The sequence below is a fragment of the Petromyzon marinus genome, chromosome 21 (assembly GCF_048934315.1).
Source record: "Petromyzon marinus isolate PM22_M1 ecotype Great Lakes invasive population chromosome 21, UKy_Petmar_22M1.pri1.0, whole genome shotgun sequence".
In the NCBI taxonomy this organism is placed as follows: Eukaryota; Metazoa; Chordata; class Hyperoartia; order Petromyzontiformes; family Petromyzontidae; genus Petromyzon; species Petromyzon marinus.
This window is the reverse complement of record NC_133687.1, coordinates 6,204,047-6,337,253: the sequence shown is the minus strand read 5'-3', so window position 1 is coordinate 6,337,253 and position 133,207 is coordinate 6,204,047. Positions and strand designations below refer to the sequence as shown.

Genomic DNA, 133,207 nt, shown 5'->3' with positions numbered 1-133,207 from the left:
GGCGAGGTGGCCGAAGGCGGTACAACAGGTTGCCGACCTATCGGGAAGGATATTACTGTCATATCCGATTGCCTTGGCCTAACGTCCGAATGTAGCAGGACCCTCCTCCTGGCAGCGAGTCAGCTCAGCGAGGCTTTCCTGCGCAAATGAACGACGGACTGCGGTTTTATTCTCAGTCATTGCAGGAGTCGCACAGGCCACCTCGCTCACTCGCCCGCCCGCACCTTTCGTGACATTTTTTTTTACTGGTTAGATTAAACAAAGAATAACATTAAGTGTGTTGTTTTTACGTGATCTGTCTCAAGTTACGACAAACACGCAAATAATAGTTTTGGATTTTTTTTTCCTTTTGAAATTAAGTCACAACTCCGTTAGACGCTTGAGCCATCTCGCTTTCGTTTGTCTCGCGCACCAAGCTGAACGAGTCCGTTAAAACTGAAATGAACTTATCCTCGCTCGCGGTCCTAAACCGGTGACCTTTCCATTTCTGCTGTTACCGTCGACGAACCGAGCGACAGAAATTTGTGGAAAATAAAAAAAAAATCACCGTCCTTACGATAATCGCCACCAAATTGTCTCTCTGTCCCTGCCCAATTCCAGTCAACGTTTATTGTTGCCACAGTTTGCATATTAATTGCACGTATAAAGCACTTGGCGAACAAAGGTTCTTCTGTTGAACGGCATCCATGGATTTCTGCACAACTGCTGAGGATTTATTTTATACCTTATATATTTATATGTATTTATAGAGAGGTGTCTTACAGAGGGCCTGGACTCTTTAATTCCAACGCAAGTCTGGACAGGGACTGGGCTGTGGATCTCGCACTTGCCTCGCATACTTACTCTACACCAGCCCAGCACGAAAGGTAAAACCGGGTTGGGGTTTACAGCAAGCGCCCTTTCCCTGACTCTAAACCTGACCCAGCTCAACACCAGGTTAAACCAGGTCAGGGGTTATGGTAATATCCCTAACCCTGCCTAACCCTGACATAGCTCACCAATATTGCTGCACCACGTCAAGGTTAGGGGTCGTAGCCCTAACCGCGACTAACCGACACCGGCCTCATTCAAGTCTCTAATCAGCCAAATTGTCTGCAGTGACAATCATACAGCCACTGCTGCCATTGAGCACGGTTCGACTCCAGGTATAGCCACATGTCGTTCGGTTCACGAGGGAAAATTTTCTGTTTTGCCGAAGCCCGCAACCAGCTGTAACGTGGACGTTTAGGAACCCCGTGACACCATTCGCAAGAGCTGGCCATTGTGTAGCCTGTGCGTTAATGTAGCCCTCGACTGGGCCAAGAATTAAAACGTCAGTAACCATCTTTCTTTAAGCGTCTCCAACCCCTCAGTGTCTCCCCTTGCAAAAAAAAAGATAAATCCAAAAGGGCTCTCACCTAATTAAACAAAGGATGCCATCCACATGTTAGGCAATCGCTGCACGCACGCACGCACGCACTCACGCAGGTACACCACACCACTGGGCCGTTTGGCCAGACTTGAGTGTGTGTGGAAAAGGGATGCGGGAATAATAACTTAACTTGCCCGATGTGAACTTTCGTGCCAGCTTCTTTAATTTAATCTTTAAACACCCAACCTCAACTGTTTACCCTGAACTTTTGAGCTCATGGGAACCCAACCTCATGAAATAAATTAACATTTTCTCGTTCAGATGACGTGAAAACACAGGAGCCGCAACGTCTGTAAATGAGCAATCGAGCAGTTGAATAAAGTTTGCATGTGGCCGACGATGGATCGCCGATGAGCCACTTTAACGGTGCCCAGTCTCGCCGATTCTAAGCCAAACCAAACTTTTTCACAAAGTTGGCAACGTCTCAGGATTTGCACGAGGATGAGGACTCATTAATTCAGCCAAACCGGCGGTATAACTTACGGGCTGAGCTAAGGCAGACTAATGAGATGAGGGATACTGTAGTAGATTATGATGCAGGGTTCTGTATTTGGTGCGACTTGGATTCTGTAGCAGATAGGTCAAGGATTCACTATTCCATTTGACGATGGTGCGAAATTTAAAAGGGTAAGAGTTCTATATCCAATGGATCAAACGTTATGAATCAGATGAGATGAAGGCTTTGAATTACATGGGGCTAGAGAATCTATCCTGGATGAAATGAGGATTCTGTGTCCGATAAGGGTTCTGTTTTTGGAGTCCAATATTTTACGTGATTAGGGTTCTGTATTAGATGTGGTGAGGATTATGTATCGGATGAAATGAGGGCATCAGAAGTGACTAAGCTTCTAAAATCAACAGAAATAGGCTCCTGCACCAATTCTAGACTACGACTTAAACTCGACAAGCATTCTGTATCATATGCTACGTTGATTCTATATCGGGGTGGGTTCGCCCTGGGATAGCTCTGGTCGTTACAGATGCCACTCTCACTTCCAACAACGACAACTACAACAGCTCAGCAAAGCATTTGATTCCGACGGATTCAATTTGTTTGAAGGCAAAATCGTCGCGGCTGAGCTTAAAGTGGAACGAGGCGGCGCTGCTCTGCGTTACAAAAACACACGACGCGGGTTCCACGGTTGGCGACTGTGGCCGTGAGGTCACGGCAAGGTCACGCGCACGCAGAGGTCGTGGGTAGCCTGACCCAAACCCCGCCCCCAAGCCGCTTCTCCAGTTATTGGGTTTTTTTTTTTCATATAAAAATAAAATACCACACTCACAACGCCCAACCACCCCAACGTCGGCTTCTCAGCTCAGGTGCAAAAAAATAAATTACTATCTTTGTGTTTCATCGTACAAAAAACGGCAGCTTAAAAAAAGGAGGTTAATCGTCTTTATCGTTCTCAATACGTTTTTTTAAATTTAGAAAAAGTATGAGGTGTCTCCCCCCTCCCCCCTCCCTGATTGAATGAGCATTGGGTAGCGCTCATTTTCTGTTGGTCAGACCTGAGCCAGTGCTGAAAATTCCACATTCCTATGGCAGAAACCTGTCTTCCCCGTCGACTACCCAATGAGCGGTGTGCGCTCGTTTTATCCGCCACGGCAGAGACGATGATAATTAGGCCGAGTCGATCCGACAGGGTGTTTTGGTTGTGATAACGCGTAATGCCCTGCTAACAATCGGGACTGCACGGGATACAAATGCAGCACGGAGGAGTGGGGAGGTAAATGAGAGTTAATGCAAGGGGCTTGGTCCCAAGGCTCAAACGCAGAGAGATAAGAAATCCGACCTCAAAAGGTAAAACTCCCCATGGGGCACAGATTGGCTGCACGGCAGCTCAGGCCTCAATGTCAATGCACGCGCTCGTACGCACACACCAAAGTGTATGCACCACGCACAGTGCACACCGCACTCCTCCGGGTGTATGCAATACACACCACACAGTGCACGCACTCGTACACACGTGCACACACCATGGCGTATGCACGATGCACAGCGAGCGCACACTCTTACTACACCTCGTGGAGCACACACGGCACCACACCGGACACCATACAGCTTACGCAGCACCAACACGACCTCACACTCGGCGTATTGCACACACTGCTACGCGCACGCGCGCAAACACACCCGTGTACGTGTGTATAAACACATGCACTAGGCTGTGCAAATGTACACATGCGTGCACATGTCATGTGCAGTGAACTGCTTTGCATGTTGGAGTGTTGACCGCTTAAGTCTCAGCTATACGGACTCCCGAGTAGCGAGTTAAATGACTTTCGTGTTAAAATGTCAACGAACTTGGCAGTCCTAACCTGCAGTCTTTACATTAGGGTACTGCTCTAATGCCCAACCATAACCTCTACCCTGAATATAACCCTAACGACACAAGTCCTGGTCATAATGCTAACACTACTTACATTATAGTTAACTGATACCCCAAGTCCTAACACTATGAACACATTGAGCTTACCCTCGTGTAATAATCCTAAATCATAACCCTAACACCTTTATATCACCAGGTAATAAGTATGAACTCTAACTTGAATGTTAATCCTAATCACATCCCTTACAATAACAACCCGATGTATAACGGCCCCAATCCGATAACAATTAACTATAACAACCCTTCCCCCAACACGACCATTCACAAAAACGCTAATCCTATTTTCTCCAATCTTAACGCTAATTGACTCTTACCCTATTAATACTATTCTCAACACCAATAACTTTAATCTGAACACTACCACCATCCGAATCAACAACGATAAGCCTATCCCCAACCCTTCAAACTACAAACCCTATCCTTCCATGCAACCTATCGGCGCCAACTCTCCCCCAACAATTATCGACACTAACCTTACCAATCATACATTAAGACTATTATCTCTAACCCCAAGACTAACGCCAACAACCCTAACCGCGAGATCATTGCCGTAACGAGCTGTCAATCATCCCGAGGTGGCAGCACAGCAAGTGGGTCCGCCAAACCGGTCCGTATAGCAGAGCTTAAGCGTTATTACCCCCCCCCACCCTCGTGCGTACACGCGGGTGGGGATTTCTCCGGGCTCTCAGATTTCATGACGCATCTTGAAGCCAAACCACTCGTCCAATTAAACATACATTACAATAACGTGAATCGGCCAAAACATCCCAACATAGCTGGACAACTCCTATGAAGGGGAGAGCCTTGAGACTCGGTGAGGCTTTTCCAGATAAAACAAATGAAATTATAATTATCACTACTCTTAAATACCCTTCAGAGAGGCTCTCTAGAGAGCTCCCGTGAGCGGAGGTCCTGTACAACCAAAGCAGTGGCGTGAGCACCTTTTAAGCCTTTTTTTAATCACCTTTTGTAACGATTGGCACCACATTAATCTTTCGTCGCTCTCCGATGACGCAGTCTGGCAGGAAACTTCTATCGAACGCAAGGTCGGGCCGCAAGCTTAAACAACGGTATGCGCACGTAATAAAAGGTCACTTCTCAAAGCAGCGCAAGGTCGAAGGTTAAAGGTTAAACCCAATTCAAGTAAGTTGACGTCTTCCTCCACTTTAGCTTCCAATTAAAAAAACGTTCCGCTACGATATAAATACTCGCGCTCTTAAAACAAAATGTGGCTGTTGCTTCAGTTTTGGAAATAGTCAACCCTCGATTATCCGGGATAAGGGGGAGGGAGGCGGACAATCCAGGATAAGGGGGCGGGGTTGCCAAAGATATGGAAATTAGGCTGTTCTGAGTGTTTACCTATGTCGAATGGGGGGGGGGGGGGGGGGAAGGTTCTTAAAAGTAATCCGTTTATGTGCGTGCTTTGCGGTCACGTGGGTGCCAATTCTCCTGCACACCCCCCCCCCCCCCCCCCGTCATAAGGAAGCAGGTAATGTGGTTAAACCAGGTCAAACTTGGTAAGCACATTTTAATCTGGCAGCCTCAATAATGTGCCCACGGATAATCGAGGGTTAACTCCGCGTATAAATTACCACTGAGGCGGCTTATTTATTTTGGCCAAGAAATAAACTCAACGGCTCAGGTGATGATGAACCACTTGTCCCACTTACGTCTAGCCGCCAATTCATTTTTGCATCTAAACACAAAATAAGACATCACCAACCATTCTCATTATTGCTTTGACTAACTACTAACGTTGCCGACTTTGAGAGATATTCACATCTCTACCCCCACGCACCGCCGACGAATTGATGAATTGTCGCGATTCGATGACCGGTTATTTTTGTAAACATTGCGGTGAACGCGTCCTCAGGAGGTTGCTGGGGAATCACGTCATCCCAGAACGTACAAAGCATACGGATCGAGACGCATCGATCACCTACAACAGAGACTCGGCACGTGTATTTATCGCGATGGCGAGAATCGATTTGTATTGGTGCTTTTTGGAATTTGTTTTAAATTATCGCGCAATTTATTAATTATATTGTCACATTTCAGTTTTCGCTATATAAACAGGGAAGGGGGGGTGGGAAGGGATGAACGCAAGTTCACGCGTTAGGCCGAGTGTAACAAAAGAAAATCGCTAACATTCTCCGCTAGATTTTATTTCCACGATATTAACGAAAAAAAAACAGACGGCGCCTCTGCGTCAAACCCACAGCAGCTATCATAGTTTAGCATTAATAGCCTCTAAACCTTTTACACAAACTTAACGCAAAATAAACTAACTCAAAACAGGCAGGCCCTTTCGTTGACACGTTTTAGAAACGGAAGTGCATTTTTGTTTTGTACGTGCCAAGTCATCGGTGACCGGGCTGAGACACATCGACTCACTACACTCCTACAATCGATGACGATGATGACCAAGGGCATAATTTATCGCTCAATATTTTCCGAGTCGCTGGTAGGCTGGAGTGGGTGGCACGTGACTCATAGTAGCGAAGCACACGTGTTACAAGGGAAAGAGCAAAGGTCAAATCACCACGGTGCCCCCATTCTAGTGAGTAGCATTATGCAGTCACAAATGTACAACAGCATTCACGACTCGGGAGATAAGAACCTGTCAGCATACTGATTTGACACAGACCCTACTCCCAAGATATCTAGCGGTCCCTAGAACTCCAGACCCACAGGTGCGAACCTAATCATTACACGGAACCGCTATTGATGCTCACTTTTGTAAATCGAGACTAATCGCGTGTTCTGTAGCAAATCGCAACAAGTCACAAACGACGGGGAAAAAAAACCCCATCTCTCACGGGCACATTTGCTTAGGGCCCGGGTTGATTATCGCCACTCACCGGAGAAGATCTGAGAACTCTTCAAGCCAAACTAAGGCACCTAAAGCAAGAGGGGATGAGGGGGGTATCAGTTGTCCCATATGAGCAGGGTCGATTGGTTCTTCTGCTCGCTGTAATTTTAACGTTTCGACCAAAGATGCAAAATAGGCCAAGCATTAAGCCTGTCACGGAATAAGGCAACTTCCACCCGTCGCGTTAGTTCTGCGTTTCTCCGAGCACCAACAGTCCATGCTCAGAAAACTTGGCACTTTTGTAAAACCGCCAGGACTAAAGGGTGACGTTCAGCTATAACCAAAACTAATGCTCGAAAACAGAATCTAAAATGACCAGAAATGTCAATGTTTTACAGAGCCACCAAGCAATGGTTTAATCTTGCCAGAATTAATAACTTCATGGGGTCAACCGGTGGGAAGGGATGGGGTCTCTGTCGTCATCATCGTCATCGTTAATATTAATTATTCTATTTCACTCGCACGTTTGTTCTCGATGAACGCGGGTGCTCCCGAGTCGCTTGTTAATCTTTCCCCACCGACGCAGCAGAGCGGCAGACGGAGAAAACGGAGGAGATACGGTTCGCGTGGTAACACTTCCATTAAATGTGTTTTCCTTCCGCGGTTTTAGTTTTGCGGAAAGAAACGTTACGGACACTCAAGAGTCTCCGACGGTCCCTGCCTCGGATCGCATGTCATTCCCACCGTCTTGCGTTTACATGTCGCGTTTTAATTCCACATTGTATTATTCCACGCACTTTTCTGTTAGGTTTTGCTTACATGTTTTTTTTGTAAATTCTTTTACCTATTATTTGCGGATGCATTTAAAGCGTCCATTCCAACACCACATGTGGTATTTTCCCGTCTTGACCCTTGTTTGTTTAAGACACCTAACTATAGCCCCGTGTGTGTGTGTGTGTGTCTAAACCTGTTTATGCATACATGTGTGTGTTAGTGCCATCACCTAAGGAACGCCCCCTTTCTCTCTCTTTAACGACCAAACACGGTGAGACTCTTACAAATGAACACAGCCGCTCTCTGGCAAGGTCATCGGCCGCAACATCGGCCCGAAAAGTTCAAACACGTACCCCCTTACGACGCCACACGCAGCGTCACAGCTTTGGACTCTTTTTTAAAAAAACAGAACAAAAACTTGACACAGAAAAAAACCATCGCACCATTAAGAGTTGTGATCAAAGTTCCCATTAAAAGAATCGATTATCATTTTTCTTTTAAAAGCTCTGTGTAATATGGAGGTGCCATTAAGTCACGCTTGCAGCAAAGTGCGCACGTTTTCTCTCGCCCAAGAAAGTAAAAAAAACGACGTCCGCGGATCTAAACCGCGGACGGAAACAACTTGACCGCGAACCCAAATCCTCCGGCGATTCGACTCGCCTTGCCCGATAGACAACTCCACGGACAAGAGACACGCACACACCTCGGCGGAGACAGCCGGCATGTCGACAGCGGCAGACAGACACTTGCCTGACCGCATACCAACTATTCTCACCGACAACAAAAACGCCCAAGCGGGCCCTGCCGACCAAAAACCGTCGGCACAAGCATAAACTCGCTTCGCTAACCAATCAGAAAATCACCACCACCACCCTCCTCACCCGCTGTGGCACAGGCTGTCCACCACGCCTCACCTGGAACTGCAAAATGCAAGACAGCTTGAGATACAAACGAGTGCCTGGAAAACTCCACTCGGTCACCTGCACGTATTACCCACACACCCAAACATCGTGAACGTCCTGTCCTGCTTGACGGCGTTCCTGGTGTGAGAACAGGGTGTGCATGTGTGTGCGTAGGTGGATGCGGAGAATTCCAAGGGAGACGACAGTGTGTGCGTGCGTCAGCGCAAACTGGCGCCTGATCGCACCACCACCATCACCTCAATGCTCCCGCCGCGTAAGCGCGGCAGAGGAGGTTTTTTTCCGGGAATTTTGAGAATTCACGGGTGTTTGTTCCTGCCGCCCGTTTACCGTTTCAACGAAACCGAACATTGGTAACGTGTGAGAGGAGAGAGAGGTGTGCTAGCAGAGCAGTAATGGCTATTTATATATATTAAAAAAATCTTCACATAGCTAATATTTGTAATTGACAGTTGCACTCACACAGGATTGTGGATGGACATGTGCTGTTTGTGTCGTGTTCTGTGTGCTCTTTGTGTGCGCTTATCTTTAGTGAGTGTTTGTGTAGTATGTGTTGAGTGCCGTTTGCGTTATCCTGTATCTAATGCTATGCGTGTGTTTGTGCATGCCCAGGTCAGTGCATGTATGTGTGTCCAGTGCATTTATGTCTTGTGTGTGCTCCACACTATGTCATGTGCATGCGCATCCTGTATGTCTGTAGAGTGCGACTGCCTCGGACTCTCTCTCTCTCGCTCTGGTTCGTCTTCCCCTTCTCATTAACGCGAGCAAACTAAATAACCCTTTGCTGAATTTTGTTTTTAATTCAGAGCTCCTGGGTCAGACCCAGTATAGAGGATGTGGCTTGTTTGCCGCTATAATCATACGAGACCAAACCAGCTCCTTGTTAGACAATGAGGCTAAGCTGGTTCAGGCTGCTTTGGGTTTAGGGTTAAGGATTAGAGATACACAGGTTAGGGCTTTGTGGGGACAGGGAAAGGTCAGGAGGTCAAGATATCAAGACATCCCCAACCAACGAGGAACATCGGTGGGAGCGACGCTAAAGCCTGACGCCTCTCTACGCCAATCAAACTTTTAAATAGGCGGAGCGACACAGAAAATAGTTTCCCCGTAACGTGACGTGGTGTGGTGTGGTGGTGCTTTGGCCCATTCGGTCCACTCTGCGTCGTGTCGTGGTGCCGGGCTAAACCCTCTCCCCCGAGGTGCGAGTGCATCGGTTGGATTCCCATGCAAAACCTTTTTCGACATTTCATCGAAGAGAAAATAATCTAAGAAGAAAATAAAAATTCTGTCCCCTCGTCGTTATGCCGCTAGCGAAACGCGTTTTTTTTAATTATTTAAGGAACCGCTACTCTAACCTCAAACGCAGCTAAGTCAATGTAACACTTTAATAAGCAAATCAGAATTAATCATCAAGAAGAAGAAGAGAAGAAGATTAGGAGTCGGTACTTGTTATACGTTTAAACTATTTCTTGTTAAACACGAGTACAAGGTCGGAGGGGAGCCTGTGTGTGCGCGTACATGCAAGTATTTGTGGAGGTGTGTTTACGTGCGAATGCGTACGCGTGTACGCAAGTGTGTACGTGTGTATATGTGCACAAATGCGTGGACACGTGTGTGTGTGTACTTGCGTGCGTGCGCGTGTACACAAAGCGAGTACGCATGCAAGCTAGTAAGCTTGCGAGGACGCGTGTACAAGCCTGTGTTTACACATGCGTACATACACACGTGTGCGTCTGCTGCACACTCGTGCATCAGCCTCGTATACCTGCACTGCATACTCGTGTCCTACTACGTAACTTGTGCTTGCACTACCTGTGATTGTGTACTCATGTTCTATGATCGTATACTCATCCCACCGTGCACACAATATTAATCTTGCTGTGCTAGCTTGCGTACTCGAGCTATGTACAAGCTGTTGCTATGTGCTCATCTCGATGTGTACTTGTGTTGAGGCTGTGTGCTCGTGTTGTTGTCATGTGTGTTCGTGCCACTACTGTGTACGCACGACGTGCGCTCGTGCAATTCATCTCTCTCATGTACTCTGGCTGTGTACTCGTGCCATGTACCGGGCCGGCCTAACTGGTCCACCAATCCATGGGGGCTCCGTACGCCATCGGGAACCCGCCTGGCATAGGCTGGGGGGCAAAGTGGCCAAAGTTCCCATAGCCACCTGCACACACAGATACAAAGATACATGTATTATACACATTTACACACGAGAACACACCTGCGCATGTATGGGCACAAGCACACATTAAAAAAAAACACGGCGACACAAACAACAACAAATGCCATTCAACACTAAATGCCAGCGACGGTCAACAAGGCACTTGTGCCAGGTTAGGTTCACTCTGAGGGTACGTCAAGTGCTGTGGGTGAAGTGAGATAGATGCCTGGAAAACGCACGCATAGAAATACATGTAAACGCACATGCATGCACACACGTCTGTGTACGTTCCTGTATTGTTCGTGTATGTGTGTATATGTGTGTGCGTGCGTGGGGGAGCGGTTAGTGCACTGCACTACAAACACAGCGGCCTGAGTTCAATTTCCACTGATGACCAACACCCAGTGACAATTATCCGATTCGGTCCTGGGTCTTCCCTAGGTCGACTCAGCCTCCGAGTACCCGGTGCGGTACGTAAACATCGCCACTGGGGTGACAAAGCACAGTGAATGTGGTGCTGTGGCCACCTACCCCCTCATTTGCCGTTCGGGCCTTCATAAATGCTTGCTTACAGCACTTCCCCCAACAGTCTATTAAGCCTAGAAAAGGCATCTTTGTCTTTGTGTGCGTGTGGGCCTGCCCTCCCGCCTCACACAGAAATTAATCCCTCAAACGTCCCTGTATGTGTCTTTGTCTTGTGTCTTTATCTTGGTCCCCGTGTCTCTGTCCCTGTACAGTGAGTCCTCGTTGAACACGCTAAATGTGTTCCTGAAAAGTGCCAGGTAAAGCGAAAAACAATTCCCCATAAATAATGTCGCGATAAAGTTTGGCGCGATGCAATATAAGCACACACGGTAAAGATGCTGGGACAAATAACGGAGGGTACGCGCTGTTACTGTATCATTCCCCATACTGTGTCGTACTGCTCAGCTGCGCAGCTCAAGAAAATAGTCCATCGTTGGACCGCTCAGAAACCGCGTGATAACGGTGCGCTTTCCGCATTGTGCGAATAGTGTTCCCAAATGGAAGAACCACGTTTTAGGGAAAATGCGTTGCGTGAACACCACGCGTTTAAGCGAGGACTTACCGCACGTGTCTCTGTATATCCGTGTGTCTATCTCGATCGCTGTTATCTCTGTACCAGTGTGTCAATATATGTTAATGTGTGTTTCTGTCCGCTGTTCCCCCACCACCCCCGGCTCCAACTCTCCCCCCTTCTCTCACCGCGGTTGAACCCCCGTGTGGGCTGCCCAGCCCCGACCCCGCGCACCATGCCCGGGTTACACACGGTCGTGGTCCCTGGCGCCCCCCGCGGGCCCCCGCGCTGGTGAGCGTTGTACGTCCCTCCGCCACTACCGGCGCTCGTCTGCCGGTAGTCTCGCCCACCAAATCCTCCGGCAAAGCTGGTGGTGAGGGAGGAAGAATTGGCAAAACAAGAAGGGAAGGACACATGGGTTGGTGATGACACCGGGCACCGTGTATCACAGTTCACGCACGCCGCCACCATCAGCGGACATTCAGTGAATCGTCATGCGAGCGAGCTGTGAGTAATTCATTATATTGCGAGCACAATTCAATGCATGTAATGGCTGATGTGGCGAGTGTTGCGGTGTCGGTGGTTGGCCGTTTGGTGTGGTGGTCACCGCTTGGGGCGCCCGCGTGCCGGCTTGCTGCGGTGCTCCTGAGCCATCGTCTCGAGCCACGAGGGAACCTCCTGGTGCGCCTCCACCAGCAGGTGCAGCAGCTCCCGCGTCATGTTCTCATTCTTCTCGTTATAGAATGACGTCGCTTGGCCTGCACGGGGTGGAGTGGGCAAGGGGGGACGGAGAGGGTAGGGGGTGGCGGAGGTGTGTGCGTGAGTTTACGGCAGCTGTGTGCGTGTATCTGTGCACGCCAGTGCGGCGCATTCAGGAGCTGTGTATGTGTGTACACGTGCGCGTACCCAGGTTGCCGACTCGTCCCGTGCGTCCGATGCGATGCACATACTCCTCAATGTCGCTCGGGAGGTCAAAGTTGATGACGTGCTTCACGTTCGGGATGTCCAACCCACGTGCTGCCACCTGGGGGAGAGCAGGTGGGTGAGGTAAAGCAGAAGTCATGTGACCTTTAATTTCCTCGGCGATTGGGCAATTTGTCACGATTTGGAGGGTCCTCGATTCAATTCAGGGATGGATTATTTTTTGTTCATCTCGTTTTGTTCGAGTTGCTTGTACTGTGGCATCTCGTTTTCAATGGCTGCCTCGCTTGCAAAAACGATGACTCATTTAATCAATCCAGGAAGGCCCGTGCCCCACAGACGCGGCGGCTGGAATGTTTACCGCAGTGGCGACGAGGATGGGCCGGCGGCCTGTGCGGAAGAGGCTGAGCGCCTCTTCGCGGTCGCGCTGCGAGCGGTCCCCGTGGATGCTAGTGCAGGAGTAGCCCTCCGAGCACAGGAAGCCCTGCAGCGCGTCCGCTCCCTTCTTCGTCTCCACAAACACCAGTGTGAGCGAGTCCCGCCCTGAGCAATGGAATAACGACGACAATGATGACGTTAGCAGCACCAGTAGGTTTTACAGCAGCAATGACGTCTACGATGCTGGCGATAATGGTTGCTACATTAGCAGCTGTTAGAGCAGCAACATCAATTACGGGAAACAACAGCAGTGGTAGTGGATGCAGCTGCAGCAGGTGTGAGAGGTTAAATAAATCAGAGGTGAGAACGGCATGGCGAGGAGTGAGTGGCAGTGCGCGTTGAGAGGGGCGTAAGTAATTTGCATCACAAGTGGGTGGCAGCATCACCAGTGAGTGTATCAGTGAGAAGCGAGAGTCGTGGGGAGGTGAACAGCAGCGAGGAATGCGAGCAGCGAGGGCAGCACCATCACCGGTGGCGTTGAGGAGGTCGAGCAGGAACGAGCGCTTGTCCATCTCCTCCACCCACACGACCTTCTGAGTGATGTTCTCCGAGGCCGATCCCACTCGCCCCACCGCCAGGAAGATGTAGTCTTCCAGAAAATCACGCGCCAGGATCTTGGTGGGGGACGGGGGGCAGCAATGGTGGCAGTCAAAAACGTGGGCGGCACAATGGCAACGCGTGGGGAGGGGTGTGAAAGGAGACGGCCTGGTTTATTGTTATCTTCAAAAGCTGTGAACATTCCACGAGAGCTACCTCTGAGATCCTTCAAGTAACCACTGTTCCACAAAGTAGGGCTGGGCAGCACTTTCCCCCACCTAGCGTAAATGTTCTTCACATGGCGGTAAATCCAACATCATTTGAAGCTCCAAGCACGTGGAGCGAAATGAAGGACGCAATGCCTAACAACACTCGGTAACAACCCCCAAAACACATCAGAAGAGCTGCAGAGCAGTCACGAAATCCTGTGCATCGACATTGATGATTCTCAAGGGCTGGAATTTAGCCATATGAAGTGGAAAAGCAAAATTAGTGGTGCAAGTGCTGTGTGCCTTACGGACAAATAGATATGTTCAACGTATAAAACTCCTGAAAGCTATTTCTGTTATTTTGGGTTTAAATTTTCTTTAAGCACCAAGCTTAAGACATTTCATCTGCTCTCCGCCACCTCCTCTAACTGTAGACTTTCAACCGTGTCTCACCTGGATCTCCTTGGGGAAGGTGGCGCTGAACATCAGGGTCTGGCGATCGCCCTTGGTCGGCATCACGTCCTGCTCCACGATACGGCGGATCTGCGGCTCAAATCCCATGTCCAGCATCCGGTCAGCTTCATCCAGCACCAGGTACCTGAGTGGAAGGGGTGGTAGCAACAACCACAATCAATCACGTGCACACTGGGATCGTTATTAACAATAATTTATTAAATTTTAAAAAACTACAATTATTTACCTGGACAATCCCTCGACATGGAATATTTCGTTTGCAAGGTTGTCCAAAATTGATTATCGACTTTTTGATAATCAATTTGGAAATTATGTTCATGAAATGTGCGATGAAAATAACCATCAACGACGCGCTTCGTTTTAGTCAACGTACAACTACAAGTGGATGAAAACCACCGAAACGGGATGATGACTACGACTACTGCCCACCAGACATCTTAGCGTGGCTGACTCTTGACGAGACGCAGTTCAAGAGGCGAGTGAAGATTGCAGCTTAAGATAGTTTAGAAACACTTTAAAGAGACTGCTGCGGGGTACACCGAGGAATACCAAACATGTTAATTAGATACATACGTATAGACAAAGATTCACCGAGTTCTCTGATTGGCTAACTTGAGCCGTCCTGGCCAGGATCACTCTAAATGTCCCACTGCTCTTCGTCGGCTAGACTAATAAAATTACAAAGTGAAATCCACAGACGAAGACTTGACAAACACTCCATGGGTTGTCATCGACTAGCTTAAGACTATGACTAAAATAAAAATGCTAACTTAACAATGGAATGGGCTAGTGGGCTTGTGGACGGGATAGTGGGTGTGAATATAGGCTGGCATGTCGACGGACAAAAATATGGATGGAATAGGGGGCATTTCGATGGGCGAGCACAGGGGTTGGCAACCTGAGGCTCCCGAGCCACATGAAGCTCTTTAAGGACTGCTTCGTCACATTATTTATTAAGCACCACCATCGTTTTCATTGCGGCTCCTGAAATAGTTATTTTTACCAAATTCGAAAAACACAGTTCTTCTTGTTGATGTTATTGTCGACCCCTGGATTAGCAAGTGGCAGGGAGGCTACCAAGTGTGCAGATTGGCTTCCGTGTGTGCAGATGGGCTTCTGAGTGTGTAGGTGGGATAGCGAGTGTGTGTAGGTGGCTACCGAGCGTGGAGGTGAGCTAGTTAGTATACAGGTGGGCTACTGAGTGTGTAGGCGGATTTACTAACCGACAGTGGTCGAGGCCGACCTTGCCGCGCTCCATCATGTCGACGAGGCGGCCCGGCGTGGCCACAAGCAGGTGGCAGCCCTTCTGCAGTTCACGCACCTGGTTCCCAATGTCCGCTCCCCCGTAGACCACGCACGGGCGCACGCACGAGCGGTACGCAAACTACGCGCGCACGCATACACACACAAGTGTAAGACTATCTAGTAAACACAAATACGCACACACAATGTACATGCGTATAAAATGACACAAATACAAAGATCCCAGACTGTTGGGGTAAGTGCTGTTAGCGAGCACCTATGAAGGCTGGCATGGCTCACAATGGGGGTGGCCAGCACCACGCCGGACCGCCGTTGTTTCCCTCATGGCGATGTTTACACATCTCACCAGGTACTCATATGAGACCGAGTCGACCTATGAGAGGCCCAGAACCGGTTCAGATAATCGTCACTGGTGTAGCCCGTGAGCAGGAATCAAACTCGGGTCTACGGGTCATAGGGCAGCACGCTAAAAACCGCTACACTACCACTCCCCTCAAAATGACACGTACACATACATATGCACTCCGACACGTACCAAGTGTAGGTTTTAAGCACAAGTCCACATGTACAATATTCTCTACGGTGCTGGCTCTCTCTCTAATATGGCCATTATGAACCTCCTGACAAAGAAATGTAGAGATCCAAAAGGCTCCAGGCCAGACCCTCAGAAGTGTCAAGCTGTCTCTGACACAGCTATTATAACCCCCCCTTGCCTCTTATAGAGGCACCCAGGACCCAGGGCCCAAGCCCAGTTCCTCAGTTTTCCAGTCCCCGTACCTTGCGAGCTTCGTCGTAAATCTGCAGTGCCAGCTCCCGAGTTGGCGCCAGCACAAGCGACATGGGGTACTGTTTCCTTTGCCCATACTTCACCGTCTCCTGTGGCAGAAGCTAGACGTTTTCATGAAAACAATTTAACAGTGTCCTTGGTTTACAATGTAACAGTCTCACGATTTTGTCGGCAGTGTCCTGCTACACCAGGATGCTTGGCCATGATTTCCGTTAACATGTGCTTGGCTTTGTGTGGGATTAACTGAAGAAAACTGGAGAAACCCACCACACTTAAAGGATAACAAAGCTCTGCACAGATGGATTTCAAGAATCCACTTGCTGTAGTCGCATATCCTGGCCACCTTGCAGTCCAATGGGTTTGGGAGTTCCACAATTATGTTCCAATTGTGCTAGGGGCATTATTAAAATGTCAAAATATTTTCATTTTTAACTCTTGCAGACAGCAGCGTACTACCATGTGTCAATGGACAGTCTGCTCACGTTTCAATTAATAATCATGATTCATGGTTGAGATTCTGATATGGAATTAGCAGCATTTTAGCATTATGGTGAATTTAGCACCTCCAGAGTCTCTACTGGGAAGGTAAAACAATTAACAGAACATATACAAACCGAATATGAACTATAAAAACTATTATTACATTTGACTTGATTATTGTATGGCGAGCAGAAGCATTATTTTTTTGTTTATTTCTGGCGAAGGGTCTGAGACCATCAGCTCAATACACTTCAGAATCCGGTTCAATCACGGATGCACGGCTGAAATTTTGGATTTTAACCCAGTCCGTTGGCTCTGCACCAGAGCTCTGAACCACCCAACAGCCACTTAAGGACCTGTTCAACAGTCGTCCTGGTTCAGTGTCTCCGACCTCTTAGTCACTCGCCAATCTCGTTAACTTGGTCTAATGTTGGTGTGGCTTAAAGAGAGTCCAACCGAGGGTTGAAGCGGTGCTTGGCTCAGGGCTTCTGATCTCTAGGCCACGTGACGACTTCCTTTACCTGCTGGTTCTTGGTGTCTTCCACCACCTTGCCTGGTCCTCCGCTGTAGATCTGACTTAGGATCGGTAGGAGGAAAGCAGCCGTTTTTCCAGAGCCTGTGGATGAGCGTTCACCAACAGAGTTAGCGCCACTAAACGTTTGAGTAACATGATACAGACCATTATTTTTCTGTCTTTCCTTTCTCCAAATATATTACACCTTGGCCACATCACAAGACAAAGAATCAATTTGAAATCCCTCAGAGCAGTGTGTCACAATGGCTGCGGAGATTTTTCACGGGATTTCAACACAAATAAATTCTTTCAGGTGGCCTTTGTATCCTTCACACACGAAGGGGCACACTTTCCCCCACTCTGCTATGAGACTGTGTACATCACAAGTCTAACAGATTTTTTATTTTATTTTAGTGCAAAACCAAATTTAACATCATGGTTTTCTTGTGCAGTACATTTGCAACACTCGAGAAACGGGATTCAAAACCAGGATGTCAGCGGAGCCGGCTCAAACGTTCTGCACAATGATACGTGCCCTCTGAGTAGAGACGCACGATAATCTGGCTTAATGCAAAGCCCTCTGGGTAGAGACACAGAGGGCTTTTCCTGCGTGACGACACAGCTGAGTCACACGGGGTAATTATGGCGATGTGAGAAACGGCCACGCACCGGTCTGTGCACACGCCATGAGGTCACGCTTGGCCTTGATGATAGGGATGGCGTACTTCTGCACGGGCGTGGGGCGCTCGTAGCGGCACAGCGTCACGCTGCTCATGATGATCTCTCCCAGCTCCAGCTCGTGGAACTGACACATGTGCACACACAGGCACACATCAACAGCCGCACACATGCTCCATGCGCGTACACGTACACATGCACGGGCACGTGTAAACACACGCCTCCACAAACATGCTCACACTAAGATAAAACATCTATTAAGGCCGGAAGGATGCAGCATCAGCCCAAGGGTGGACCTTAGCCCACAGCCAGAAAAACAATTCGAGATCAGCCATCTAGTTCTGAGGCTGATACCTACCGACCAGCCTGGCAAATACAATAGATTACTATTATTGCACATCGACAGAACATGGTCAAAAATGTTTGGGAGTAAAATTCTGGTCGACAAGAATTGTTGCGAGGATTGCGTAGTGGTGAATTGCGCTGCGAAGACTGTACGGTGTGAACTGCGCTGTGAGGATTGTGATAAGGATTGTACTGTGAGCATTGCACGGTGTAGATGCATGTACGCTGATGAACGTATGTATACAGAGGACAAAGGCGGCCGGGTGTGGTGCTGGCCACCCATCTCCTCGTGTGCCGTGCCGGCCTTCATAGGTGCTCGCTAACAGCACTTGCCCCAACAGTCAATGTTAAGGCTATAGGAGGGATATCTGTCTTTTTGTTGAACTTTTTTCGAGACACACGTAGCCAACCGTGCCAATCATAGGTGCGAATGGTACTGAGAGGAATGCATTGCGAGAAGCAATGGTCATATGGTGAGCTACTTACGCTCTCGATGTGCGGAGGGCAGTCGTTACCCGTAGCCTCCACCGGGATGTCGTCATATTTCTCAAAGTTTATTCCTGTGTTGCTGCCGGCAAACAGCTCCCTGTGGTGGGGGGGGGGGGGTGTAACACGCACAGAAGCAAGTAAGGGGAAGTGTGATGGCAATAATTTACACCAAGGACCAACAACCGTCTACTACAGCTCTTCCATCTCGAAAGCCACCCCACTGCACAATTTCAGCAGCGTTCAATCAACACCCCTTAAAAGAGACACTTATATGCCCCGCCTCTTTGGCCAGGCTTTCCGTGTGACGCCGAGCTTGTTTCCGTACCTCAAAGTTATGGTTATTTAGATCTGTTCAATATTTTGTGTGCTATAAATTGCAAACAGTTCTGCGACATCTGCTTCCGTGGGCCCCTAACACGGGGTAATGCACTCCTTTCTGAGACTCTCAATGGACATCTCGTCTCGTGAAATGAATCCCAACAGCAGGATCAGGATAAGTTGTTGAGTTGGGCAGAGGGCACATATCTTTCAATAAATCAATAGAAGCACGATGAATGATAAATTATCGATTTGTACAGGCCCGGTTCTATAAATATCCGACGAACATAATAATCAATGTTATGCATCACTTATAAATCCCTAAAACAGTGTCCGTCACTCTAACACTAACCTTATTACAAATTTTAATACTAACCCCTCACCCTAGCCCCTAACGCTAGCCCCAAGTCTAACCCTAACACCTAACCGAAGCTCTAACCGTTTCGCTATCCCATAACTCCAGCCAAAGCAATTAACCCCTAATCCTTAACCCTAACCCAAACAATAACCCAATGCTTAACCTTATCCCCACCCCTCAACCCTACCCCTAGTTGGGGATCTCACTTCTCAATACGGTCATTGCGAGGGAGAGGCTTGGTCCAGTCGTCCCCTCCGGGCCCGCCCCCTCCTCCTCCACCGCCGCCCCCACCGGGAGCAGTGGCGGTGTCACGAGGCAGCGGCGGCTGGAAGGAGCTCACTCCGTCACGGGCTGGTGGCTGGTACGAGCTTCCACTGCTAGCCTGTACCACAAGGGATACGCGGCACCAGGGAGGCGATGTCAGAATGGAGGAAGACGCACGAGGGATAAGTGGGGAGAGACAGGCAGAGACAGTGAGAGATACTGGGATGCATGCAGAGTACCACCTGTAGAGATGGACAAAGTGAGAAATGGAGACACGGGGCAACACGGGGAGGGATACAGTGGGAGACACTAGAATGAGTGGAGAGAAACATGGGTAGAGATGGAGACACAGGGAGAGATGGAAGGGAACATAAGGAGAGGTGCGTAGAACACACAGGTAGAGGTGCGTAGAACACACAAGGAGAGGTGCGTAGAACACACAAGGAGAGGTGCGTAGAGCACACAAGGAGAGACGAGGAGTGAAACAAGTAGGGAACACAAGCAGAGACATGGAGAGACACACGGAAAGTGACGGAGAGCCACACAGGGTGAATAATTCGATGCCAACATGACGGGCTGTACCTGCGGAGGCTGATATGTGTTTCCATCTCTCGCCGGTGGTGGCTGGTACGTGTTGCAGTCCAGGTGCTGCGCCGGCTGCTGCTGTTGCTGCTGCTGCGCCGCCGCGCTGCGGTCGAAGCGATTTCCGGGGAAGGAGCCACGGTAGACGCGCTGCTGGTCGCCCACTCCACCACGCGAGCCCTCGTAGCTGCAGGCCAAGCGACACGGGCGCTTAAAGATCACTTACAGCACCGCGCTGTTCCATACCCCTTTTGCAATGGAACATCGGAGCACCGCTGGGGGTGGCTCGGAATGGTCCCGGCCACAGGTTGTATATCTCTATTTAACTACTCTGTACATGCGAACACGTGTGTATACATGCGTGCGCGTCCCTCTCACCGTGTGGGGCGCCCTGCTCCCCCACGTCCACCGCGCGGGGCACCGCCAACCCCCATGCCCCCTCCCATTCCCCCTCCCATTCCCCCACCCATGCCCCCACCCATTCCCGCGCCCATGCCACCTCCCATGCCGCCACCGATGCCTCCGCCGACGCCGGGGTAGTTTGCAAAGGGCTCGTTAGGAGCGCCCCACGCGGCTGTGCCGTTATCACGTCGCTCGTACACCATGTAGCCTGCTAAAGACAAACACAGACACGGTTACACACCATCATTGCCAGCCACGAATTCATCACTGTTGAAGGACTTTCCCCGGTTGCCAGTATCCCTCAGTCACGCGATCTACACCTTGCGCCTGCACAGGAGATTATCTACATCGCTCAACCTCCACGGTCAATGTTCTATTGGGTGGGCTGCCTCTTTCACGGAGTGGCAGGTGTAGTAGTGGGGGTGTGGTAGGTGCGGTTGCGGAGTGTATAGAAAGTGACGACTGCAGTGTGTGGAAATGGTTTTTAAAAGTGGATTCAGTGATTCTTCGGGGCGTGGTTGTAGTTTGTTGGGTGTGGTGTCTTTGCTGTTTGTAATGTGCTGTGTGGCGGTGGCTGTGCGTGACAGATGTGGCTGGGTGTGGTTGCCATGTGGCTGTATGTGGTATGGATGTGTGTGGTTGTGGTGAGGTTGCGTGTGGTTGTGGCTGACTCTGGTGGCAGTGTGGCAAGCCTTACCGGGATTGGCGGGCGCTCCGTGCTGGTATGCCACACGGCCACGGAAACCCCCACGGCCGCGATCCCCTCCGCGCCCCCCACGCCCGCCATATACAGCTCCCCGCTCGAAGCCGTTGGTCAGCATCGTTACGTCCGGGCCATAGCCGTTGATGTAGATGCCACCACTGCCCGCGTCGCCCTTCGCTTCCCAACTACCATCTGGTAAGGGGGGAGGGGTAAGGGGGTGTGGTTAGTGTGACATTGTACATACAAATATATGAACAGAGAACCACAACAAAGACAAAGATCCCCCGTATAGCCTTAACACCTTTGAAGGCCAAAACGGCACACGAGGGGGTGGGTGGCTAGCACCACGCCCGGCCGCCTTTGTCTCCCCAGTGGTGATGATTACACACCATACCAGGTAATCATTTTGAGGCTGAGTCGAGCTAGGAGAAGAACATGACCGGTTTAGATAATCGTCACTGGTGTTGGTCATGAGCGGGAATCAAACTCGGGTAGCCGGATTCATAGTGCAGTGTGCTAACCACTGTGCCACCACTCCCCACCACACACACATAACCATACACCCACCCACACACAAAGATTCCCTTATTGCCTTCAACAGACTGTAGGGACAAGTGCTGTTAGCGAGCACCTTTAAAGGCCAGCACAGCAGACGAGGGAGAGATGTGGCCAACCCCCCACCCGGCAACCTTTGTCTCCCCAATGCTGATGTTTACACATTGCACCAGGTACTAATTTAAGGCCGAGTCGACCTAGAGGAGGTCCAGGACGGATTAAAATATTCTCCACTCTTATTGGTCGTAAACAGGAATTGTACTTGCGTCGCCGCTACATTATCACTCCCCAAGAGACACAACATACACAGAGCCATCTTAATACATACACTCACACAACGGAAAAAAAAAATCTCCGTCCAGCCTTTATCAGACACAGACACTTGGACATTTGCACACTTATGTACAGACATGCATATACCGAAAAATCTGCACACAAAAGGATACGCGTACACATACATGGAGACAGACACACACATGCATGCATGCATACATACCTACACATACCCATCTACACACAAAGTTACATAACCACCGCATGCACACACATACACACGATCCAAGGCAGTGCTTACCTTGTCTAGGCCCGTCACGTCCGCGGTAGTGCGTAGCCATGTAGCGCCCGCCTTCAGGAGGGAAAGCGGATATGGGGGTGGGAGGGGAGGAGGAGTCAGAGAGAGGAAGGAGTGGGGAATATTTGAGAGGGGAGGGATTGGGTGAAGTAGGGGGTAGAAGAGAGAGGAAATGGAGGAAAAGGATTGGGGATGGGGAAGAGGGGAACAAGGAATGAGAGGGGGTGGGGGAGCACAGCAGGGAGGGAGGAGGATAGTGGGGAAAGAGGGGAGGGGAAAGGAAGGGGAGGGTAAGCAAGAGAAAAATGTGCATTAGACAATGACTCACATTCCCCCTATCCTAAGGACTTGATGTATCAGGGGAAAGAGGAATCATGGTGAGGACGCGAATGGGGTGTAATCAGGATAAGAGGTATCTGGAAAAGGCGGCGATAGAAGAGGGAAATGTGGAACCACAATGCGGTGGAAATCAGAAAAGAAGATTTCATGGACGATCCGACATCAGGGTGAGGATGTATTACAACAGGTTGATGGATGAGGAGGTATTATGATGAGGCGGTAGTGGAAGCGATGTTGAGCGCCACTCACGGGGAGGCCCTCCTCGGCCGCGTTGGTCTCCCATCTCTGCCACTGACATCGCCATGAACTGTGGAGATACACAGAACATGGTGAGCGATCAACAGACGTGGCCCCACCACAGGACTCCATTGTGCGCCCAGTGGCCCATAACAAAAGTTCCACTGTACCTCTAACTGGCACTGATATTGATGACACACACTAAAATAACAAAGATTCCCCCGTATAGCCTTAACAGACTGTAGGGGAAAGTGCTGTTAGCGAGCAGCACCTATGAAGGCTGGCATGGCACACGAGGGGGTGGGTGGCCAGCATCACGCCCGACCACCTTTGTCTCTCAAGTGATGAGTTTTACACACAGCACAAGGGAAAATTTTGAGGCTAAGTAGATGAAGGGGAGGCCCAGGACTGTTTCAGATAATCATCACTGGTATTGGCCATGAGCAGGAATTGAACTCGGGTCGCCGGGTTTTTTGTAGTACAAAGTTAGACTGATAACTTTAATCTAAATTGTCTTATGGTTGGTATTGTTTGACTTGCATCCCACTGGGATTTTTGCACACATCATTCATATACGGTGCTTTTTCTGGAAGACTTTGCAGTTTTTTCAACGATTTTTATGTTTGCGCGTAGTCACTTTAAGATGTTTCTTGTTCATGTTTTTGTTTGTTGCGGTTGCACCCGATTCAAGAGCCGAATGGCTCACAGGGCTATACCAAAATAAATGAAACTGAAAACACTGCACAACCACTCCCCACATCCACTAAAATAGACACAGTAGCACATACACTTACATACACATAATAATCATTTACAGTCTCCTGGATTAAGGCCTCCGCACGCCGTGTCGATCCTTGGGGTTGCTTGACCATACTTCACCACACTCATCACGGGGAGGGTTTATGGTCGTGGCATGGGGTGGGGGGCGATATTGGCCAGGGCAGATTCAGTGAAGTCTCGCCACTGATGTTAGCCGTAGTCGGAAATTGATTTTGGGTTACCGGGTTCGTAGCACTGGTTTTGTGCCACAGCTCTGCCCAAGCCTTTTAAGGAAAACCCGAGATTAAAACTGTTTCATCGTATTAATGCAAGGTGCAGTTCTGCAATCGCTTGCTCACGCACTCTTGGTGGAAGGGCCTCGACTGGTAGCTCTAAGAGCCTCCCTGAAGGTTAATTGGCCTACTCTTCCATGCTGGCCTGACATTCTAAACGAGCGAGGAGTACACACACTTTACTCCAACACACACGACGTGTATAATGTATTTCAGAATTATAGCTCATCTCTAAGCAGCTGATATATTAAAAAGCTTTGGTCAAAACTATTATAATAAAATATGGACATTCTGTCTTGTAAAAAAAAGCACCTTGTTAGAATTTTTTTTACACTTTTAAGTTTAAGCAAACTGTTGATAACATTCATCAGGACCCATAAGGACTAATAACCAAATACTGTACTGGGTGATCGATACATTTACAGAGAACACAAAATAATAATTAACGAATTAAAAGAACAAAATAAATAGGCCGAAATATATCAACTTCATTTATCTGTCCGTCCACGTAAAAAACATAAAACAGTATTTTTCCCACTTACCATCAACCCGTATATTAACGAGTCCTTGCCGATTAACATCTGGTAGTTCATTGATTTAAGCAAGCCGACTGCTGATGAGACACCGAATGTGGGCTGCGTATGTTACTTGTATATGTGGAGGGACGTATAAAAATGAGACGTGGCTCATTTATTTGGTAATTTATAGATACCCCAACCGAGTTCGACTACTTTAGGCTAAATCAATCATCGGAACGCTTGCAGGCAAATTGCACAACCGCTTGCTAGACGAAGCGCATCAGAGCGAGAGAGCAGCAGACAGTGAAGTGTTGACATTGGCGAACTTTGATAAATGTAGACGATGTGCATAAAAAAAGTTTTCCATATACATTAGTAACGGTACTATTCTAGTGGGGCATCTAAAAATGGATCGCTCTGTATTAAAAAAAATCGTACGTGGCACATCATTGCACCGTATTCCATAGACGGGTTTGGCTTTGGCCCGTGCGTTTAATGTACGCAGCCGTGCAGAGTTTAGGTATTAAAAAAATAAGAATAGGTGTCGACACTTTATGGCAATAACAACAGTTGTGTTAAGATGTTCAAAAACCAAATAGAAACCTTTGGCAAGGTAGTGCATTAATCACACGCAGTACTGGTGGCGAACATGCAAACAAACGTGCTCTCATTATACCGCTACATGGCATTGTCTTTGAAACTGATTGTCCGACACCAGAGACTTCAATGGCCTAGTCTCACAGACCACAGAGAACGCCAAAAAGACGGACAGTACAAAGACAATGCACTTTCCGACCATTTAGAGCTCGGGGTAAGCAGTTAGTTAAAAAAAAAAGAAATGGGACCTTATTGCCAGTATCATAAAAGGTCCCATTTTGTAGAATTAAGTCAAGTTTACGTCGGCATTGCAATACCAGTAAACCTAACCCTAAAATCTAGACGACGCATTGTTACGGTGGTTGAGGTCCTGTTACAACTAAGCCGCCGCGTCCATTTTGTGCTCCCCCCCCCTCCTCTCCGCTCTCTCCCAACGCGAGAGAGATGTCACCCTGCCCGCGATGCTTCTTCTTCCGTCGTCCCACCTTTAACGCTTAGCCAACCCTCCCCACCGAGGGTCTCTTCCCTGCCCTTTGCAGTGCTTCGAAAGGAAACACGGCGATTTACTTGGGCCGATGCGCTTGGGCTGGCAATGGGTGCGGGAGAGTGAACAATGAACGCCACACACACACACACATTCCTCAATAACGGCAGTAATGTGTGTGTGTGTGGGGGGGACTTACAAAAAAATGATCATGAATTATTTTTACGTGCCTCTTATCCCTTAAGTTATTTTAAGACAGTGCTCTTGACGAATGTGTGGAGTTTTATTTGAATTGATGTCGTCCACCCCCCCCCCCACACTGCTTCAGCCCCAGAACACCCTCAACCACGTGACACGCCCTGATCCCCGCCCCCCTCACCCTGGTCACGTGACGCCGTCCAATCGCAAGAGCGCGAGTGGGCGGAGCATACTCGACGACCGAGGCGGCAAAAAACCAAATGGGGCCAGCTGGGCGGAGCCAAGCCAACAGTGGGGCGGAGCTAAAGGAATGCAGGGGGCGTGGAAACAAGCAAGAGAGAGGGGGGGGGGGCTCCCTTCCCGAGCCGGTCCCCCTCTCCCCCCGCCCCTCCACCCCCTCCCTCCCTCCCGCCCGCAACCCTCGAGGCCTCAGCCGCCATCTTAGAGGCCCAGGCCCCGGCTCGGCTTTCGGCAGCCGTCGCCGCCTCGCCGCTCCCCTGCCCTCCGAACCCCGCGCGCCGCGGCCGCACTCGCCTGTTGCTCCAGACTCATCGCGGCGAAGGGTTGTGGCCCGGTTGAGCGGGCGCGTAGCTTGTGAAAAAGATGGAAAACGGCACGAGGCGACGGAAGCTGCGGAGGCCACCCCTGCTCTCCGCGTCTTGGCAGCCGGAGGGGAGGGGCTGTCGAAGAGAGGGCGGGGCCATAGTGGGGAGGGGGAGGGGACATGTGTCCTTCCCCCCCCCCCAGGAAGTCTCGCGAGAGTGGGGGGGGGGGCTACAGAGCATGAGATTTGGTGATTAGATGTGGATTTGGATTTCATAGACTAGATTAGTTACTGGAGGATGATAGGTGTTTTTAATTCGTAGACGAGATTGGATGTGGGTTAATTTCCAAGCACGGGGTAAAAAACAACCACAATACATTCATCAATGGGAATGCCTTAAGGAATATATAATAGGCAAAGTTTCGGGGTGTGACCACTCGTTACTGCACATAGAGAGACCAGAGAGGTAGAGTAATTTATGTGTTTTAAGAACCATTGCCCGAAACGTCGCCTGTTTTTTCCCATTTTAAAGCCACATCCGTTGTTATTGACGAACATTTCGGCTTTTTTGGGTTGGGCACAACTGCCCTACCCAAGCAACGTCAAGTAAATTTGTTTCCATAATGCACCAGTGATACAGGATGTTGTTGTACCGGGTGCTGAAGAATATTCTTCGTGTTGGGATCCGGCTGAAATTAATCCTCGCCGCACACACACAAAAAACACATACAATACATGGTTTTAAATTCGTAGTCGTGATAGGAAGGGATAAGAATTCGTACACCTGATAGGCGTAACTTGATTTTGCAGTGCGCTTAAGCGTCATTAATCGGACTTCAGATTGCAGTGACCGGCGCGGTGAAGTATGGTGGTTAAACAACGACCCCCACGGCCCCTCATCCAGCAGTGGATTGACACGCGGCTGTACAAGTATCAATCCACACAGCAGATAACTGATGTAAGCCGGGCTGTTTAAAAATGCTAAACTTGATAGGACATAACGTCTTAAATCCCCACATCGCATAAGCGCAGCCTTTGTATTTCGACGCGTGGTCAAGCTTGATTTAGATTCCACACATCGGATAAGCTACGGAAGACGGATGCATTTGAAATTCATAGACGGTATGCGCTCCGTCCACGATCACTGTACAATTTTGGCTCCGAGGCTTAACGTGGCCAAACGTTCCTGCGACATCTCGGAAGCTAAGCAGGGAAAAAAAACCCGAGCCTGGTTTTAAACACAGCTGTCAACCCCGTACGGTGTATAACTCCGTGTCATTGTACGGGGAAATTAAGTGTTTCAGGTCCATACGGCGTACAGCCCTTTCAATAGTCAATGTGGGCATAAAAAAAGCCACCACCACCATAGTTTGTCTTGTTTGTTTGCCTTTCTCCCTTGTGGTGGTGGTGGGACTTTGTAGGATGGACGTTGAGATTTATAAGGGGCAACGGGGTGACCAGTAAGGTCTGAGTTGGTCTGTAATAAGGTAGGGGGCACTGACAAGGGGCTGACGGGTGTGGGTTTAGGAGTGACCATCACGAAGTCCAAAGCGATTGTCCACCTACATTGAGCAGCATCGAGACATTGGTGCTCATCTCCCGCGTACGGCCTCGAGACAGTGTTGGAAATTCCACATTCCTATGGCGGGGGACGATGCGATCCATCACAACCCACCGATGATTGGGCTGAGCCACCTGCTATCCGTGGTAGTAGTAATAATAATAAAATAGCAGGTCGTGTAGGCTACGGGGTAGAGGACGACAACGCTGTACAGCGACACAACGCAAGTCGGGACCGTCTTCACCAACACAGGTTGACCAGCGTGGTGAAGTATGGTTAAATCAGTCATCCCCCCCCCCCCCCCCGATTTGGCACGGCGTGGGCCGTCATCCAGCAGCGGATTAACGAAGGGGCGTTAAAACCATCGGATGTCTATACTCTTTGGTTCTATTGGGTAAAGTCACCTACGTGACTTTACCCAATAGAACCAAAGAGTATGGATCCTAGCAGTCACGAAAGCTTTAAATGTAACATCGGATGTCTTTTTCGATTCCAAACTTTTTCTCTCTCTCTCTCTCGACTTACGCACAGCAACGACGTTAATCGTGAACTCAGCGATGAAATGCAATCGCTGCTACACTAAACATCCTTTTCACAAATCCGCTGCTGGATGAAAGGCCTCCCTTCCCACGCCGTTTTGGCCATACTTCACCGCACCGGTCTAATGCGCACTGGTGAAGGGGAGGGGAAAGCGTAGGAACCGGTGTCAGGCTTATCACCAGCCACTGATTATTGGCCGTGGCCGGGAATCGAACTCGGGATTTTGTTTTTTGCTTGGGGGGGGAGGGGGGGGGTTCAATAGCGCGGCGCGCTAACCATTGCGCCCACCGCTCCCTCCGTGTTTATTTGGTAGCGCGGATAAGCGCGGCGGGATCGTCGACTTTTAACATTTCCCAGTGCGCACGCGTACGACGGGAGAGCTTTGGAATTCGCAAAACGCGCGAGCGAGCGCATTTTAAATGTTCACGCAAACGTTGCAAGCGGCAAGCGTGCCACGTATTTTCTACATCGTACCCGGTGCGGTGTGTAAACATCGCACACGAGGGAGACAAAGGCGGACCGGGCGTGGTGCTGACTGACCAACCCCATCCCCTTCGTGTGCCGTGCCACTCTCTAAACAGCACTTGCCCCAATAGTCTGTTAAGGCTACACGGGGGGGGGGGGGGGGGTGGGGATCTTTATCTTTGTACAGGCGACTCACACCTGTCAAGCCCTTCCCAGTGTCTACATTATCGACCAATTCAGAACCTTATTGGTCACCACGCTGGTCAACCTGTGTTGGTGAAGACGGTCCCGACTTGCGTTGTGTCGCTGTACAGCGTTGTCGTTCTCTACCCCGTAGCCTACACGACCTGCTATTTTATTATTACTACTACCACGGATAGCAGGTGGCTCAGCCCAATCATCGGTGGGTTGTGATGGATCGTATCGTTCCCCGCCATAGGAATGTGGAATTTCCAACACTGGCTCGAGGCCGTACGCGGGAGATGAGCACCAATGTCTCGATGCTGCTCAATGTAGGTGGTGGGGGGGGGACATCGCTTTGGACTTCGTGATGGTCACTCCTAAACTCACACCCGTCAGCCCCTTGTCAGTGCCCCCTACCTTATTACAGACCAATTTAGACCTTACTGGTCACCCCGTTGCCCCTTATAAATCTCGACGTTCATCCTACAAAGTCCCACCACCACCACAAATGAGAAAGGCAAATAATTGGACCAAACAAATGTTTGGCCGCCTTTTGAAATGGCTGTACGCCGTATGGACCTGAAAACTCAATTTCCCTGTGCGATAATTCGACTAAACCGCATGGGTTTGACGGCTATGAGGACTCCCTGCCTCTGCTCACACGTCTGGTGAGGGTGGAAGACCAACTGAGAGGTCGTCCACGTGGAGACTCATCCGCCGGCAGTAGCGTGGGCAAGCAATTGCAGGGCTCCACCTTTGCCGACTTTACAACACTCGGGCCAGTGTTCTTCATTGTGTAGTGGACTAGGAAGGTGCGTAGTGCAAACAGCGTGTCATTACGTGATAACACAGACAGTAGTACGGGTTATGTTGGGTCAGCCTGTAGCGAAGGCAAATACAGTGCAGGTTATGTTAGGGCAATTAAGCTGGGAGAGCCAAGGACGGCTGGGATTGGTTGGTGCTGTTGACAAGGCTGGAGGGGCGTCTTGAAGTCTGGCGAGGTAACAAGTGTACGGGGCACGCGCAGTGCCCTTGGGACGCGGGTTAATTAATTGTGGAGTAATGAGAGCGGGGATAAATTGGGGGAGTCGGCAATTGGAGCGGAGAGTTGAAGAGTGGCGAGAGCTTGGAGAAGGTTGTTGAAGTTGGAGAGCTTGGAGTGAACAGCGGGGGGGGGGGGGGGGGAAATTGAGGTTAGAGTCAACAGCGGGGAATTGAAGTATGGAGAGCTTGGAGACAGAGAGTTGGAGAGACAGAGTTTGGGAGACGGAGTTGGAGACGGAGCTTGGAAACAGCGTAGCGATAGCGGAGCTGATGAAGAGAAGCAGCCAGCGGTGGAGAGAGCGTAGCGATAGCGAAGCTGAACAGAGACGAAGCAGTTACCGGTGGAGAGAGCGTAGTGATGGTGATAGCGGAGAGCGGAGACGAAGTAGTTAGCAGTGGAGAGAGCATAGCGACGGTGATAGCGGAGACGAAGAAGTTAGCGGCGGAGTAAGCGAAGTGATCGTGGGGGAGTGGAGAGACAAAGGTGGTGAGCGAGTCGAGTGAAGCACGGCGAGCGAGCCGTGGCGACATGGATACTGTGGATTATTAAGGACATGCTGAGAGCTGTAAATAAAGCGGTGTTCGAAGAAAGACAGAAGTTGTCTGAGTGAAATCGAACACTACAATTGCAAGGCCTGCGGGCCACTGGTTTCCTTTAGTGCGGCCTCTCTGACGTGCTTCACCCCGACAATGGACAAAAGTGAAAACACCCGCCCCATCATCATCATCATCGTCGTCGTGTTGTGCCACAACCCGCAATGGTTTGAAATGGTGTGGAGGCCCTCACGCAGCTGATGATGTCCTATCGGCAAAAGTGGCCCCCCTTCCGCCATCCATGAAAATGAGTGAAGGACGCTGTGCTGCATTAATGTACTATCTCAATGTTGCTGCTCCCACGTGGTTAAATAAATAAAGAAGATCAACCGGAATGTGCTCAAGCCTGGTTGAATAAAGGACTTGCATCTGAACACACTCACGCGTGGTTAAAGTCTAAATGGAATCCGAATTAGACATTATGGTCATTAATCTCAACGGCCTATCCACGTGCTTAAATACAATACATTACTGTACAGTGTGGTCCAGATGTATCGTGACCCCCAATTAACATAATTGACCCCTAACATTTTAGTTCCTTTTCATATTCATTCCTGTTTTAAATCTTGCTTTAAAAATATATATACATTACATTTTAGAAAATTAATTGGGGGGTCACAAGACATTTGAACCACGCTGTACGATACGCACCCACCAAGGTTGTACACGTGCGAGCCTTTGCGTCCAAATCTACTGCTGGATTAACTCCTTCCCACACCCAGGGAGAACCCGGTTCAGTCTTATTGCTCCTGTTCAGCAGCAGGGGGCGATGATTTAGCAGGGCGGTGGTGACTACTACGCACGTGGCCTGGAATCCAGCGGCTTGCCGGCGAGGGGTTGGTGGATTACCACCACGCAAATGTTGTAAAACTCCCTTCCTCGTTGGGCGTCGAGGAGGTGCCGTACTATCGGAATCGGAATATGTATTTGTACTGGAGGAATCCGATGAGCTATAAAGCTCTTTTTTTATTACCCTGCCTCGCCAGGAGAAAAGCGGTACAGCAGATGTGTGGGCTCCGCCTGTTCCGTCTCGAAGTGATAGAGTGGGGGTTTTCTTGTGAGTCCATGAGTCTACGTCTCCTCACGTGGTTAAATAAAGGAGATCATACTCTTTGGTTCTTTGCAGGAATCCATACTCTTTGGTTCTATTCGGTAAAGTCACGTAGGTATAAAATAAAATAAATCACGACGTTTCGGGCGCGACACATTTCCCACCTGATGACGGACGCTTGTGTTGCGCCCGAAACGCCGCGATGTATTTTATTGTATACCTAACGTGACTTTACCGAAATAACCAAAGAGTATGGATTCCTGCAGTCACGAAAGCTTCAAATCAAGATTAAAGGAGATCAATCTCATTGCTTTAGCCCGTTTAAATCAGGTCAATCAGGAAACCGGATAACCTGGAGGAATTGGAAAAAACATTTAGACCTAACGGAGAATGGCTTGATGACAACATGAGAGATTGGTGACAGAAATATGTGCGCACTACTTCAGTATACTGTATTGGCACAAGGCAGAGAAAAGTGGAAAATAAATGACGAAATGTGCAGTGGACACCTACGGGCTATCTGCCCGTGGATCGTGATGATATGGAAATGTGAAGAAGGTCCGTTGCCCGAAACATCGCGTATTAGAGTCACAGTGTTATTGATCATTGTGTTGAGTTCATATTTATTTTCCAAATACGGTAATACCCCGATTTGCGTCTCTCCCCCTTCTACGTCGTTTCGCAAATACGTCGCCACTTTATTAACACCGCAACCCGATTTGTGTCGCCTCAATCCACACTTACGTCGCTGACAGCATCGTCCGTCCTTTCTCGTGTCCGTCTTCTCGGCCTACGCCTCCACCTGCCCTGGAAGTCGCTTCGATGTACGTTGTTTCAGCATCCGTCGCACCTTTCAGGAAAACCCATCCCCGACGTATACCGGGGCGTTACTCTATTGTCAATTATTTGACCACGTCCGTCACAAAATCCATGCGGTGCAGTGGAGCATTGTGGCCTTATCGGTAAAATCGCGATAGAAGCAGAAGTTAGTTTTTGTGTCTTCACATACGGTAGACATAAACATCTTATTTTATATTCATAGAATGACTTCGCTGTGTGTTAGTTCACCGGTCTATTCATTCAAAACCTGTTCATTTTTCACAGTGTTTATTAACATGGCCAGATTTTCTCAGGGCCCCACAGAGTTGAAGCAGAGCGACTTGGAACTATTGTAAGTCAGCCAATTTATAATTCCCTCTCTCCTCTGTGAATATGGGCCAGTTACAGATTGATCTGTAGTACCTCTGACTGTAGGAACGAGTGCTGTTAGCGAGCACCTATGAAGGCCGGCATGGCACACGAGGGGGTGGGTGGCCAGCACCACACCCGGCCGCATTTGTCTCCCTTGTGGCGATGTTTACACACCGCACCAGGTACTCATTTGATGCTGAATCGACCTAGAGAGAGACCAAGGTCCGGCACATATATTTGCTACTATTTGTCGAAATCGGAAATCGAACTCGTCGTAGCGCAGTGTGTGAAACACTACACGACCGCTCCCCACACACAACAACAACAACAACCGCCATTCGCCACTAAGTGGCGGTGACGTCACCACGAAGCTTGTGCCAAGCCATGTGCACCTTGAGGCCACGTGAAGTGTCGAACGCCGCGCTGGCAGGAGGTCACGGGGCAGACCCAGGTGCCACGGGTCAACTGACTGAGACGATTGGCTGATACACCACCTGTACCCCCAACTGTGCCAACCTGCTGTGCTTTAGCCACCCGGCGCTCCGCTCGTTGTTGTGAGCATCGCTCCTCCGCCCTCCGTTGTTGTTGGAGGGCGACTGCCTCCAACTGCCCAGTAACATCCTTCACGAGCCTCCTCCACAGAGGCCGATCTTGACACCGCTGGTACCAGTCATCGGCAAGTCCACTCAGCTCCACGTCCTCCTATACCACGTCACTCCATCTCTTCTCTAGCCCGTCCCGCGCCCGTTTAGCCCCCTCTATCCGGCCGAACAAAAGCTGTTTCGGCATGCTGTGGCTGGGCATGCGGGCTACATGAACCAGCCAATGCAGCCTTGCCTGCTGGAGGAGCTCACCGATGGGACTTGCCCAGATCTTTCAAGGATTTGAGAGCTCCTCACACAATCCAGCCTGGTTAAACCCAGGATGGATCGTAGGCAGGCCAGCCAAAATGTTTCTAACCGGCGAAAAAGTTCCATTAGGGGGGTCCACGTTTCGCAAGCGTAGTGAAGGGAGGGAATGACCGTGGCCGGGAAGACTTTAAGCTTCGTGCGGAGCGACAGACCAGGTAGCTTCCACACAGCGTTAAGCAACCGATGGAAAAATATTGCCACTCGATTGATTCGGAGTGAGACCTCTGCTGTTAAACTGGAGCCGGTCATAAGCACACTGCACAGGTATGGGAAACTCTCCACTCTCTCCACAACTGTCCCATCACCGTTTGGGAGTTGTGGGGGTGGAGTGTCCGATGATACAAAATACCCAGGCAGGTGCTTAGTTTTGGTGGGGCTGATAGTAAGGCCCCACCTCTTAGTGGCACGCTCCAGTTTCAGCAGCAGCATCTCCAACTCCTCCTCTGAATGAGCAGCAATTACCAAATCATCGGCATACATAACGTGGTTGACCAATAGGGAGCCATCCCTTGACCGCACCCGGGCATCGATCAGCCTCCCATTATATCTGTACCAAATGAAAATTCCTCCGGTACAGCTATTGAAGGCTGGCTCTGACTCCCGGCCACGTAGTTTTACCCGGGCCCACTCACCATCATGAAGGTCCTTAATGATCGTGAGCAGAGGATCAGGGACTCCGAAAGCACGAAGAACAACTCAGAGCCCAGGCCTACTGATGGCATCATAGGCCTTGACCAGGTCAATAAAGCAGAGATGTAGGTCTTGTTGGAATTCCCTACACCTCTGCTGTAGCAGACGGACAGAAAATATGGAATCTGTGCAGGACCGCCCTTTCCTAAAACCGCATTGGGGCTCCGCAAGCCTCTCCTCAGCGTGCCTAGCAAGGCGATGTTGAATAATCCTTGCCAGGACCTTTCCCAGCACACTGAGGAGTGAGATGCCCCTGTAGTTGTTACAGTCTGTGCGGCCCCCCTTCTTAAAGAGGGGGAACACCAGGGCATCCTCCCAATCCTGCGGAACCCGTCCAGTGGTCCAGACTGTTGTTATGATGTCATGTAGGGCAGTTTGTGCACAAACATCACCCTCCCTCAGCATTTCGCTTGGGAGATCATCTCTGCCCGGTGCCTTTCCTGGTCTCAGACTCTGGATCGCAATCAGTACTTCCTCAGCAGATGGCACCTCAGCCAGCCACTCACAGGGGGTGACTTCTTCTTCCAATATTTGAGGCACCGCAGCCTCAGCAGGGTCATCCCCACTTCGTGCCACGTTGTTTTCCTGGCTGATTAATTTCCTTTCCCCCAGGACCTCACAGAAATGCTCAGCAAATCTGCAAACCTGTTCCTAGGGGTCGGAGATTGGATCACCGTTTTTTCCCTAATGATGGTAATAGGTGTGGCGCTGCAAGTTACTTTTTTAATGGAGTTAAATAGGGATTTGTGATCGCGGGCTACTTAGGCAGACTCCCTCTCCTCAGCAACCCGCGACCACCACCCATCCTTGCAGCGCCTCACAGCTCTCCGAACCTCCGAGCGAAGGCTGCGGTAAGCCTCCTCATTCTCTAACGTGGGATGCTGTAGACGATTAGAGTGAGCCTCTCGCTTTTTCTCAACCATCCTGAACAGCTCCTCTGTCAGCCAGGGTCTCTGGGGAGGTCTGGACCGCGTACCCAAAGCAGCCATTGCAGCTGCATGAGTCACAGTCCTAAACCTCGCCCATTTACCCCCGACATCAGGAAGAGTGCGGGACGATGCCAACCCCAGCCGCAAGCGATGATGAAATTCTCGCTTGCAACTTTCATCAGCTAACTGAGACCAGGCCACCTTAGGTTGGAATGGGGTCCTGGGTGTACACCCACCACCGGAGTGGAAGAATGGCAGGCGCATCTTACAGATGACTAGTCGATGGTCAGAGGGCAGATCAGCTCCATGGTAGGTCCTGGTGTAAAGGACATGGGCTCGCATCTGCTGGTCCGTCACTATGTAGTTCAGCAGATATTCTTGCTCGGACCCGGCATGCATCCATGATGTTGTGTGGATGCGCCGATGCTGGAATAGCGTGTTGGTAATTACAAGCCCATGGGCTACACAAAAATCTAGCAGCCTCCTACCGTTGTTATTAAGCTGATCTGGCCCATGCCTTCCAATCATTCCAGACAAGGTGCCAGCATCATGACCAACTCGGGCATTGAAGTCACCCAACAAGATGACTCTATCCCGAGGGGCCACTTTAGTCAGCACCTGTTACAGGAGGTCATAGAAGGCATCTGACTCATCGGCCTTGCCTGCATCCCTCCACGGATGTTCGTTTTCGGTGGGGGCATAAGTAACCACGATCACCACTCCTCGCCTCTGGTTGATGGGAAGGCGAGCCCAAAATAGCCTGGGGCTTACAGCTTCCCACACCTCACCGCCACACTCCCACGCCCCCTTCATTCTTTGGTTCAGAAGAAGAGCCACACCCTGTTGTTTGGCATTCTCTTGCCCCGAGTAGAGGACTGTCCACCCCTTATGGTGGCAGGAGCCAGAGGCGGTCCACTGGACCTCCTGAATGCCACAGAGATCCAGGCGGTACCGGTCCAGCTCCCGACAGAGGAGTGGGAGCCTCTCCTCCACAGTGAGCATTCGAACATTACACGTGGCCACCCGTAGTGGCTTTTTGTTGTTTCTGGAGGAGCCCCGAGGGTAAAGATTCAATCTCCTAGCTCCGCCAAATGGGGTTTGGCCAGGAGACGTCATAGACGCCTGTCCCCCCGGGGCCTCTAGCACAAGTTATTAGTTAGATATTTCAGTCGTGGTTTAGTGGTAATTTATTGAAGGTGGAGGGTTTACCAGCCCCGTCCAGAGCCCCCATTTAGCCGCTGTGGTGATCACAGACGCCATGAGGGGAAAGGCCAATCGCAATTGGCCCTCCCCTGACGGCACTGTCCATGACAGCGTTGACCGTCCGTTACCACGAGGAGGTAGGGGGTTGTTTTGCCAGACAGTCTGTACATTCTACATTATAGACTGCCAGTACGATCATCGAGTTTAAGAACCAGGCTACAGTCTACATTATAAACTGCCAGTACACTCACCCAGCTTAATAACCATTGCTACAGTCTACATTATAGACTGCCAGTACACTTACCAAACTTAATAACCAGGCTACAGTCTACATTATAGACTTCCAGTACACTCACTCCGATTAAGAACCAGGCTACATTTCGATTTAAAGCTTTCGTGACTGCAGGGATTCATATTCTTGGTTCTTTCGGTAAAGTCACGTGGAAGGGAAATAATAAAATAATTAAAAATATATCTATCTACGTGACTTTACCAAAAGAACCAAAGAATATGAATTCCTGCAGTCACGAAAGTTTTAAGTCAATACTTCGTCTGTATATTTTGCGTTTCTCTTTCTCTCACCCACCGTGGTCGCGTGGATTTGTCTCCGAGTTCTCCGGGTTTTCCCTTCCACATTTAAAAATATGCGTTGAGAGTATTTTGCTCCTGCTTTAAATTCCCACGATGCTAAGCCACCTCGTTGAGCTATCATTTGTGGCCAGGTCGCTTCTGAAAAAAATCTATCCAGCCCAGTGGGCCTTACTTGGTAAAAGAAAATGTGTTTCGTTTAGTTTTGTCAACTCGTCAAACTTTAGAAAGATGTATAACTACGGGGCGGTGAACGCGAATTCTAACCCAGACGATCTCGCCAATGCTGGCTGATTGTCCCAGGTATAGCCATTAGTAACTCCCTGGAGTCACTCAATTACCTCAAAGATGGAACTATAAAATATATATTTAAATAAGTGTCACTTTTCTTTTAAAATATCTTAGGGGACTCGTGAGGAGGAATGGGGGGGGGGGGGTGATGGCAGGTGATAATTAGGCGACTCATAATTAACGAGACATTTTTTTGAGCGGGAAATGGAGCCATAATTTGGCTGTCATCGCCTTTTGACGAATATGGTCCCAGGAGACTGGGTTCCTTGTCCAACCCATGCCATATAAGCGTGGGTAAGGCCGGGCGATACTTCTGTGGCGAGAGAGAGAGGGAGGGGGACAGACACAGAGAGGGACAAAGGCGGACGAGGTATTTAAGTGTTGAGGTTTGAGGGTGAACGCTATCGCATAAGGTGCGGGGGAAGAGGTTGAGAAGAAATCCGAAGGAAATTTGCAGAGGTGGAAGGTGAGGAATGGTGAGAGAGAGAGAGAGAGGAGGTGAGGGATGGTGAGAGGGTGAGGGATGGTGAGAGAGTAAAGAGGTGAGGGAGTGAGGTCAGGGATTTTGAGAGCTGTGGGATGGCGAGAGCGAGGCGGTGAGGGATGGTGCGCGGGAGGAGGTGAAGGATGGTAAGAGAGATGGGATTAGGGATTTTGACAGAGTGAGGGCTGGTGAAATAAAGAGGTGAGGCGATTGAGAGAGGAGGTGGGGGAAGGTGAGAGAGAGGGAGAGAGGAAGGCGTGAGGGATGGTGAGAAGAGGAGGTGAGGGATAGAGAGAGGATGTGAGGGATGGTGGCAAAGAGGCGTGGGATAGCGAGAAAGAGCTGAGGTGAGGGATGGGTGACAAAGAGGTATGGGTGAGAGGAGGTGAGGGATGGTGAGAGAGAGGGGTGTGGGATGGTGACAGAGAGAGAGAGTAGGTGAGATATAGACGACGTGAGGGATGGGGAGAGTGAAAGGGGATTCGGGATATTGAAAGAGGTGAGGGGTGGTGATGCGGTGATGGTTATGGTGATGAGAGTGGTAATGTAACAATGGTGTTTTGTTGATACAGGTGATGTTCATCGTATTGGTAGTGGCGATGATGATTGCGACTTTGGTGATGATCGTGTTGTTGATGATACTGCTGCTGATGATTGTGACGATAGTGGTGATTGCGAGGACGTGATGCTGATGCAACCGTTACTGCTGCTGAGCAGAATATTATCCTGATAGAGATAATGCAGTTGTTAAGTAGATGATGACTGATGAAGATGAAAACGATGATAAATGAGGGGCGCCGTTGTGGCGAGATGTTATCGCCCTCGCTTGGTACGTCGGAGGTCGTGGGTTCGACCCCGACGCCTGTATATTTGGAAATTGCATGTTCTCCCCGTGGTCGCGTGGATATTGCTCCGGGTCCTCCCGTTTTCCCTCCACATTTAGAAGCATGCGTTTAGAGTAGTTTGTCTGATGTAAATATCCACGTGATAAGCCACTTTGTTGAGCTGTCATTTGTGGCCAGGTCGCTTCTGAAAAAGAGCCATATAGCTCAATGGACCTCACCTGGTAAAATAAAAATGAATCTAGTTTAGTTTAGAAAATAATGATGGTTACTATAACGATTTTGATGATGACGATGTCTATGATGTTGGATTAGTAGTTCCCAACGTTTCTGCACCACGGGCCAATGTCATCCCTCGACACATCTGCGTGGCATCACCACGCAGGAAAAACAATCTGGGAACTCAACACAATCGTCAATAACGTGGCCGTCAAGGGAAATACAGTACACACATACGTATGCTATTTAAATCAGCTTAAGCCTCCCGTAAATCACGTGGATTCGGTGTGGCCACTCCCACTCCGATTCTATCCCCTCTCCTCGCCGCCCCCTTTAAAAACAGACACCGCTCCGTGCAGCAGCGTCGGGGCCCTTTCTAGCCTCTTGCCCCGGAGTCTCAACTTTCCGAAACCCCTCTTCTTTGGTTCTTTCGGTAAAGTCACGTAGAATGAGAATAAAATAATAAATTGATAAAATAAAATAACACAATAATATTTTATCAATTTATTATTTAATTCTCATTCTACGTGACTTTACCGAAAGAACCAAAGAAGATGAATCATTGCAGTCACGAAAGCTTTAAATCGAAATTTTTTCCAAAACCCTTTGCTCCCGTTTCTCCGTTCCATTTCCATAATGCTCCTCTTCTTTCTTGCCTCTGCGTTCCTTGATTATAATATATTTTTTTCCATGCGTTACATCCTTGACTCTACGGGTACAGCAGTTGATAGTAAATATATGACGAATTTAATGACGCTTATACAAGGTGTTTGAAAGGCACGCACCCAATTTCAAAGCAGTATATTTCACGATGGCAACATGTTACAATTACACGAAAAGTTACAAACGGTTTAATGAGTTATCAAATTTTACTAACCATTTTATAAATGCTCTATGTGCCCTCCACCTGCTGTACGTCCCAAACGCCTCTCAAAGTGAAGTCTTCTTCCACTGAAGTCACCGCTGCCGTGATTCTGTTTTTGAGGTCATCCAGATTAGTCGCTAATGGTGGCACAAAAACACCACGGGTCTTTGATATATCCCTACAAGAAAAGGTCGCAGGGGGGATCTTGGCGGCCAAGAGTGTAGCGCCAATTCTTGGGGTTCCGTGCGACCTATCCAACGTTGAGGCAGTGTTGTCTAGCGAATGACTGAGGCTAGGGGCTGTCTGTGCGCTGGGAGAGGCATCTAGCGGTAATCATTTGAAACTCTGTGCCCCGCCCTCTATATGCCCCGCCCTCTCTATGACCCGCCCTCTCTATGCCCCGCCCTTTCAAGTGGTGAGAGTTTCATTCATGGGCGGTTCGTGGTTGCAGAGATATAGCGATTTCAAATCGGGTCTATTATTTTTAAACACCCTGTACTATGAAGATGATGATAATTATTAAGTGACGTTTTGGGCAACCGCCCTTGTTGACAACACATACATTCTCGACAGGACACAGATCCTCTGTGTGCTACGATGGAGGACCGTAGTCCGAAACGTCGCCTATTATACACACAATGGCGTTGACGAATGTGTTGAGTGTTTTTTGTTGTTGTTGTTGTTATTTGTACTTGTGCGTCACTGCCATCGCAGCAGCATCACCAAGGAATTTGGGTACAGCATCTGGAATGTAGTGAAAATAGTTTGCATCTGCAACAGTTCCGCAGAACCACTGATGTGTATTATTCTGATGGCTACTGCACTGCTGGTGATAACGATAATTGCGTATGGTGATGCTGCTGCTGATGATGCAAATGTCAATTATAAAAGTGATGATGATCGTGTCGATGATGCTGCCGATAATGATGCTGATGCTACAGCCGATTACAATGTTAACAACGATGCTGTTGCCGCTGCTGTTGATGCTACTGCTGCTGATGCTGCTGATGCTACTGCTGCTGATGCTGCTGCTGTTGCTGAGGGTGCTATACTGATTCTGCTGTCGATGATAACGCTGATGACGATGCTGATGCTACTGCTGACAATGATTCGAAATAAATGATTTTGATACATGCTTCAAATCGCTTTGGACTATTGTCATTGTAGTGCGTGTTTAGTGTGCCGCTACACTCTGATGTTGCAGGAGAAAACATTTATTAAAAAGTCGATTTAATTAAGTAGAACGCGTTGTCTATATTTATTTTTGTCGCTTTAAGATGTTCTGTGTTCAAATTTAGTTTGTTGCGGTTGCACCCGACTTAAGAGCCGCATGGCTCACAGGGCTATACCTAATAAATAAAACTTGATTCTGCCACCCTTAGAAAAATTTACTTGATGCAAAATCAGTCGGCCAACAACACAGTTAGACACTTGCCTGGCTGACCACGAATTTCAGAAGAGTGCTAAATTTCGTGTTCATCCTCTGGGTTTAACATACCAGCATAGACAGTGAACAAATACGAGGTACAAGGTGGCAGAAATACAAATACAGGGACACCAAGAGGCAAGAAGAGGAAAGACGGTCAGAGAAGCTTCTCTGTCCGTCTTGCCTCTTGGTGTCCCTGTATATGTATTTCTGCTACCTTGTACCTCGTATTTGTTCACTCTGTCTATGCTGGTGTGTTCAACCCAGAGGATGAACACGAAATGTAGCACTCTTCTGAAATTCGTGGTCCGCCAGGCAAGTGTCTAACTGTGTCGTTGGCCGACTGGTTTTGCATCACGTAATTTTTTCTTAGGTTTGTTGAATTCTCGTCTCTCATCTTCTTTTTGTATTTACCTCCGTGCAGTTTAATGCTCTCAATGTGTTGCGTTGATGTCACCCTATGTGCTCCCTCGCTCTTTGTCCCTGTATATGTATTTCTGCTACCTTGTACCTCGTATTTATTCACTCTGTCTATGCCGGTGTGTTCAACCCAGAGGATGAACACGAAATGTAGCACTCTTCGGAAATTCGTGGTGCGCCAGGCAAGTGTCTAACTGGGTTGTTGGCCGACTGGTTTTGCATTACGTAAATTTTTCTTAGGTTTGTTGAATTCTCGTCTCTCATCTTCTTGTTGTATTTACCTCCGTGCAGTTTAACGCTCTCTATGTGTTGCGTTGATGTCACCCTATGTGCTCCCTCGCTATTTTTTTTTTACACCTGATGGAGATCGCTTGTGTTGCGGTCGAAACGTCGTGATTAATTTTAATATAATTTCATGGTATTTCTACATACGTGACTTTACCGAAAAAACCAATGAGTAATTTATGCAGTCACGAAAGCTTTAATTCTTTATTGATTCTGCTACTGATGATTCTAGCCGTGGGTTTAAATCCAGCACTGGGGGCTGCGAGCCTTGGTGGATCTCACAAATGTGAAACTCACTTCCACATTGCGCGTCGAGGGGGAGCCATACCCTGGCTCGCCAGGAGAAGGCGGTACGGGAAAACTGTGAATTCCACCTGTTCCGTTTGTATGGGATAGAACGTTTCTCCGTCGCGTGCGTGTGGGTTTTCTCAGAGTGTTCCGGTTTCCTCCCACATGTAAGCTCTTAATGAATTGGCCGGTAACACCTTTAATACCCCCCGCACATCCGATTAGCACGGTTGGCCACGTACTGTGCAGGAGAAGTTCAACATACATACCAGTTACTCAATTGAGGCTGAGTGGACCTAGGGGAGGCCCTAGGTTACTTTCCCTCTCGTCTGGGATTCCTCCTCGCGTCTCCGAGTCGTTCTCTCTCTTCGAGAGCGAAGACTGTATACGTGTGTTTAATTTCTGTGCACATCTTTACGTCTCATTAATTATTATTTTTTGCTGATAGAGGAGAGATGAACGGGTCCAGGCCAGACCGCCCGTGGCTCCCACCGGCCGCAATTTGCGAGGTCGGGGACTTCTTCCTCAACTGCTCCGTCGCCTCCTCGCCGGCCCAGGTCCGCGCCGTCATCCAGGGCCTCCTCACGCTCCTCATCACCGCCACCGTCGCTGGCAACCTCCTCATCATCATCGCCGTGGCCACTTCGCGCCAGCTGAGGACCCAGACCAACGCGTTCATCGCCTCCATGGCCGTGGCGGACTTGCTCGTGGGGCTGACGGTGATGCCCTACAGCATGATGCGCTCCGTGCACCAATGCTGGTGAGTGTGCACACCCATTAAGTGACGGTGACGTCGCCACGGCTCTCTGTGCCAGGCTATGTGCACTTTGAGGCCACGTGAATTGTCGAAGGCTGGCTGACAGGAGGTCACGGGGCAGAGCCGGGTGACATGGGTTGACCCACTGAGATGAATGGCTGCTGCACCACCTGTGCCCCCTGCTGTTCCAACCTGCTGTGCTTTAGCCACCCGGTGCTCCACTCGTCGTCGCGAGCGTCGCTCCTCCGCCCTCCGTTGTTGTTGGAGGGCGACTGCCTCTAACTGACCAGTAGCGTCCTTAAATATCCTCATCCATAGAGGCCGATCTTGACACGGCTGGTACCATATAGCGATACATACATATAGTTACTAACACCATATAGATACTTACAATTAGATAGAGAGATATATCGATCCACACAGAGAAGTAAAAATACATATAGGTAAAACATGATGCGCTCCGTGCACAAATTCTGATGTGTATACGTAAACCAAACAAAAGACAAAGATCCCCCGTATAGACACAGGATGTCGTGGCAAGTGTTGATAGCGAGTCACAGCTATGTAGGGGGCCGTCCATAAATGACGTCACGCACCTGGGGGGGGGGGAGTCAGACATTTGTGACGATGTGTGACGAGGGGGGGGGGGTTGAGAAATGTGACGTCACATAAAAATGCGCAACTTTAAATAAATATAGACAACACGTTCTAGTTAATTAAATATACTTTTTAATAAATGTTTTCTCATACAACATCAGAGTGCAGCGCCACATTAAATACCCACTACAATGACAATAGTTTAAAGCGATTTGAAGCATGTTTTATATTTTTTTTGGGGGGGGGGCGGGGGAAGAGCTTTGTGACGTCATATTTGAGGGGGGGTCTGACTTTTTATGACGCCGTGTGACGAAGGGGGGGGGTAAAAAATCGTCTAAAATCGCGTGACGTCATTTATGGACGGCCCCTAGGCCGAACGACGTTCGAGGGGGTGGCACGAGGTCACGGGACAGAACCACGCCCAGTCGCCTTTGTCTTCCTGACTCGACCGAGGGGAGAGCGGCTAAGGACCGGTTCAGATATCGCTCTCAAAATAACAGAATGGCCGTGGGGGGCAACGGTAACCGTTTTTTACAATGCGGTTACCAGTCACGAGATAAGTAGGACTTAAATAACAACACGTGTAAATAGAGGGTTTTGGGTTAGATCGCGTAAATACAAATGTGTCGTTCAACCTGCCACCACCCGACAAAGTCAATTAGTAAGGTTTGTCACCTTACTAATTGACACGTGTATATTTACGCGAATTCACCCAAACACCTCCATTATGGATGACATTTGTCGCGAAAGCCTACGTGTTAAACAACCTTCCTGCATGGTTACTACTAACAAACAAAAAACAAACTTCAACACATTTGTCAATAACAATGTGGCCTTAATAATATATTATATATGTAATTAAAACAAATACATATACGTAACAGGTTACGTTTCGGGCAATGGCCCTGCTCACAGCCACATGGAACGCAACATCGCCCAACGATGTCCTCGCCAGGTACTACGGGCGCACGTTCTGCAAGGCGCACACGTGCCTGGAGTACGTGTTCACCACCGCCTCCATCCTGCACCTGGGCGCCATCGCCTTCGACCGCCACACGGCCATCTGCGACCCGCTGCGCTACCGCCAGAGGATCACGCCGCGCCGCGTGGCCCACCTCCTGGCCGCCTCGTGGCTGCTGCCGTTCCTCTACGTGCCGCCCGTGTCGCTGGGCTGGAACGTGGTCGGCGTGGAGGCGGCGGCACGTCGCCTCTCGTGCCCCGACAGCTGCGTGGTGCTCAAGAACGTGGGCTTCGCCCTCGTCGACACGTGCTGCGCTTTCTTCGCGCCCACCGCGCTCATGCTCGTGGCCTACGCCAAGATCTACCGGGTGGCGCGCAGGCAGGCGAGGCAGATCGCCGCGTCGAGCACCGGCACCGCGTCGGTGGTGACCGCCAGCGTGAAGCAGCAGCAGCAGCAGCAAAACCACCTCCAAGAGCAGGGCAATGAGCAGCAGGCGACGTTTAGGAGGACCATGAAGCGCGAACACAGCGCCACCAAGACGCTGGCCATCATCCTGGGCGCCTTCATAGTCTGCTGGTGCCCGTACTTCGTGGCGAGCGCCGTCGACCCGTTCGTGGGCTTCAGCACGGAGCCGGCGCTGCTGAGCGCCACGCTGTGGCTCTGCTACGCCAACTCGGCGCTCAACCCCGTGCTCTACGCCGCCTTCAACCGCCGCTTCAGGGCCGCCTTCAGCCGCATCTTCTGCCGAGGGAAAGGGAACGCGGCGGTGGTGGTGATGGTGGCCGCGGCGTGGAGGGACAGACGCCGGCCTCGACCTCCTCCGCCCGCGGCCCCGGAGGAAGAGAGCGACTCCTGATGGAGACGGGGGTCCGGTGTCAGGAGGCCTGCTCAGGAATGAGTTTCCGATGGTCAACATTTCGGAATGTCGGAATAATTGCGTATTGGGTCATCTCAGTTTCGGATATGTTTCGGATTTTCCCGATTCGGAAAAAAAAACAGATCCTTTTTTTCTTGTATGTATGTACGTTGAACTTCTTTCGCACGGTACGTAGCCAACCCTGTTAATCGGAGGTGCGGGGTGAAGAACAACAAACTTGACGCAAATAGGTGTGTGGGGTAAAACGTTGCGTGTGGTAAAATGTTTTCAGGAGCTAGAGGCCAACGTCGAGGTCCTGCTGGCCACGACGAGAGGGCTTCAGGAGAGAGATGATTTAGTTTTGCTCTCCCTCCTTCTCCGTTGAAGGAGCCCAGAGTACAATCGTTTTATTATATGGGCCATGGTTTGTGTTGCGTGGCCACCATCGCCCGACTGTGGTTTTACCTTCAATTTTCCGTCACGTAAACTGATGTCAAAACTGTTTCTGTGCGACCTTTAGCGACGTCACCGATGCCACGCGCCACAAACTTACATCCAGAAAAAACGTGGTCGTGACTTCATTTTCGTGACATCACTCCCAGTTTTCCAATCGATGCAAAAAAGAACAACGTTCTTTGGATCGTCCGATATTTAGTTAAATTTATGCCTGATGCTGTATTGGGATTTTTTTTCCTATTCATCCCAAAAATTCGGGAGCATATCCCGCGGGCCGACCCACACATTGCTGAAGTGGAATAACCTTGGGCAACATCAACGCCTACTCACAGACCGGTGCTGAGTGACCCTTGTGATGCACAGGGACAGCTGCCATCAGGGTGTCCTCTAGGCTAAAATAACAACACCCCCCTCCCCACCCAACTACAGTTGGGGTATTAGAATTAATGAGATGAGAAGTTCAAGATTTGAAGCTTTCGTGACTGCAAGGATCCATACTCTTTGGTTCTATTCGGTAAAGTCACGTAAAAGTATAAAACAACAAAAATAAAAATAAAAAATTCACGACGTTTCGGCCGCAACACAAGTGGCCTTCATCATGATGCTGCTTGTTAACTACCAGTGAAACGTCTAACCAGATTGTTACGTGTGTGTATGGGTCGCTCTCCGGAATCACACAGGTGGTGCTGATGAAGCGGTAATACATTGCCGCCGTGGTGACGAGATGTTAACCACCTCGTCTGGTATACAGGAGGTCGTGGGCTCGATTCCGACTCTGACGCCTGTATATTTGAAGTTTGCATGTTCTCCCCGTGGTCGCGTGGAGTGTTTGTCTGCTATACATTTTCACGTGATAAGCCACTTCGTTGGGCTATAATATGTGGCCAGGTCGCTTCGAAAAAAGAGCCATATAGCTCAATGGGCCTTAGCTAGTAAAAAATAATAGTCATGACCAGGGAAATGTCGAACCAGACTGTTACGCGTGTGTGTGGATCGCTTTCCAGGATCACACCGGTGGTGCTGATGAAGCGTTTATACATTGGCGCCGTTTGTTCATCACATGGCAACTTTATTAATTGTAGGAGGTGTTTAAGACGCAACATTTTACTTAAGTGGCGATCCGACACAAACATTAGTGACGAATGTTGTCAACCCCTTTGAGATATAAAGGAGGGTTTACGCACCCTATAGATGCAAACCTTATCCTTGAAATCGCTATCCTTACTCAGGGCTGGATTATATACACAGGATAGAGAGATTGTGTGTGTACATACTGCTTTCTAATAGTTGATACGCGATACCGGTGGCCTGTAGCACTCATAAATCATAGAGATTAAAGCTGAAGCATCATTACTATGCGTTGTGTTACCCGAGCTTAATTTCAGCCGGAGTTGTTGGGGGCTGAGCTCCGGAAAATATACAGGCCGACCACCCCCCCTCCTCCCCCTCCACGTGGACGTGTTGGTTGGCATGGCTCCAAGCGTGGCTTATGAGAAGAGGAATAGTCATGGATGTTTGAATACTCTCTGGATAATACAAAACTACACTTAAAAAAAATACATATATATCCTAGGTAAAACTCACCGAGCGATATACCCTCTCAATTATCCACCTAACCTCACCGCCCACCTGAGACCATCGCCTGTCCTCTCACCTGGGCGCTTTCCTTCCCGTGAGCCGCCCACACCACCAACACTCACACCCACACGCGCCACCTCTCTGTCCCATGTCGCCCGCGATTAGAGGCGTGAACTCGCCAGGGGCGTCCCTCTAAGTCTAATTAGTGCTAATTGCCTATTAGCGCATGGATGCAGGGTGGAGGAGAAGGGTGGGAGTTAGAGGATCGGATGGTAACTGGGGTGGAGGGGGGGGGTCTGTTTATGCATAAATAAGAGTGACCTAGTAGTCACTCGCAAACATCAGGACAAGGTGAGTGGGAGTTTTAGAAGGATTTTGACGGTGGAAGTTTGTGTCTGTTTATAATGCTTCAGGGTTTATCAATGCGTGTTGAACGTATATGACGGGTAGAATACAAAAATGAATGGTACAAATAAAAGCATACCGTAAGTTAATGAAAATTAATAAATAAATAAAACTTACAGCACGAGATGTTGACTACCTCGCCTGGTATGCAGGAGGCCGTGGGTTCGATCCCGGCCCTGACGCTTGCTGTATATTTGCGTGTTCTCTCTCCCTGTGGTCGCGTGGATTTTTATCCGGGTCCTCTGGTTTTCCCTCTACATTTAGAAACATGCATTTAGAATATTTAGCTGCTATGAATTTCCACGTGATAAGCCACTGATCTATACAGCTCTTCTCAAAAAGAGCTGTATAAATCAGTGGGCCTTACCTGTTAAGAAATAAAAGAGAAATAAAATAAGCGTTAATGATCAGATTTGACTGATGCCTGTGCCGGTTATGGGACACAATCAGAGACCGAGCACTCTCAGTTTATGAATTTCACAGAAATGCAATGACCCAAAGCCTTCAACGCTGATGCGCCAATTGCTGAAAGCGAACACCTATTCAGGGACGCAACCGCTAACATCACGACAAACCGCATTTGTCTCCTCGCCGTCAATATTTTAACCACCACACCAGCCACTCATTGACGCACCTCCGATTAGCACGGTTGGCCACGCACGGTGAAAAAGAAGTTCAAACTCGAGTACATTTAAGGCTGAGTCGATCCATCGGAAGCCCAGGACCGATTCGGTTATAAACTCGCCATTGATTGTATCTGTGGCCGAGAACCGAACTCAGGCAACGGGGTTCGTAGTGCAACGCACCCAACCCCTTGGGCCACCGCTCCGCACATAAAGAACAAAGCCAAAGATCTCCCGTATAGCCTTAACAGACTGTAGGAGTAAGGTCTGTTAGCGAGTAGCCCCTATAAAGGCTAACACGGCACACGAGGGGGTGGTGAGAGTAGCACCACACCCGGCCGCCTTTGGCTCTTCGGTGTTTTTTCTTTTTAAACACCGCACCAGGTACTTATTTAAGGCTGAGTCGACCCAGGCAAATATCTTCCGTGTCGCCTTAACAGACTGTTGGAGCAAGTGCTGTTAGCGAGTACCTATGAAGGCCGGGACGGCACACGAGGCGGCGGGTGGTGAGCACCACGCTGCGTTTGTCTCCCTAGTGGCGATGTTTAAACACCGCATCAGGTTGCTCATTTAAGGCTGAGTCGACCTAGGGGAACTCGCACACCCGCATACTCAATTCTAGATTTGAAGCTTTTGATGAAGGCCGCGTGTGTTGTGGCCGAAACGTCGTGATTTTTGTTGTTTTATTTTTTTACCTACGTGACTTTACCGAATAGAACCAAAGAGTACCCGCATACTCCTTCATGAACCCAGGCTCACGGCCCGCTCTGCCCCACCCCGCCTTGACGCCGTCTCGTCGTTTGACCGTGGAGCGGTTGTAACCTCCTCCGGGTAAATGCTGCCGGCACCGAAGCGCTCCTCAAGGTCCACGCCGCTCAGTGACGGCTCTAGCGCGAGGCGCGCCTCCAAAGACGCCCCCCGGCAGCACGCGGAAGAGAGGGCGCGCGACACCCCGAGAGTACATCACGAATCCCGAGAAGCTCGTTCTCGACCCACGTGTCTCAACACCCGCAGGGCCGCTCCTTCCTCCAGCTGCCGATGAGAACCTCGTCCATTCCCCCATCACGTCCCTCACCTCCACGCGTCCCTGGCCACAAATTGATAGCTCAATGAAGTGGCTTATCATCCGGAAATTTACGGCAGTCAAATACTCCACTAACCCGGTTACCCGAGTTAAATTCCCGGCAGCGGCCAACATCAGTGGATAGTAATATCTACAAAGCGATCATTGGCCTCTCCTAGGTCGGCTCTGTCTTGCATGAGCGCCCGTGAGGTGTATAACACATTAGCAATGGGGAGACAAAGGCGGCCGGGCGTGGTGATGCTGACCACGCCACCCGATTCTAGAGAGGAGAGATGAAGACGCGAGATATAGAGAGACACGTTCAACGAAGACACACATACATGCATGTAGGTAGGGACATGAGAGAAGAGAGATGCGGGGCAAGATTGGCGCTCGTGTAAATTCGCCGTCACGTTCGTTTGTGTTTGACTTTGAGTGAGATGACAGATGATAGATAAATTTTGATTTAAAGCTTTCGTGACTGCAGGGATTCATGTTCTCGGTTCTTTCGGTAAAGTCACGTAGAAGGGAAACAATAAAAATGATAAAACAATACAATTCTCACGACGTTTCGACTGCAACACAAGCAATCATCATCAGGTGTGAAAACCTAAGCAAGACAATTTTTAAAAAGTGGCGGTTTTTTTTAACGTTCACATTTTCTTGCTGTGGTTTTCACACCTGATGATGATTGCTTGTGTTGCAGTCGAAACGTCGTGATAATTTTATTGTTTTATATTTTTATCATTTTATTGTTTCCCTTCTACGTGACTTTACCGAAAGAACCAATAATATAGATGATAGATAGTGCAGCTCTATTTTAATTCATAAATCTGGAACCCACACTTGAGCCGCGCACTTTTACGTATGTATGTATGTTGAAGCCTCTTTCGATAGTTGTTTTGATTAGGTCGCGTAAAAATGAATGTGTCGCAAACCCGCCACCACCCGACACAGGCACTAAGTAAGGTTTGTCACGGAAACAAAACATGCCAATTTGGTACTACCGGTGTATTGGAAGAGTACACCCACAACACCCACAACATCTATAATTGGAGTACGACGTTTCGCTGGCAATTACAACCAACTTCATCAGGCGATCTGCCAGAATTATTTTATCGATCTAACCCCCCCCCCCCCAAAAACACATTTTATGGATAATATTGCTTGAGAAAGGCTACGTGTTGAACTTCTTTCGCACCATACGTAGCCAACTGTGCTAATCGGAGGCGCGAAATAAGTAACGATACTGTTTACTAGGAGGTGGGGGGATTTCAGATTAAAGGATTTAGTTTAATTTTTTTTTACAATTTAGGATTTTTTGATTTTGGCATATCTCCATTTTATGCCACGTTAAAATGTATTTGTGCTAACAGTAATGACGTCACCCGATGCCACGTGACGTATGTATGTTTTTAAAATACTCTTTTATCACAATTTTCAAATTGATATAGAGAAGCGCTTGTCATTTTTTTGACTTTCATGAAGGCTTACTTGCTAACTCTTCCCTTCCTTTTTTTCGTCTTTAAGACTGTTTTTAAAAAATGATTATTATTATTAAAGCTTTTATGTAACAACTACCGAGAGCCTATGACTGCCAGTCGCGCCTTACCGGTTGAAGGGTCTTCCGTCACAAAGAGCTGCCCGAACGCGACTAATGTTGAACTTCTTTCGCACCGTACGTAGTCTACCGTGCAAATATGGAGAGGTTTCGGGGAAGCAAAGGACAAGGAACGAACACGCCGCACTTGGTGTGGGGGTGGTGGGGGCCGTAATCGTTTGCTCGCTCGGTGTGTGTTTTCAGTTTTTTTTATTTAGTGTGCCGATCTTTGAAGGTGCATTGAAAGAAGAAAAAAAAATCTCGGTGTGTGCCGACCCCTCTTAGCGCCTCCTCGCCCCCCCCCCTCGGGTTCAACCATGAGCTCGGAGGGACACACCACGGGCCCCGCGTGCTCCCTCTCGCACGGCCTCAACTGCTCCCTGCCCGGCCACTCCGCGCACGCGGCCGCCGCCGTGGCCGCTCTGCTCGCGGCGACCACGTGCTGCACGGTGCTGGGCAACGCCGTCGTGGTGGCCGCTGTGGTCACCTTCAGGTATCCACAGAAAAGTCACAGATGGTGTCTCCCCCCACCTCCCCCCACTCCCCACCCACCCCCAATTCCCTTGTAGGCGTTAACAGACTGTTGGGGCAAGTGCTGTTCGCGAGCACCTATGGGGTGGGTGGCCAGCATCACGCCCGGCCGCCTTTGTCTCCCCAGTGACGATGTTTACACATCGCACCAGGTATTAATTTGAGGCCGAGTCGACCTAGGGGAGGCCCAGGACCGGTTCAGATGATTGTTACTGTGGCGTTGGTCGGGAGCGGGAATCGATCTGGTAGCGCAGCACGCTAGCCGTTGCACGACCGCTCCCCCACCAGACAAAGACAAAGACAAAGATCTCCCGTATAGCCTGAACAGATTGTTGGGGCAAGTGTGCTGTTAGCGAAGATAACTTATGAAGGCCGGCACGGCACACGAGGGTGTGGGTGGCCAGCACTACGCCCGGCCGCCTTTGTCTCACCCAGTGGCGATGTTTACACATCGCAACCAGGTAGTCGTGAGGCTGAGTCGACCTAGGGGAGGACCGTTCACAGGTGTTGGTCGTGAGCGGGAATCGAACCCGGGTCGCCGGGTTCGTAGAGCCGTGCGCTAACCGTTGCACAACGCACACGGTGCCTGGTCCGGACAGGGCTTTGCAAAAGCTCCCCAGAACGTGAAGCGAAACGTCGGACTTTCTGCCCGAACAATACTCGCTCCACGGGGTAGAGCTACAGGGATAGGGTTTGCCGCGACGTAGTTTGTTCACGATACGATATGAGATCGCGATGTCAGTTTCTTATCGCTCGCCAAGAACAAGCAATGGGTGAGGAGTGTGTCCAGCGAGGAATTCAGCTCCGCGTTTGCGGGCCCCGGGCGGGAGGATTGGTGCCATCGCACGTTCGTGATAGGCGGTGACAGCGGGGGCTTGGGGGAGAGGGATTCACCCAACGATTGACCAGGGCGGCCGCTGGGTTCCGATCCGCGAACCTCTACAACAGGGGTCGGCAAACCTGCGGCTCCGGAGCCGCATGCGGCTCTTCGAGGGCTGTAGTGTGGCTCTCGAAATGGCTCTTCTTGTTATGTTGGTTATCGACTCCTGACCATGGTCCTTAACCTGCGGCTCTTTAAGGGTTGCTTCGTGACGTTTTTATTAACGACCGTCTCGTATTTACATGCGTTGCGGCTCTTGAAATATTGAGAGTTTTTTTTTTACCACATTCGAAAAAAAATTATCTTCTTGCTAAAACAAGCGGCAGACGGCCCCAGCGTTCGTCCACGTGCGGTCAGACCTTGGGAGCTTCGGTCCCGGACAATCGTCTGGATGGGTAACCACCGCCCGCGAAAGCCGGGTGCCAGTCGGAGCCGTGGAGAGCAGCGTGGCATCGTCCACCCCTTGCTCTGGGCTACCCTCCCCCTAACCCCCTGACCCTGACCCTGACCCCCCCCCCACCGACCTTCAGACAACTCCAGACGCGCACCAACGCCTTCACGCTGTCTCTGGCCGTGGCCGACCTTCTGGTGGGCCTCCTGGTCATGCCGTTCAGCGCCACGCGCTCGCTGTACGGCTGCTGGTTCTTCGGGCCGACCTTCTGCAAGGTGCACACGTGCATGGACTTCCTGTTCACCACCTCGTCCATCTTCCACCTGTGCGCCATCGCCTTCGACCGCCACGTGGCGATCTGCGACCCCCTGCGCTACGGCGCCCGCGTGAGCCGCCGCACGGTGACCCTGCTCGTGGCCCTGTGCTGGCTCGTGGCCCTGCTCTACGTGGTGCCCATCATGCTCGGCTGGAACCTGGTGGGGATCGAGGAGGAGGTGGCGCGCTCATCCTGCCCGGGCAACTGCGAGCTCTACCTGAACACCGCCTTCGCGCTTACGTCCGCCGCGTGCGGCTACTACGCGCCCATGGTGGGGATGGTGGTGGCCTACGCGAGGGTCTACTCCGTGGCGAGGGCACAGTCGCGACGCGTCCGCGCGGAGGCCAACAGGGGCCACGGTGCGGGTGAGTGTCAGCATGGCGACGATGCTGCCGAGAATAAAAAAAAGACAACAGCGTGCGCAGGGATAGCTCGATATGCGTATAGTCGATAAAGGAATGTTTCGGTAGAGTGAACTCTGGAATTTTTTTTTAAAAAACATGATTTTACACAGAAAACTAAACATAAATAAAATAATAATTAAATACACTGAAATTAATAAGTGAATAATACGTTCGGCAATATAAATAAGAATATTACTGATAGGAAATGTAGTGGACTGGAAGCCCAACCGGGATTAATTCACAGGAGGCAGGGGATTAATTGTGTATGTCTGTGGATGTCTGTCCACGTTTATCCGGACATTCGGATATAAACAATGGGAGGGGTGGGGCTGGGTGGAGAGGGGAGTGTAGGGAGGGGCTGGGTGGGGAGGGGCTGGGTGGGGAGGGGAGGGGGAGGAGGGGCTGGGTGGGGAGGGTGGGGCTGGGTGGGGGGTGGGAGGGGTGGGGCTGGGTAGGGTGGGGCTGGGTGGCGAGGGGCTGGTCACCCCGTGGTGCCCTTATAAAACTCAACGTTTGACCTACTCACGCCGGCTTGTGCCCGCCCTCACAATCGGGCATATTTGTGGAATACACCACGTGGTGCCGCCGTTGACCCTGGCCATTGACCAAGCAACCCAACGTTCCTACCAGCTCCCTCCGCAGGAATGTGTTATCCAGGTCCTCTGGGTTTTCCCTCCACATTTATAAATACGCGTTCATAGTATACATTTCCACACGATGAATCACTTCGTTGAGCTATCATTTGTGAAAGAGATACTGTAAAAAGCTCAGTGGGCCTTACCTGGTAAGATAAAAAAAAAGTTGTCTCATTTATATATATATTAAGTTTATTTGTTTACCTTTCCTAACTTCAAACTAGATTCGAAGCTTTAATAACTGCAGGAATTATTCTTTGGTTCTTTCGGTAAATAAATAAAATAATAATAGAATACGACGTTTCCTAACTGATCGTTTTTTTTGTATTGTTGGTTATAACGTTCTGACCTCCGTGCCCTCCACTGGACGTCTGTGAAAAAGAGCTTCATGTCGGATTCCTCCTCCAGTATAATAAGTAATATTTAAAAATACCTTGTTTTAAACACACTGTAATGAAATGTACCGTACAAGTAATGGCAGAACTCCAGGAAGTGGCCCCGAAGCTTGCCATAGCTTAAGAGACTGTAGTGATATACAGCCGACGTCAGTTGAGCGTGAACAATTAGACCCAAGCCGAAACATAACATATAAAAAAGATTGCTTTAAAATATATATTTTTATTTTTAATGATAGAATATAGTATTGTCATCAATATGACATACGTATACCAAGTTTGCAGTCGATACGACATTGGGAAGTGGGTTAAAATTGAGTTACAAGATTTGAGGATACGACAACAACAGTGAGTTTATAAAAAAAAAAGCTTGTAAAATAATGTTTAAAAATATATTTTTTTATTTTTAATGATAGAATATAATATTGTCATCAGTATGACATAAGTATACCAAGTTTGCAGTCGATACCACATTGGGAACTGGGTAAAAATTGAGTTACAAGATTTCAAGATACGACAACAGACAGAGTGAGTTAAAGAAAAGCGTGTAACAATAATACAGATTTCCGATTCTCATCAGACGAGCGGGCTGGAGGCAAACAAAAGGCGAGGACGTCACTCAGGCGCGAGCACAACGCCACCAAGACGCTGGGCATCATCATGGGCGTCTTCCTCGTCCTCTGGCTCCCGTACTACGCCTCGAGCATCGCGAGCGCCTTCTCCGTGAGCGGCGCCATCGATCCCGTGGCGTGGGACGCCTTCTTCTGGATGGGCTACTCCAACTCGGCCATCAACCCCGTCTTATACGCGTGCTTCAACCGCAGCTTCCGCGCCGCCTTCCGCCTCCTGCTCAGCCGACGTGCGTTCAAGGCGAGCGCCAGGCGGCTAGACCTGAGCGAGTCGTGAAACGGCACGCGGTAATGATGGGGCGGGGGGGGGTCGGGGGTTCGGCTCACAGGTTGACTTTGTTCAACCTGCAGCTGAAGAACTCAGAATAAAAATATTTCATTCATACTGGAGGAATCCGATGAGCTATGAAGCTCTTTTTCACTAAACTAACAATTTTTATTTTACGAGGTAAGGCCCACTGATCTGTTAGCTTCTTATTCAGAAGCTGTAGAGGTCGCTTCTGAAAATGAAGTGATGGAGGTTGATGGTGGTGGTGATTGTGTTGAGTGAGAGGTCACTCAATCTCCTCTACTGCCCCCCTCGTGTTTAAAAATTAATTGGCGTGTATTGAGCGCTTATTTGCATGCCCCAGCATCGCAAAGCTCCTTACATCTCAATAATTCCAAACAGTCGGTTTTATCATTTTATCGCGAAACTAAACTTTTTCTTTTACCAGGTAAGACCCACTGAGCTATATGGCTCTTTTTCAGAACCGACCTGGCCACAAATTATAGCGCACCGAAGTGGCTTATCGCCTGGGAATTTATAGCAGCCAAATACTCTATAAACGCGTGTTTCTTCTAAATGTGGCGGGGAAAAAACCGGAGGCACCGGAGAAAACTCCACGCGACCACGGTGAAAGAGAGACACCGCAAACTCCAAATATACAGCGGGCGTCAGGGTCGGGATCGAACCCACGAGCTGCTGCGTACCAGGTGAGGTAGCCAACATCTCCTAGCCACTGCGGCGACGACCTCCCGATGACAGCTGTCCCCTTGTGCACAGCACCAGCCTGCAAGTGGGCATCAGTCTGGCGGTAGAGGGCGACGTCGATATTTGTGAACTGCAATTCGTTTGCGAGGTGTTTTTTTCCCAACATTGGAAAACTTGGACCACGACGCCGGCTAACAAAAATTGCGCCTCCTCCTCTCTCCTGAACAATGTGACGACACCGTCTGTGTAGGGTATGCTGAACTTCTTTCGCACTGTATAAATGTACAAATGATGGGCCACTGTGTTGAGCTATCATTTGTGGCCAGGTCGCTTCTGAAAAGTAAGCGAATACCTCAGTGGGCTTTTCCTTTTACGGTGGCAATGGCGGAGCCAGGATTTTCAGGTAAGGGAGGTGGGGCAATCCCTCCAGCAATGATAAATTATAGAGGAGTTGTTAGTAAGTTAAGGATTTGTCCCTTGCTTTTTATTCGACGCGTGTGCGGCGATGGCGCAGCCATCGATTGAGGGTAGAATTCGACCGTGTGATCGGCATCATGTTCGCTGAAGGTATTGATGCCTTCAGGGATGTCGTGTACTATATACGAAACTGCGCACAATTCTGAGTCACTTATAACTGCATTGCCGTTACTTATTGCCAGTTATGGATTCAGACTATTGTCCTATGGGGCCGTCCATAAATGACGTCACGCACCTAGGGGGGGAGGGGGGTCAGACATTTGTGACGATGTGTGAAAAGGGGGGGAGGGGGGGTTTGAGAAATGTGACGTCACATCAAAATGCGCAACTTTTAATAAATATAGACAACACGTTCTACTTAATTACATAGACTTTTTTATAAATGTTTTCTCCTACAACATCAGAGTGCAGCGCCACATTAAATACGCACTATAATGACAATAGTTTAAAGTGATTTGAAGTATGTTTTATTTTCAAAATGGAAATATGGTTTGGGGGGGGGGTGACAGAGCTTTGTGACGTCATATTTGAGGGGGGGTCTAACTTTTTGTGACGCCGTGTGACGAGGGGTCAGGGGGGGGGGGTAAAAAAATCGGTCAAAATCGCGTGACGTTTATGGACGGCCCCTATCATCTCATAGAGTCCCTGGCACATCATAATATGCGACAGTGGCAGTCGCAAAATGCCGATGTATTACTAATAAACCTCAATGATCCGATCGAAATGAGGGATTTCGATCGGATCATTGGGGGAGGGGGGGGGGGGGCACGTGCCACCCCACCCCCCACTGGCTCCGCCAGTGATGATGGGTAATTTTTTACCTTTCTTGTATTTTGCACGACTATCATGTTTTTGCATTGTTCGTTGTTGTAACATTCATATCCGCCCCTACTGGACATCTATGAAAGAGATCTTAATAGCTAATCGGATTTCTCCAGTATAAATACGTATTCTCATTCAGTGTTTGTGTATGTTGAACTTCTTTTACACCGTACATAGCCAACCGTATTAATTGGAGGTATGTATGTTGAACTTCTTTCACACCGTACAGAGCCAACCCTGCTAATCGGAGGTGCGGGGAAACAAACTAGACATAAAAAAGCAGATGAACCTGAAGACGGATGCTTGTGTTGCGACCGAAACGTCGTGTTTTCTTTTATTATTATTTTCTATCTACGTAACTTTACCGAAAGAACTAGAGAGTATAAAAAATCAGTTCTTTAGAAATTCGTTTTCAATCTAAATTTAAAAGTGCATAGCTCCAGTGCCTTCTGGTGCGTGGTATTTTATGGTGAACACACCCGCAACAGTAACCAGGGCGGCCAGGGGGAGTTTTGAACCGCAAACCGAACCGCGCTGCTACCTGGCACGTCACCTACCCCTGGATCTCCCTTTCCTCCCAGCCGTCCGTGCTGTCCACTCCCTGCCCCACCTTTTCCCAGTCCAGGTCTCAAGCCTTTCCTATTCTCCACTGCCTATGTCCAACTGTCTTATCTCTCTCTCCATTAGACAAACACGTGATTATAAATATCCCACACTTTTCCCCCAAGATGCCAATGTTTCTATGCAAACATGTGTAGTGAGTCCAACTGAGTTGCAGATATTGTCTTGGGAGCAACACTATTTATTCACCAACTCAACATAACATAACACAACCTACACTTGGGTGTTGAATGCCCATCTAGCTACACTACTTCAGAACTAGATACGGTTCGCTATCCCGGCCCGGACCACAAGCTGGGTCCCGAACCGCGTGGCTAGAGGCTTCTTTTACCCGACGTGGATCTTCTTCACCAGCGACCCCGAAGAACCCTGAGCCCCTCACGGGGCCCCCATTATATCGGCCTGGGCTGGGGCTGGTTCCGCCCCTCACCCCGCCCACCTTCTAGATCTCTCGAGCTTTTTCCCAAAGGCTCCCGAGAGCTCTTTTATACCACGTGACCATCCAGTGGCTTCTGTCCACTGGTGGCCCCCCTCCAATATCATCCGGTCACGTGTCGGCTGGTCAACCAGCGTATCATGCCCCAACGTAACCCTGGCTGGCTGACACTCCCTCTCGCTCCCTCACCGGGAGCCCACACCGCGCACTGTACGTGGTGCCTCCGTGCTGACCAGCGCTCACCCAACCCCCGCTAGGGCTGGTACTACGCCCAGTAAGCGGGCTATACAAAATGCCCTTAAGCAGACCCTCGACGTCGGAGGCCATGGCTGTCCAATAAAAATCCAATTTAAGAGCGACCAGCGTCCTTTTCACTCCGAGACGCAACAACTGTTTATGCACAGCTCATACAACCTCGCCACGCAGGGCAGTAGGAACAACAACAGCATAACGGCGCTATCCTCCGTCCCTGTACATGAGCAGCCTGCCCCGCAGGACAAACGAGGCGACACCTCGCAGAGCTGTACCATCGGCAGACTCCCGGATACGCCGGCGCAAATTAAGGATGACGCTTCTTCTGCCTGCCGGCGTCCCAACACTTGTAATCCAAACCCGAAATCGCATCCTGTACAGCAGGGACATCGCCCATCCCTCCCATCGTGTCCGCAGCGGACGCAACGAGATTGGAGGGGGAGGTCGAGCCGGCTGGTCGACAATGACCGGAACCCGAAAAACAAGCAAACTCCCCGCCTGCTGGCAATCGCGATAGGGCGTCAGTGTTCTTATGGCGAGAACCCTTACGATACGTGACATTGAACAAAAAATCCTGCAGGATTTCGAGCTAGCGTGACAACTGACCGGAGGGCTGATCCACACGCAGCGCGTACTGAAGCGCTGCGTGATCGGAGCGCACCTCGAAATGTCGCCCGTACAAGCATGGCCGATATTGTTGCACAAAATCCACAATGGACAATAGCTCCCGGCGCGTAACAATGTACCGCTGCTCGGCCGGAGACAGCACCCTGCTGCCATATGCGACCACGTGCTCCACGCCATTTACGACTTTGGATAACACCAATGCCGGTATTACTGGTGTCCGTGTCCAACACAAATGGCAACGAAAAGTCGGGATAATGCAGGGGAGGGGCGTTAACCAGCCCATCATGAATAGAGCAGAACGCAGCTTCTTCCTCCTCACCCCAATGAAATTTTTGGCCCTTTGCTGTCAAGGCGTGGAGAGGTTTTGCTATAGATTGGCAATAATAAGAGGCAAAGCGAATAAAACTGCACACCTCGCTGGCCGAGGTGGGGGTCGGTTATGTCCGAACGCAAGCAGTTTTCTCAGGGTTTGTCGTGATTCCGATTTGCTGACAATATGGCCCAAGTATCGAACCGATTTTTGGAGTAGGTGACATTTTTGGGGCTTGAATTGCAGGTCGGCCGCACACATCTTAACGAAAACAGCCCGCAGGCAATCCAAATGCTCATCGAACGTGCGACCGAAAACAATGACATCGTCCAAATATATTAGGCATGAATCCCACTGCAGGCCCGCCAAAACCAACTTCATCAAATGCTGAAAGGTGGCCGGCACGGAATGGAGCCCCATCGGAGGCCGGTTAAACTCGAACAACCCTTGTGGTGTTCGAAAAGCCGTCTTGGGCCTTGAAGCCTCATCAAGCGGCAATTTCCAAAAGCCCGACAGAAGGTCAATGGTGGAAAAGAACCACGCGCCCGCCAAAGCATCCAACAAATTGTCAGGCAAGGGGTATGCATCCATAACAGAAACCTTGTTAAGCTTGCGGAAATCGACACAAAACCGCAAACTGCCATCGTGCTTCTTAACAAGGACGATCAGAGCACCCTTTGGACTTGTGGATGGCGAGATGATATCTGCGGCCAACATCTCATCAACCGCCGCCCGAATGTGTTCCTTTTCGGCCGGGCTCAGGCGGTAAGGATTCTGCCGAATGAGGGCGGCATTTCCCGTGTCGATATGGTGGCTCAAAAGGGACGTGCGACCGATATCAAATTGACTTTTACCAAAAATGTCAGAAAACTCCCGCAGGAGCGCTCTCAGCTTCCCCATTTGTTCCGCGGATAAATCGCCGCATTCAGAGCACAGTCTATCCATCAAGCCCTCATCAACATCCCGAAGTCCGTGAGCCCGAAAGCCGACCCTGACATTTGCCACGACATCCGCCTCCGGACACGCCGGAGATGCATGTGCAATCACGGAACCCTCCTGAATGACCGTAGTGTCCGACCCGGCATTAAGGACTTGGATAAATGGTGCCTGGTCCCGGGACACCAGTGTCTGAGCCGCTACGAGTGACATCCCCCGACTAAGCTTATTGGAAGGGACCCAACACAATACCGTCCTCGACAGCGTGCACATCGAGCGGTTTACGCAATCGAAGGGGCACCAACATTTGCGCGCCGGGCGGAATCCGCACCGTTCGGCACGCAAGCGCTTGCACCATGGCGTTAGCATAACACATGCAGGTTGGAGATGGGAGAAATCCCATATGCCGTCCCGACGGCAATTCCAAACAGCCCTGGTCGATACAAATCTTCAGAGGCATTTTGCCGAGAAAATCGATCCCCAGCAAGCATGGAACAGCCAGGGCTGTAGAAACCAAAACATTGCCCGACAATGTTACACAACAGTTTTCCGACGGATTATCCCCAACGATCTGCCGTTAGCGGCAAAACACGTTGCATCCACCAGCTCCAAAACCTGACACCGGGGGGGGGGGCTAAATATTGTAAATATAGGTCGGAAATAATGGTTGACGCGCTGGCATCAACTAGCATGGGAATCCCAACCCCCTCAATGAACCCAAGCACAGCCGACTGCCCCACAGCCGCCGCAACCACTCGATGTGCCAGCTAGAGGCTTCAACGTTGGCGCAACAACGTTGCACGTTTACTAGGTTTGTGATGACTTGTTAAACGCTACCAATGCCAACTCATTACTGGTTGATTCATAGTCCAGTCACGAAAACTTCTAATCTAGATTGATTCATAGCCCCTTCGTCAATCCACTGCTGTATGAAGGCATCCCCACAGCGTATCGTTCGTGCGGGTTGTCCGACCATACTTCACCAAGCTGGTCAATGCACGTTGTGAGCGGGTGGGGGAAGAGTTTGTGGTCCAGTACCGGTTCAGATATCACTCACCACTGATGTTAGCCGTGACCAGGAATCGAACTTGCGTCATTGGGTTTACAGAGCAGTGCGCTAACCGCTTCCTCAATGTCCACTCATATGTAAAAGAAATTTGATGTGAATTTAAATCAAGAATTTTCATTTTATGTTTTAACAGACTGTTGGGGCAAGTGCTCTTAGCGAGCATCTTTTAAGGCCTGCACGGTACGCGAGAGGGTGGACGGCCAGTACCACGCCCGGTCGCCTTTGTTTCCCTAGTGATGATGAGCACCAGGTACTCATTTGAGGCTGAGTCGACCTAGAGGGAGGCCCAGGACCAGTTCAGATAATCGTCACTGGTGTTGGCCGTGAGCGGGAATCGATCTCGGATCGCTGGGTTCGTAGCGCAAAGCGCAAACCACTACACTACCACTCACACGTGCTAACCCGAGTGACGTCGACCGATGCCACGTGACACCACTTTTGGCGGGAAAGTGCGGTCGGGGACGTCACTATTATGACGTCACTTGCCGTGGGGAAATTTCGTATCTCGCTCCCCATTCTCGGATTATTCCGAAAATCGGGAAGACGCTCACACAATACAGAACACACGTATAATATAGACAAAGCCGCCCCTTGTAACCTACGTAGAATGTGTACTGCAAGTGCCGTAAATGAGCACGGCGCACGAGGGAAGGTGGGGTGGCCAACAGAACACCCAGATGCCTTTGTCTCCCCAGGGCAAATGTTTACACACACACATGCACACGGTGCCCGGGATTCATTTAATCCGGAGTCGACCTAGGGGGAGGCTTAGTAGATAATCACTTGCCACTGATGACGTTAGGCATCGCCGGGAATCAAACCTAGGTTGTCAAGTTCGTGGCTCTTTGCGCTAAGGGGCCGTCCATAAATGACGCCACGCGATTTTGGACGATTTTTGACTCCCCCGCCCACTCGTCACACGGCGTCATAAAAAGTCAGACCCCCCTCAAATATGACGTCACAAAGCTCTGCCCCCCCCCCCCAAAAAAAATAAAACATGCTTCAAATCACTTTAAACTATTGTCACTGTAGCGTATTTAATGTGGCGCTGCACTCTAATGTTGTAGGAGAAAAAAATTATTAAAAAAGTATATTTAATTAAGTAGAACGTGTTTATATTTATTTAAAGTTGCGCATTTTGATGTGACGTCACATTTCTCAACCCCCCCCCCCCTCATCGTCACACATCGTCATAAATATCTGATCCCCCCCCCCTAGATGCGTGACGTCATTTATGGAGGGCCCCGAACCAATTCGCAACCTATCCCCTTAAATACCACTCAGCAGCAGCTGCCACTCCAACTGACCGTAAAGGCCACCACAGCGCGTGGGCCAGGCTAGGTTCACATACAAAGACAAATATTCCCCGTACTAGCTTGTCTGCCCGTCCACGGACAGAAGCTGTAATATTTTACGGTAATATTGAAATGAGGTGCCCAGGGTTTGTCTTGATCCCCGACAGGCATGTCGGCCTCACACATCTTAGCAGATGCTTCCACAGAGTACTTTTTCGCGCTTGTCTTGATAAATTGGCCACAGACATAGCAACATGCGTCTGCCGGATGCTTGCAGCCTCTTAATGCCGTCTCAGAAAAATTCAGATTTGTTTCCACTTAGGCAGCTGGAACTAAACTGAACTGGTGGGCTGAAGTATTTACACTACTATTTATATTACTGGAAAGTTATAAAATGTTCTAGAAATTACTCCAAGTTTACTCAGCACTGAATCTCTCTGGAATGTTCTGGAAAATATGTAAATTTCAAAATATCACTGTCCTGGTCACAAAACCAAAGTTTGTGGGGAATAATAGCCATTTTCTGTACTTTTGAGGCATAAGCAATGAGAAAATAACACTTACTACCCAGGAACAATACATAATTATAATAAAGACCAATTATTCCATGGACAAATATTCTCCACGCATCTCCCCCCACCCCCACTCTCTCCCCCCATCTCTCCTCCTACCCCTCCTCCCACCTCGCTGGAGGTGGGGGGGGCGGTCCCTTTGGGGAGGGGGATAATGAATTGGGTCACGTGGGACTGCTTTGGTTAGGAGGCGTGTGCACTTGTGTGTATGTAGAGATGTGTATGTTTATGTTTACACACGTGTGTCTGTGTGTGTGTATATATAGATAGTGCTATCTTTGGGTGTGCGTGTGGGTGCAGAGAGAGATATAGATTTATAATATATTTATAAATAACGATGATTATTTTCATTGTCAATCTATGTTTTAGTTAATATGCTGTTGCGTGTGTATGTGTGACGTGTATGTGTGTATTTTGGGATGCGGTAACGGAGTGGTTAGTGCCCTGCGCGCGCGCGCGTGTGAACAGCCTATTAAAAGCTATACGGGGGATCTTTGTCTTTTGTATATAGGTGCAGGTACTATGTGTATAAATAGCGGTGTGTGTAGGAGTGCGTTGGGATCACAAAGCAATGCAGGTAAGTACGTTGCAAATACTAACACGGACAAAGACGCCCACTCTTAGAGACTAGCACATACTGTTGAGGCAAGTGCTGTTAGCGTGGATCTGTTATGGCTGGCACGGACGCACATACTGTTGGGGCAAGTGCTGTTAGCGAGGATCTGTTATGGCTGGCACGGACGCACATACTGTTGGGGCAAGTGCTGTTAGCGAGGATCTGTTATGGCTGGCACGGACGCACATACTGTTGGGGCAAGTGCTGTTAGCGAGGAGCTGTTATGGCTGGCACGGACGCACATACTGTTGGGGCAAGTGCTGTTATCGAGGAGCTATGCTGGCCGGCACGACGCACGAGTGGGTGGTCTGGCCAACACCACGCTCGGCCGCTTTTGTCTCCCCAGTGCTGATGGTTACATACTACAGCAGGTGCTAATTTAAAGGCTGAGCCGACAAAGGGCAGATCCAGAATCAGTCGGATATTTCACCTGAAGCTGATTGTGAGAATCAAACTCGGGTCGCCGTTTGTCCTAACGCAGTGCGCTAACCACTACGCCACCGCTCCCAATGACAACAAAGACAAATATCCCCGTAGAGCCTTTCAGAGACTGTTGGGGCAAGTGCTGGTAGTGAGTAGCACCTATGAAGGCCGGAATGGCACACGTGGGGGTGGGTGACCAGCACCACGCCGGCCGCCTTATAAACACTAACATACATCATGATCATCAACCATGCTGAATCCACTGCTGGATGAAGGCCTCCCGAAGGCGTCCCTACCGCCTCTCGCGATCGTGCAATTTATGATTAAGCCACCTAGAACATGCACACGAGCGGGATGCATCGCTCCATCTTCTTGGTAGACGTCCTCTGGAACGTGTTCCATTCCTTGACTGCCACTCCATCCTACTGGAGATCTGCGAAAAAGGAGCTTTATAGCTCATCGGATTCCTCCAGTGTAATTAAATATTCTGATTCTGATCATTGTTCTAGGTCACCATACATCATCCCCGTGTAGCAAGCGCCCGTCAGAGTGTTGCTCTTCTCTTCATTAACCCCCCCCTACCGCCCTCTCTAACCAGATGCTCTCTCCGTCTCCTGCACCTCCTCTCTATCCCTGACACGACAAGGTTCCAGCAACGACCATAATCTCAACAATATCTCAACAACCTTCAACCACGACCAGGATCCCAACAAGATCTCAACAACCATCAACCACTACCAGGTACCCAACAATATCTCAACAACCTTCAACCACGACCAGGATCCTAACAAGATCTCAACAACTTCAACCACGACCAGGTACCCAACAAGATCCCAACAACCTTCAATCACGACAACCTTCAACCACAACCACAACAAGATCTGAAAAACCTTCAACCACGATCTCAACAACGTGGCTATCACCACCCCAGCCACAACCACGACGTCCACCATTGTTCCAACCACAACCCCTCTATCCGCACCACCCTAGCCGCAACCGCCAACTCAACTTAACCAAAACGACCCACGATGGACCCTCCATCCTCCAGTGCCGCCGCTCCCTCTTCGCCTGCCAGCAGCAACTCGAGCTGGGCGGCACCTCCTCCTCTTCCTCACTGCGCACTGGTGCAGGGCTCCTTCTCATGCTCCGGCTCGGCGCTCAGCTCCGCGCAGAGGGCCGCGTGGTTGGCCATGATGAGCGTCGCCATGGCGTCCGCCGTGCTGGGCAACCTCCTCGTGGTCGCCTCCGTGTTGCACTTCAGGCGGCTGCAGACTCGCACCAACGCATTCACGGCGTCGCTCGCCGTCGTCGACCTCCTGGTGGGTCTCCTGGTCATGCCCTTCAAGATGACGCGCTCGGCCTACGGCTGCTGGTTCTACGGGATGGCCTTCTGCGCGGCGCACACGTGCCTGGACATCGCGCTGTGCACTGCCTCCATCCTGCACCTCGCCTGCATCGCCTTTGACCGCCACGTGGCCGTGTGCGACCCGCTGCGTTATGCGCAGCGGGTCACGGCGCGCCACGTCGCCGCGATGGTCGCTCTATCGTGGTGCTGCGGGGCCGTCATCTCGGTGGTGACCGTGTCGCTGGGCTGGAATGTGGTCGGCGTGCCCGACGAGGTGGTGGCGGCCTCATGCACCGACAGCTGCGACTTCCTGCTGGGAGCGCCCTATGCCGTCGGCTCTTCGGTCTGCAGCTTCTTTGGGCCCGCGGCCTTCGTGGTGGTGGCGTACGCGCGGATCCTGCGGGAGGCGCGCCGGCAAGGGAGAGCCATCGCCTGCGAGCAATGGAGGCACCAGCGGCAACAGGAGAAGCAGCAGCAACAGAATGAAGATCAGCAGCAGGGGCGACAGGAGGATGGGGTTGGAGAAGGAGGACGAGGAGGAGCGAGAGGAGAAATGACGGGAAATGGAGGAGTCGTAGGAAAAAGATATGAAATTGGAGGAGGAAGAGCAGAAGGATTAGGAACTGTAGGAAAAATAGGATCGGTACTCGAAGGAGGAAGACTAACAACAGCACCAGCGGGAAAAGCGACCCAGGCAGTAGGACGGGCGGCAGACGCGAAGAGCGAGCGCAACGCGACGAAGATGCTGAGCATCGTCGTGGGCATCTTCCTCGCCTCGTGGCTTCCCTTCTTCCTCATGAACGTGTCCGACCCTCTACTCGGCTACTCCATCGACCCACGCGCCTGGGAGGCCGTGACGTGGCTGGGATACGCGAACTCGGCCGCGAACCCCGTCATCTACGGGATCTTTAGCCCAAACTTCAGGGCCGCGTTCAGAGTCATCGCGGCCAGGAGCGCGTTCCGGGCTGGCTCGAGAGACGTGCAGCTCGGCTTCTGATGATCATGATCATGATGCTGATGGTCATCATGTTGGTGCTGTGGTTTTCACACCTGATGATGATTGCTTGTGTTGCAGTCGAAACGTCGTGAGAATTTTATTGTTTTATATTTTTATTATTTTATTGTTTCCCTTCTACGTGGTGACTTTACCGAAAGAACCAAGAATAATAAGATGCTAGTGTTCTTGATGATGGTGATGATCATGATGATGCTGTTGTATATTGGGAGTCCGCGTGTTCTCTCTCTCTCTGTAGTGGTCGCGTGGATATTATTTCGGTTCCTCCGGTTTTGCCCTCCTCATCACACGCTTAGATCATTAGGCTGCGACTATACATCCCCACGTGTGATGATAGAAGCCACTTCGATGAGCTATGATGTGTGGCCAAAGTTGCCTCTGAAAACGAGCTAAGAACTCAGAGGGTTTTACCTGCTAAATGCGATCGTAGTTTAGTTAAGTGATGATCCTGTTGATATTGTTGCTGATGCTGCTGATAATTGTTGCTGATTATTGTGCTGCTGATGATCCTGCTGAGGATTCTGCTGCTGATAATGGCAATGCTGCTGATACTTTTTTTCTGCTGCTGATAATGCTGCTGATGATTAACAGCGGCGGTCGTAGCATGTATGTATGTTGAACTTCTTTTGCACCGTACGTCGCCAACCGTGCTAATCGGAGGTGCGGCGGAAGGACAACAAGTAGCAGCAGCAGAAACGGCAGGAAACAGAAGCAGCAGCAACTTTACAATGACCAATGTGGTACCGTATTCTCCCGATCGTAAGATGCCGCGTGAAATTACACAACGCAAAGCGTTGCCGTGGTTGCGTAGAGAATATGATTAATGAGATGTAGGGACGCACACAATAACTTTGCGTGTGAAAAACACATTTATACTGTATGTGAAGAGACGGATATGTGGAGACATTGCGGATCTATTGTGTCATTTATCCAGCAGCCAGCCAGCAAGCAAACATTTAAAACAGACATTTATAACGCGCCAGATTTTGCACAGGTCAATAACTCAGAGGCGCAGAGCCAAGCTCAGGACTCCTCGAAAACCTGCCCCAAACAGAGGTGTTTCTTAAAAGTCAGAGTGCGTTCGATGTTGCGGGTGTACAATGGGACAGAGTTCGACACCGAGGTGGCGACAGCAAAGAACTGACGTGAGGCTGTAACAGTTCGAGACCTTCGTGTTCGAAGCAGATATTGAGTGATGCTGCGTAGGGTTCTACCATGTAGCATGATTCTTCACCACGACCCGAGTGGTCATTTTAAGTTGTGTATTACGTATATAGTTTCACGTCGATCTAGGACCCATATCTAATACACAGAGAGAGATAGAGAGACGTGGAAAGAGAGAAGGGGGTCCTTGCCTATAAATATCTGGAAGATCACTCGCATTGACCCTAGCAAACATGACTTATGCTACAATATGGAACCTTTCTGGCCAGTAGCAAAATAAAACAATAGGTTTTATCCTTTCTGGCAATCCTTGTTTGGTGTTTTAACATATAATCTATCGTTATATTTGATACTAGCAAGAAAGGTCCCATGTTGTAGCTGCTCACCCCGAGCTATTAATGCCCTAATAGTGTATTGTCTTTGTGCTGTTCGCCTTTTGGCGTTCTCTGGCCTAAAACTTTGAGACTAGGCTGAGAGGCTAGGCTCAAAAGAAAGCTGTCTTTGGTGTGCAGCAATCAGTTTCAAAGACAATGCATATATCATCAGAGCATGTTTTTAGTTTGCATGTTAATGCAGGATTCATTGGGAAATAACAAGGATTCTGCTTCGTGTTTTAACATCTTCACACCTAAATTTTGATTTAAAGCTTTTGTGACTGCAGGAATTCATATTCTTGGTTCTTTCGGTAAAATCACGTAGAAGGGAAACAATAAAAGAATAAAATATAATACAATAAAATTCTCACGACGTTTCGACTGCAACACAAGCAATCATCATCAGGTGTGAAAACCACAGCAAGAAAATTTGAAAAATGTGGCGGGTTTTTTTACGTTAGCACCACGGAGAGCGATTTGGCAGTTATTCAGGTGGACGAGTCCATCTATGTTCGGAAAAGAGGAGGGGGGGAGACGAAAATAATGGATGCCGTCTGAAAGCCACCGTAAGCGTGAACAATCAATTAAGACCCGAAATGGTTTATCAAATCCTTCCAATGATTGCTAAGCCAGAATCCATCTTCTCGTTTGAAATTGTCTCTGTGTTTGTATATGTGGATAGACTCATGGAGAAATTTGAGACTGACGCCATCCAGACTGCCACTCTGTGCCCAACCTTATGGAAGAGGTCCGTGGATGACACTTTTGTCATCTGGCCACATGGCCGGCCTGCTCTAGACCAATTCTTCGACCACATCAATTCATACACCCAGCCATCAGATTTACCATGGAACTCGAAAAAGATGGCAAGCTACCTTTTTTGGATGTCCTAATAAAAAAGAGATCTGATGGTTCAATGAGCCACTCTGTCTACAGGAAAGCTACCCATACGGATGCTTACCTGAAACCGGATTCCCACCACAATCCATCCCAGAAGAATTCCCTCATCACGACTCTGCACCATAGAGCCCAATGCATATCTGACCAGGAACACATAGCCGGTGAACTCAAGCACGTACACCAAGCTCTTAAGGCTAATGGTTACTCCGACTACACAATCCGCAAAGCTATCACTCCAACCATGAAGAAGGACCCTCTTGAGGAGCCTTTCAAAACCATCACTTTACCCTACATTGCGGGGATCACAAAAAAGATCTCCAAAATCTTGAATAAACACAAGATCCAGGTCCGATTCAACACATTACATAAAATCCGTGATCTGGTTCCGTCTGTAAAAGATGTGATTCCGGAAATACAGTACCCTGGCGTCTACAAACTAAGTTGCCTCTGTGGTAGTAGCTACATTGGCGAAACCAAACGACATGTCTCGGACCGCATTCGTGAACACAAAGCAGACCTAAAACACGGTAGGACCAACACCTCGGCCGTGGCAGATCACTGTTATAATTTAGTAGGCTCACATGACATTGACTTCTCCAAGACAGAGGTTATTTGCAAGCCATCTGGCTACAATGAGAGATTCGTTCATGAGGCTATCCACATATACAAGCACAGAGACAATTTCAACCGAGAAGATGGATTCTGGCTTGGCAATCATTGGAAGCATTTGATAAACCATTTCGAGTCTTAATTGATTGTTCACGCTTACAGTGGCTTTCAGACTGCATCCATTATTTTCGTCTCCCCTCTCCTTTTTCCCCAAACATAAATGGACTCGTCCACCTGAATAACTGCCAAATCGCTCTCCGTGGTGCTAACGTTAAAAAAAACGCTAATTTTTTCAAATTTTCTTGCTGTGATTTTCACACTTGATGATGATTGCTTGTGTTGCAGTCGAAACGTGAGAATTTTATTGTTTTATATTTTTATTATTTTATTGTTTCCCTTCTACGTGACTTTACCGAAAGAACCAAGAATATGCATCCCTGCAGTCACGAAAGCTTTAAATCTTCACACCTGTCTTATTGCCAGAAAGGGTAAACCTATTGTTATGACTGATGTTGATGAGGCATTGAATGTCGAAACCGGTCCAGAGATTTTTACTTGAGTTGAAACCAACTGAACTTATGCACGCCCAGGCTTCCCTGTACTGGTTAATGGGATGTGTAAAAAAATGATATGTGGAGAGACAGAGATGTGAAGGAGACGTCGTCTGCTCGTGTATTTTGTTAATTAAAATCAGACTCGCCCTGGAATTCTGATTATCTGTGTTACGAAAATCACATTGGCATTATTAACAGCAGCAGCAATTTCATGAACATCCTGATCATCAGGAACATCAGCATGATGATGATTTGCACGGTTGCCTACGTACGGTGCGATAGAAATTCGACATTCATCATCATCATGAATTTTATTACCATCATCATCATGAATTTTATTACCATCATCAACATCAATTTCATGAACATTCTGATCATCATCAGGAACATCAGCATCATCAGCATCATCATGGATTTAATTGCCATCATAACGTCAATTTCTATATTATGAACATCGTCAGCATTATCATGATTGCTATCGCTTAGCGATAAGGGAAATAGGAGGGTGGGAGGAGTGGGGGTGAGTGGTGATGAGAGACGGAATAATTCCCCCCTCGCCCCACACTCCCCCCCTCCTTCCCCCCCCTCCTTCCCCCCCCTCCTTCCTCCCCCCTCCCTCCTCCTCCCTCTCCTCACGCCCCCCGAGGCTGGTAATCGGTGAGTGATAATTGAAGGTGTGACGCTCAGGGATTACGAGTATCGCGAACCAATTAGGAGTTAATTGGTTTGTGTTAGAATACAAATTGGGCTATATTTATAACTGTGTGTGTGTTATTTATAGGTGTGTGTGTGTCAGTGTGTATGTATAGTGGTAGTGTAGCGGTTGTCGCGCTGCGCTACGAACCTGGCGACCCGAGTTCGATTCTCGCTCACGGCAACCAACACCGATGACGATTATCTGAACCGGTCCTGGACCTATCCTAGGTTGGCTCAGCCTCAAATGAGTACCTGGTGCGGTGTGCAAACATCGCCACTAGGGAGACAAGGGTGGCCGGGCGTGGTTGCTGGCACACTCACTCCCTCGTGTGCCGTGCCGGCCTTCATAGGTGCTCGCTAACAGCTCTTGCCCCAACAGTCTGTCAAGGCTAAACGGGTGATCATTGTCTTTTGTATAGTATCTGCGTTTGTTATGGAGGGCGGTGGCGGAGCGTTGAGCGCAGTGCGCTATGAACCCAGCTTTCTCGCGTTCGATTCCCGGTCAAGACTAAAATCAGTGGCGAATGTGACATCTGAACCGAGTCCTGGATCCCTGTGTGGTGAAGTATGGTGAAGCAACATCTGCGGCCGACTGGGGCTTTGGGAGACCTTCACCCAGCAGTGGATTGATAAAGGGGCTGGTAGGTTATTATGAAAACGATGTCCGAATCATCTGCAAATGTTACATTGAGGGCCGATGGCGAGCAAGACGAATTATCCGGCGATGCGGCGGCTGCTGCTGCTGCTACGTCGGCAGTTTTGCACAAGCACAGCCTACAACACAACTCCACGCGTTCACTGTCAATAACGCTTCGTGCGTGTGATCTAAAAACGAAGCATCTGTAATAGGCGACGTTTCGGGCAATGGTCCTTCTTGACCCTTCGTGTGTTAAAAAGAAGGCCTATTCAGCAATACGTCGCCTGTTTTAGGTATCTTTTTTCTCTATTAAGGCCACACTTTGCATTAATTCCAAACGGCATTGATTTTATTTTGTTGCGAATAATTGCAGTGTTGCCGCGATGTAGTTTTTCACCACATGCTACGATCTTAATTTCTACGATATGACGATTATCGCGATACCAGTCTTCCCACACGTTTGTAATCGCAATTCGCCTATTTTGTATCATATTTTTTATGCCGCTGCGTTTTGCTGTACTGTACTTCTAGTCCGAATAAATAGTCACTGTCGAGTCTCTTAACTGATGTTCATTCACCATGAGGCCCTGCCATGAGTATTCTGATCTTTGCAGCTGGTAACGCAAAGCCCCACCGAGTAGCTATTTAAGACAACATTTAACAATTGACTGTTATCACATAAATGTTCCGGTCAGAAAAGAACACACTTCATGTTCTTAACGGACGATAATGTATTCATGTTGAACTTCTTCATAATCACGATGTGGCGATTTCTTTTTTTTTAACGGACGATACGATTATTGTGCGCCTTGTACCATCTATTATTTTATTGCTTTTTATGACTACTACTATTATTATACAGCCGCTCTCAGAGGGATTGTGGTAATCGTAAAGCCAGCCACCTCACCACCTACCTCTACTGACCCCACGCCTAACCCCTACTGACCCCACCCACCCTAACCCCTATTGACCCCACCCCGAACCCCTACTAACCCCACCCACCCCTATTGACCCCACCCCTGCCCCTACTTCGCACCCCCCTCCCCCACATTCCACAACCCCCACCTCGACCCAAACCGGCCCAACCCCGTGTCCAGAGGAAGGGGCGGGACCTAACCAGAAGGAGGCAGGACCTAAAATAGAAGGTGGAGGGGAATGCAAATGAAAGGTGCAGAACCGAAAGGCTCCACCCCGGGAATAATGTATAAGGGGCGGGGCCAAAAGAGGAAGGGGCAGGCCAGAGGTTGAGATACCCTGTTGATTTCAACAAAGAACGTGCAAAAGGCACAATACCTTTCGTGCCGGAGATGCAAACTTGTCCCAGTGCATTGGGACAGAAACAGTGGCTTTCTCTGTTACACGAAGACACGTGTACACACACTGCTCACATCACGTCGTGTATTCCATATGCGTGTAGATAATCCAGGTGAGGAGACACACACACGCGTAACCAACAGCATACTATCACAAATCAGGATCTCTCCGTTGCTGATTGACATAAGACTGAAAAGTTGTCATCATCTGGCATGGTCTTGCGATGCAACAATCCATATCGCGCCTACATACGCTCTGATTGTATCGCTCCATCTCCGTGGTGGATGTGTTCCGCTCCTCTCATATGTGTTCCCTTCCTGCGTAAGCCCACTTTCTTTTCTTAAGTTTTCTGTTCCATGTGTTCATCACTATGGGTCTCTGTGCAATTTCCATCTTACACATCATCATCATCTGAGTGAAGTTTGACGCGTCTCTAACATACATATGTTATCCGATCTGTGCTCCTCTTCCTGTCTCTTAAGTCGAATTCCAAAGGACGCGCCTCACCACTTTTCATTTTTTGTTCATCTACATCTCCCCGTGATTCCACAAATCATCGAACATCCTCCTCACCCGTCTCCATCTCTGTGCATCACGTACGGGACGTGCGGTTCACAACGGCCTCTGCCACAGACGAGAGAGTTGCCGAAACAGACAAAGGAGTGGCAACCCAGAGGTAGGTGCGCAAGAGGAAGGTGCTGGTGGTGGCGACATTGGAAGAGGGGTCCTTGAAGGACCTGTCGACTGTGCGCGGAGAAGAAGACTCCAACACCAAAATTGTGATATACGGGACGCATTGTCTATTCGCCAAGAAGGTGATCGAGACTAGAACTAAACAGACATGGCAGTGGTGACAACAATGTCAGAGTAAGACCTTGACAGACGGTGAAAAGGAAGGAATCGATGGCGAGGCACGCCCAGTCCCTCACTCGGCCAGGTCCGCACGCCTCATGTTCTGCGAACGCCACGCACATGTGAACACCAGGCAGAAGGCTCGACGGAAGGCCCGGTTGAAGGCCGGATAGAGGATGGGATTGAGCGCTGAATTCACGTACCCCAGCCACGTTGCAGCCTCCCACACCCAGGGCTCGGCCAAGAACCCCGTGAAGGGGTCGAGCAAGGTGAGCGAGAAGAAGGGCAGCCAGCAGATGACGAAGGTGCCCATGATCACGCCCAAGGTCTTGGTGGCACCGCGCTCCCGTCTCTGGTCCCGTCCCTGCTCCGGTGGAGAGTCGATGTCGCAACGTTGCCGCGCCACGGACGACACCGAGATGACGTTGCGAACGGCCCGGGCCTGGCGCAGCGCCACCCGATAGATGCGCATATAGGTGACCACCATGATGAAGCTCGGCCCGAAGAAGCTGCAGGTGGAGCCGGCTATGGCGAAGGGGGCATTCATGAAGAAGGCGCAGGCATCTGGGCAGGACAATGAGGCCACCAGTTCCTCGATGCCCACCGTGTTCCACCCGAGCAAAATGGGGCCTACGGCCAGCAGGGCCGAACCCACCCAGCAGAGGGCCAGCAAGGAGGCCGCGCGACCGGCTGTGAGGCGCTGGTGGTAGCGCAGGGGGTCACAGATGGCCGTGTGGCGGTCGAAGGCGATGGCGCCCAGGTGTGCGATGGAGGCCGTGCTCAAGAGGACGTCGAGGCACGTGTGCACCTTGCAGAAGGTTCGCCCGAAGAACCAGCAGCCGTACAGCGAGCGCGTGGCGCTGAACGGCATGACCAGGAGTCCGACCAGAAGGTCGGCCACGGCCAGAGACAGCGTGAAGGCGTTGGTGCGGGTCTGGAGTTGTCTGCCGGTAGACAGACGGGAGGGCAAGAGTCGGGGATGTTAGTCTTTGGGAAAGATGCAAAATACCTGGAAGGCTTAACTAGGACACGTGGTGAGCTGAAAGCCTCTCCCTCCGCCCTGCCTACTTCGTAATGCCCACGACCACTTGATCACTCGCCCCGCACACACAGAGAGTGGCTTCTTCGCTGACTTCTGTTTAATCGACAGTTAAAATTAAACATTCCTGGCTGAGACGATAATCACGTTACCAGATGTCTTTATAGGCGAGCTTTACTAAAAGTGGCGATCCTTCGGTACCGCTGCTCGCTGCCCCGTCTCGTTCTCATCACGTGAAAGTTATAAATTATATTTAGTCTTACGCAACACGTTCAGGGGCTGGATGCCAATCTCGAGGTCTGCTGGCCATGAGAAGTCTTCAGGAGGTAATTCGTTGGGTTTTGGTATTCAGCCGGTGAAGGAGCGCAGATGATTGTAGTTTGCTATACGGTCTATAGTTTGGGTTAATGGAACAATGATGTATTCATACTCTTTGGTTCTATTCGGTAAAGTCACGTAGGTAAAAACTAAAACAACAAAAATCACGACGTTTCGGCCACAACACAAGCGGCCTTCATCAGGTGAAGGGACCAGACTGTCTCGAGGACAGCGCTGGAGTGAAACACAGCTACGCTCAGACCGCGACCTTTAAGCTGTGTGCGAGGAAACAAGGTGCCTTGACAAAGGAATTAGCATAAAAATGAGCATTTGATTGGCCGACTTAGCATGATGAACGGTGTAGAGGTGGTGTACATGCGGGTGAACATGCCGGTTGGCGAGGGGGGGAGGGGGAGTTTACCTATTGATGGTGTGAAAAAGGAATTTTTAAGAGCTGCGAAAGTTTGGGGTACCACTACTTGAAAAATATACTGTACCATTGAAATTAGTTTAATGTTTGGTTCGATTTAGAACATCTTTCCAATGGTTGCTTAATTTGAAACCATCTTCTCGGTTGAAATTGTGTCTGTGTTTGTAGATCTGAATTGCCTCGTGAACAAATCTCTGATAAAAACACGTGGGTTTGCAAGGAACCTTGGTATCGGAGAAAATTATATCGTGATCACCCACAGCGTTGTAACAGTGATCAGCTACGGCAGAAGAATTCGAAAAGATGTTCTAAATCGAACCAAACATTAAACTAGTTTTCAAAGGTACAGTATATTTTTCAAGTAGTGGTACCCCAAACTTTCGCAGCTCTTAAAAATGCCCTTTTCACACCATCAATAGGTAAACTCCCCCTCCCCCCCTCGCCAACCGGCATGTTCACCCGCATGTACACCACCTCTACACCGTTCATCATGCTAAGTCGGCCAATCAAATGCTAATTTTTATGCTAATTCCTTTGTCAAGGCACCTTGTTTTCTTGCACACAGCTTAAAGGTCGCGGTCTGAGCGTGGCTGTGTTTCACTCCAGCGCTGTCCTCGAGACAGTCTGGTCCGTTCACCTGATGAAGGCCGCTTGTGTTGTGGCCGAAACGTCGTGATTTTTGTTGTTTTATTTTTTACCTACGTGACTTTACCGAATAGAAACAAAGAGTATGGATCCTTGCAGTCACGAAAGCTTTAAATCTAGAATTGATAACCTCTACGGGGAGGGCTTTCACCTATCTGTTAGAGCTTTTAACAGACAACGGGACGAGAAGTCACAGCTCATCGAGACGCTGACCTTCCTCAAAAGATGCCGCGATCACAAGGTAATACCCATCGCTTTCACACTCACTTCTGCTGCTGTATCTTCTCCGAATTCTAATCAGATTCTGTTTAAGGCCAGCCTATCTTAAATCTCAGAGAGCATAAGGCTACTCCGATTTGAACTCGATATCTTAGACAGGACTCTCCTACAAGCTCATTTAATGTTAACACGAAAATGTCACCTTATGATTGGAATCACGTAGACAAAATGACTGCTTCTTCTGCTGATTCACTGTCAGTCAAATGTAAAGCTAACCTGATTTCTAAATTCAACCACCTATCAAAGAAGAACCCAGTTCCACATATAACAAAACTAGACGTCAACAAAATCGTCATTAATCAGAGTAGCACCCCGATTTCGGACAATCTGAAAACAGTACTGGCTAGGGGACTGAATTTTGCTGTCACCCCAAAACACATACCAGTAGATGATATCATCTCTCAGGGCGATGTAGCCCTCAAAGGCGTAGGACACATCCAAGCAGACGTTACGAGAGCTGAAATAGCCACTATTCTGAAGAATGCTAAGAAACCCATTAGTAACATCAGCAAAAATGAACGCTCTGAACTCGCGAATTTAAAAAACAGAAGTGATATAGTCATCCTCTCAGCCGATAAAGGCAACGCTACTGTAATTATGGATAAAGATTCATACAACAACAAAATCCAGAATCTGCTCAACGATGGAAGTTACTCAAAAATTAAAAATGACCCTACCAATAACCTAGCATTAAAAACCAACAAGATCAGCACAAGTTCGACCTCCCTAATCGACCCAACTAAATGTCCCTCCCTAAAACCTTCTGCTGCAAGACCCCTAGATTCTATGGTCTTCCCAAGATTCATAAAGAAGGCACCCCACTACGACCCATCGTATCCACGATCAACTCCCCTACCTATAGACTAGCCCGTTTTCTGTCAGATACCTTGCTGCCTTTCACTGGCAAGACCGCCTCAGCAGTACTTTTCTCAGCCCAATTGGTCTCTATGGTCAAAGACGTTGTACTGTCCCCTGACGATATCCTTGTCAGCTTCGATGTGGTCTCTTTGTTCACCAAAGTCCCAGTACCTGATACCATTGAAATAATTTAAAATTTGGTCCAACATGGACTAGACCCCGATACACCTGCACTGGTTAGGCACTGCCTCAACAATACCTACTTTACTTGGAATGGCTCCTTCTACAAACAAAATGAGGGTACCCCATGGGATCCCCCTTGTCACCAGTGATAGCCAATATTTTCATGGAGAAATTTGAATCAGACGCCATCCAGACTTCCACCCTCAGATCTTCCCTGTGGAAGAGATATGTGGATGACACTTTCGTCATTTGGCCACATAGCCTCCCAGCTCTGAATCTTTTCCTACACCACATCAATTCCAGACATCCCGCCATCAAATTCACCATGGAAGTGGAGAAAGATGGCAAGCTACCATTCTTAGATGTTCTGTTTGAGAGGAGACCTGATGGCTCATTGGGGCATTCTGTCTACAGGAAACCCACCCACACAGATTCCTACTTGAAACCTGATTCCCACCACCACCCAGCCCAAAAGAATTATCTCATCAAAACTTTATACCATAGGCTCATTGCATTTTGGACCAACACCACCTGACCAGTGAATTAAAACATGTACACCTGGCCCTCAAAAGGAATGGATACTCTGACCGTACCATCGGCCAAGCTGTTTTTCCCTCCATACAGAAACAACCACTTGATACTCTGGTCAAAACCATCACACTACCATATATAGCAGGCGTTACTAAAAAGATTTTCAAAATTCTAAATAAACACTAGATCCAGGTCCGGTTCAATACAGTACACAAAATTCGTGATCTGATCCCATCCGTGAAGGATGTCATTCCTGACTTACAGTACCCCGGGGTTTACAAATTGAGTTGTACCTGCGGTGATTGCTAAATCGGGGTGACAAAGCGACATGTCTCTGACCGAATTCACGAGCACAAATCAGATTTGAAACACGGCAGAACGAATTCTTCTGCCGTAGCTGATCACTGTTACAACTCTGTGGGTGATCACGATATAATTTTCTCCGATACCAAGGTTCCTTGCAAACCCACGGGTTTTTATCAGAGATTTGTTCACGAGGCAATTCAGATCTACAAACACAGACACAATTTCAACCGAGAAGATGGTTTCAAATTAAGCAACCATTGGAAAGATGTTCTAAATCGAACCAAACATTAAACTCATTTTCAATGGTACAGTATATTTTTCAAGTAGTGGTACCCCAAACTTTCGCAGCTCTTAAAAATTCCCTTTTCACACCATCAATAGGTAAACTCCCCCTCCCCCCTCGCCAACCGGCATGTTCACCTGCATGTACACTACCTCTACACCGTTCATCATGCTAAGTCGGCCAATCAAATGCTAATTTTTATGCTAATTCCTTTGTCAAGGCACCTTGTTTCCTCGCACACAGCTTAAAGGTCGCTGTCTGAGCGTGGCTGTGTTTCACTCCAGCGCTATCCTCGAGACAGTCTGATCCCTTCACCTGATGAAGGCCGCTTGTGTTGTGGCCGAAACGTCGTGATTTTTGTTGCTTTATTTTTTATCTACGTGACTTTTCCGAATAGAACCAAAGAGTATGGATCCTTGCAGTCACGAAAGCTTTAAATCTAGAACAATGTATTCAAGGATTTCAAAGCCAGGAGGTGTGATGCTTGGTCGCGAATGAGGTTTTTTTGTTTGTTTGTTCTGGACGTCTATGTTGTTCGCCAGCGTTCTTCTGGATCTGAGTGAGATTCCAGGATGGTAACGGCGTGATCCGAAAAGGTTGATCGGCGCTTGAGTCGGCAGCGATGGTGCTCGTCTTGCGGCTGCAATAACCGGCGAGTTGTACCCTGAAAGTATACAATTGGTGCACTGTTGAACGACATCTGATGATTTTGGGAGGGAGATGTAGCCTTCTCGCGGACAACCTGGTATGTGTTTTCATGACACAGTAATACCCAGATTTACGTCTCCACCTTGTACATCGTTTCGCAAATAAGCCATCATTTTATTTATGCCACGACCTGATTTGGGTCACCTCAAGTCACACGTGGCTGACAGCATCATCCGTCCTTTGTCACGTCAGACTTCGCCTCCACCTACCCTTTAAATCGCTTTAACGTCATTTCAATATTCGTTGTACATTTCAGGAACGCCTCGGTTTAAACTGGGGTATTACTGTTCATTCAGGGCGCCGTACTAGCGAGATGTTAACGACCTCGCCTGGTGTAGAGGAGGACGTGGGTTCGATTCCAACCTTGACGCCTATATATTTGTAATTTGCATGTCTCTCGCCCCGTGGATTTTTTCTCCAGGTCCTCCGGATTTTCCACATTTAGAATCGACATGTGTTTGCATTTGGCTGCTGTAAATTTTCACGTGATGATAAGCCAGTTCCCTGAGCTATCATTTGTGATGGCTAGGGTCGCTTCTAACTATAAGCTATATATCCTCAGTGGGCCTTAGCTGGTAAAATGAAACGTTTAGTTTAAACACGTTACCCCTTTGACCCTCACCTGAATAAGGCGATGGAGGCCACCACGAGGAGGTTGCCCATGACCGTGAGGGTGGCGAGAGAGAAGCAGAGAAAAGCCAGCGCCCGGCTCTCCTCGGGGCCCAGCGACGGCGCGGAGCAGTTGAAGCGGCCATCATGGCTCAGTGAGCACTGCACTGCCATGGTCATGACCCCAACACCTCCTCCTGCCTTGACCTCTGACCGATAACCTTTAACTCCTAGCCAACCTGCACTTCACCCTTCACTCGTAACATTCTCGCCTTCACCCCAAACACGCTAACCTGTAATCTCTGAAACTTTCAACTTTTTAGGTCAAATTATTTCAGTGTCTTGAAGATTTTCACTTTGATCTTTAACGTTTAACATTTCATCTTTAACCATTGACCTTCCACCTTCCACCCTTAACTTAAATTTTAAGCTCTCGCTCCATTACCTTTCGACTATAAACGTTTAACCTTCTTTCCTATTCATCCCCTATTCCACGTAATGACTCAACCCTTATCTTGTCACCTTAGAACCACATAACAACTCAACCTTTCAATGGTAACAGTGAATATTTCACCAACGACCTTTCAACTTTAACCGAACGTTCACTTCGACCTGCCCGTGACCCATACCATGACCACGATTCTGATCACGACCTGTTATGACAATAAATATACCCGAGTCGGATTCCAAATCAATTTGACTTGACCTTGACCCTAACCTCAACTTAGTGTGCTACCACCTCTACCAGGCAAGGCTTCCAGTAGGGGCAGCAGCAGTGGCAGCAACTGAAGTAGCAACAATCACATAAGTAGCGGCAGTAGCAGGAACGACAGTAGACGGAATGGCGGCAGCAGGAGTCGCAGCAGTGACAGCAGCAGCAGTAACAGCGACAATATCAGCAATGTCAGTATTAGCAGCTTAAGTCGGAGCTACAAAAGTACAGCAGCAGCAGTAGTAACAGCGGCAGCAAGAGCAGCAACAACCATGGCAGTAGCGACAGCGGTAGTAGCAGCAATAACAGCAGCAGCAGTAAAACTGAATAAAAACAGTATTTTCTCAATCCACTGCTGGATGAAGGTCTCCCCAGGTTGTTTGACCATACTTCACCACGCGGATAGGTGCCGGACCAGTTCAGATATCACTCGCCACCGATGCTAGCCATGACCGGGAATGGAACCGAGGTCATCGCGTTCAGGGCGCAGTCCGCTAACCACTGCGCCACCGCTCCACTCCCGACAGCAAGAGTAGAAGCAGCAACGACAGTTGCAATCACAGCCTCAAGAGTCGGGTCTGTTGGGAAAGACAAGATTACAAAGTTAGTACTTTCAATGAGTGAGTGAGTGAACGAAAGTAAATGAATGAATTATTCCAGTTGTCAACAGGTGAGGGCAACTTTAGATAAAGCAAGATTTCGTCACCTCCTCTAAGAAGACTCGGGATTAAAAAGAAAGGTTAACATGGGGTGGAGCGGTGGCACAGTGGTTGGCGCATCGCGCCGCGAACCTGCCCACCCAAGGTCGATTCCGTGCCATGACTACACGAACCCGCACTGATCCGCCACTGATAATTATCCGTGGCCGGGAATCCAACTCAGGTGGCAGGCTTCGCAGAGAAGCGCTCAAATCACTCCGCTCCTTCACTCTTTCCATTCTCTTTTATTTGCGAATTTACCCAGGAAAGTCCTAGTGAGCCCAAAGATGTTTGGCCAATGCCAGTTACATCTGTGAAAAAGAGCTTTAGAGCTCATCGGATTCCTCCAGCACAGATAAAGATTCTGATTCTGACACCGTCCGTGTATGTTTTAGTCACGGTGAGAAAACCGCAGAACCCGGAGGAGACCCATGCGGAACAGGCGGAGAGAATACAAACTCCAGACGTGTCGTGGTTGGGCACGAGTGGGGCGACCACTGCGCCACCGCTCTTCTCTTCTACCGGCGAGCGCGAGGGCCCGAACCAGGGGACGACTCTCCCCGCCAGTCTGGGACTCACCCCTCTGGCGCGACACGCGCTTTATCCTGCGTGACTGCCCACGTGACTGTCACCCCCCACCCCGTCTGTCCCCCACCCCCATGACACCTCCCCACCCTCCGCCCCCCGGGACTGATACTCCACCGCACTGCCCTCTCTACTCTTTTACAGCTCCCCTACACCCTTATCAACCGAGTCCCCCCCCCACCTCCATGACTGTCACCACCCCTCCCCCGCCCATGACAGCCCCCCAATGTTAATTTCCGTCCTCCCCCCCCCCGAGACTGACTCTTCAACCACCTCTCCCCCCTTTTCGTGACAGTCCCCGCCCGTAATAACTCCGCTACTCCTAATTAACTGGCCCCCACCTCCTCCACCTCTTCCGTCAAAGTTGCCCCGACTCGGAATGTGACAACCGCGCTAACTATACACGCACCTCCGATGAGCACGGTTGGCTACGTACGGTTCAAAAGAAGGTCAACATCCATAATAGCAGGACCTCACGGAACCTAAACGCGCGTTTAGAGTATTTGGCTACTGCTATAAATTTCCACGTGATGAGTCACTTCGTTGAGCTTTCATTTGTGGCTAGGTCACTTCTGGAAAAGAACTACATAGCTCCCTCGGCTTTATCTGGTTAAATTAAAAAGGTTAGATTTGTTTAAATCAACCCAAGAAGCTCCTTTAAAGTCACGTAGGTACATGTACCTGATACCATTACAATAATTGAAGAATTGCTCCAACAGGGACTGAATCCTGATGTACCAACTTTGGTAAGACACTGCCTTACCAACACTTACAGTGAGGGAAAAAAGTATTTGATCCCCTGCTGATTTTGTACGTTTGCCCACTGACAAATAAATGATCAGTCAATAATTTTAATGGTAGGTTTATTTGAACAGTGAGAGACAGAATAACAACAACAAAAATGCAGAAAAACGCACGTCAAAAATGTTATCAATTGATTTGCATTTTAACGAGGGAAATAAGTATTTAACCCCTCTGTAAAATATGACTTAGTACTTGGTGGCAAAACCCTTGTTGGCAATCACAGAGGTCAGACGTTTCTTGTAGTTGGCCACCAGGTTTGCACACATCTCAGGAGGGATTTTGTCCCACTCCTCTTTGCAGATCTTCTCCAAGTCATTAAGGTTTCGAGGCTGACGTTTGGCAACTCGAACCTTCAGCTCCCTCCACAGATTTTCTATGGGATTAAGGTCTGGAGATTGGCTAGGCCACTCCAGGACCTTAATGTGCTTCTTCTTGAGCCACTCCTTTGTTGCCTTGGCCGTGTGTGTTGGGTCATTGTCATGCTGAAATACCCATCCCCGACCCATTTTCAATGCCCTGGCTGAGGGAAGCAGGTTTTCACCCAAGATTTGACGGTACATGTCCCCGTCCATCGTCCCTTTGATGCGGTAAAGTTGTTCCGTCCTCTTACCAGAAAAATACCCCCAAAGCATAATGTTTCCACCTCCATGTTTGACGGTGGGGATGGTGTTCTTGGGGTCATAGGCAGCATTCCTCCTCCTCCAAACACGGCGAGTTGAGTTGATGCCAAAGAGCTCCATTTTGGCCTCATCTGACCACAACACTTTCACCAAGTTGTCCTCTGAATCATTCAGATGTTCATTGGCAAACTTCAGACGGGCATGTATAGTGTGTTCCCAATTGTTTTCTTGGTGACTATGGTCCCAGCTGCCTTGAGATCATTGACAAGATCCTCCCGTGTAGTTCTGGGCTGATTCCTCACCGTTCTCATGATCATTGCAACTCCACGAGGCGAGATCTTGCATGGAGCCCCAGGCCGAGGGAGATTGACAGTCCTTAGTGATTCTTCCATTTGCGAATAATCGCACCAACTGTTGTCACCTTCTCATCAAGCTGCTTGGCAATGGTCTTGTAGCCCATTCCAGCCTTGTGTAGGTCTACAATCTTGTCCCTACTTGATTTGATGCTTTCGTGACTGCAGGAATTACTCTTTGTTTTTTTTCGGTAAAGTCACGTATAAATAAGAAATAATAAAAATAAAATTACATAATAGTATACATACGACGTTTCGATTGCAACGCAAGCAATCATCATCAGGTATAGAAGAGCTAAATTTAAGAGAGAGAGGAAACACAGAGAGATGGAGAAGGACATAAAATTGAACAAGATTTAGTAAAATTTGGAAACAATATAATGCCACACAGAGGGTCGGTCAAAACACAATTAACGCATGGTCTGGCTGATTACGTTATTTCAAAGATTGCTCAATTATAGGTTAAGAGTGATAGAGTACAGACACAGACACATATATAGACATCCAAGCAGAGAGAGCCAGCACAGAGACACAGAAAGAGACACACACATGGGACAAATGAAACAATGCTTCTGAGTCGAAGCCTTAAATAGAGGGGAATGGAGGGGGGGGGGAGCAAAGGAATACAAATTAGCATGGACTGGGAGCCACCGCACACGGACCATTCCCCACCCCCACCAACACAGAGCGGAGATTTTTTAGATATAACAAGCTCTCGACAGTTCAACGAGACAACAGCTTGGCGAGAGCCAGAAGAGGGCGGCGGGCGGCTGGCTCCAAAGGGCCCCGCGATCAACTGAGAATGGCGAGGCTCGCCGAGTAGCGATGTATCAACGAGCATGAGTTCAGAGCTGAAAGACGAAGTATCGCTCAAAGACTTTTATTTCTACATCGAGTGCCAGCTTCCAGCTGCAGCGCGACCAGCGCCACCAAGCAAGAGCGTCTGCTGCCAGCGGCCAAGCGTGTGCCGACTCGGCTCATCCAGCAGTGGAAAGAGCCTGACCAGCCGCCCGTGAGCAAAAGAGTCAGCGAACCAGCGAAGAGCGTGATCGTTCGCATCTCCACAGAGAGAGCGCGTGCGTAGCTACTACAGCAGTGGAAAGAGCCTGCTGCTGCCAGCGAACCAGCGGCCAAGCGTGTGCCGACTTGACTCATCCAGCAGCGGAAAGAGCCTGTATCTGCCAGCATGAGCAGCCAAGCCGACGCCCTGAACAAGAGAACAAAGCAGTTCCTATCACCCTCCCCCACACTCACACCCTCACGACGCATCACCCGGCGTCTGCTTCATGAAGACACACAACACGCATATCGGGACAATCAAGAAGAGTGACATTCCAAGGTGGTGCATTAAATATCACCTGATCGTGAAGAACATTGCTGCCATTGAGTTACGTGGATAAGGTAATTTAGAAGAAACTCAGTCGTACATTTTTTCGTTTTCTTTTTAATGGCATAATCTTGCTAATGAATCCATTGACGTATACTTTTGCCTTTGGGGAATAATAATTGCTATGACCGCCCTTTCGCATGAATATCATCGGATGAACTTTTAAGGACTTTATTCGTATTTTCCATATGCTCGTGGTACCCAGAGGAAGTAATCAATTGTTCCTTTATCCAATTAACGTGATTATTGAGGGTTGAAGAGATGGATCAATGAATTGAACATCGCTGGTAACACTGTGCTGACAATTTCAAGTAGAAGAATTTGCATATTAGAGTGTTAAGGTTTTTGTTTAGAATAGCGTGCATGCATGTTTTAACGACTCTATCACCAATTAAGCTCGCGTTACGCGGTGGAATTAATCATATGTGCGGTTGCCAAACTGAAACAACGCAATCGTTGATGTTTGCTGGGTTGATGCTGTCTTGAAAATTCCAAGCTTGAGGGTTCGCATATAATAACGTTAAAGTTTCGTTTAGAATAAAATTGATTAACGCAGAAGTGGTTGCGTGTTTCTTTCCTGAAGTCCATGCATAATCTTATTTACAAGAACTGTATTCTGCGTTAAGATCTGAATTTGGAGACCTGACATAAACACACTAATACACTCAGTAAATGTTAAATCAAGAATAAATGTATTGCCGAGCGTTAATACGAAGTTAAACAACAAAGCGAGTTACACTGGCATAACTTCATACGATTAATTGTCTTATTCCGATTGACGATACGACTCTTGTCAGCGAGGCGGGGCCTAATTATCATAACGGCTTGAATTAGCATAATCACACCCACTCACATGAATTAATAAGATGATATCTTGAGTTAGCATAATTTATGCACACAATTACATCAATTAACACAATTTCGGATCATTACGTAATTTTCAAAATTTAATTAAATTTGTATTATTTTCATCAAAATTTTCATAACCGACATATACAACAACAGGTCCCTTCGGAAAAGGAGCTATATAGCTCAGTGGGACCTTACCTAGTAAAATAAAAAGTTTAGTTTAATATTTCAAGGAGGTCTAAATTTTGACTTAAAACCTTCGTGACTGCAGGAATTAATATTCGTGGTTCTTTCGGTAAAGTCACGTAGATAAAAAATTTATAATAATAGAAAAATGTAAAATAATAAAATCAAAAGGAGGTCGCTGGATTCGAACCATAAACCTCTTCCAAGAGGCGAACTAAATGGACGTGGTGGCAGTAGTGATGACACTGTGGTGCCACGACCGTGGAGCAGCTTCGCAAGTGTCACGATTGTCCACTACCCCCCACCCTGAGCACACACGCAGCACTTGCACCCACGTCGTCTCCTGGCGGGGGATTAGCTGGCACATCGGGTTTTAATCCGAAGGGCCCCGAGAGGGAGAGTCCCACAGTTTCCCGGTGCCAGGAGATTGGCCGACCCTCACAGGACAAGTTACATTGCAGTGCCCCTAAATTGGCTTAAAATTGTATGGGCGCAGAAGGAAAAGGTTGACTGGGCCAACCGCAATAATTTATGCACGACATTGGGAGAGGCTGAGGGTGGAATATTAGGCAAGAAGGGCAGACCAGTAAGTTAGAATTAATGAGCACGGGAGAACAATGGGTGAACGGAGCAACAGCACACTCTGTGGCACTCCATGTAGAGAAGGTCGAAAGGCACAATGGCGCAGGTAAACGCACGATTGGACGTGCCGTACGTCACCGTGGGCCTTTGAAGTGAGGGGATTAGGCCACGGTAGAGACGGTGGAGAGGGACGATGGTGCAGGTAAGCGCACGATTGGCTGCGCGGTACGACGTCACCCTGGGCCTTTGAAGATTAGAGAATAAAAAGAGTAGCCTAGGACGATTTTAGGGGATTTGTCTTCAGCCTCCAGGCCATCAAGACTCACTCCCTGCCGTCCTACCTCTTCGAGCCGCTCGCAGCATCCGTGTGATGCCAGCGAGTGTTGCTACGAGGCAGTGATAGGTAACGTTTTCTGTCGTCCTTCTCCAACTCTCACAGCGTCCGTGCGACGCCGTGAGTTACAGCTACGGGGTAAGTGGTAGGGCGTTTGAGTGACTGTGTTCGTAGGAAGAATTAGGCTAAGCTCTTCTCGCAAAACGTTCCCCGTCCAGGTAGTGTGTATTTGCGCCGTTAATAAACTTTAGTACGGAGTAATCGGTGCAGTGCGATTTGTGTGTGTGTGTGGGTGGAACCTTGGCGTGGTGTTGGTAATTTGAGTGTGTGCGAGGCGCACGCCTGGATTAAAACATAGACGGCCGCCGACGTGCAAGCAGCCATGCCGCGCGAGTATTAAGGCGGGGGCGGGGTGCATCAAACCCGCTCGCCGACGCTCGCGCATGTTTACACGCGCGCGTGTGTGTGAAACGAGCGCCTGCAGGGGCACGCGCGCTCACGCCACCGCGCGCGTTTTTTGTTGTTGTTGTGAGGTGGTGCACGCGGGAGTGTGCGGGATAACCCCGGGCGGTGGTGAGCCAGCCAGTGAGCTCTGTCCCTCAGAGGGCACTGGCGCGGGGGGGCCGATCACCCGATCGGCGGGGGGCCCGGCGAGAGGCGACCAACGAGGGGGAGGAGGGAGTGGAGGGGGCGGATATCGCGCCCCGCCCGCCCAGCGGGGACGGGGGGCGGGCGTCTATCTCCACGACACTATCGGCAGCACACACAGCACAAGATGTGTAGTTAATAATGGCTGAGCCAGAGGTGTCGGTCTTCCCCCTTCTCGCACCGCCACGTCCACCCACACGGTAGAGTAACACCACAGCTTTTTGTAATTGTTTTGTTATTTTCTTTGAACCTATCTACGTGACTTTACCGAAAGACGCAAAGAATATGAATTCCTGCAGTCACGAAAGCTTTAAGTCAATATTTAATTATTTATCAATTAAGCAATACATATGTTGCACTTCCAGAATGTTGAGTTCGGTTTCAGACTGGTGGCTACAGATTTATTTATTTCTTCGCTCCCTGCACGGTAGAGAGGGAGCACTTTGTTGCGGCGACTTCAAAACCGTGTTTATTAGCGCAGACAATTACAGGCTCTGCACACACAGGGGCACACGCTTCTTTTGGTGCTTCCGCCTGTGCTGGCGCTGCCAGCGCCACTGCCGCTGGCAGTTCTGCTCCTGCTGATCGCACCTGCGCTGCCGGTGCTGGCGCTGGCAGTGCTGCTGCTGCCGGGTTCCGCTGCTGCTGCTCGTACCAGTGCTGTCACGGCTGGTACTGCTGCTTCTGCTCGCGCTGGCAATGGTGGTACTGCTGCTTGTGTTGATCGTGCCCACACTGCTTCTGCTCCTCCTGCCGCACCCAGTGGTGTTCACCTGGGCTGCCTTTATAGAGGGTGCCCCCCCCCCCCACCCTGCCTTTGTCTTGGCCAGGACCGGTCTCAAAATCCTCTAGTTGTGATGCCTCTTGAGCAAAATGAACTCCCCCCGCCCAGACCTAGGGGTTTCACTGTATTGTCTCGCACACATTCTAAAATGGGGGTGGAGGACTTAGCACAATCCATTGTGCTACACGTAACTAAGTATAACTCAAAGCAAGAGTCAGGCTCCAACTAAGTCAATAGACCTAAATAATTGCGGCCCAACATTTAACAATATTAACACTGCAAATTATATCAATAACTATTTGATACTATTATATTTGCACACTATCACACTTATCAAACTATTAACAAATAAGTGTACCTATGAATCAAACCTGTAATGTTGACGTGCTGGCGTCACGATTGTCCCCCCGATACAGATCTCCCTCTCTTCAAAATCCTTAGGGAAGACATCTCATAGCATTAATCTTACATATTTGATTTGTTAAAATACGAATAGAAATTCAACCATTAGCTACATTTGCAAGTTCACCTATATCAGATGTATTTTATAAATCATAAATGTGTTAATGGTTATTTTATTATTAAGGATGGCAACAAATTAAATTTGAATAGTTAAGCAAAATCTATGCCAGCTCACCTCTTCCAGTGGTCACGTGACTCTGGCAACTGAGTCACGTGCCTTCCTATTCTGAGAGGTTGACGAAGGGCGTGGCCTATCCTAAGCCAACCGTGACCCAGAAACATTAACAAGGTTTAATAACCACTAATGACCTTGTACTGCAAATATATGCACCATCTATTTAGTAACACAACCACACCGGTTACACAAGGTAAGAAAAGTTAGACTGATAAGCCTCCAGTTCTTTGTCGCATTGGCTCGGGATCACTTTCATTAGGCAGGTTGAGTTCGACTTTGTAATTCTCAGGCTCACCTGTATCTCTGTTCTCCGGATTGTTGTCACCTTGTGTCTCTCGGTGTGGTCCTGTGTGTCTCATTGTGACTCACTCTGCCTCCATGTTTCTGTCCTTACGTTTATCTCTATCTCTCTCACTTTGTGTCTGTGTTACTGTCTCACTCTGTGTCTCTCTGTGTGTCTCTGCTTCACTCTCTTTGTCTCTGGCTCTAGGTCTCTAGTTAATAGTTGTTAAACAATAACACGCTAAATACCACGTCTATAAAAAAAAGAAATCACTCAGACATCACTGTGGCCAATAAAAAAATCCCTATTTAGATGCTTCGGCTGAAATTCCACGAAATAATGTAGAACTTAAAATTCCAAAACTGTTATGCTTCCCATGCACACTGAGTGTGGACTGCGTTGAGCGGTGCAGGGCCGATAGCCCAGGGGCAGCCGTCCTTGAGGAGACGTCTCGCAGGGAGGGCGCCCAGGCAACCACGTGGGAAACAGGCCTTGCCACAGCACCGTCAATGGTATCCTGGGAGGCTCGGCTAAACGCTCAGCCTTCTTCTTGGTGGTGAGTATCAGCCCCCTCACTATCTTTTCCAGCTATCTAGACGGAACAACCTCACTTGGTGAGTATTTTAACTTAAACAATTTTTCCAGGTGCAGGTTCTTCCAGCCCGGGGAGCAGCACGTGATTTCCGGGCAAGGTGCTGCCACCAAACCCAAGCACCGCCCCTTTTCTAGAACACTCTCTCCTTACTTCTCCCCACTCCCTGCCTTAACAACCAGGTCCTACTTGACTATCTGCTTCATACCCCAGACTGTGGGGGTGAAATGGTCGAAGCGGGAGGGGCTAGAAACGTCGAGGGCTTGCGACCTGAGTAGCTACCCATTGCAGCTATCACAGTGGTCTCTGCTAAAGACGACAGAGTTACCAAAACAAAGGGGTGGCACCCAGAGGTCGGCGACGAAGCGGAAGGTGGTGGTGAGATCGGTCCAATACCAAATTTTTATAAACGCGACGCATTGTCTGTTCACCAAAAGAATAATCTATACTTGAACCGAACGGACGTGGCAGTGGTCACATTGTTAGAGTAATATCTTGACAGACGGTCAGATGTCAATATTGCATAGAAGGAAGTTATGGTGAAGCGCGCCCCATCCTTCACTAGGCTAGGTTGGCGCGCCTCACGTTCCGCGAACGCCATGCACATGTGAACACCAGGCGGAAGGCCTGACGGAAGGCCCGGTTGAAAGCTGGGTAGAGGATGGGATTGAGCGCTGAATTCATATACGCGAGCCACGCAGTCGACTCCCATACCCAGGGTTCAGCCAAGAACCCCGTGAATGGGTTGAGCAGGGTGAGTGAGAAGTAGGGCAACCAGCAGGTGACAAAGGCCACCATGATTATTCCCAAGGTTTTGGTGGCACTTCGATCCCGTCTCTGGTCCGTTCTCTTTTCCGGTCTTGAGTTGATGTCGCAATGTTCCCATGCCACGGACGACACTGAGATGAGGTTGCGAACAGCCCGCGCCTGGCGCAGTGCCACCCGGTAGATGCGCATATACGTGACCACCATGACGAAGCTCGGAACGAAGAAGCTGCAGGTGGAGCCGGCTATGGCGAAGGGGGCATTCATTAAGAGGACACAGGCGTCTGGGCAGGATGAGGCCACCAGTTCCTCGATGCCCACCGTGTTCCACCCGAGCAGGATGGGGCCCACGGCCAGCAGGGCCGAACCCACCCAGCAGATTGCCACCAGGGTGGCCGCGCGACCGGCTGTGAGGCGCTGGTGGTAGCGGAGGGGGTCGCAGATGGCCGTGTGGCGGTCGAAGGCGATGGCGCCCAGGTGTGCGATGGAGGCCGTGCTCAAGAGGACGTCGAGGCACGTGTGCACCTTGCAGAAGGTTCGCCCGAAGAACCAGCAGCCGTACAGCGAGCGCATGGCGCTGAACGGCATGACCAGGAGTCCGACTAGAAGGTCGGCCACGGCCAGAGACAGCGTGAAGGCGTTGGTGCGGGTCTGAAGTTGTCTGCCGGTAGACAGACGGGAGGGCAAGAGTCGGGGTTGTTAGTCTTTGGGAAAGATGCAAAATACCTGGAAGGCTTAACTAGGACACGTGGTGAGCTGAAAGCCTCTCCCTCCGCCCTGCCTACTTCGTAATGCCCACGACCACTTGATCACTCGCCCCGCACACACAGAGAGTGGCTTCTTCGCTGACTCCTGTTTAATCGACAGTTAAAATTAAACATTCCTGGCTGAGACGATAATCACGTTACCAGATGTCTTTATAGGCGAGCTTTACTAAAAGTGGCGATCCTTCGGTACCGCTGCTCGCTGCCCCGTCTCGTTCTCATCACGTGAAATTTATAAATTATATTTAGTCTTACGCAACACGTTCAGGGGTTGGATGCCAATCTCGAGGTCTGCTGGCCATGAGAAGTCTTCAGGAGGTAATTCGTTGGGTTTTGGTATTCAGCCGGTGAAGGAGCGCAGATAATTGTAGTTTGCTATACGGTCTATAGTTTGGGTTAATGGAACAACAATGTATTCATACTCTTTGGTTCTATTCGGTAAAGTCACGTAGGTAAAAAATAAAACAACAAAAATCACGACGTTTCAACCACAACAAAAGCGGCCTTCATCAGGTGAAGGGACCAGACTGTCTCGAGGAGCGCTGGAGTGAAACACAGCTACGCTCAGACCGCGACCTTTAAGCTGTGTGCGAGGAAACAAGGTGCCTTGACAAAGGAATTAGCATAAACATTTGCATTTGATTGGCCGACTTAGCATGATGAACGGTGTAGAGGTGGTGTACATGCGGGTGAACATGCCGGTTGGCGAGGGGGGGAGGGGGAGTTTACCTATTGATGGTGTGAAAAGGGAATTTTTAAGAGCTGCGAAAGTTTGGGGTACCACTACTTGAAAAATATACTGTACCATTGAAATTAGTTTAATGTTTGGTTCGATTTAGAACATCTTTCCAATGGTTGCTTAATATGAAACCATCTTCTCGGTTGAAATTGTGGCTGTGTTTATAGATCTGAATTGCCTCGTGAACAAATCTCTGATAAAAACCCGTGGGTTTGCAAAGAACCTTGGTATCGGAGAAAATTATATCGTGATCACCCACAGCGTTGTAACAGTGATCAGCTACGGCAGAATAATTCGCTCTGCCGTGTTTCAAATCTGATTTGTATTCGCAAATTCGGTCAGAGACATGTCGCTTTGTCTCCCCGATATAGCAATCACCGCAGGTACAACTCAATTTGTAAACCACTGGGTACTGTAAGTCAAGAATGACATCCTTCACGGATGGGATCAGATCACGAATTTTGTGTACTGTATTGAACCGGACCTGGATCTTGTGCTTGTTTAGAATTTTGGAAATCTTTTAAGTAACGCCTGCTATATATGGTAGTGTTATGGTTTTGACCGGAGTATCAAGTGGTTGTTTCTGTATGGAGGGAGAAACAGCTTGGCGGATGGTATGGTCAGAGTATCCATTCCTTTTGAGGGCCAGGTGTACATGTTTTAATTTACTGCTCAGGTGGTGTTGGTCCGAAATGCAATGAGCCCTATGGTATAAAGGTTTGATGAGAGAATTCTTTTGGGCTGGGTGGTGGTGGGAATCAGGTTTCAAGTAGGAATCTGTGTGGGTGGGTTTCCTGTAGACAGAATGCCTCAATGAGCCATCAGGTCTCCTCTCAAACAGAACATCTAAGAACGGTAGCTTGCCATCTTTCTTCACTTCCATGGTGAATTTGATGGCGGGATGTCTGGAATTGATGTGGTGTAGGAAAAGGTTCAGAGCTGGGAGGCCATGTGGCCAAATGACGAAAGTGTCATCCACATATCTCTTCCACAGGGAAGGTCTGAGGGTGGAAGTATGGATGGCGTCTGATTCAAATTTCTCCATGAAAATATTGGCTATCATTGGTGACAAGGGGGATCCCATGGGGGTACCCTCATTTTGTTTGTAGAAAGAGCCATTCCAAGTAAAGTAGGTATTGTTGAGGCAGTGCCTAACCAGTGCAGGTGTATCGGGGTCTCGTCCATGTTGGACCAAATTTTCAATTATTTCAATGGTATCAGGTACTGGGTCCTTGGTGAACAAAGAGACCACATCGAAGCTGACAAGGATATCGTCAGGGGACAGTACAACGTCTTTGACCATAGAGACCAATTGGGCTAAGTTAAGTACTGCTGAGGCGGTCTTGCCAGTGAAAGGCAGCAAGGTATTTGACAGAAATGGTCTAGTCTATAGGTAGGGGAGTTGATCATGGATACGATGGGTCGTAGTGGGGTGCCTTCTTTATGAATCTTGGGAAGACCATAGAAACTCGCGGGTCTTGCAGCAGAAGGTTTTTGGGAGGGACGTTTAGTTGGGTCGATTAGGGAAGTCGAACTTGTGATGATCTTGTTGGTTTTTAACGCTAGGCTATTGGTAGGGTCATTTTTAATTTTTGAGTAACTTCCATCGTTGAGCAGATTCTGGATTTTGTTGTTGTATGAATCTTTATCCATAATTACAGTAGCGTTGCCTGTATCGGCTGAGAGGATGACTATATCACTTCTGTTTTTTAAATTCGCGAGTTCAGAGCGTTCATTTTTGCTGATGTTACTAATGGGTTTCTTAGCATTCTCAGAAAAGTGGCTATTTCAGCTCTCGCAACGTCTGCTTGGATGTGTCCTTCTGCTGCTGTATCTTCTCAGAATTCTAAACAGATTCTGTTTAAGGCCAGCCTATCTTTAATCTCAGAGAGGATAAGGCTACTCCGATTTGAACTCGATACTTTAGACAGGACTCTCCTACAAGCTCATTTAATGTTAACACAAAAAATGTCACCTTCTGATTGGAATCACGTAGACAACATGACTGCTTCTTCTGCTGATTCACTGTCAGTCAAATGTAAAGCTAACCTGATTTCTAAATTCAACCACCTATCAAAGAAGAACCCAGTTCCACATATAACAAAACTAGACGTCAACAAAATCGTCATTAATCAGAGTAGCACCCGATTTCGGACAATCTGAAAACAGTACTGGCTAGGGGACTGAATTTTGCTGTCACCCCAAAACACATACCAGTAGATGATATCATCTCTCAGGTCGATGTAGCCCTCAAAGGCGTAGGACACATCCAAGCAGACGTTGCAAGAGCTGAAATAGCCACTATTCTTAAGAATGCGAAGAAATCCATTAGTAACATCAGCAAAAATGAACGCTCTGAACTCGCGAATTTAAAAAACAGAAGTGATTATCATCCTCTCAGCCGATAAAGGCAACGCTACTGTAATTATGGATAAAAATTAATACAACAACAAAATCCAGAATCTGCTCAATGATGGAAGTTACTAAAAAATTAAAAATGACCCTACCATTAGCCTAGCGTTAAAAACCAACAAGATCATTACAAGTTCGACCTCCCTAATCGACCCAACTAAACGTCCCTCCCTAAAACCTTCTGCTGCAAGACCCCCTAGATTCTATGGTCTTCCCAAGATTCATAAAGAAGGCACCCCACTACGACCCATCGCATCCACGATCAGCTCCCCTACCTATAGACTAGCCCGTTTTCTGTCAGATACCTTGCTGCCTTTCACTTGCAAGACCGCCTCAGCAGTACTTAACTCAGCCCAATTGGTCTCTATGGTCATAAACGTTGTACTCTCCCCTGACGATATCCTTGTCAGCTTCGATGTGGTCTCTTTGTTCACCAAGGTCCCAGTACCTGATACCATTGAAATAATTGAAAATTTGGTCCAACATGGACTAGACCCCAATACACCTGCACTGGTTAGGCACTGCCTCAACAATACCTACTTTACTTGGAACGGCTCCTTCTACAAACAAAATGAGGGTACCCCCATGGGATCCCCCTTGTCACCAGTGAGAGCCAATATTTTCAGGGAGAAATTTGAATCAGACGCCATCCAGACTTCCACCCTCAGACCTTCCCTGTGGAAGAGATATGTGGATGACACTTTCGTCATTTGGCCACATGGCCTCCCAGCTCTGAACCTTTTCCTACACCACATCAATTCCAGACATCCCGCCATCAAATTCACCATGGAAGTGGAGAAAGATGGCAAGCTACCATTCTTAGATGTTCTGTTTGAGAGGAGACCTGATGGCTCATTGGGGCATTCTGTCTACAGGAAACCCACCCACACAGATTCCTACTTGAAACCTGATTCCCACCACCACCCAGCCCAAAATAATTCTCTCATCAAAACTTTATACCATAGGCTCATTGCATTTTGGACCAACACCACCTGACCAGTGAATTAAAACATGTACACATGGCCCTCAAAAGGAATGGATACTCTGACCGTACCTTCCGCCAAGCTGTTTCTCCCTCCATACAGAAACAACCACTTGATACTCCGGTCAAAACCATCACACTACCATATATAGCAGGCGTTACTAAAAAGATTTCCAAAATTCTAAACAAACACAAGATCCAGGTCCGGTTCAATAGAGTACACAAAATTCGTGATCTGATCCCATCCGTGAAGGATGTCATTCCTGACTTACAGTACCCCGGGGTTTACCAATTGAGTTGTACCTGCGGTGATTGCTAAATCGGGGAGACAAAGCGACATGGCTCTGACTGAATTCGCGAGCACAAATCAGATTTGAAAAACGACAGAACGAATTCTTCTGCCGTAGCTGATCACTGTTACAACGCTGTGGGTGATCACGATATAATTTTCTCCGATACCAAGGTTCTCTGCAAACCCACGGGTTTTTATCAGAGATTTGTTCACGAGGCAATTCAGATCTACAAACACAGACACAATTTCAACCGAGAAGATGGTTTCAAATTAAGCAACCATTGGAAAGATGTTCTAAATCGAACCAAACATTAAACTTATTTTCAATGGTACAGTATATTTTTCAAGTAGTGGTACCCCAAACTTTCGCAGCTCTTAAAAATTCCCTTTTCACACCATCAATAGGTAAACTCCCCCTCCCCCCCTCGCCAACCGGCATGTTCACCCGCATGTACACCACCTCTTCACCGTTCATCATGCTAAGTCGGCCAATCAAATGCAAATTTGTATGCTAATTCCTTTGTCAAGGCACCTTGTTTCCTCGCACACAGCTTAAAGGTCGCGGTCTGAGCGTGGCTGTGTTTCACTCCAGCGCTGTCCTCGAGACAGTCTGGTCCCTTCACCTGATGAAGGCCGCTTGTGTTGTGGCCAAAACGTCGTGATTTTTGTTGTTTTATTTTTTACCTACGTGACTTTACCGAATAGAACCAAAGAGTATGGATCCTTGCAGTCACGAAAGCTTTAAATCTAGAACAATGTATTGAAGGATTTCAGAGCCAGGAGGTGATATGTTTGGTCGCGAATGAGGTTTTTTTGTTCGTTTGTTCTGGACGTCTATGTTGTTCGCCAGCGTTCTTCTGGATCTGAGTGAGATTCCAGGATGGTAACGGCGTGATCCGAAAAGGTTGATCGGCGCTTGAGTCGGCAGCGATGGTGCTCGTCTTGCGGCTGCAATAACCGGCGAGTTGTACCCTGAAAGTATACAATTGGTGCACTGTTGAACGACATCTGATGATTTGGGGAGGGAGATGGTAGCCTTCTCGCGGACAACCTGGTATGTGTTTTCCTGACACAGTAATACCCAGATTTACGTCTCCACCTTGTACATCGTTTCGCAAATAAGCCATCATTTTATTTATGCCACGACCTGATTTGGGTCACCTCAACTCACACGTGGCTGACAGCATCATCCGTCCTTTCTCACGTCAGACTTCGCCTCCACCTACCCTTTAAATCGCATTAACGTCATTTCAATATTCGTTGTACATTTCAGGAACGCCTCGGTTTAAACTGGGGTATTACTGTTCATTCGGGGCGCCGTACTAGCGAGATGTTAACGACCTCGCCTGGTGTAGAGGAGGACGTGGGTTCGATTCCAACCTTGACGCCTGTATATTTGTAATTTGCATGTCTCTCGCCCTGTGGATTTTTTCTCCAGGTCCTCCGGATTTTCCCCATTTAGAATCGACATGTTTGCATTTGGCTGCTGTAAAATTTCACGTGATGATAAGCCAGTTCTCTGAGCTATCATTTGTGATGGCTAGGGTCGCTTCTAACTATAAGCAATATATCCTCAGTGGGCTGGTAAAATGAAACGTTTAGTTTAAACACGTTATCCCCTTTGACCCTCACCTGAATAAGGCGATGGAGGCCACCACGAGGAGGTTGCCCATGACCGTGAGGGCGGCGAGAGAGAAGCAGAGAAAAGCCAGCGCCCGGCTCTCCTCGGGGCCCAGCGACGGCGCGGAGCAGTTGAAGCGGCCATCCTGGCTCAGTGAGCACTGCACTGCCAGGGTCATGACCCCAACACCTCCTTCTGCCTTGACCTCTGACCGATAACCTTTAACTCCTAGCCAACCTGCACTTCACCGTTCACTCGTAACATTTCCGCCTTCACCCCAAACACGCTAACCAGTAATCTCTGAACCTTTCAACTTTTTAAGTCAAATTATTTCAGTGTCTTGAACAATTTAACTTTGATCTTTAACGTTTAACATTTCATCTTTAACCATTGACCTTCCACCTTCCACCCTTAACTTAAATTTTAACCTCTCGCTCCATTACCTTTCGACTATAAACGTTTAACCTTCTTTCCTATTCATCCCCTATTCCACGTAACGACTCAACCCTTATCTTGTCACCTTAGAACCACATACCAACTCAACCTTTCAATGGTAACAGTGAATATTTCACCAACGACCTTTCAACTTTAACCGAACGTTCACTTCGACCTGCCCGTGACCCATACCATGACCGCGATTCTGATCACGACCTGTTATGACAATAAATATACCCGAGTCGGATTCCAAATCAATTTGACTTGACCTTGACCCTAACCTCAACTTAGTGTGCTACCACCTCTACCAGGCAAGGCTTCCAGTAGTGGCAGCAGCAGTGGCAGCAACTGAAGTAGCAACAATCACATAAGTAGCGGCAGTAGCAGGGACGACAGTAGACGGAATGGCGGCAGCAGGAGTCGCAGCAGTGACAGCAGCAGCAGTAACAGCGACAATATCAGCAATGTCAGTATTAGCAGCTATAGTCGGAGCTACAAAAGTACAGCAGCAGCAGTAGTAACAGCGGCAGCAAGAGCAGCAACAACCATGGCAGTAGCGACAGCGGTAGTAGCAGCAATAACAGCAGCAGCAGTAAAACTGAATAAAAACAGTATTTTCTCAATCCACTGCTGGATGAAGGTCTCCCCAGGTTGTTTGACCATACTTCACCACGCGGATAGGTGCCGGACCAGTTCAGATATCACTCGCCACCGATGCTAGCCATGACCGGGAATGGAACCGAGGTCATCGCGTTCAGGGCGCAGTCCGCTAACCACTGCGCCACCGCTCCACTCCCGACAGCAAGAGTAGAAGCAGCAACGACAGTTGCAATCACAGCTTCAAGAGTCGGGTCTGTTGGGAAAGACAAGATTACAAAGTTAGTACTTTCAATGAGTGAGTGAGTGAATGAAAGTAAATGAATGAATTATTCCAGTTGTCAACAGGTGAGGGCAACTTTAGATAAAGCAAGATTTCGTCACCTCCTCTAAGAAGACTCGGGATTAAAAAGAAAGGTTAACATGGGGTGGAGCGGTGGCACAGTGGTTGGCGCATCGCGCCGCGAACCTACCCACCCAAGGTCGATTCCGTGCCATGACTACACGAACCCGCACTGATCCGCCACTGATAATTATCCGTGGCCGGGAATCCAACTCAGGTGGCAGGCTTCGCAGAGAAGCGCTCAAATCACTCCGCTCCTTCACTCTTTCCATTCTCTTTTATTTGCGAATTTACCCAGGAAAGTCCTAGTGAGCCCAAAGATGTTTGGCCAATGCCAGTTACATCTGTGAAAAAGAGCTTTAGAGCTCATCGGATTCCTCCAGCACAGATAAAGATTCTGATTCTGACACCGTCCGTGTATGTTTTAGTCACGGTGAGAAAACCGCAGAACCCGGAGGAGACCCATGCGGAACAGGGGGAGAGAATACAAACTCCAGACGTGTCGTGGTTGGGCACGAGTGGGGCGACCACTGCGCCACCGCTCTTCTCTTCTACCGGCGAGCGCGAGGGCCCGAACCAGGGGACGACCCTCCCCGCCAGTCTGGGACTCACCCCTCTGGCGCGACACGCGCTTTATCCTGCGTGACTGCCCACGTGACTGTCACCCCCCACCCCGTCTGTCCCCCACCCCCATGACACCTCCCCACCCTCCGCCCCCCGGGACTGATACTCCACCGCACTGCCCTCTCTACTCTTTTACAGCTCCCCTACACCCTTATCAACCGAGTCCCCCCCCCCACCTCCATGACTGTCACCACCCCTCCCCCGCCCATGACAGCCCCCCAATGTTAATTTCCGTCCTCCCCCCCCCCCGAGACTGACTCTTCAACCACCTCTCCCCCCTTTTCGTGACAGTCCCCGCCCGTAATAACTCCGCTACTCCTAATTAACTGCCCCCCCCCCTCCTCCACCTCTCCCGTCAAAGTTGCCCCGACTCGGAATGTGACAACCGCGCTAACTATACACGCACCTCCGATGAGCACGGTTGGCTACGTACGGTTCAAAAGAAGGTCAACATCCATAATAGCAGGACCTCACGGAACCTAAACGCGCGTTTAGAGTATTTGGCTACTGCTATAAATTTCCACGTGATGAGTCACTTCGTTGAGCTTTCATTTGTGGCTAGGTCACTTCTGGAAAAGAACTACATAGCTCCCTCGGCTTTATCTGGTTAAATTAAAAAGGTTAGATTTGTTTAAATCAACCCAAGAAGCTCCTTTAAAGTCACGTAGGTACATGTACCTGATACCATTACAATAATTGAAGAATTGCTCCAACAGGGACTGAATCCTGATGTACCAACTTTGGTAAGACACTGCCTTACCAACACTTACAGTGAGGGAAAAAAGTATTTGATCCCCTGCTGATTTTGTACGTTTGCCCACTGACAAATAAATGATCAGTCAATAATTTTAATGGTAGGTTTATTTGAACAGTGAGAGACAGAATAACAACAACAAAAATGCAGAAAAACGCACGTCAAAAATGTTATCAATTGATTTGCATTTTAACGAGGGAAATAAGTATTTAACCCCTCTGTAAAATATGACTTAGTACTTGGTGGCAAAACCCTTGTTGGCAATCACAGAGGTCAGACGTTTCTTGTAGTTGGCCACCAGGTTTGCACACATCTCAGGAGGGATTTTGTCCCACTCCTCTTTGCAGATCTTCTCCAAGTCATTAAGGTTTCGAGGCTGACGTTTGGCAACTCGAACCTTCAGCTCCCTCCACAGATTTTCTATGGGATTAAGGTCTGGAGATTGGCTAGGCCACTCCAGGACCTTAATGTGCTTCTTCTTGAGCCACTCCTTTGTTGCCTTGGCCGTGTGTGTTGGGTCATTGTCATGCTGAAATACCCATCCCCGACCCATTTTCAATGCCCTGGCTGAGGGAAGCAGGTTTTCACCCAAGATTTGACGGTACATGTCCCCGTCCATCGTCCCTTTGATGCGGTAAAGTTGTTCCGTCCTCTTACCAGAAAAATACCCCCAAAGCATAATGTTTCCACCTCCATGTTTGACGGTGGGGATGGTGTTCTTGGGGTCATAGGCAGCATTCCTCCTCCTCCAAACACGGCGAGTTGAGTTGATGCCAAAGAGCTCCATTTTGGCCTCATCTGACCACAACACTTTCACCAAGTTGTCCTCTGAATCATTCAGATGTTCATTGGCAAACTTCAGACGGGCATGTATAGTGTGTTCCCAATTGTTTTCTTGGTGACTATGGTCCCAGCTGCCTTGAGATCATTGACAAGATCCTCCCGTGTAGTTCTGGGCTGATTCCTCACCGTTCTCATGATCATTGCAACTCCACGAGGCGAGATCTTGCATGGAGCCCCAGGCCGAGGGAGATTGACAGTCCTTAGTGATTCTTCCATTTGCGAATAATCGCACCAACTGTTGTCACCTTCTCATCAAGCTGCTTGGCAATGGTCTTGTAGCCCATTCCAGCCTTGTGTAGGTCTACAATCTTGTCCCTACTTGATTTGATGCTTTCGTGACTACAGGAATTACTCTTTGTTTTTTTTCGGTAAAGTCATGTATAAATAAGAAATAATAAAAATAAAATTACATAATAGTATACATACGACGTTTCGATTGCAACGCAAGCAATCATCATCAGGTATAGAAGAGCTAAATTTAAGAGAGAGAGGAAACACAGAGAGATGGAGAAGGACATCAAATTGAACAAGATTTAGTAAAATTTGGAAACAATATAATGCCACACAGAGGGTCGGTCAAAACACAATTAACGCATGGTCTGGCTGATTACGTTATTTCAAAGATTGCTCAATTATAGGTTAAGAGTGATAGAGTACAGACACAGACACATATATAGACATCCAAGCAGAGAGAGCCAGCACAGAGACACAGAAAGAGACACACACATGGGACAAATGAAACAATGCTTCTGAGTCGAAGCCTTAAATAGAGGGGAATGGAGGGGGGGGGGGGAGCAAAGGAATACAAATTAGCATGGACTGGGAGCCACCGCACACGGACCATTCCCCACCCCCACCAACACAGAGCAGAGATTTTTTAGATATAACAAGCTCTCGACAGTTCAACGAGACAACAGCTTGGCGAGAGCCAGAAGAAGGTGGCGGGCGGCTGGCTCCAAAGGGCCCCGCGATCAACTGAGAATGGCGAGGCTCGCCGAGTAGCGATGTATCAACGAGCATGAGTTCAGAGCTGAAAGACGAAGTATCGCTCAAAGACTTTTATTTCTACATCGAGTGCCAGCTTCCAGCTGCAGCGCGACCAGCGCCACCAAGCAAGAGCGTCTGCTGCCAGCGGCCAAGCGTGTGCCGACTCGGCTCATCCAGCAGTGGAAAGAGCCTGACCAGCCGCCCGTGAGCAAAAGAGTCAGCGAACCAGCGAAGAGCGTGATCGTTCGCATCTCCACAGAGAGAGCGCGTTCGTAGCTACTACAGCAGTGGAAAGAGCCTGCTGCTGCCAGCGAACCAGCGGCCAAGCGTGTGCCGACTTGACTCATCCAGCAGCGGAAAGAGCCTGTATCTGCCAGCATGAGCAGCCAAGCCGACGCCCTGAACAAGAGAACAAAGCAGTTCCTATCACCCTCCCCCACACTCACACCCTCACGACGCATCACCCGGCGTCTGCTTCATGAAGACACACAACACGCATATCGGGACAATCAAGAAGAGTGACATTCCAAGGTGGTGCATTAAATATCACCTGATCGTGAAGAACATTGCTGCCATTGAGTTACGTGGATAAGGTAATTTAGAAGAAACTCAGTCGTACATTTTTTCGTTTTCTTTTTAATGGCATAATCTTGCCAATGAATCCATTGACGTATACTTTTGCCTTTGGGGAATAATAATTGCTATGACCGCCCTTTCGCATGAATATCATCGGATGAACTTTTAAGGACTTTATTCGTATTTTCCATATGCTCGTGGTACCCAGAGGAAGTAATCAATTGTTCCTTTATCCAATTAACGTGATTATTGAGGGTTGAAGAGATGGATCAATGAATTGAACATCGCTGGTAACACTGTGCTGACAATTTCAAGTAGAAGAATTTGCATATTAGAGTGTTAAGGTTTTTGTTTAGAATAGCGTGCATGCATGTTTTAACGACTCTATCACCAATTAAGCTCGCGTTACGCGGTGGAATTAATCATATGTGCGGTTGCCAAACTGAAACAACGCAATCGTTGATGTTTGCTGGGTTGATGCTGTCTTGAAAATTCCAAGCTTGAGGGTTCGCATATAATAACGTTAAAGTTTCGTTTAGAATAAAATTGATTAACGCAGAAGTGGTTTCGTGTTTCTTTCCTGAAGTCCATGCATAATCTTATTTACAAGAACTGTATTCTGCGTTAAGATCTGAATTTGGAGACCTGACATAAACACACTAATACACTCAGTAAATGTTAAATCAAGAATAAATGTATTGCCGAGCGTTAATACGAAGTTAAACAACAAAGCGAGTTACACTGGCATAACTTCATACGATTAATTGTCTTATTCCGATTGACGATACGACTCTTGTCAGCGAGGCGGGGCCTAATTATCATAACGGCTTGAATTAGCATAATCACACCCACTCACATGAATTAATAAGATGATATCTTGAGTTAGCATAATTTATGCACACAATTACATCAATTAACACAATTTCGGATCATTACGTAATTTTCAAAATTTAATTAAATTTGTATTATTTTCATCAAAATTTTCATAACCGACATATACAACAACAGGTCGCTTCGGAAAAGGAGCTATATAGCTCAGTGGGACCTTACCTAGTAAAATAAAAAGTTTAGTTTAATATTTCAAGGAGGTCTAAATTTTGACTTAAAACCTTCGTGACTGCAGGAATTAATATTCTTGGTTCTTTCGGTAAAGTCACGTAGATAAAAAATTAATAATAATAGAAAAATGTAAAATAATAAAATCAAAAGGAGGTCGCTGGATTCGAACCATAAACCTCTTCCAAGAGGCGAACTAAATGGACGTGGTGGCAGTAGTGATGACACTGTGGTGCCACGACCGTGGAGCAGCTTCGCAAGTGTCACGATTGTCCACTACCCCCCACCCTGAGCACACACGCAGCACTTGCACCCACGTCGTCTCCTGGCGGGGGATTAGCTGGCACATCGGGTTTTAATCCGAAGGGCCCCGAGAGGGAGAGTCCCACAGTTTCCCGGTGCCAGGAGATTGGCCGACCCTCACAGGACAAGTTACATTGCAGTGCCCCTAAATTGGCTTAAAATTGTATGGGCGCAGAAGGAAAAGGTTGACTGGGCCAACCGCAATAATTTATGCACGACATTGGGAGAGGCTGAGGGTGGAATATTAGGCAAGAAGGGCAGACCAGTAAGTTAGAATTAATGAGCACGGGAGAACAATGGGTGAACGGAGCAACAGCACACTCTGTGGCACTCCATGTAGAGAAGGTCGAAAGGCACAATGGCGCAGGTAAACGCACGATTGGACGTGCCGTACGTCACCGTGGGCCTTTGAAGTGAGGGGATTAGGCCACGGTAGAGACGGTGGAGAGGGACGATGGTGCAGGTAAGCGCACGATTGGCTGCGCGGTACGACGTCACCCTGGGCCTTTGAAGATTAGAGAATAAAAAGAGTAGCCTAGGACGATTTTAGGGGATTTGTCTTCAGCCTCCGGGCCATCAAGACTCACTCCCTGCCGTCCTACCTCTTCGAGCCGCTCGCAGCATCCGTGTGATGCCAGCGAGTGCTGCTACGAGGCAGTGATAGGTAACGTTTTCTGTCGTCCTTCTCCAACTCTCACAGCGTCCGTGCGACGCCGTGAGTTACAGCTACGGGGTAAGTGGTAGGGCGTTTGAGTGACTGTGTTCGTAGGAAGAATTAGGCTAAGCTCTTCTCGCAAAACGTTCCCCGTCCAGGTAGTGTGTATTTGCGCCGTTAACAAACTTTAGTACGGAGTAATCGGTGCAGTGTGATTTGTGTGTGTGTGTGGGTGGAACCTCGGCGTGGTGTTGGTAATTTGAGTGTGTGCGAGGCGCACGCCTGTATTGAAACATAGACGGCCGCCGACGTGCAAGCAGCCATGCCGCGCGAGTATTAAGGCGGGGGCGGGGTGCATCAAACCCGCTCGCCGACGCTCGCGCATGTTTACGCGCGCGCGTGTGTGTGAAACGAGCGCCTGCAGGGGCACGAGCGTTCACGCCACCACGCGCGTTTTTTGTTGTTGTTGTGAGGTGGTGCACGCGGGAGTGTGCGGGATAACCCCGGGCGGTGGTCAGCCAGCCAGTGAGCTCTGTCTCTCAGAGGGCACTGGCGCGGGGGGGCCGATCACCCGATCGGCGGGGGGCCCGGCGAGAGGCGACCAACGAGGGGGAGGAGGGAGTGTAGGGGGCGGATGTCGCGCCCCGCCCGCCAGCGGGGACGGGGGGCGGGCGTCTATCTCCACGACACTATCGGCAGCACACACAGCACAAGATGTGTAGTTAATAATGGCTGAGCCAGAGGTGTCGGTCTTCCCCCTTCTCGCACCGCCACGTCCACCCACACGGTAGAGTAACACCACAGCTTTTTGTAATTGTTTTGTTATTTTCTTTGAACCTATCTACGTGACTTTACCGAAAGACGCAAAGAATATGAATTCCTGCAGTCACGAAAGCTTTAAGTCAATATTTAATTATTTATCAATTAAGCAATACATATGTTGCACTTCCAGAATGTTGAGTTCGGTTTCAGACTGGTGGCTACAGATTTATTTATTTCTTCGCTCCCTGCACGGTAGAGAGGGAGCACTTTGTTGCGGCGACTTCAAAACCGGGTTTATTAGCGCAGACAATTACAGGCTCTGCACACACAGGGGCACACGCTTCTTTTGGTGCTTCCGCCTGTGCTGGCGCTGCCAGCGCCACTGCCGCTGCCAGTTCTGCTCCTGCTGATCGCACCTGCGCTGCCGGTGCTGGCGCTGGTAGTGCTGCTGCTGCCGGGTTCCGCTGCTGCTGCTCGTACCAGTGCTGGCACGGCTGGTACTGCTGCTTCTACTCGCGCTGGCAATGGTGGTACTGCTGCTTGTGTTGATCGTGCCCACACTGCTTCTGCTCCTCCTGCCGCACCCAGTGGTATTCACCTGGGCTGCCTTTATAGAGGGTGCCCCCCCCCCCCACCCTGCCTTTGTCTTGGCCAGGACCGGTCTCAAAATCCTCTAGTTGTGATGCCTCTTGAGCAAAATGAACTCCCCCCGCCCAGACCTAGGGGTTTCACTGTATTGTCTCGCACACATTCTAAAATAGGGGTGGAGGACTTAGCACAATCCATTGTGCTACACGTAACTAAGTATAACTCAAAGCAAGAGTCAGGTTCCAACTAAGTAAATAGACTTAAATAATGGCGGCCCAACATTTAACAATATTAACACTGCAAATTATATCAATAACTATTTGATACTATTATATTTGCACACTATCACACTTATCAAACTATTAACAAATAAGTGTACCTATAAATCAAACCTGTAATGTTGACGTGCTGGCGTCACGATTGTCCCCCCGATACAGATCTCCCTCTCTTCAAAATCCTTAGGGAAGACATCTCATAGCATTAATCTTACATATTTGATTTGTTAAAATATGAATAGAAATTCAACCATTAGTTGTTAATAGTTGTTAAACAATAACACGCTAAATGCCACGTCCATAAAAAATAGAAATCACTCAGACATCACTGTGGCCAATAAAAAATTCCCTATTTAGATGCCTCGGCTGAAACTCCACGAAATAATGTAGAACTTAAAATTCCAAAACTGTTATGCTTCCCATGCACACTGAGTGTGGACTGCGTTGAGCGGTGCAGGGCCGATAGCCCAGGGGCAGCCGTCCTTGAGGAGACGTCTCGCAGGGAGGGTGCCCAGGCAACCACGTGGGAAACAGGCCTTGCCACAGCACCGTCAATGGTATCCTGGGAGGCTCGGCTAAATGCTCAGCCTTCTTCTTGGTTGGTGGTGAGTATCAGCCCCCTCACTATCTTTTCCAGCTATCTAGACGGAACAACCTCACTTGGTGAGTATTTTAACTTAAACAATTTTTCCAGGTGCAGGTTCTTCCAGCCCGGGGAGCAGCACGTGATTTCCGGGCAAGGTGCTGCCACCAAACCCAAGCCCTGCCCCTTTTCTAAAACACTCTCTCCTTACTTCTCCCCACTCCCTGCCTTAACAACCAGGTCCTACTTGACTATCTGCTTCATACCCCGGACTGTGGGGGTGAAATGGTCGAAGCGGGAGGGGCTAGAAACGTCGAGGGCTTGCGACCTGAGTAGCTACCCATTGCAGGTATCACAGTGGTCTCTGCTAAAGACGACCGAGTTACCGAAACAAAGGGGTGGCACCCAAAGGTCGGCGACGAAGCGGAAGGTGGTGGTGAGATCGGTCCAATACCAAATTTTTATAAACGCGACGCATTGTCTGTTCACCAAAAGAATAATCTATACTTGAACCGAACGGACGTGGAAGTGGTCACATTGTTAGAGTAATATCTTGACAGACGGTCAGATGTCAATATTGCATAGAAGGAAGTTATGGTGAAGCACGCCCCATCCTTCACTAGGCGAGGTTGGCGCGCCTCACGTTCCGCAAACGCCATGCACATGTGAACACCAGGCGGAAGGCCTGACGGAAGGCCCGGTTGAAAGCTGGGTAGAGGATGGGATTGAGCGCTGAATTCATATACGCGAGCCACGCAGTCGACTCCCATACCCAGGGTTCAGCCAAGAACCCCGTGAATGGGTCGAGCAGGGTGAGTGAAAAGTAGGGCAACCAGCAGGTGACAAAGGCCACCATGATTATTCCCAAGGTTTTGGTGGCACTTCGATCCCGTCTCTGGTCCGTTCTCTTTTCCGGTCTTGAGTTGATGTCGCAATGTTCCCATGCCACGGACGACACTGAGACGACGTTGCGAACAGCCCGCGCCTGGCGCAGTGCCACCCGGTAGATGCGCAGATACGTGACCACCATGACAAAGCTCGGAACGAAGAAGCTGCAGGTGGAGCCGGCTATGGCGAAGGGGGCATTCATTAAGAGGACACAGGCGTCTGGGCAGGATGAGGCCACCAGTTCCTCGATGCCCACCGTGTTCCACCCGAGCAGGATGGGGCCCACGGCCAGCAGGGCCGAACCCACCCAGCAGATTGCCACCAGGGTGGCCGCGCGACCGGCTGTGAGGCGCTGGTGGTAGCGGAGGGGGTCGCAGATGGCCGTGTGGCGGTCGAAGGCGATGGCGCCCAGGTGTGCGATGGAGGCCGTGCTCAAGAGGACGTCGAGGCACGTGTGCACCTTGCAGAAGGTTCGCCCAAAGAACCAGCAGCCATACAGCGAGCGCGTGGCACTGAACGGCATGACCAGGAGTCCGACCAGAAGGTCGGCCACGGCCAGAGACAGCGTGAAGGCGTTGGTGCGGGTCTGGAGTTGTCTGCCGGTAGACAGACGGGAGGGCAAGAGTCGGGGTTGTTAGTCTTTGGGAAAGATGGAAAATACCTGGAAGGCTGAAAGCCTCTCCCTCCGCCCTGCCTACTTCGTAATGCCCACGACCACTTGATCACTCGCCCCGCACACACAGAGAGTGGCTTCTTCACTGACTCCTGTTTAATCGACAGTTAAAATTAAACATTCCTGGCTGAGACGATAATCACGTTACCAGATGTCTTTATAGGCGAGCTTTACTAAAAGTGGCGATCCTTCGGTACTGCTGCTCGCTGCCCCGTCTCGTTCTCATCACGTGAAAGTTATAAATTATATGTAGTCTTACGCAACACGTTCAGGGGCTGGATGCCAATCTCGAGGTCTGCTGGCCATGAGAAGTCTTCAGGAGGTAATTCGTTGCGTTTTGGTATTCAGCCGGTGAAGGAGCGCAGATAATTGTAGTTTGCTATACGGTCTATAGTTTGGGTTAATGGAACAACAATGTATTCATACTCTTTGGTTCTATTCGGTAAAGTCACGTAGGTAAAAAATAAAACAACAAAAATCACGACGTTTCAGCCACAACAAAAGCGGCCTTCATCAGGTGAAGGGACCAGACTGTCTCGAGGAGCGCTGGAGTGAAACACAGCTACGCTCAGACCGCGACCTTTAAGCTGTGTGCGAGGAAACAAGGTGCCTTGACAAAGGAATTAGCATAAACATTTGCATTTGATTGGCCGACTTAGCATGATGAACGGTGTAGAGGTGGTGTACATGTGGGTGAACATGCCGGTTGGCGAGGGGGGGAGGGGGAGTTTACCTATTGACGGTGTGATAAGGGAATTTTTAAGAGCTGCGAAAGTTTGTGGTACCACTACTTGAAAAATATACTGTACCATTGAAATTAGTTTAATGTTTGGTTCGATTTAGAACATCTTTCCAATGGTTGCTTAATATGAAACCATCTTCTCGGTAGAAATTGTGGCTGTGTTTATAGATCTGAATTGCCTCGTGAACAAATCTCTGATAAAAACCCGTGGGTTTGCAAAGAACCTTGGTATCGGAGAAAATTATATCGTGATCACCCACAGCGTTGTAACAGTGATCAGCTACGGCAGAATAATTCGTTCTGCCGTGTTTCAAATCTGATTTGTATTCGCAAATTCGGTCAGAGACATGTCGCTTTGTCTCCCCAATATAGCAATCACCGCAGGTACAACTCAATTTGTAAACCACTGGGTACTGTAAGTCAAGAATGACATCCTTCACGGATGGGATCAGATCACGAATTTTGTGTACTGTATTGAACCGGACCTGGATCTTGTGCTTGTTTAGAATTTTGGAAATCTTTTAAGTCACGCCTGCTATATATGGTAGTGTTATGGTTTTGACCGGAGTATCAAGTGGTTGTTTCTGTATGGAGGGAGAAACAGCTTGGCGGATGGTATGGTCAGAGTATCCATTCCTTTTGAGGGCCAGGTGTACATGTTTTAATTTACTGCTCAGGTGGTGTTGGTCCGAAATGCAATGAGCCCTATGGTATAAAGGTTTGATGAGAGAATTATTTTGGGCTGGGTGGTGGTGGGAATCAGGTTTCAAGTAGGAATCTGTGTGGGTGGGTTTCCTGTAGACAGAATGCCTAAATGAGCCATCAGGTCTCCTCTCAAACAGAACATCTAAGAATGGTAGCTTGCCATCTTTCTCCACTTCCATGGTGAATTTGATGGCGGGATGTCTGGAATTGATGTGGTGTAGGAAAAGGTTGAGAGCTGGGAGGCCATGTGGCCAAATGACGAAAGTGTCATCCAAATATCTCTTCCACAGGGAAGGTCTGAGGGTGGAAGTCTGGATGGCGTCTGATTCAAATTTCTCCATGAAAATATTGGCTATCATTGGTGACAAGGGGGATCCCATGGGGGTACCCTCATTTTGTTTGTAGAAAGAGCCATTCCAAGTAAAGTAGGTATTGTTGAGGCAGTGCCTAACCAGTGCAGGTGTATCGGGGTCTCGTCCATGTTGGACCAAATTTTCAATTATTTCAATGGTATCAGGTACTGGGACCTTGGTGAACAAAGAGACCACATCGAAGCTGACAAGGATATCGTCAGGGGACAGTACAACGTCTTTGACCATAGAGACCAATTGGGCTAAGTTAAGTACTGCTGAGGCGGTCTTGCCAGTGAAAGGCAGCAAGGTATCTGACAGAAAATGGTCTAGTCTATAGGTAGGGGAGTTGATCGTGGATACGATGGGTCGTAGTGGGGTGCCTTCTTTATGAATCTTGGGAAGACCATAGAATCTAGCGGGTCTTGCAGCAGAAGGTTTTAGGGAGGGACGTTTAGTTGGGTCGATTAGGGAGGTCGAACTTGTGATGATCTTGTTGGTTTTTAACGCTAGGCTATTGGTAGGGTCATTTTTAATTTTTGAGTAACTTCCATCGTTGAGCAGATTCTGGATTTTGTTGTTGTATGAATCTTTATCCATAATTACAGTAGCGTTGCCTGTATCGGCTGAGAGGATGACTATATCACTTCTGTTTTTTAAATTCGCGAGTTCAGAGCGTTCATTTTTGCTGATGTTACTAATGGGTTTCTTAGCATTCTCAGAAAAGTGGCTATTTCAGCTCTCGCAACGTCTGCTTGGATGTGTCCTTCTGCTGCTGTATCTTCTCCGAATTCTAAACAGATTCTGTTTAAGGCCAGCCTATCTTTAATCTCAGAGAGGATAAGGCTACTCCGATTGGAACTCGATACTTTAGACAGGACTCTCCTACAAGCTCATTTAATGTTAACACAAAAAATGCCACCTTCTGATTGGAATCACGTAGACAACATGACTGCTTCTTCTGCTGATTCACTGTCAGTCAAATGTAAAGCTAACCTGATTTCTAAATTCAACCACCTATCAAAGAAGAACCCATTTCCACATATAACAAAACTAGACGTCAACAAAATCGTCATTAATCAGAGTAGCACCCGATTTCGGACAATCTGAAAACAGTACTGGCTAGGGGACTGAATTTTGCTGTCACCCCAAAACACATACCAGTAGATGATATCATCTCTCAGGTCGATGTAGCCCTCAAAGGCGTAGGACACATCCAAGCAGACGTTGCGAGAGCTGAAATAGCCACTATTCTTAAGAATACGAAGAAACCCATTAGTAACATCAGCAAAAATGAACGCTCTGAACTCGCGAATTTAAAAAAACAGAAGTGATAATCATCCTCTCAGCCGATAAAGGCAACGCTACTGTAATTATGGATAAAAATTAATACAACAACAAAATCCAGAATCTGCTCAATGATGGAAGTTACTCAAAAATTAAAAATGACCCTACCATTAGCCTAGCGTTAAAAACCAACAAGATCATTACAAGTTCGACCTCCCTAATCGACCCAACTAAACGTCCCTCCCTAAAACCTTCTGCTGCAAGACCCCCTAGATTCTATGGTCTTCCCAAGATTCATAAAGAAGGCACCCCACTACGACCCATCGTATCCACGATCAGCTCCCCTACCTATAGACTAGCCCGTTTTCTGTCAGATACCTTGCTGCCTTTCACTTGCAAGACCGCCTCAGCAGTACTTAACTCAGCCCAATTGGTCTCTATGGTCATAGACGTTGCACACTCCCCTGACGATATCCTTGTCAGCTTCGATGTGGTCTCTTTGTTCACCAAGGTCCCAGTACCTGATACCATTGAAATAATTGAAAATTTGGTCCAACATGGACTAGACCCCGATACACCTGCACTGGTTAGGCACTGCCTCAACAATACCTACTTTACTTGGAACGGCTCCTTCTACAAACAAAATGAGGGTACCCCCATGGGATCCCCCTTGTCACCAGTGAGAGCCAATATTTTCAGGGAGAAATTTGAATCAGACGCCATCCAGACTTCCACCCTCAGACCTTCCCTGTGGAAGAGATATGTGGATGACACTTTCGTCATTTGGCCACATGGCCTCCCAGCTCTGAACCTTTTCCTACACCACATCAATTCCAGACATCCCGCCATCAAATTCACCATGGAAGTGGAGAAAGATGGCAAGCTACCATTCTTAGATGTTCTGTTTGAGAGGAGACCTGATGGCTCATTGGGGCATTCTGTCTACAGGAAACCCACCCACACAGATTCCTACTTGAAACCTGATTCCCACCACCACCCAGCCCAAAATAATTCTCTCATCAAAACTTTATACCATAGGCTCATTGCATTTTGGACCAACACCACCTGACCAGTGAATTAAAACATGTACACATGGCCCTCAAAAGGAATGGATACTCTGACCGTACCTTCCGCCAAGCTGTTTCTCCCTCCATACAGAAACAACCACTTGATACTCCGGTCAAAACCATCACACTATCATATATAGCAGGCGTTACTAAAAAGATTTCCAAAATTCTAAACAAACACAAGATCCAGGTCCGGTTCAATAGAGTACACAAAATTCGTGATCTGATCCCATCCGTGAAGGATGTCATTCCTGACTTACAGTACCCCGGGGTTTACCAATTGAGTTGTACCTGCGGTGATTGCTAAATCGGGGAGACAAAGCGACATGCCTCTGACTGAATTCGCGAGCACAAATCAGATTTGAAACACGACAGAACGAATTCTTCTGCCGTAGCTGATCACTGTTACAACGCTGTGGGTGATCACGATATAATTTTCTCCGATACCAAGGTTCTTTGCAAACCCACGGGTTTTTATCAGAGATTTGTTCACGAGGCAATTCAGATCTACAAACACAGACACAGTTTCAACCGAGAAGATGGTTTCAAATTAAGCAACCATTGGAAAGATGTTCTAAATCGAACCAAACATTAAACTAATTTTCAATGGTACAGTATATTTTTCAAGTAGTGGTACCCCAAACTTTCGCAGCTCTTAAAAATTCCCTTTTCACACCATCAATAGGTAAACTCCCCCTCCCCCCCTCGCCAACCGGCATGTTCACCCGCATGTATACCACCTCTTCACCGTTCATCATGCTAAGTCGGCCAATCAAATGCAAATTTGTATGCTAATTCCTTTGTCAAGGCACCTTGCTTCCTCGCACACAGCTTAAAGGTCGCGGTCTGAGCGTGGCTGTGTTTCACTCCAGCGCTGTCCTCGAGACAGCCTGATTCCTTCACCTGATGAAGGCTGCTTATGTTGTGGCCGAAACGTCGTGATTTTTTTTTACCTACGTGACTTTACCGAATAGAACCAAAGAGTATGGATCCTTGCAGTCACGAAAGCTTTAAATCTAGAACAATGTATTCAAGGATTTCAGAGCCAGGAGGTGATATGTTTGGTCGCGAATGAGGTTTTTTTGTTCGTTTGTTCTGGACGTCTATGTTGTTCGCCAGCGTTCTTCTGGATCTGAGTGAGATTCCAGGATGGTAACGGCGTGATCCGAAAAGGTTGATCGGCGCTTGAGTCGGCAGCGATGGTGCTCGTCTTGCGGCTGCAATAACCGGCGAGTTGTACCCTGAAAGTATACAATTGGTGCACTGTTGAACGACATCTGATGATTTGGGGAGGGAGATGGTAGCCTTCTCGCGGACAACCTGGTATGTGTTTTCCTGACACAGTAATACCCAGATTTACGTCTCCACCTTGTACATCGTTTCGCAAATAAGCCATCATTTTATTTATGCCACGACCTGATTTGGGTCACCTCAACTCACATGTGGCTGACAGCATCATCCGTCCTTTCTCACGTCAGACTTCGCCTCCACCTACCCTTTAAATCGCATTAACGTCATTTCAATATTCGTTGTACATTTCAGGAACGCCTCGGTTTAAACTGGGGTATTACTGTTCATTCGGGGCGCCGTACTAGCGAGATGTTAACGACCTCGCCTGGTGTAGAGGAGGACGTGGGTTCGATTCCAACCTTGACGCCTGTATATTTGTAATTTGCATGTCTCTCGCCCCGTGGATTTTTTCTCCAGGTCCTCCGGATTTTCCCCATTTAGAATCGACATGTTTGCATTTGGCAGCTGTAAAATTTCACGTGATGATAAGCCAGTTCTCTGAGCTATCATTTGTGATGGCTAGGGTCGCTTCTAACTATAAGCAATATATCCTCAGTGGGCCTTAGCTGGTAAAATGAAACGTTTAGTTTAAACACGTTATCCCCTTTGACCCTCACCTGAATAAGGCGATGGAGGCCACCACGAGGAGGTTGCCCATGACCGTGAGGGCGGCAAGAGAGAAGCAGAGAAAAGCCAGCGCCCGGCTCTCCTCGGGGCCCAGCGACGGCGCGGAGCAGTTGAAGCGGCCATCCTGGCTCAGTGAGCACTGCACTGCCAGGGTCATGACCCCAACACCTCCTTCTGCCTTGACCTCTGACCGATAACCTTTAACTCCTAGCCAACCTGCACTTCACCCTTCACTCGTAACATTTCCGCCTTCACCCCAAACACGCTAACCAGTAATCTCTGAACCTTTCAACTTTTTAAGTCAAATTATTTCAGTGTCTTGAACAATTTAACTTTGATCTTTAACGTTTAACATTTCATCTTTAACCATTGACCTTCCACCTTCCACCCTTAACTTAAATTTTAACCTCTCGCTCCATTACCTTTCGACTATAAACGTTTAACCTTCTTTCCTATTTACCCCTATTCCACGTAACGACTCAACCCTTATCTTGTCACCTTAGAACCACATACCAACTCAACCTTTCAATGGTAACAGTGAATATTTCACCAACGACCTTTCAACTTTAACCGAACGTTCACTTCGACCTGCCCGTGACCCATACCATGACCGCGATTCTGATCACGACCTGTTATGACAATAAATATACCCGAGTCGGATTCCAAATCAATTTGACTTGACCTTGACCCTAACCTCAACTTAGTGTGCTACCACCTCTACCAGGCAAGGCTTCCAGTAGGGGCAGCAGCAGTGGCAGCAACTGAAGTAGCAACAATCACATAAGTAGCGGCAGTAGCAGGGACGACAGTAGACGGAATGGCGGCAGCAGGAGTCGCAGCAGTGACAGCAGCAGCAGTAACAGCGACAATATCAGCAATGTCAGTATTAGCAGCTATAGTCGGAGCTACAAAAGTACAGCAGCAGCAGTAGTAACAGCGGCAGCAAGAGCAGCAACAACCATGGCAGTAGCGACAGCGGTAGTAGCAGCAATAACAGCAGCAGCAGTAAAACTGAATAAAAACAGTATTTTCTCAATCCACTGCTGGATGAAGGTCTCCCCAGGTTGTTTGACCATACTTCACCACGCGGATAGGTGCCGGACCAGTTCAGATATCACTCGCCACCGATGCTAGCCATGACCAGGAATGGAACCGAGGTCATCGCGTTCAGGGCGCAGTCCGCTAACCACTGCGCCACCGCTCCACTCCCGACAGCAAGAGTAGAAGCAGCAACGACAGTTGCAATCACAGCTTCAAGAGTCGGGTCTGTTGGGAAAGACAAGATTACAAAGTTAGTACTTTCAATGAGTGAGTGAGTGAGTGAATGAAAGTAAATGAATGAATTATTCCAGTTGTCAACAGGTGAGGGCAACTTTAGATAAAGCAAGATTTCGTCACCTCCTCTAAGAAGACTCGGGATTAAAAAAAAAGGTTAACGTGGGGTGGAGCGGTGGCACAGTGGTTGGCGCATCGCGCCGCGAACCTGCCCACCCAAGGTCGATTCCGTGCCATGACTACACGAACCCGCACTGATCCGCCACTGATAATTATCCGTGGCCGGGAATCCAACTCAGGTGGCAGGCTTCGCAGAGAAGCGCTCAAATCACTCCGCTCCTTCACTCTTTCCATTCTCTTTTATTTGCGAATTTACCCAGGAAAGTCCTAGTGAGTCCAAAGATGTTTGGCCAATGCCAGTTACATCTTTGAAAAAGAGCTTTAGAGCTCATCGGATTCCTCCAGCACAGATAAAGATTCTGATTCTGACACCGTCCGTGTATGTTTTAGTCACGGTGAGAAAACCGCAGAACCCGGAGGAGACCCATGCGGAACAGGGGGAGAGAATACAAACTCCAGACGTGTCGTGGTTGGGCACGAGAGGGGCGACCACTGCGCCACCGCTCTTCTCTTCTACCGGCGAGCGCGAGGGCCCGAACCAGGGGACGACTCTCCCCGCCAGTCTGGGACTCACCCCTCTGGCGCGACACGCGCTTTATCCTGCGTGACTGCCCACGTGACTGTCACCCCCCACCCCGTCTGTCCCCCACCCCCATGACACCTCCCCACCCTCCGCCCCCCGGGACTGATACTCCACCGCACTGCCCTCTCTACTCTTTTACAGCTCCCCCACACCCTTATCAACCGAGTCCCCCCCCCACCTCCATGACTGTCACCACCCCTCCCCCGCCCATGACAGCCCCCCACTGTTAATTTCCGTCCTCCCCCCCCCCCCCCCGAGACTGGCTCTTCAACCACCTCTCCCCCCTTTTCGTGACAGTCCCGGCCCGTAATAACTCCGCCACTCCTAATTAACTGCCCCCCCCCTCCACCTCTCCCGTCAAAGTTGCCCCGACTCGGAATGTGACAGCCGCGCTAACTATACACGCACCTCCGATGAGCACGGTTGGCTACGTACGGTTCAAAAGAAGGTCAACATCCATAATAGCAGGACCTCACGGAACCTAAACGCGCGTTTAGAGTATTTGGCTACTGCTATAAATTTCGACGTGATGAGTCACTTCGTTGAGCTTTCATTTGTGGCTAGGTCACTTCTGGAAAAGAACTACATAGCTCCCTCGGCTTTATCTGGTTAAATTAAAAAGGTTAGATTTGTTTAAATCAACCCAAGCAGCTCCTTTAAAGTCACGTAGGTACATGTACCTGATACCATTACAATAATTGAAGAATTGCTCCAACAGGGACTGAATCCTGATGTACCAACTTTGGTAAGACACTACCTTACCAACACTTACAGTGAGGGAAAAAAGTATTTGATCCCCTGCTGATTTTGTACGTGTGCCCACTGACAAAGAAATCATCAGTCAATAATTTTAATGGTAGGTTTATTTGAACAGTGAGAGACAGAATAACAACAACAAAAATGCAGAAAAACGCACGTCAAAAATGTTATCAATTGATTTGCATTTTAATGAGGGAAATAAGTATTTAACCCCTCTGCAAAATATGACTTATAGGCCACTCCAGGACCTTAATGTGCTTCTTCATGAGCCACTCCTTTGTTGCCTTGGCCGTGTGTGTTGGGTCATTGTCATGCTGAAATACCCATCCCCGACCCATTTTCAATGCCCTGGCTGAGGGAAGCAGGTTTTCACCCAAGATTTGACGGTACATGTCCCCGTCCATCGTCCCTTTGATGCGGTAAAGTTGTTCCGTCCTCTTACCAGAAAAACACCCCCAAAGCATAATGTTTCCACCTCCATGTTTGACGGTGGGGATGGTGTTCTTGGGGTCATAGGCAGCATTCCTCCTCCTCCAAACACGGCGAGTTGAGTTGATGCCAAAGAGCTCCATTTTGGTCTCATCTGACCACAACACTTTCACCAAGTTGTTCTCTGAATCATTCAGATGTTCATTGGCAAACTTCAGACGGGCATGTATAGTGTGTTCCCAATTGTTTTCTTGGTGACTATGGTCCCAGCTGCCTTGAGATCATTGACAAGATCCTCCTGTGTAGTTCTGGGCTGATTCCTCACCGTTCCCATGATCATTGCAACTCCACGAGGTGAGATCTTGCATGGAGCCCCAGGCCGAGGGAGATTGACAGTTCTTAGTGATTCTTCCATTTGCGAATAATCGCACCAACTGTTGTCACCTTCTCACCAAGCTGCTTGGCAATGGTCTTGTAGCCCATTCCAGCCTTGTGTAGGTCTACAATCTTGTCCCTACTTGATTTGATGCTTTCGTGACTGCAGGAATTACTCTTTGTTTTTTTCGGTAAAGTCACGTATAAATAAGAAATAATAAAAATAAAATTACATAATAGTATACATACGACGTTTCGATTGCAACGCAAGCAATCATCATCAGGTATAGAAGAGCTAAATTTAAGAGAGAGAGGAAACACAGAGAAATGGAGAAGCACATCAAATTGAACAAGATTTAGTAAAATTTGGAAACAATATAATGCAACACAGAGGGTCGGTCAAAACACAATTAACGCATGGTCTGGCTGATTACGTTATTTCAAAGATTGCTCAATTATAGGTTAAGAGTGATAGAGTACAGACACAGACACATATATAGACATCCAAGCAGAGAGAGCCAGCACAGAGACACACAGAAAGAGACACACACATGGGACAAATGAAACAATGCTTCTGAGTCGAAGCCTTAAATAGAGGGGAATGGAGGGGGGGGGGAGCAAAGGAATACAAATTAGCATGGACTGGGAGCCACCGCACACAGACCATTCCCCACCCCCACCAACACAGAGCGGAGATTTTTCAGATATAACAAGCTCTCGACAGTTCAACGAGACAACAGCTTGGCGAGAGCCAGAAGAGGGCGGCGAGCGGCTGGCTCCAAAGGGCCCCGCGATCAACTGAGAATGGCGAGGCTCGCCGAGTAGCGATGTATCAACGAGCGTGAGTTCAGAGCTGAAAGACGAAGTATCGCTCAAAGACTTTTATTTCTACATCAAGTGCCAGATTCCAGCTGCAGCGCGACCAGCGCCACCAAGCAAGAGCGTCTGCTGCCAGCGGCCAAGCGTGTGCCGACTCGGCTCATCCAGCAGTGGAAAGAGCCTGACCAGCCGCCCGTGAGCAAAAGAGTCAGCGAACCAGCGAAGAGCGTGATCGTTCGCATCTCCACAGAGAGAGCGCGTGCGTAGCTACTACAGCAGTGGAAAGAGCCTGCTGCTGCCAGCGAACCAGCGGCCAAGCGTGTGCCGACTTGGCTCACCCAGCAGCGGAAAGAGCCTGTATCTGCCAGCATGAGCAGCCAAGCCGACGCCCCGAACAAGAGGACAAAGCAGTTCCTATCACCCTCCCCCACACTCACACCCTCACGACGCATCACCCGGCGTCTGCTTCATGAAGACACACAACACGCATATCGGGACAATCAAGAAGAGTGACATTCCCAGGTGGTGCATTAAATATCACTTGATCGTGAAGAACATTGCTGCCATTGAGTTACGTGGATAAGGTAATTTAGAAGCAACTCAGTCGTACATTTTTTCGTTTTCTTTTTAATGGCATAATCTTGCCAATGAATCCATTGACGTATACTTTTGCCTTTGGAGAATAATAATTGCTTTGACTTCCCTTTCGCATGAATATCATCGGAGGAACTTTTAAGGACTTTATTCGTATTTTCCATATGCTCGTGGTACCCAGAGGAAGTAATCAATTGTTCTTTTATCCAATTAACGTGATTATTGAGGGTTGAAGAGATGGATCAATGAAATGAACATCGCTGGTAACACTGTGCTGACAATTTCAAGTACAAGAATTTGCATATTAGAGTGTTAAGGTTTTTGTTTAGAATAGCGTGCATGCATGTTTTAACGACTCTATCACAAATTAAGCTCGCGTTACGCGGTGGAATTAATCATATGTGCGGTTGCCAAACTGAAACAACGCAATCGTTGATGTTTGCTGGGTTGATGCTGTGTTGAAAATTCCAAGCTTGAGGGTTCGCATATAATAACGTTAAAGTTTCGTTTAGAATAAAATTGATTAACGCAGAAGTGGTTGCGTGTTTCTTTCCTGAAGTCCATGCATAATCTTATTTACAAGAACTGTATTCTGCGTTGAGATCTGAATTTGGAGACCTGACATAAACACACTAATACACTCAGTAAATGTTAAATCAAGAATAAATGTATTGCCGAGCGTTAATACGAAGTTAAACAACGAAGCGAGTTACACTGGCATAACTTCATATGATTAATTGTCTTATTCCGATTGACGATACGACTCTTGTCAGCGAGGCGGGGCCTAATTATCATAACGGCTTGAATTAGCATAATCACACCCACTCACATGAATTAATAAGATATCTCGAGTTAGCATAATTTATGCACACAATTACATCAATTAACACAATTTCGGATCATTACATAATTTTCAAAATTTAATTAAATTTGTATTATTTTCATCAAAATTTTCATAACCGACATATACAACAACAGGTCGCTTCGGAAAAGGAGCTATATAGCTCAGTGGGACCTTACCTAGTAAAATAAAAAGTTTAGTTTAATATTTCAAGGAGGTTTAAATTTTGACTTAAAACCTTCGTGACTGCAGGAATTCATATTCTTGGTTCTTTCGGCAAAGTCACGTAGATAAAAAACAAATAATAATAGAAAAATGTAAAATAATAAAATCAAAAGGAGGTCGCTGGATTCGAACCATAAACCTCTTCCAAGAGGCGAACTAAATGGACGTGGTGGCAGTAGTGATGACACTGTGGTGCCACGACCGTGGAGCAGCTTCGCAAGTGTCACGATTGTCCACTACCCCCCACCCTGAGCACACGCACACACGCAGCACTTGCACCCACGTCGTCTCCTGGCGGGGGATTAGCTGGCACATTGGGTTTTAATCCGAAGGGCCCCGAGAGGGAGAGTCCCACAGTTTCCCGGTGCCAGGAGATTGGCCGACCCTCACAGGACAAGTTACATTGCAGTGCCCCTAAATTGGCTTAAAATTGTATGGGCGCAGAAGGAAAAGGTTGACTGGGCCAACCGCAATAATTTATGCACGACATTGGGAGAGGCTGAGGGTGGAATATTAGGCAAGAAGGGCAGACCAGTAAGTTAGAATTAATGAGCACGGGAGAACAATGGGTGAACGGAGCAACAGCACACTCTGTGGCACTCCATGTAGAGAAGGTCGAAAGGCACAATGGCGCAGGTAAACGCACGATTGGACGTGCCGTACGTCACCGTGGGCCTTTGAAGTGAGGGGATTAGGCCACGGTAGAGACGGTGGAGAGGGACGATGGTGCAGGTAAGCGCACGATTGGCTGCGCGGTACGACGTCACCCTGGGCCTTTGAAGATTAGAGAATAAAAAGAGTAGCCTAGGACGATTTTAGGGGATTTGTCTTCAGCCTCCGGGCCATCAAGACTCACTCCCTGCCGTCCTACCTCTTCGAGCCGCTCGCAGCATCCGTGTGATGCCAGCGAGTGCTGCTACGAGGCAGTGATAGGTAACGTTTTCTGTCGTCCTTCTCCAACTCTCACAGCGTCCGTGCGACGCCGTGAGTTACAGCTACGGGGTAAGTGGTAGGGCGTTTGAGTGACTGTGTTCGTAGGAAGAATTAGGCTAAGCTCTTCTCGCAAAACGTTCCCCGTCCAGGTAGTGTGTATTTGCGCCGTTAACAAACTTTAGTACGGAGTAATCGGTGCAGTGTGATTTGTGTGTGTGTGTGGGTGGAACCTCGGCGTGGTGTTGGTAATTTGAGTGTGTGCGAGGCGCACGCCTGTATTGAAACATAGACGGCCGCCGACGTGCAAGCAGCCATGCCGCGCGAGTATTAAGGCGGGGGCGGGGTGCATCAAACCCGCTCGCCGACGCTCGCGCATGTTTACGCGCGCGCGTGTGTGTGAAACGAGCGCCTGCAGGGGCACGAGCGTTCACGCCACCGCGCGCGTTTTTTGTTGTTGTTGTGAGGTGGTGCACGCGGGAGTGTGCGGGATAACCCCGGGCGGTGGTGAGCCAGCCAGTGAGCTCTGTCCCTCAGAGGGCACTGGCGCGGGGGGGCCGATCACCCGATCGGCGGGGGGCCCGGCGAGAGGCGACCAACGAGGGGGAGGAGGGAGTGTAGGGGGCGGATGTCGCGCCCCGCCCGCCAGCGGGGACGGGGGGCGGGCATCTATCTCCACGACACTATCGGCAGCACACACAGCACAAGATGTGTAGTTAATAATGGCTGAGCCAGAGGTGTCGGTCTTCCCCCTTCTCGCACCGCCACGTCCACCCACACGGTAGAGTAACACCACAGCTTTTTGTAATTGTTTTGTTATTTTCTTTGAACCTATCTACGTGACTTTACCGAAAGACGCAAAGAATATGAATTCCTGCAGTCACGAAAGCTTTAAGTCAATATTTAATTATTTATCAATTAAGCAATACATATGTTGCACTTCCAGAATGTTGAGTTCGGTTTCAGACTGGTGGCTACAGATTTATTTATTTCTTCGCTCCCTGCACGGTAGAGAGGGAGCACTTTGTTGCGGCGACTTCAAAACCGGGTTTATTAGCGTAGACAATTACAGGCTCTGCACACACAGGGGCACACGCTTCTTTTGGTGCTTCCGCCGGTGCTGGCGCTGCCAGCGCCACTGCCGCTGGCAGTTCTGCTCCTGCTGATCGCACCTGCGCTGCCGGTGCTGGCGCTGGCAGTGCTGCTGCTGCCGGGTTCCGCTGCTGCTGCTGCTGCTCGTACCAGTGCTGTCACGGCTGGTACTGCTGCTTCTGCTCGCGCTGGCAATGGTGGTACTGCTGCTTGTGTTGATCGTGCCCACACTGCTTCTGCTCCTCCTGCCGCACCCAGTGGTGTTCACCTGGGCTGCCTTTATAGAGGGTGCCCCCCCCCCCCACCCTGCCTTTGTCTTGGCCAGGACCGGTCTCAAAATCCTCTAGTTGTGATGCCTCTTGAGCAAAATGAACTCCCCCCGCCCAGACCTAGGGGTTTCACTGTATTGTCTCGCACACATTCTAAAATAGGAGTGGAGGACTTAGCACAATCCATTGTGCTACACGTAACTAAGTATAACTCAAAGCAAGAGTCAGGTTCCAACTAAGTAAATAGACTTAAATAATGGCGGCCCAACATTTAACAATATTAACACTGCAAATTATATCAATAACTATTTGATACTATTATATTTGCACACTATCACACTTATCAAACTATTAACAAATAAGTGTACCTATAAATCAAACCTGTAATGTTGACGTGCTGGCGTCACGATTGTCCCCCCGATACAGATCTCCCTCTCTTCAAAATCCTTAGGGAAGACATCTCATAGCATTAATCTTACATATTTGATTTGTTAAAATATGAATAGAAATTCAACCATTAGCTACTTTTGCAAGTTCACCTATATCAGATGTATTTTATAAATAATAAATTATTTTATTAAGGATGGCGACAAATTAAATTTTAATAGTTAAGCAAAATCTATGCCAGCTCACCTCTTCCAGTGGTCACGTGACTCTTGCAACTGAGTCACGTGCCTTCCTATTCTGAGAGGTTGACGAAGGGCGTGGCCTATCCTAAGCCAACCGTGACCCAGAAACATTCACAAGGTTTAATAACCACTAATGATCTTGTACTGCAAATATATGCACCATCTATTTAGTAACACAACCACACCGGTTACGCAAGGTGATAAGCCTCCATTTCTTTGTCGCATTGGCTCGGAATCACTTTCATCAGGCAGGTTGAGTTCGACTTTGTAATTCTCAGGCTCACCTGTATCTCTGTTCTCCGGATTGTTGTCACCTTGTGTCTCTCGGTGTGGTCCTGTGTGTCTCATTGTGACTCACTCTGCCTCCATATTTCTGTCCCTACGTTTATCTCTATCTCTCTCACTTTGTGTCTGTGTTACTGTCTCACTCTGTGTCTCTCTGTGCGTCTCTGCTTCACTTTCTTTGTCTCTGATTCTAGGTTTCTAGTTAATAGTTGTTAAACAATAACACGCTAAATGCCACGTCCATAAAAAATAGAAATCACACAGACATCACTGTGGTCAATAAAAAATTCCCTATTTAGATGCCTCGGCTGAAACTCCACGAAATAATGTAGAACTTAAAATTCCAAAACTGTTATGCTTCCAATGCACACTGAGTGTGGACTGCGTTGAGCGGTGCAGGGCCGATAGCCCAGGGGCAGCCGTCCTTGAGGAGACGTCTCGCAGGGAGGGTGCCCAGGCAACCACGTGGGAAACTAGACGGAACAACCTCACTTGGTGAGTATTTTAACTTAAACAATTTTTCCAGGTGCAGGTTCTTCCAGCCCGGGGAGCAGCACGTGATTTCCGGGCAAGGTGCTGCCACCAAACCCAAGCCCTGCCCCTTTTCTAAAACACTCTCTCCTTACTTCTCCCCACTCCCTGCCTTAACAACCAGGTCCTACTTGACTATCTGCTTCATACCCCGGACTGTGGGGGTGAAATGGTCGAAGCGGGAGGGGCTAGAAACGTCGAGGGCTTGCGACCTGAGTAGCTACCCATTGCAGGTATCACAGTGGTCTCTGCTAAAGACGACCGAGTTACCGAAACAAAGGGGTGGCACCCAGAGGTCGGCGACGAAGCGGAAGGTGGTGGTGAGATCGGTCCAATACCAAATTTTTATAAACGCGACGCATTGTCTGTTCACCAAAAGAATAATCTATACTTGAACCGAACGGACGTGGGAGTGGTCACATTGTTAGAGTAATATCTTGACAGACGGTCAGATGTCAATATTGCATAGAAGGAAGTTATGGTGAAGCACGCCCCATCCTTCACTAGGCGAGGTTGGCGCGCCTCACGTTCCGCAAACGCCATGCACATGTGAACACCAGGCGGAAGGCCTGACGGAAGGCCTGGTTGAAAGCTGGGTAGAGGATGGGATTGAGCGCTGAATTCATATACGCGAGCCACGCAGTCGACTCCCACACCCAGGGTTCAGCCAAGAACCCCGTGAATGGGTCGAGCAGGGTGAGTGAGAAGTAGGGCAACCAGCAGGTGACAAAGGCCCCCATGATTATTCCCAAGGTTTTGGTGGCACTACGATCCCGTCTCTGGTCCGTTCTCTTTTCCGGTCTTGAGTTGATGTCGCAATGTTCCCATGCTACGGACGACACTGGGACGACGTTGCGAACTGCCCGCGCCTGGCGCAGTGCCACCCGGTAGATGCGCATATACGTGACCACCATGACGAAGCTCGGTACGAAGAAGCAGTAGGTGGCAGCGGCAATGGCGAAGGGGGCGTTCATTAAGAGGACACAGGCGTCTGGGCAGGATGAGGCCACCAGTTCCTCGATGCCCACCGTGTTCCACCCGAGCAGGATGGGGCCCACGGCCAGCAGGGCCGAACCCACCCAGCAGATTGCCACCAGGGCGGCCACGCGACCGGCTGTGAGGCGCTGGTCGTAGCGCAGGGGGTCGCAGATGGCCGTATGGCGGTCGAAGGCGATGGCGCCCAGGTGTGCGATGGAGGCCGTGCTCAAGAGGACGTCGAGGCACGTGTGCACCTTGCAGAAGGTTCGCCCGAAGAACCAGCAGCCGTACAGCGAGCGCGTGGCGCTGAACGGCATGACCAGGAGTCCGACCAGAAGGTCCGCCACGGCCAGAGACAGCGTGAAGGCGTTGGTGCGCGTCTGGAGTTGTCTGCAGGTGGGTAGGCGGGAGGGCAAGAGTCGGGGTTGTTAGCCTTTTGGTAAAGCTGCACAATTTCTGGAAGGCTCAACTGGGACATGTGGTGAGCTGGAAGCCTCTCCCTCTGCCCTGCCTACGTCGTAATGCCCACACCCCCACTTGATCACGAGCCACACACACAGAGAGTGGCCTCTTCGCTGTTTCTGACAAGAGCCCTGCCTACTCCTCTGCAAACTCTGCCCGCTACTCAGGCAGCTCTGTCTGTATGAGTTCAACATGATTTTAAAACTGGGGACAAAATACCTATTTTCCCCAATACATTTCTTGGGGGATTTGGAGACAAACTTTCTGGAAACACTGGGATTTTCCAAGGCAAACCAGGACGTTTTTTCGTATTGTAAACACTGGACTTGAACAGGCATGCACGGCACCCTGCACGATTAATAAAGTATACGCGACTAGAGGACACAGGAAGTCAAGCAAGCATACAAACCCGGTGCCTCGTGGATAACTCAATAAACACATGGACACAGACACACACAGACAATGGGGAAGGGGACACTGTTGTTGACGAGCTATGGAGATGATTCCTGTTTAATGCATGGTGGGGGTTAAACATTCCTGGCCGAGTCGATAATCACGTTTCGAGATGTCCATAGAGGCAGGCTTTACAAAGAGTGGCGAATCTTTGGTGCCCATGCTTGCTGCCACTTCTCGTCCTCGTCACGTGAAAGTTATAAAAAAAAGGCCGTGAATTTTATGGAGCCACCCGTGCCAATTTGTGGTCCAACCACCCATACACTGTTCCTGCGGCTAGGGCAGGGGTTTGCAACCAAAATAACAAGATCCATTTTTTCTCTCGAATTTGGCACAAAACAGAATATTTTAAGAGCCGCAATGCACGTGAAGACATACATACATATATAGCGTCACGAAGCAGATATGTAAAGAGCCGCATGCGGCTCCGGAGCCGCACTTTGCAGACTTCTGGGCTATGGGGCACAGCAGGGCCGCAAAGAGCCACTTGAGTGGAGTGTGTCCAATGGACCTCCAAGCGAGCCAGCAGTGGGACCTGCTCCAGGCTGCCAGATGCCCTCAGGAAGGAGTGGTCGCTGCCACAGTTCCCACCAAGAAACAATACAATGGCACTAGGCCGCTTCTGCTTAAGGGTCAACAGTCAATCAGCAGAAAACTTACATAACCCCACCATCCAGAACATTAACGTTAGACCTATCAGGCGTATTATGCGCCTGTATGGATGGATGTTGAACTTCTTTCGCACCGTATGTAGCCAACCGTGCTCATCGGAGGTGCGCATGTCAACGACGTTTGGGAAGGGCCCACTTTATTGTCTTAAAAAAAAGCTTGAAATTAATGTGGCAGGTGGGTGGTCGGGATATATCGTATATTTTGTGTATGATGTCATGAGAGGGATCATTGTCAAAAACATTGATGTATCGAAAAAAAATCGAGTTAATAGATACAGGGGCGGAGCCAGGGGTGACATTCTGCGTATAAGTGTACGACACTCGGTCTGGAGGACTCCGTGCAACTGCATTGTCAGAGTGTGTCGCCAACCGATGGCGTCTAGTTCAACAGCCTGACTCTCTAATCATTCTTGAAATTAACATTTGTTGAATGTCACCCCGGCCTGAAATCCTGGCTCCGCCCCTGAATAGATATATCCTTGTTTTTCCCCATCTCTCAAACATGCCACTGGCAACGGAGGCGAGTATTTGGTTGCTGTAAATTTCCACATGATAAGCCACTTCTGAAAGGAAAAAAACAACTCTATATAGCCTCAGTGGGCCTGAGCTGGTAAAATGAAAAACAAGCTTAGTTTAAACACGTTACCCCCTTTGACCCTCACCTGAATAAGGCGATGGAGGCCACCACGAGGAGGTTGCCCATGACCGTGAGGGCGGCGAGAGAGAAGCAGAGAAAAGCCAGCGCCCGGCTCTCCTCGGGGCCCAGCGACGGCGCGGAGCAGTTGAAGCGGCCATCCTGGCTCAGTGAGCACTGCACTGCCAGGGTCATGACCTCAAAAACCTCCTCCTGCCTTGACCTCTGACTGATAACTTTGAACTCCGAGCAGGATTTGAACTTCACCCTTCACCCACGCTAACCTTTACACCCTTAACATTTTAACTTTTTAAAGTAAAAACTATATCATTCAAACCTAAACATTGCTGTAACTTTAACATTTCATCTTTAACGTTTCACCTTATACCTTTCACACTTAACGTTCACTTTAATATGTTATCAATAACCTTTCAACCTTCACCTCAGACCTTCTACCATTTAAATTTTCACCCTTAACCTCTTAACTCTCCGCCTTAGACCATACCGCACTTAACGTTTCACACTCAACCATTCACATTTCACTTCAAATGTAAATTCTCGCTCCTTTCCATTGAACTTTAAATGTTCATCGTCCAACTCTATCTTACTTATTTAACTCTACACCGCGTGACATCTCAACCCTTCACGTTTGACCTTAGACGTGTCCACTGTTAAACGTTAAAAGTGAACATTTCACCAACGATGTTTCAACTTTAATCTAAATTTTACTTTGACCTGCCCTTGATCCGAACCATGACACGGTCTGATCGCGACCTGACATGACCTAAAATTTACCTCAACCAAAATTGAACTCAACTTGGCCTGACCTTAACCCTTGCCTCAATCTAGTGCACTACCACCTCTACCAGGCAAGGGTTCCAGCAGTGGCAACAAAAGTAGCAGTAGTAGCAGCAGCAACACGAGGAGCAACAATGACATACGGAGCAGCAGTAACAGACAGCAACAGCAGTAATAAAAAAAAATTCGGCAGGAGTAACAAGTGACAGTAGTATATATGTATGTTTAACCTCTTTCGCGCCGTACGTAGCCAACCGTGCTAATCGGGGGTGAGGGGGAAGGAAACACAAAATCAGTTCTAAAAAAAAAAGAGTTTTCAATCGAGATTATTTAAAACTGCATAACACCAGTGGCTTCCTAATGGCGCAAGGAGGAGCGTTCCAGACGGCCGCAGAAGCGCATCTGAAAACGCCCAATGTAGTGACCGCCTTCGTTCGATGGTTAGCCGAAGCAACAGTAGCAAGTAATTGTCGCAACAGCAGCAGTAACAGCAGCAGTAGCAGCAGCGACAGTATCAGCAATAGCAGTATTAGCAGCTATAGTCGTAGCTGTAACACAGCAGCAAAAACAGCAGTAGCAACTGCAGCAGTAATAGCACTAACAACAGCAATAACAGCAACAGTAGTAGCAACAATAACAGCAGAAGTAGCAATAACAGCAATAGAACCAGCAACAACAGCAGTAGCAACAGCAGCAGTAGTAGCACCAACAACAGCAGTAGCAGCAACAGTAGTGGTAGCAATAGCAGCAGTAGCAACAACAGCAATAGAACCAGCAACAGCAGTAGCAACAGCAGCAGCAGTAGCACCAACAACAGCAGTAGCAACAGCAGCAGGAGTAGCACCAACAACAGCAGTAGCAGCAACAGTAGTGATAGCAATAGCAGCAGTAGCAACAACAGCAATAGATCCAGCAACAACAGCAGTAGCAACAGCAGCAGGAGTAGCACCAACAACAGCAGTAGCAGCAACAGCAGTGGTAGCAATAGCACCAGTAGCAACAACAGCAATATAAGCAGAAATAGCAGCGGGAGCAGTAGCAATAAACATGAATATAAAGTCGTTTCTCAATCCGCTGCTGAATGAAGTTCTCCCCACGTGACCACGCTGATCGTTCGGATATCGCTCGCCACGGATGCCAGCTGTGGCTGGGGAGCAGTGTGCTAACCGCTGCGCCACCGCTCCGCTCCCGACAGCAATAGCAGCAGCCGAAGCCTCGAGAGTGGGGTCTGTTGAGAAAGACAAGATTACAGAGTTAGTGCTTCAATGAGTGAGTGAGTGAATGAATGAAAGTGAATGAATTACTTATTCCAGTTGTAAGCAGTTGAGGGCAACTTCGGACAAAGCGACAATTCATCACGTCCTTTGCGAAGACTCAGCATTAAAACAAAAGTTAACATCGGGTGGAGCGGTGGCGCAGTGGTTAGCGCACTGTGCCACGGCTGCACAGCTGTCATCAGTTACGAGATATATAAATTATATAAATTAGTAACTGACAAATATGGTCAAACACCGCCACAAGTGGCAACGGCGTGGGGAAAACCATCATCCAGCAGTGGATTTTGACGCAGAGTTGTACACCATTCGAGCATTCGTTCGATACCGCGTACTTGTTTTGCAGGTAAGTTGTGTTATGCCTGCATTTGTATGATGCTCATTACGACTACCAGTGTTTATTCTTGCTGAAATTACCGACGAGAACATTCCATGGCTACGCCCATGACGAGACGAGACTCGTGATGCTTGCACAAAGACGCGGACTGAGCAATGAGCACCGGGGTTGGATTCCCTACTCGGGCGTCTTTCTGACGCGGAGTTCGTAGGCTCGCCTCCTGTTCTGCAGAGTGTGAGTGAATGGAGTTTGTATGATCTCCCCTTACTCTACAGAGTGTGAGTGAGTGGAGTTTGTATGATCTCCCCTTACTCTACAGAGTGTGAGTGAGTGGAGTTTGTATGATCTCCCCTTACTCTGCAGAGTGTGAGTGAGTGGAGTTTGTATGTTCTCCCCCTATTCTGCAGAGTGTGAGTGGAGTTTGTATGATCTCCCCCTGTTCTGCAGTGTGAGTGGGTGTGTGTGTGAGAGTGAGTGGAGTTTTATGTTCTCCCCCTGTTCTGCAGAGTGTGAGTGAGTGTGAGAGTGAGTGGAGTTTGTATGTTCTCCCCCTCATCTGCAGAGTGTGAGTGTGTGTGTGAGAGTGAGTAGAGTTTGTATGTTCTCCCCCTGTTCTGCAGAGTGTGAGTGGGTGTGTGTGTGAGAGTGAGTGGAGTTTGTATAATCTCCCCCTGTTCTGCAGAGTGTGAGTGGGTGTGAGAGTGAGTGCAGTTTGTATGTTCTCCCCCTACTCTGCAGAGTGAGAGTGGAGTTTGTATGTTCTCCCCCTGTTCTGCAGTGTGAGTGGGTGTGTGAGAGTGAGTGGAGTTTGTATGATCTCCCCCTGTTCTGCAGTGAGAGTGAGTGGAGTTTGTATGTTCTCCCCTACTCTGCAGAGTGTGAGTGGGTGTGTGTGTGAGAGTGAGTGGAGTTTGTATGTTCTCCCCTGTTCTGCAGAGTGTGAGTGTGTGTGAGAGTAAGTGGAGTTTGTATAATCTCCCCCTGTTCTGCAGAGTGTGAGTGTGTGGAGTTTGTATATTCTCCCCCTCTTCTGCTGTGAGAGTGAGTGGCGTTTATATGTGCTCCCCTGTCCTGCAGAGTCTGAGTGAGTGGCGATTGTATGTTCTCCCCCTGTTCTGCAATGAGAGTGAGTAGAGTGGTGTTTTTATGATCTCCCCTGTGCTCCCAAGTGTGAGTGAGTGAGAGTTTGTATGTTCTCCCAAAACTGCATGGGTGTTCTCCTATAGCTAAACTCCCCCCCCCCCCCCACACACACACACGTGTTGTGGAACCGGTATTTGACAAATATCCCAATGCTGAAGCATTACAGTACAGTACCTGCAAATTACTCGATTGGGATCACAGGCAGCAGCAGCAAAGATCGCCGGCAGCCCTCCTTAAAATAAAGTATCGCGACTCAAAAGAGGTTTTCGTGGGCGATTCTGAACATTTGCTATCGCGAATGCGCCCATCGCTCACCGTGAGCAATTTGCGGTAACAACGCGGTTTTTTTGTTGTTGCTCCGTTCAAAGAAAAATCGGCTCGGGCTCAATGATGCATCCCGTGAACAATCTGCTGCCCGTTATTCCGGTGTCCACGTGCTCGGCCTGGGGACCTCGAAACGGAGGAGGGCCCTATCTGGCAAGTGGAGTCATGAATAAAGAGTAACGTTCTTCGAGACACTCCGAGTCCGAAGACTCATGTTTTCAGGAGGGTCCTGCACGAGGATGCTTGTCCAATGCCAGTTGCGCCTGTGAAAAAAAGAGCTTTGTAGCTCATCGGATCCCTCCAGTACAAGTGAAGGTTCTGATTCTGACATCGTCCGCGCGTTTATTTGAGTAATGGGAGACAACCGGAGAACCCGGAGGGACCCGCTGCAGAACAGGGGGGGTGGGGGGGTAGAGGAATACAAACTCTGAGTCGTGTAGTCGTTAGGCACGAGTGGTGCAACCACTGCGCCACCGCTCCTCTCCACCGACGAGGAGCTCGAACCAGGGGACGACTCGCAACCCCTCTGGCGCGACACGCGCTTTATCCTCCGTGACTGCCCACGTGACTGTCACTCCCCACCCCCACGACACCCCCCCGCTCCACCCCCACTGCAATGACACCTCCCCACCCCCCATCTGCCCCCCACCCCCATGACAGACCCCCTCCCCCCGGGACTGCCACTCCACCCCACCCCCCTCTCTACTCTGTGACAGCTCCCCCCACCCTGATTGACTTACCTCCCCCCCCACTTTTAATTGCCTACCCTCCCCCCTGCCCCCCCGGGACTGCCACCCCAGCCCCCCATCCCAACCGCGTGAAAACTGCCCACACACCCATCATTAATTAACTGTCAAGAATTGCCCCCACTCTGAATGTCACAGCAGCAGCCTCTCCACGCCCCGTTCCTTACTCCCAATTCACTGCCCCCCCCACGCCCCACCACCATTACCCCCCTCCCCACCGGTCCTCGGGTGCCCGAGGGTTACGTGGTCTTCCACCGTCGCGCTAATTGGGGGACGGCGTTTTAATCGTTGGGGCGCCACGGTGGCGATGATGTCCGCTGGCTGGCCGTACGCGAACGCATTTGCGAGGTCGCGCGCTCATCATCATGACTCGTCGCGCGCAAAGTGCTCGCCACGCACG

General features: G+C 48.9%; 8 protein-coding genes across 10 annotated transcripts; 3 read left to right on the top strand and 5 right to left on the bottom strand.

Moving 5' to 3' along the window:
• Positions 1-5,945: 5,945 nt before the first annotated feature.
• Positions 5,946-26,524, bottom strand: LOC116944423 (putative ATP-dependent RNA helicase Pl10). Of its 3 annotated transcripts, none has more exons than XM_032958018.2 (19): positions 26,358-26,524; positions 22,987-23,044; positions 22,402-22,452; positions 21,267-21,464; positions 20,546-20,780; positions 20,168-20,354; positions 19,528-19,703; positions 18,643-18,742; positions 17,803-17,938; positions 17,141-17,235; positions 16,130-16,240; positions 15,313-15,473; positions 14,069-14,213; positions 13,339-13,483; positions 12,793-12,974; positions 12,417-12,534; positions 12,118-12,268; positions 11,699-11,877; positions 5,946-10,477 (listed from the first exon to the last, which is right to left on the bottom strand). In XM_032958018.2, the coding sequence occupies exons 1-19, from the start codon at positions 26,373-26,375 to the stop codon at positions 10,383-10,385; spliced, it is 2,541 nt and encodes an 846-aa protein (XP_032813909.1). In that variant the 5' UTR covers positions 26,376-26,524; the 3' UTR covers positions 5,946-10,382. The 3 variants fall into 3 exon arrangements, with proteins under 3 accessions (XP_032813909.1, XP_032813911.1, XP_032813910.1); XM_032958020.2 differs by having other exon boundaries at positions 16,130-16,228; XM_032958019.2 differs by having other exon boundaries at positions 20,546-20,777.
• A 15,752-nt stretch (positions 26,525-42,276) lies between these two features.
• Positions 42,277-46,535, top strand: LOC116944332 (trace amine-associated receptor 365-like). Its single transcript, XM_032957894.2, has 2 exons — positions 42,277-43,199; positions 44,707-46,535. Exons 1-2 carry the CDS (start codon positions 42,893-42,895, stop codon positions 45,606-45,608), a joined length of 1,209 nt encoding a protein of 402 aa, XP_032813785.1. The 5' UTR covers positions 42,277-42,892; the 3' UTR covers positions 45,609-46,535.
• A 5,115-nt stretch (positions 46,536-51,650) lies between these two features.
• On the top strand, positions 51,651-55,796 carry LOC116944333 (trace amine-associated receptor 365-like). Its single transcript, XM_076068641.1, has 3 exons — positions 51,651-51,826; positions 53,275-53,831; positions 55,430-55,796. Exons 1-3 carry the CDS (start codon positions 51,651-51,653, stop codon positions 55,789-55,791), a joined length of 1,095 nt encoding a protein of 364 aa, XP_075924756.1. The 3' UTR covers positions 55,792-55,796.
• Positions 55,797-65,340: 9,544 nt separating this feature from the next.
• Positions 65,341-71,057, top strand: LOC116944444 (trace amine-associated receptor 365-like). The gene has a single exon (XM_076068472.1). It carries the CDS (start codon positions 65,972-65,974, stop codon positions 67,283-67,285), a length of 1,314 nt encoding a protein of 437 aa, XP_075924587.1. The 5' UTR covers positions 65,341-65,971; the 3' UTR covers positions 67,286-71,057.
• A 2,564-nt stretch (positions 71,058-73,621) lies between these two features.
• LOC116944469 (trace amine-associated receptor 365-like) lies at positions 73,622-82,559 on the bottom strand. Its single transcript, XM_032958102.2, has 2 exons — positions 80,606-82,559; positions 73,622-75,347 (listed from the first exon to the last, which is right to left on the bottom strand). The coding sequence occupies exons 1-2, from the start codon at positions 80,770-80,772 to the stop codon at positions 74,477-74,479; spliced, it is 1,038 nt and encodes a 345-aa protein (XP_032813993.2). The 5' UTR covers positions 80,773-82,559; the 3' UTR covers positions 73,622-74,476.
• Positions 82,560-88,342: 5,783 nt separating this feature from the next.
• LOC116944334 (trace amine-associated receptor 365-like) lies at positions 88,343-99,489 on the bottom strand. The gene is made up of 2 exons (XM_076068470.1): positions 98,233-99,489; positions 88,343-92,072 (listed from the first exon to the last, which is right to left on the bottom strand). The coding sequence occupies exons 1-2, from the start codon at positions 98,397-98,399 to the stop codon at positions 91,208-91,210; spliced, it is 1,032 nt and encodes a 343-aa protein (XP_075924585.1). The 5' UTR covers positions 98,400-99,489; the 3' UTR covers positions 88,343-91,207.
• A 6,497-nt stretch (positions 99,490-105,986) lies between these two features.
• Positions 105,987-115,388, bottom strand: LOC116944336 (trace amine-associated receptor 365-like). The gene is made up of 2 exons (XM_032957897.2): positions 115,222-115,388; positions 105,987-109,086 (listed from the first exon to the last, which is right to left on the bottom strand). Exons 1-2 carry the CDS (start codon positions 115,386-115,388, stop codon positions 108,222-108,224), a joined length of 1,032 nt encoding a protein of 343 aa, XP_032813788.1. The 3' UTR covers positions 105,987-108,221.
• A 2,705-nt stretch (positions 115,389-118,093) lies between these two features.
• Positions 118,094-132,628, bottom strand: LOC116944453 (trace amine-associated receptor 365-like). Its single transcript, XM_032958072.2, has 3 exons — positions 132,488-132,628; positions 128,214-130,211; positions 118,094-126,355 (listed from the first exon to the last, which is right to left on the bottom strand). Exons 2-3 carry the CDS (start codon positions 128,378-128,380, stop codon positions 125,491-125,493), a joined length of 1,032 nt encoding a protein of 343 aa, XP_032813963.1. The 5' UTR covers positions 128,381-130,211; positions 132,488-132,628; the 3' UTR covers positions 118,094-125,490.
• Between the last annotated feature and the right edge of the window lie 579 nt (positions 132,629-133,207).

What these genes read in the sequence shown, in the direction of transcription:
- LOC116944423 (XM_032958018.2), bottom strand. An exon ending in GTCGGCCTCGACCACTGTCG is followed by an intron (nt 14,214 to 15,312) that starts GTTAGTAAATCC and finishes CCTTCCACTCAG; the next exon opens with GTACCTGGTGCTGGATGAAG. An exon ending in CGACCTCCTCAACGCCACCG is followed by an intron (nt 12,975 to 13,338) that starts GTGATGGTGCTG and finishes TCCATTGCTCAG; the next exon opens with GGCGGGACTCGCTCACACTG.
- LOC116944332 (XM_032957894.2), top strand. Translation starts at nt 42,893, where the DNA reads ATGAACGGGTCCAGGCCAGACCGCCCGTGGCTCCCACCGGCCGCAATT. An exon ending in CTCCGTGCACCAATGCTGGT is followed by an intron (nt 43,200 to 44,706) that starts GAGTGTGCACAC and finishes CCCTGCTCACAG; the next exon opens with CCACATGGAACGCAACATCG.
- LOC116944333 (XM_076068641.1), top strand. Translation starts at nt 51,651, where the DNA reads ATGAGCTCGGAGGGACACACCACGGGCCCCGCGTGCTCCCTCTCGCAC. An exon ending in GCCGCTGTGGTCACCTTCAG is followed by an intron (nt 51,827 to 53,274) that starts GTATCCACAGAA and finishes ACCGACCTTCAG; the next exon opens with ACAACTCCAGACGCGCACCA. An exon ending in TGCGGGTGAGTGTCAGCATG is followed by an intron (nt 53,832 to 55,429) that starts GCGACGATGCTG and finishes GTTAAAGAAAAG; the next exon opens with CGTGTAACAATAATACAGAT.
- LOC116944444 (XM_076068472.1), top strand. Translation starts at nt 65,972, where the DNA reads ATGGACCCTCCATCCTCCAGTGCCGCCGCTCCCTCTTCGCCTGCCAGC.
- LOC116944469 (XM_032958102.2), bottom strand. Translation starts at nt 80,772, where the DNA reads ATGACCATGGCAGTGCAGTGCTCACTGAGCCATGATGGCCGCTTCAAC. An exon ending in GCCTCCATCGCCTTATTCAG is followed by an intron (nt 75,348 to 80,605) that starts GTGAGGGTCAAA and finishes GTCTACCGGCAG; the next exon opens with ACAACTCCAGACCCGCACCA.
- LOC116944334 (XM_076068470.1), bottom strand. Translation starts at nt 98,399, where the DNA reads ATGACCCTGGCAGTGCAGTGCTCACTGAGCCAGGATGGCCGCTTCAAC. An exon ending in GCCTCCATCGCCTTATTCAG is followed by an intron (nt 92,073 to 98,232) that starts GTGAGGGTCAAA and finishes GTCTACCGGCAG; the next exon opens with ACAACTTCAGACCCGCACCA.
- LOC116944336 (XM_032957897.2), bottom strand. Translation starts at nt 115,388, where the DNA reads ATGACCCTGGCAGTGCAGTGCTCACTGAGCCAGGATGGCCGCTTCAAC. An exon ending in GCCTCCATCGCCTTATTCAG is followed by an intron (nt 109,087 to 115,221) that starts GTGAGGGTCAAA and finishes GTCTACCGGCAG; the next exon opens with ACAACTCCAGACCCGCACCA.
- LOC116944453 (XM_032958072.2), bottom strand. Translation starts at nt 128,380, where the DNA reads ATGACCCTGGCAGTGCAGTGCTCACTGAGCCAGGATGGCCGCTTCAAC. An exon ending in GCCTCCATCGCCTTATTCAG is followed by an intron (nt 126,356 to 128,213) that starts GTGAGGGTCAAA and finishes ACCCACCTGCAG; the next exon opens with ACAACTCCAGACGCGCACCA.